The 144179-nt window shown below is 40.9% G+C and overlaps 1 protein-coding gene, 1 long non-coding RNA gene, 1 other non-coding gene and 3 pseudogenes across 8 annotated transcripts; 3 read left to right on the top strand and 3 right to left on the bottom strand.

Moving 5' to 3' along the window:
* On the bottom strand, positions 3522–4932 carry Gm18830 (predicted gene, 18830; annotated as a pseudogene).
* Positions 9415–9821, top strand: Rpl31-ps21 (ribosomal protein L31, pseudogene 21; annotated as a pseudogene).
* Positions 11735–11853, top strand: Gm22490. Its single transcript, XR_003956110.1, has one exon. It is a non-coding gene; the product is annotated as a small nucleolar RNA SNORA40 (small nucleolar RNA).
* Positions 11854–22707: 10854 nt separating this feature from the next.
* Positions 22708–27008, bottom strand: Gm52774 (annotated as a pseudogene).
* A 5478-nt stretch (positions 27009–32486) lies between these two features.
* On the bottom strand, positions 32487–72869 carry Gm42221. The gene is made up of 4 exons (XR_880864.3): positions 72465–72869; positions 55442–55541; positions 37392–37524; positions 32487–32923 (listed from the first exon to the last, which is right to left on the bottom strand). It is a non-coding gene; the product is annotated as a predicted gene, 42221 (long non-coding RNA).
* A 155-nt stretch (positions 72870–73024) lies between these two features.
* Ptpn12 (protein tyrosine phosphatase, non-receptor type 12) lies at positions 73025–142291 on the top strand. Of its 6 annotated transcripts, NM_001356590.1 has the most exons (19): positions 93689–95117; positions 97211–97412; positions 99052–99160; positions 106842–106918; positions 109628–109723; positions 113187–113225; positions 114171–114242; positions 117192–117251; positions 119352–119494; positions 123521–123587; positions 126242–126319; positions 126418–126513; positions 127579–127664; positions 130180–131153; positions 135638–135706; positions 136160–136227; positions 137512–137542; positions 139828–139929; positions 141442–142291. In NM_001356590.1, the coding sequence occupies exons 2-19, from the start codon at positions 97272–97274 to the stop codon at positions 141501–141503; spliced, it is 2370 nt and encodes a 789-aa protein (NP_001343519.1). In that variant the 5' UTR covers positions 93689–95117; positions 97211–97271; the 3' UTR covers positions 141504–142291. The 6 variants fall into 6 exon arrangements, with proteins under 6 accessions (NP_035333.2, NP_001343520.1, NP_001343519.1 ...); NM_011203.3 differs by lacking the exons at positions 93689–95117; positions 97211–97412 and adding an exon at positions 73025–73287; NM_001356592.1 differs by lacking the exon at positions 97211–97412.
* The last annotated feature ends 1888 nt before the right edge of the window (positions 142292–144179 follow it).

The raw sequence follows: 144179 nt of genomic DNA, 5'->3' as shown, positions 1-144179 counted from the left end.
AGGTTAATGTAGATCTGTGATTAAAAGCACATCAACTAACACACTACCACTTAGCTTTCATGCGTTAGTGGAAATGTCCTGCACCATTTGACCTCTCTGTGCAGCTCTCCAGTCCCTCCATGTTGTGAGAAGGCTGTGCTGGCTTGGTTTCCTGACCACCCCATGCTCCTTCCTGCATTCAGGACCATCTCCCAGCCCAGCTGCCTAGAATACTCCTTCCTTCTTCCTGGTGTTCACTCACCTTTCAAGTCTCAATAGTACCTTTCTTACCACTTTTATATAAATAGGTCTCCTGTTGGACACTGACAGCATGCCCAAAAAGTCTTCCAACTTGCAATTTATAAATTCTTAATTAACTTATCATTATCTACTGAGTGTCTCCCTGTCTATGCTTTTTGTTTGTTTCCTAGCTTTTTAAAATATTTATTTGTTTTCGTTTTAAGTGTGTTTTGTTCTCTAATGTTATGTTAGTATATAGAACATGCTAAGGGGTCAGTGACTGTCCATGACTGATGGTTACACCTTTCTTGCATAGGTTTCAGAATTTAGATTTTAAGTTGTATTTATTTTTGGTACTATTTTTTCTTATATTATGAGATTATTTTCATCATCTCTCCCATCGCTGTCCTCCTTAAAGACCCTCATATTTCCCTCCCTTGCTTTCTTTCAGATTCATGACCTCTTTTTTCATTAATTGTTGTTCCATGTATATATGTATAAATATATATATTCATAAATATAACCTGCTCAGCCTAAGCAATATTATTTGTATAGTATGTGTGCTTTCAGGGTTGACCATTTGGTATTAGGTAACCAATTGGTGTGCCTTTTCCTGAAGACAACCATCTCTCCTGTTCTCAATATTAGCTTCCTGTTGTTCTTTGTATAGAGCTAAGGCCTCGTGGGCTTTTCCACGCCCACTTTGGCATGTGTATTGATGTCATACTTGTTCAGATCATGGTTGGGCACTCATATTTGTGAGACTTTATGAATATTGTATCTATCTATATTCAGTATCCCAAGATTACACAGATGTGGACTTTTTTTTTCAAAAACTCATTCCAATTGCAGCTACTTTCTGAAGGTGTCAGGATGTTATCAACATATCAACACTATATAAGCATTGCAGATTTGGAAATAAATGTGCTCGCTCATATATAACTGTCTTAGTCAGGGTTTCTATTCCTGCACAAACATCATGACCAGGAAGCAAGTTGGGGAGGAAAAGGGTTTATTCGGCTTACACTTCCATATTGCTGTTCATCACCAAGGAAGTCAGGACTGGAACTCAAGCAGGTCAGGAAGCAGGGGCTGATGCAGAGGCCAAGGAGGGATGTTCCTTACTGGCTTGCTTCCCCTGGCTTGCTCAGCCTGCTCTTTTATAGAACCAAGACTACCAGCCCAGAGATGGTCCCACCCACAAGGGGCCCTCCCCGCTTGATCACTAATTGAGAAAATGCCTTACATCTGGATCTCATGGAGGCATTTCCTCAACTGAAGCTCCTTTCTCTGTGATAACTCCAGCTGTGTCAAGTTGACACAAAACTAGCCAGTACACTAACCATCATCCACATACCCTACTTTAAATTCCTTCTCCTTCCCCTCCTCCTCTGCCTCCTTTCCTGTCCCAAGAACACTTCATCACCACAATGCTGAGGACTGAACTTGGGGGTCTTAAGTCAAGTTCATAGTACCACTGAGCTGCACTCCCAGCCTGCTAATTTATTTCTTTTACTCTATCAAAGAACCACATTCATTAAAAAACAAAACAAAACAAAACAGATATTGTGTGGGTGTGTGTTTCAGTCAAACATATCTATATTAACAAAATTCTATTTCTTATTTTTACATAACATTTCCCTGAAGAAAAGAACCTAAAAGCCATTTGATTTTTAAAGAGAGAGAAACCAGATTTTATAATAAAGTTGAAAGAGTACCTTGAATATTTCCACAAAAACCTGAGAGACAAATTCAGGCACATTTTTAATATGTGTGCTTTTTTTAAAAAAAATGTACAATTCATTTATTCACAGAAGTCATTCGACGGACCTATTTACATCCTTTTCCAGTTTTCATTTCTACTGCAGATATATTTCACATATTGTTGACAATGACTTGGATGATCACAGTGTAAATATGAGTGGATACAGGAGCTCAGGTCATCCTTCTCCCTTTAAAGACCGTGGCCCCGTTTCTAACGGAAACATTTTACAATAAAGAACCTCCAGCTTTTCTTCTATCTTATGAAGAAATCTAAGCAGAATTAAGCTAATACGGTAAGATTTTCAACAAATTTTTATTATTTCTTTTCAAATTCTTTATTTGCAGGTATGAGAGACCAAGGCAAACCCAGTTGACACCTCCTCTGGATTCCACAACTTCTCATGCACCCTCAGGCTCTCCCTGTCTCCACTCCTCTAAAACATCCAGACATTCTCACTTTAAATAAACCACTCTTTCCCTGCCCTTCCCCTCTCTTCAGTATCCCAGCCTCCCACCTACTCTCTTAGTTTTTAGACAATATAAACTTTCACCGAAATCCTGAACTTGGTTTCTTTCAATAGTCTAAAATATGCTAAGTCATTTCATGCGTCTTTACCACCCTAGAATGATGTACTGTAAAACTCAGTTTTCTTAATTGGCTCAAAACAGTGTGGCTTGATTTCACTTGGTAAAATTAATACAATTAAAATACACACCCACAAACATGCACACTCAGATACACACATGCGCACACACTTTTAAGCAGAAGGAAGAACCTTAAGAACATGCCAGTTTAAAAAGGCAATATAAAAAATTAAAAGCAAATACTAAAAACTACAGTAACAAATAGTTGGCTGGATAAATGAATGAAAATGAGGAATGTGCAATAAAAAAGTGATAGGAGACATTACAGATAATAAAAATGGGGGGTGGGAATCAAGTTTTATGGTGGTTTTCCAAGGAAGCTGTGCTTCATTGTAAATATTGAAATATTTCAAACTTTAAAATCTTCCATGTAGATTGCAGATGTCATTTTTAAATTTTCATTCATCACTTGAGGTTCAACAAAGAACTCTGGTAGAATTTGCCAAATCAAGTCTGGCAAATACTATAAATAAATTTGGTAGGTATTGGAAAGTCATGGTGAATCCAGAGCGAGAATTCCTATTTCATACATATTTCATCTGACTAAATATACCTGATTGCCATGTTCCAACTAATCTATTAAAATACCCTTTTAACGTCTATAGTTTAATAGTATCTTTAGCTGCCATTACAGCATCAGCAGTGGCACCACCACCACCACCATCATCACCACCACCACCACCATTAACAACAACAACAACAACAACAACAACAACAACAGAAGAGGGACAGAGCAAGAGATCAGAAACCCAAATGAAAACATTATAGTTGATAAGGGGAAGCCCTATGATACTCCCATTATTTTTTTTAAAAAAAGTGTACAAACTCATAAACAGTCTCTGCATCACCTATGGCTTACAGGCTACATCCCCATGTTACAGGCCCATCATTTATACCAGAGGCTCTTTCTTGTTGCCACCTTCTGGGCTTTGTTCAGCTCTTCATAAACCAGGCTGTCAGCTGTCTTAGCAGCCATAGCGCCTGCACGCCCTGTTGTTCTGCTGTCTGTACACTGAAGCCACATTCCTGAGCACTTTCATCATCTACCTGTATTACCCTGGGAAACACGCCGCCCTTCGCTGTGCTCTGAGATTCCCAACAGAGGGGTTGCTCTCTTCACACTCTTGAAGTTCTGGCAAGCAGGAAGCTCTAGAGGGATGGTGGTTGTCTGGAACACATCATTGGTTTGCAGTGTGTAGGACTGGCCTGGAGAGGGGTTTTGGAAAAGAAATCTAAACATATACTTTTAGCTTCATCTGAGTTGCCAGTATTCCTCGGAAGAAGTACCCAATCACACATCCCCTTGTTACAGGTCCATGTTACCCTAACTCCTGCACTGGAATGGTCTGCGGGCAAAGCTGGTAGGAGAGACTCTTTTCGTGTAACAGGCTGAGTCAAAACCAAGATGTCTTAAACAGGAAAATACAGTTTATGCTCACTTTATTCTTCCACTCCCTGTGGCACAGAGAGCTTGACTCACTTTGATGCTGGGGTCCTGCATTTTCGACCAGGTACTCTGGCTTGTCAATGTAATACTGACCCTTGGATTCACCTTTCTTCAAGTTGATAGCAGAAGAAATACTGCTTGTATCAATACCACTTCCTCCAGAAACTGATCAAGGTGGTCTTTCAGAGTGTGTCTAAGGATTCTTTTAACAGTAAAGGGTATTTGACCAGGCGACTTTGAGTGATATCTAGAAAAGTCCAAAAATCTAGTTTTCAAGTGAAGGAAGACGCCAGACACGCTGGAATAAGTCTTGGACTCTCAGATCTTGTTTCTTCTGACCTGGAAGAGTCTTGGACACCTGCTAGCCTAGCTTTCATAGATAAGTCATTCAGGCACAGTAACCAATTCATGAGAATGTGACCAATATGATCTGTTGTCCCATTAGACTGGTTGATTCCAGTCTTGCCAACAGATCTTCATCCTATGCAGAGGTATGTAAGCATCCAAATGACCAAAACACGTGAGTAGTTCTCCTGAGATGCAGACAACTTTAACGTGGAGTCATGGCAGGCCTTTCTAGCAAGATTGAGATTCTGGATACCCTGTTTGCCTTGGGACAAATCATATACTGCCTTTTAGTGTTTGGTATCTTGATGGTCAAGCATACCTTCATACTGATGTCTAGCACCTCTGACCATAGCACACTGCTTCTTCTCGTGGTGAGTATCCAGGCTGTGGACACTTCTGGGCGGAGGCTGGGGAATCTGTGGTCACCGCAGGGTTAAAAATATGCCTCTAGTTTGACCAAAGCACCCGACTGCTCCGTTTCTTACAGAACAGATTAACTTTGTTGAGGATGAAGACAAATTACCGTTTAACCTCTCCTGGTCTGTGGGCAGCTGAAACAAATAATGAAAATAAATAGTTGTACTTCTTGCCTTTATTCCCCCTATTCTACATTATTTCCTTCACCCATAGCTTATACAACCATGATGCACTTCTCTGTGGGCTGGAGGAAACAGGAAGAAGGATCAAGGGAAATGGACGGTATGGTCTAAGGAACAGAGCCTTCAGCATCTCTTAGGCAACCTGTAACGACGATTTTTTTTCCCAGCACAAACCCCCTCACTTTTCCTCTTGGACACCCCAGCACAAATACAAAAAGCACTTGATTCTGTACCAGCTTGAGAACAACACTAGTAGGCTTATTTGATCTTCAAAACAACCATGAGTGAACCACATTAAAGAATAATTAGGTACAGCAATGACTCTCTGGAGCCTTAACAGAAAATCTGTCCTACTAACCAACCTCCAGACCTGGCTCATCAAGCACATTTTACTAGCTGCCAACACATCTTCACTTGGATGTCAAACCCAACAGGCCTCAGATGGAGCTCATTACCTTCCTCCACAAACTGGTTTCCCTTCTTGTTTCTCTGTGTGAACCAGAGTTACAACAATAATCATAGTCATCCAAGCTTCCAGCCCACAGACCATCTCCAACGTCTCTCTTCCCATCCCCACACTACAGGGAAGAGGAAAGGAGCTGGAACCTACTCTCTGCCCTACCCATTAACATAGATAAGGCTCTGACATCAGGTGTAGTTCAAGGTCCTTGTGAGTCAGAATGCCTCATGATGATTGTGATGAGGTTTTTCCAAACATCAGCATTCTAAATCAAGGCTTGGTTGAAGGATTAGCACTTTAAAATAGATCTCCAGAGGGCTTTTCAAGCCACCTCCAAAAGATCAGTGTGCTAATGAAATGACTCAGAAGATCCCACTATGAAGGTGCAACTGAGTAAGACACCTGAAGAGCATAATAGGCTGAGAGAATAAAAGCTATGGCATTCTTCTCTGATTCGTTAAACACAGAGGCAGAAGCAGGGTAGGAAAGGTACGGAAAGGTTCACTACGCTGAAATCACGGTCGATCTGTTCATGAAGAGTTTTTGCCAGGAAGACCAGGAAAGACTTTTTCCCCCAAATGGAAAACTAATCCAAAAAAGTCCTGAAAGGGGGCTAGCTCTGAAAGAGAAGTAGCCACTCAAGTAACAACTTGGCCTCCCAGGGCTAGCAAAGGTCGGTTGGCTCCCAACACCATTAGATTATAAAATGACCCAAAGGACAATACAGGAGCTGGGGAGGAGCTCTGTGGAATGGATGAGTATCAGCCAGAATGTGCTTGCCTGTAAAAGAAGCCATTCTAGCTACCGAGAACTCAAGAGATCTCATATAGATATCCCTAACTTGGGGATCTTTCAACTTGTGATGGCTTATGACATTGTCTTTTTCTTCAACTTTACAATGATATAAAAGCATCAGTAGTCAATTGTGAATATTACTTCACTTTGGGGATTTTGATACTTCCTTGGCTAAGGCAATATGTGAAATAAGCCATGATACTCCCTCTCCATGTTGTCAGACAGAAAACCACAGCCCTCCATCAATTAGGTGATCATAAAGATAAACAACAGGCACCTAGAGCCACTGTTATGTGACTATGACATTCAGAAGGGGAAGGGGTATTAAATGTATTCTGTCTTAGTGATACTTTCAGCCTGGTATTAGTTTATTGGGACAGAACAAGTCAAAGAGCATTTCTACAGTTAGATGCATACAAAATGACTAGGAGGGCTAAAAAAAAAAAAAATTCCAGAATTCTACAAATGATTGCCACGAGTATTTAGCAAGTTAGCTATGGCTTGTGCTGTGGTCAGAAAATAGAATAGGAAAACTGAACGTCAGATGAATCACAGGGAAAGGAAGGAAGGAAATGTTCAGAACGAGGTCAGGCCAGAGTCTACTGACAGAAAACACCAGGAAACTCAGTTTTGACAGGACTTAAACCTTAGAGGAAGGAATCAGGGAGAACTAACTCTTCTTTGGGGCTCTGCCTGTTCTCCTTTATTTCCATGCCTGTGAACCAACCATATGAGTTGTTGTGTACACCCTAATCCCAACACTTGAACTTGGGAGGCAGAGGCAGGTGGATCTCTGTGAGCTTGAGGCCAGTCTGGTCTACATAGAGAGTTCTAGTGAATTCCAGAGTCAGCAACACACACACAAAAACATGCACAAACACACACACACACATACATATACATATGAGTGCATTCAAGTGCACATAGGCACACAATTCTAGATTCAGTTACTTCAGTCATTATTGGTGTGCTACTGATAAAAAACAGGTATAATTTTCATTTTGGTAAGGACTTACTAAACAGAAATATTTCTATAAATGATCTGGATGGGGACTTGTGATTTGGATAAAATTAAGCCAAGTATCTGTAGATAATTTCATTACTAAATTGAGACACAATTCAACCTCAGTCTTAAGCCTCTATCTTTTTCTGCTTAATTATTTACGTGAATAATGAGGGGGAAAAACCTGCTACATAGTAGAAAGAAATAGAAGCTTCCCTCAATTTTTTATACCATCAAAACAATGACAAATACCCTGGGACAAATAGTGTGAATTTTTTTCTAGTGATCTATGGGTTAAACCAAGTGGCTGTCAGGAAGTAGATGAAGGAAGAATAAAAGTTCAAAGTTATCCTTGGCTAGATAGTGAGCCCAAGATCACGAATCCTACAGGAGACCCTATCTGAAATAAACAAACAAAATAAAGTGTATCCGTTTACAGTATCATTAGAATTTCCTACAGTTTTATACAAGCAAGGTAGAAATCCATCTGGTCACAGAGGATCTGTTGCTCAGCCATTACTTGCTCAGTGTGATTTTCAGTCACTGTATTGTGTGTCTCACCATCCCAGCGAATTCCATAAATCTTTTTGCCCAGGGAACAGTGTAGTCGGATTAGTGTTAGAAAAGGCCTTTCTCAAAGTTTAAGACAGTTGGAGTCAGGGAGTGAAAGAAGATACTGCAGAGAGGAGTTGAATATCCAGAATTCCATGTCCTTGAAACACTTCTTGGGTAAGCAATGGTGGTACAAGCCTTTAATCCCAGCCCTGGGGAGGCAGAGGCAGAAGGGAGGCCACCCTGATCTACAGAGTGAGTTCCAGGACAGTCAGGGCTACCCAGAGGAACCCTGTCTAGCAAAACCAAAGCAAACCAAATAAAACACAGACAAGCAAATCCCACCTCTTGTCCTTTACATCCCTCCACACACCAGAGCAGTTTCAGTGCTGCTGCATAGTTGGTTGCACAGCTTGTCAAGATGTATTCCCAATGGTACAAGAAAAGAGTGCAGAGAGGATGAGGACGACCTAATGCTCACACAGCAGGGCTGGCTTTTGAAAGATCTCACTAGCTTGTTGCAAGTCTTGTTTTCTCTGAGTCGGGGCCTCAGTATAAGGTCCAGGCTCCTCTGCCTCAGCCTTTCAAGTGCAAGGATGACCAGTGTGACTATAAGGATACGCCATCACAACAGTGCCCTGACAAACAGAGTCAGCATCTACACTGCCAGGTTCCCATATTCTAGAATTGATAGAGATTCTGATATTTAATGTTTCTAAATCTTTACCCCCAAATGCAAGATTTCTTTTTGCACAAGAAAGCTGTCATGAAGTTGGTAGTTACCTCAACAAATGGAGATGGATAGTTACCTCAACAATGGGGACCCACTGTCCCTGGCCAGGCCACTCACAGTCAAACTTCTCCAGTGCTGGCTATCAATACAAAACACGCCCCAGAACCCTCTTCCAAGGCTCCCTATCCCCACCCTCCAGGCTTCTGATCCAAGCTGGCCAGGGTCCAGGCAGGACTCTGTATGTATAACAAGCACCCTGGGCAATTCAGGTGCAGGCAGCTTTGGGTCATGTTCTAGAAGGGTTTACCAAAAGGGATACCCTTGAAAATACAAACCGATTATTAGTAGAGTAAAAAATTAAGAGCTAGGGGTGTTTATTTAATTGGTTCTGGAGCAAGGAAAGCCACTCTAGAGTGCACACAACTTCTTCACTGACTCGGATAGGAGGACCATCCCGTGTCTGTGGACTCAGTCCAAGTCTGGAGTCCTGAGGCGCTCAGACTCGTGTGCTTGCCCTGCACTCTTCTGTCTAGAGCTCTCTGAGTTACCTAAATATTCTGGAAACAGAACATCCTAAATGCTTGCAAAGCCTGGAGACCTCCAGCTGTCTGAGGTTCTTGACAACCAGCTAAGCACTTTTTCTTAACTGTCAGTCTTTTTATGATAGGGTCTCACATAGCCCCGCTTGGCCTCGAATTCACCCTGTAGTCCAGGGTGATCTTGCATGTCCCATCCTTCTGCATCCACTTCCTGAGTGCTGGGATCACAAGCACACACCACCCTCCCTGCTGGGCTAAACAATTTAAATGAAAGAAAACCACTTCCTTTCCAACTTGGGCCTGGTAGAATTGGCTCCCGCAAAGAAGGGTGGAGAGAGGAAGAAGGGCCGTTCTGCCATCAACAAGGTGGTGACCAGAGAATACACCATCAACATTCACAAGCGCATCCATGGAGTGGGCTTCAAGAAGCATGTTCCTCGGGCACTCACAGAAATTCTGAAGTTTGCAATGAAGGAAATGGGGACACCAGATGTGCGCATTGACACCAGGCTCAATAAAACCATCTGGGTCAAGGGAATAATGAATGTTCCACATCGCAGCCGAGTACGTTTGTCCAGAAAATGTAATGAGGATGAGGATTCATCAGACAAGCTCTACACTGGTAACTTACTGCCTGTTACCACATTCAAAAATCTATAAATGGCCAATATGATGAGAATTAACCTGCTGAATGTCAAATACAGTTGTAGAACTGCCAAAAAGAAAAAAGAAAACCAACCAAGAATGACTGGAGTTAGTTTGTTTTTCTCTCTTGGTGGACAGGCAATTAGGCAATTGCTCTACCACTAAGCTATGTCCCAGGCCCTCCTGGAGTTCATAAAAATAAAATTATAAGGGGCACGGCATAAAAGGAATGAAATAAAGACATTCCCCTCAGACAAACACACTGTGAAGAGAGGAAAACACCTCTGCATTTATATACGTTTGGTAATATTCATTCCTGAAGTATTTATTCAGAGGCTATACTGTAAGACAATCTAGACACAGCTGAAATAGTGTTAACAACAACTAATGAAAAAGAAGTCATGAATTTGAAAGAGAGCAGGAAGAAGCATGTAGGAGGATATTGAGGGAGAAAATGGAAGGAGGGAATGATGTTATTATATTATAATCTCAAAAATGAAAGAAATATTCTTAAATGTAGTCTGTATCTTTAAGTTCATGAAAGCAATTCTCTTTCCAGAATCAAGTACAAATTGAGGTGTAACCGTAACGCAAACTTGTTTCACTTTTCATGGTTGAATGTTTCAAACATATGCAAAATAGCCTGGGATACTGAACCCCCTTGTAACTACTAGCATGCAAGTAATACTGTCTCGTATACACTACTCTCTTCTCTTACTGGATGACTTTAAAAGAGAGTCCTCATGATTTTATCCTCATTATTATAGTACATAGCTCTTCAAAGAATGGCTTTATAAAAATCATAAACCAAAATGTCACACCCAAAAAGTTAAGAGTGTGAATTTGTTTTAAAGACGGGGTCTGTCTATGTAGGCCAGGCTGTAGGACGAGGCTGGTCCCAGGCATGCTCCCACTACTGAGCACTTCGTCCTGACTGTCAGTGAATGTAGAGAACAGAGGCACCAAACACCTGGGCTTGGGTAACCCTCCTACCTCAGCCTCCCAGGCGCATGCAGTCAGGGATGCACCAAACTACATGTCATTGATTTTAAAGTACACCAGAAATTGTACATCCAAAGGACTATTCTCTTAATGTTTTATTAATTTTTAAAAATGTATTTCACTTCATATGATAAGTGTTTGCCTCCATGTATGTATATGCATCATGTATGTGTCTGGTACCCAAGGAAGTCAGAAGAGGGCTTCAGATTCCCTGGAACTGGAGTTAGAGATAATGTGTGGGTGCTGGGAACCAAACCAGGGTCCTCTGCAGAGCAAGACTCTGAAGCACTAAGCCATCTCTCCAGCCTTCCGAGAGTCATCTTAAAACTCTGTCGTCAGCCTTTCTCAAATTCCGTCCCAGGACTATTTTCAGGACTTGAAGTATGCCAAATCACAGCCCGCCCTCACTCTTCAAGGATAGGTTTAACTTGAAGACAGCCATGGGCTCTAGGAATAGACCTTGATGAACAGGGGGAGTGATTGGACAGAGCCCTGTGGATTTGTTTGGGGGAGAACTGTACACATATAGACACCAGCTGTAGCCCTCATGAACAGGGTCATGCTTGTAAGGCCGGTGAGAAATTACCTACACCATGGTCACAAAGAGAGAGCTCTGTGGCCCGGCAGCTGAAGCAAGATGGAGCTAAAAGGAGAATGTGAGAAGCAGCTGAGATGGGTAGCCAACTGCAGAGCGGAAGTTATGCCTAATCTCTGCCGTAAATTCCAGTGATTCCTGGCCACGCTAGGGATTTCTGTTGTACTTCGGGCCTTCATGCTCTTGCAAACTACGGTCTCTGGAGTTAGAATACTTACTTCCACTAGGTAGACTCACTTCGTAGGGATCTGTTTTAATCTCTATGTATATTATCCACATATATGTGTGTTTATTTCTTTAAACAGACTGACTGGTAGCTTAATTTCTCTGTCTCTGGTATTAAAATAATGATTTTCACATAGTGGGCCTTAGGAATCCGTGTGTTTAATGCACTTGTGTGTGTTTTTGTTTAACTTGTGGACAAAGACTATGTGCAAAAACTAAATCCCCTTTTGTATCTCAGAACTCATCGTTCAGTATGCCTTGATACAGATAAAAATCGATATAGGCTGGGGTTGTAACTGAATTGGTAGAGCGCTTGCCTAGCGTGCGGAAGGCCCTGGCTTCAAGTCCCTCAGTACCACAGAGCACTGTAGTCCACACCTGGAACCTCAGCCTTCGGAAGCTTGAGGCAGGAAGACCAGAAGCTCACAGGAATCCCTGGCTATAGGAGACCCTGGCTATAAAATAAAATAAAATAAAATAAAATAAAATAAAATAAAATAAATGTGATACCTTAAAGAAATTGTCTGTTTATTACATAGGAAATATGACTAATTTTTACATGGTTTGGACCCTAAACTGTCCTCACAATGTAGCAAAGTAACTATGGGCTCTAAACAGAATGAATCAAGCAGGAGGAAACAAGGACTGCAAGGCAGTTCCTGCGAGCGGAATCCCTGGAAGTCTCAGATCTTTGAAATAGAAATTCATAAAACAGATTTGCCCAAGGAAATGCTACTGATCTCCTTTCTTCTCATTAAAAAAAAATGACTTTTTTAAAATCCATTTTTTTCCTTTGTGGAACTGTCGATAAATCAATGCATTAAGTACAAGCTGAAACTTCCAAGTTAGTTGTATCCACATTCTTTTAAAAATAATTCCTCTTTTGCAGGATACAAAGCAGAAAATGAATCACCTACTTCAAAGGAAATTCATTGTTTGAAACTATAGACATTCTATAGACTTTAAAACCATATGACCTCTTGTTGGAATGGTTCACAGACTCCTCCTTCTTTCCCACCTTCTGTCCCACAGCAAAAACAAGACAAACAGCAGCAAAGTCACCGGCTCCTACTGGAGCAGAAAGTCACCGGCTCCTACTGGAGCAGAAAGTCACCGGCTCCCACTGGAGCAGAAAGTCACCGGCTCCCACTGGAGAAGCCAACCCAGTCTTAAGCTGGTGGGGAGCTGAAGCACCCCTCCAGTATCCTGCAGTGACGTGTGCCACGCCTACCAGCCGCGTCGCAGTTCCAGGGTGCCTAGTACAGGAGTCTGTGGGCAGCAGAGAGACTGCCATCTCTTAAGAACAATTGCACCTGATGTCACCAGCTGTTGGTTAAACCTGGATTTTATCAAGATAATAAAGACTTCTAAGCCCCAAAGCTCATAGTATATGTTCAAAGGAGTTTTTTTTTTTCCTTTATAATCAGCAAGTCTACAGAAATTTTTTACAATTCTTCCCATTAGGTAATTTCTTTAAAATCTATTAAACCCTGTTTGCATGGAAATTACTTGATTTGGATAAAGAGGAAACAGACCTGAAGTGGTTGGGCAACAGGTTTGCTTGGTTTTAATGGCTACGTTGCACAACCTGGGCAAGGCATCCCATGACAGAGAAGATTGTTATAACTCCTTGGAAATCCAGCTAGACCACCCAAGGACTTGCAAAAGCCCTTCAGCCTCCACACTGTAGGAACTATTGCTCTAACTTTGTTACACATGGCATTGAGCCCTGTGACTATTTCTTAATCAGGAAATATGAAAAACAAATTAACACATTTCTTACTAATTTTATTAAGGAAATTTGTTATCTTTATGTAAAATCTGTAATTATATATTAAAAACCATGTATACAAAGGAGGAAAAATAGAAATGATAACAGCATACATTAGTACTATTTTTATATTGTACTAAAAATAGCTTTTCTTTTTATATTTGCAGATGATATGATCATACATATAAAAATTTTAAAAAGCCTCTGCCAAAAAAACTCATAACCTATAAATTCAGTAAAATTACATGATTAAAAAAAAAACCACCTGGGGATTCATCCCATATACAGTTACCAAACTCAAACACTATTGTGGATGCCAAGAAGTACATGCAGAAAGGAGCCTGATATGGCTGTCTCCTGAGAGGCCCTGCCAGAGCCTTACAAATACAGAGGTGGATGTTCGAAGCCAACCATTAGACTAAGCACAGGGTCCCCAATAGAGGAGTTAGAGAAAGGACCGAAGGAGTTGAAGGGGTTTGTAACCCCATAGGAAAAACAACAATATCAACCAACCAGACCCCCTGTAACTCCCAGGGACTAAGCCACCAACAAAGGAGTACACATGGCTCCAGCTGCATATGTAGTAAAGGATGGCCTTGTCATGCATCAGTGGGAAGAGAGGTCCTTGGTCCTATGAAGGCTCGTTAGATGCCCCAGTGTAGGGGAATCGAAGGCGGGGAGGTGGGAATGGGTGGGTGGGTGGGTGGGTGGAGGAACACCCTCATAGAAGCAGGAGGAGGGAGGATGTGATAGGGTGTTTCCAGGAGGGATGGAAACTGGGGAAGGGAATAACATTTGAAATGTAAATAAAGAAAATATCCAGTAAAAAAAAAAGATATAGACGTCACATCTCAGAACACATTGGAATGACGATCCTCCATCTATAGGAATTCATTTCAATCAACTTAATGAAACATTAAAGGTTTGAACATTCAAAAACACACACACACACAGCATACAGAAATCTGCAGTGTTCCTGTATATTCATAGTAAACTATCTGACAAGAAAATAACCCTATTGTGATAGCTACAAAATAAACAGTAGAAAAATAGTCTTTCTAAGAGTAATTTTAACCAAGACAGAAAACTCCTTATAATGCAAATGGTTAAACATTGAGGATGGATTGAGACGAATATGGTCAGTAGGGAGCACTCCATGTTTATGGAGCACAGAAATCAATAATGTTAAAATATACACAGTGCCCACAGTGATGCCCACAAACCGTGCAAGGCCCATAACATGCCACATGCCAACACTCTCCATGGGAGCAGGAAAACGCTCTTCCAAGTGTCATGTATGTGAAGCGCAGACAACCTCCAGTAGCCAACACCATCAAGTAGACGAGTCAATGTGGACCTACCACACCACTGACTTTAGAACCACGAGTGATACTGGGATATAAACTCATATAAAAATCAAAAAACACAATAGAGAACTCAGATATAAACCCACACATTAAAAAAACACCAAGAACATACATACAAGAAAGGGCCATTTCTTCTGTAACTGCTGCTAGAAAAATAGGATCTGTGCGCAAGAGAATTAAATCACCACCACGTCTTTCATCACACATAAAAGTCTACTTAAAATGGATTAAAGGTTTAAATATGAGACTAAACCCTGAAACCGGCTGAATAAAACAGAGGAAGTGCTTCAGGACATTAACTGTACAAGAGACTTTCTACATTAAGAGAGAAAGAGAAAGTGAAGAAAGTGTGTGTGTGTGTGTGTGTGTGTGTGTGTGGTGTGTAGGGTTATATGTCTGTGTTATATTGTTTGTGTGTGTGTGTGTGTGTAGTGTGTGTAATGTGTAGTATCTGTGTATGTGAGTGTGTGAGGTATGTGTAAAATGTATAATATGTATGTGGTGTTGGTGTGTATGTATAATGTGTGTGTGTGTGTGTGTGTGTGTGTGTGTGTGTGTGGTGTGTGCCTGCCCCCAGTTGGTTCTGATTGGTAACTAAAGTTGCCAGCTGGGCTGGAAACAGAGGAGGGAGTTTAGGACTCTCAGGCAAGGGGACCAATAGAGGAAGTAGGACTTAGAACCACAATTCTGTCAAAGGAGTAAGGTCCAGGTCTGAGAAGTGTTACCGGAGAGCAAATGTTAGCTACATGGAGGTTTCAGAGTGGCCCAGTCATTGAGCTGTTTAAGGCACATTTAAATAGAAGACTGTGTGAGTGTGTGTTCGAATACCACAGAGAATTATGTGAATATGTGAAGGCCAGAGGACAAATTGGTTTTCTCCTCCCACCACAAAGGACACAGGTACCAAGCTAAGGTCAGCAGGCTTGACTGCAAGCATGTTTGCTCAATGACCCATCTCCCTGGCTTATATTTTTAAGTAAGACTTCAAAGGCATGGACAACAGAGCAAAAAAAATGGCAAATAGGATTACATCAAACTAAAGACTTTTGTGCAGCAAAGAAAATAATTAACATAAAGAGAAAAAGTACACTCTCCATCTGATGCAACAGCAATAAAGGTGGACATTACACCAAAGCAGACACTTCTCAAGAGAAGGCACCCGAGTAGCAAGGCAAGTAAGTGCAAGCGTGAGCACCACTAACGGTCAGGGAAACAGCGAGCATCACCTGACTGTCAGTCAGACAGGCGATTACTAGTTACTAACAAAGAACAACAAGTGTGGCTGAGAAGGGTGGAGAAGGAGGATTCTTTCTCACCATTAGCGGAAGCATACAGCAATCTGGCTTCTAGGTATTCACCCACAGGGAATGAAATCAGTATCTCAAAGAGACATCCCCACTCTGGTGCTTACTACACCATTCACAATAAACAACTCGGTGCTTCCCGTTGGAGCAGGTAAAGAGAACGTGTAAATGCACAATAGAAGACCAATCAGCCATTTGAAATAAAGTAAAATCCTGAAATCTACTGGGAAATGATGCATCTGAAAGAAATTGCATTAAGAAAAGTAAACCAGCCCAGAAAAACCAAGTCCCACATGCTTTCATGTAGACAGGATTGAAAGCGTGAGTCTCACGGAGTGGAAAGCAAGAGAGTGGTTCTCAGAAGTGAGGGAGTGCAGTGAAGTAGGATGAGAAATGGTTTCACAGGTTCAAAGCTACAGTAGGATAAGAAGAATACGTTCTGGATACACAGAAGGATAGCTACAGCTAACAATAATGTATTGTTCATTTCAAGAAAGCCAGAAGATAACATTTTGAATTTTATCATCAAAAATTTTTGGCAGAAAAGATAAAGTTTTCAGGTAAAGGACATGCTAATTGTCCAGACTTGATCACCATGCAGTGTTCATATATACAACTTTGTCAATCAAAAACAAAGCAAAGCTTCAGTACTGGAGAGAGGTGACAAAATGGTTCCGCAGTTTAGGAGCACTGTCTGCTCTTCCAGACTTCTGAGGCTGGATCCCCAGCCACACATATGGTCACATGACCATCTGTAACTCCAGGTCCAAGGGATCCACCGCCCTCTGCCCTCCACAGCAAAACACTCACACAAAATAAGCAAATATATAAATGTATATAAATGTATATATGATATATATTTCATATGTATATATATGTGTATATATATGTGTGTGTGTGTATTGTGTGTATGCCTTCCTCTTTGATTGCTTTGCATCTTTCTTTTCATTTATATATATACATATATATATATATATACATACACACACACATATATATATATAACCCTGAAAAGGAAAAAAATGCAAAAGCTGAGCCTTTTGCAAAAGTCATCTGAAAGTGATTTGTCAAAAGGTGAAAAATCAGTAAATGATGAGCACTGACATTTATGGTTGTTCTCACGCAGGACTCATGCTCCCATGCTGTATAATACTTATGATAGTCACTATGTTTGAGAAATAAAAAAAATAGATGGATATGGACAGGGAGGGGGAAGAGGGGCAAAGAGATATTACACTATATTTTGATTATTACATATATGGAATTTCACATTGAAAATAAAGGGTAGGAAAGTAAAATCTTCAAGACTTCCTCTTATCTGTGTACGTCCCTGCATGTATGCATGCATGCTCTTTCTGTGCGTGTATGTGGTGTCTCGGTCCATTATGCTCCGTCTTACAGAGACAAGGGCTCTCACTGAACCCAGAGCTCCCAGGCTTGGCTTGTCTAGCTATCCATCTTACTTAAAGGGATCACTTTTCTCTGTCTCCAAAGTGCCAGGATCACAGGCAGGCTGCTTTGCCTACTTGGCCTTTCTCTGGGAACTGGGGATTTGAACTCTGGTCCTCATGCTTATGTACCGAGCATTTTATCCACTAAACCATCTCCCCAGCCTGCCCCTTATCTCTTGAAATATCAAATACCAGAATGTAATATTTAATTGTGGAGATGCAGAGATAGTTCAGTGAGTAACAGCACTTGCTGCAGAAGCCTGACGACCTGAGTTTGGATCCCAGAACCCACATAAAAAGCCGGAATTGGCTGCAACTGTAACCCACGGATGGATAGGAGAGTTATTTGGTTGGGGGTGGGGGGATGGAGATAAAATTATTCTTGAGTCCTGCTGGCCAACATCCCAGCTCCAGGTTCACCGAGAAACCTTTTCTCAGAGGAGTCAGGGGAGGGCTGCAGAGCAGGACACCCGATATCTCCGTCTGGACTCCGAGCACACAGGTGCACATACCTCACACATACAGGTACTTTTACAACATACACGGGTGCAATATTGTTTCCAGGTTCCAGAGAAATTTAGCTGATTTGATATTTAAAATACTTTAAACAATTTACTAAATTGCAACTTTCTTTTTCAAAGATTTTACTTTTATTTGCTGGGTCCAAACTTGCCTGTGTAGGTTTTAAAGCTATTCATTGTTACTATTGCTCTTTAGTTAATCCTAAGTTCGGCTTACATTAATAATGTAGACTTTTAAACGCAGATCTATTTGAGACCCTGGCTGGAGGAGCTACTCACTAAGGAGAGAATTCATCACACTCACTCTCAAGGACATACATAAGAACATGGACTCAATTATGATAAATTAATATTCATACAGTGCCAGTGACACACGTGAGCCTGACTTGGATTGATCAGCTCTTTCTAAATAAATCCTACTTATAAGAAAGACAGTTGCATCAAGAGATCAATTACTTTCTACAAAACCTGATTATGTTTCATTTTGTTTTTTCTTGGGATAGAGACACACTCTGTAGTCCAGGCTGGCATCAAACAGGTTGTTTTTGTTTTGTTTTTTTTTAAAAAATATTAACTTCAAACTTATCACGATATCAGGTTTGATGCAATTATGTCAACACTTGCATTGTCTGATTGTATCAGTATCTACTGTTATTATCTGCAATATCTATCATCTATTTACATATAATATGTATAGATATAGAATAAGACTTCACATTTGGGAGCTGACATTAGTATATTAATATACTGTCCATATTCAAACTACCAGTTTCCCAATAATGGTTGGTATGTGTGAGCCAGTGAGTAGTGGCTCTTGTTCAGGTAGGTGTGTGGGTAACATTCAGAGGCAAAGGTCAGATGTCTTCTTTGATTACTTTCCACCTTTCTTTTCATCTGAGACAGGTCTCAGGGTCTGTCACAGACCCGAACTCACCAACAGGCTAAGCTAGTCAGCCAAGGCACTCCAGGGATCTCTTCCATCTCCACCCACTCCCAGGACGGGGCTTCCCAACCAGCACTTTACCAACTGAATCATCACTCCAACACTCACAAACTGATCTTTGTGGGAAATTATCTCTGCCCCAGAATCACTCATTAAACTGGGCATGATGGTGCACACCTCTGTTCCCAGCACTCAGAGTAGAAGCAATAGAGCCAGGAGTTCAGGGTCACTCTCAGCCCCACATTCAGTTCAGGGCCAGCCAAGGCTCTAGGAGATTCTGTCATAAACTAGCTAACACAAAAGCAAAACCGTCCTGGCAAGATGACTCAGCAGGTAAAGGTGCTGGCTCCCAGCCGGGAGCCTCAGTCCCATCACTGGAACCACATGGTGACAGGAAAGAACCAACTCCCAAGAGCTGTCCTCTGATCTCCCTGCGTGTTTTATGTGCAGTTTTGACTGCACGAGCCTGTACACACACATGCACAATAGTCGTTTTAAGGTAAAAATACGAACACAGAATCATTCACTGCATTTAGCTATTCCATCTATGAATCTGCTTTAATTCTGAAGTTGCTCAGACTGTCTCAACACCAACATTGTTTTAGAATGGGGTCCATTTGATTGTATTCACTATTCTCCAATCTGGATACCTTCATGCCTGCTTAGGATTAGGTTAAAGTATATGTTTTGGGCAAGAATACAGGCATCCTTGGCACAGCATGCTGGGAGCATACGCTGAGAGTTTTCTTATCAGTGTTAGGAGCCTGATCACTGAGCTGAGGTGATACCCATTAGCCAAACAAGATATATTGCTGGTGGCAAAAAAAGAGAAGTAATTAGATAAAATTTCAAAGTTATTTTTGTCAGTGGACTGAATATTAAGTTTTCATATTTAATGACAAGATACAGAACACACAAAGTGTCCACACTTTGGTCTTCATTCTTCTTGAGTTTCATGCATTTAGCACATTGTATCTTATATCTTGGGGATTCTAAGTTTCTGGGCTAATATCCACTTATCAGTGAGTACATATTGTGCGAGTTCTTTTGTGATTGGGTTACCTCACTCAAGATGATGCCCTCCAGGTCCATCCATTTGCCTAGGAATTTCATAAATTCATTCTTTTTAATAGCTGAGTAGTACTCCATTGTGTAAATGTACCACATTTTCTGTATCCATCCCTCTGTTGAGGGGCATCTGGGTTCTTTCCAGCTTCTGGCTATTATAAATAAGGCTGCTATGAACATAGTGAAGCATGTGTCCTTCTGACCGGTTGGAACATCTTCTGGATATATGCCCAGGAGAGGTATTGCAGGATCCTCCGCCAGACTGATTTCCAGAGTGGTTGTACAAGCTTGCAATCCCACCAACAATGGAGGAATGTTCCTCTTTCTCCATATCCTCGCCAGCATCTGCTGGCATCTGAATTTTTGATCTTAGCCATTCTGACTGGTGTGAGGTGGAATCTCAGGGTTGTTTTGATTTGCATTTCCCTGATGATTAAGGATGTTGAACATTTTTTCAGGTGCTTCTCAGCCATTCGGTATTCCTCAGGTGAGAATTCTTTGTTCTCTGAGCCCCATTTTTTAATGGGGTTATTTGATTTTCTGGAATCCACCTTCTTGAGTTCTTTATATATATTGGATATTAGTCCCCTATCTGATTTAGGATAGGTAAAGATCTTTTCCCAATCTGTTGGTGGCCTTTTTGTCTTATTGACGGTGTCTTTTGCCTTGCAGAAGCTTTGCAATTTTATGAGGTCCCATTTGTCAATTCTCGATCTTACAGCACAAGCCATTGCTGTTCTATTCAGGAATTTTTCCCCTGTACCCATATCTTCGAGGGTTTTCCCTACTTTCTCCTCTATAAGTTTCAGTGCCTCTGGTTTTATGTAGAGTTCCTTAATCCACTTAGATTTGACGTTAGTACAAGGAGATAGGAATGGATCAATTCGCATTCTTCTACATGATAACTGCCAGTTGTATCAGCACCATTTGTTGAAAATGCTGTCTTTTTTCCACTGGATGGTTTTTGCTCCCTTGTCAAAGATCAAATGACCATAGGTTAGAATTGGGAACAAAACACCCATGGAAGGAGTTACAGAGACACAGTTTGGAGCTGAGACGAAAGGATGGACCATCTAGAGACTGCCATATCCGGGGATCCATCCCATAATCAGCTTCCAAACCCTGACACCATTGTGTTATTAACGCGTTCTCACGCCCGGCCAGGAAGAACACAGCAAACCAGAATCTTCTGCGGCAAAACTTTATTGCTTACATCTTCAGGAGCAAGAGTGTAAGAAGCAAGAGAGAGAGAAAACGAAACCCCGTCCCTATTAAGGAGAATTATCCTTCGCCTAGGACGTGTCACTCCCTGATTGGCTGCAGCCCATCGGCCGAGTTGACGTCACGGGGAAGGCAGAGCACATGGAGTGGAGAACCACCCTCGGCACATGCGCAGATTATTTGTTTACCACTTAGAACACAGCTGTCAGCGCCATCTTGTAACGGCGAATGTGGGCGCGGCTCCCAACATCTCCCCCTTTCCTTTTAATAAGAGCAAATAGGCCACCCATATTAATGAGAGTGGAGATAGAGGTCAAATCCCCAGTGTGTAGGTAAAGGAGCCATGTACAGGATTAGCTCTTAGGCTCACAGGCTTTTACCCAGAGCAACCCTGACCTGCTCCCGTGTCGTTTTGCCTGGAGAGAAGGACACTTGGACACTCAACCTTCTTGAAAGATGACATGTCTCCCTAGAATAGGCTCATATATGCCGCAGAGCCTTTCTACTGCAGTGCTTAGCCGTGCAACTCTCTCGGGCTGCTGAAGCACACTCACTCTATCCCGTGCAATGAGACTAGCCTCATGAGATGTAAGAGCTGAGTGGCCAGCGACCTATTGCCTAAGCATCGATAACCATATATCAGGGGGAGCACCATGTTCTAGAGCTGCAAGCGCCTGGGCAATAACCACCTTGTCTCTCCTAGTTTAGGCCTTAAGCTTACAGACCAATCAAAGAAGCAACACTAATCCACAGCAAAGTGTATCTCCAAATAATATTAATCCCACCCATTTTTTAAAGAAGGAAAATGCTGAGGAGATCCAATTGGGTAATCCTTTGGTCAGGGACAGGTCCAAGCGCGTGGAGTTGACCTGAAGTCTCAATTCCCGAAGGATCTGTTCAAATTCAGCCATCCAATTCTGTAACATATACTGAAAAAGACTTTTTGACAAATTAGCTGCCCTAGTAAATTTCTCATACTGAATGGAAGTAACACACAATCCCGGAAACTTTTGTTCACATCTCAGCTGAGCTATTTGCCATAATACATCTAGTTGTTTCTGGACAAGATCTATGAGTTGATTAACCAGCATGAGACCTCTCTGTATCTTGACATTAGCTGAGGCCTGTTCATCTATGACTGTAGTCACTGAGGCTGACAAAGTGTTAATGGTGTCAGTCGTCTGGACCTGTCCAGACAGAGCCAAGGCTGTCTGAATTAAGGCCAAACCCAGTTCCCAGTTAGTGGTAAAAAAGCAGGAGAATACTTGAGCATTATACATCACCGTCATTGGGAGTGGAAATATCGACATTATCCCCCAACGCTGCTCTCTCTTTATTATTGACGCCCTGGACATCACCAAGACGAGGGACATTAGTATTCCCTTGGTCAGTCTGGATTTTTCGGGTGAGTCTTTCTGGTATCCAAAATGGGTTGTCTTCATTCTGTGGGAAAACACAGATAGCTCCCCTGGATCTTATCAAAATAGGATCCGGGCCATACCATTTATTATCAAGGACATTTTTCCATTTAGCCATCTCATTGGGCCTATCTGGCTCTGAACAATGACGTTCAGCCGCAGTATGGCCATGAACATCAATATTTAAAAAATTGAGTGTAAAGAGTGCCATAGACACAGACACTCTTGGTGCTCGGGGTAAAATCTCTTCAATTCCCCTCTTTTGCTTTATAAGATAGGCTTTGAGGGTGCGATGCGCACGCTCAACAATACCCTGTCCTTGAGGGTTGTATGGAAGTCCAGTCAGGTGGGTTACGTCCATCTGACGGCAGAACTGTTGGAATTTTTGAGACGTATAAGCTGGTCCATTATCAGTCTTAAGGAGTCTGGGTTTCCCCCAAGCACTCCATGCCTCAAGACAATGTTGAATCACATGTGAGGCTTTTTCTCCGGTTAACGGAGAAGCAAACATGATGCCAGAACATGTGTCAATGGACACATGGAGATATTGAAGTTTTCCAAAGGAAGAAACATGTGTAACATCCATTTGCCAGACCTGTAGAGGTCGAATACCGCGTGGGTTAATTCCCACATGAGGAACTGGCAAGAACTCACAGCAGCTTTGACATTGAGTAACAATGTCACGGGCTTCTTTTCTTGTCAGGGAGAAACGACTGCGTAATGTTTCAGCCGTCACATGAAAATTGTTATGAAAATTTCTTGCAGCCTCTACCGGGGATGATAGGGCAGCAGCCACCACTTTAGTGGCCTTATCTGCCAAATCATTTCCCAGAGCCATGGGGCCAGGTAGGCCTGAATGGGCTCTAACATGAGTAATATAAACAGGAAATCTTCTAGATAACAAAACTAATTGTATCTGCTGAAAAATATTGGCAACTCTACTGGAAGGCTTAATCACTCCAGCCACTTCTAAAAGATTTACTGCATTAACCACATAACAGGAATCTGACACAATATTAAGGGGTTCTAAAAAGGTTTTTAAAACTTCTAAAACCACTAAACATTCTACCACTTGAGGTGAATTTTCATTATATTGTTTGGATACCACTTTACCATTAGCCACATAGGCACCTATGCCAGTTTTTGATCCATCAGTATATACCACAATCCCATTTTTAAGTGGGTTTCTTACTGTTATTTGTGGAAAAACAACAGATTGATTTTGGGCAAACTGTAAGATTGGATGCTTTGGATAATGGTTATCTATTTGTCCTGAAAAGGAGGTAACTAAAACTGCCCAATCATTAGATGTGGCTGCCAAGGTTTGAACCTGTGCAGCGGTATAAGGTACAATTAAAAGATATGGACTTCGCCCAAAGTGGGTGATTGCTGCTTTTAGACCTTTAAGGGCAAGCTGTGCAATTGCATCAGGATACCAATCTATTATTTTAGCTGGGGATACGTTTGGATGGATCCACAACAATGGCCCATTCTGCCACAAAACTGCAGTTGGCAATTGTGCTGTCTTAAAGACACACAAACTGAAAGGCTGCGAATCCTCAATACGTTGTAATTGTGCATTCTGTAAGGCTTTTTCCACTTTTTGTAAGGCCTGGTTAGCAGCTAGAGTAAGAGTCCTAGGGGAGGAGATATGAGGATCTCCTTCTAAAATACCAAACAAAGGCCTTAACTCAGCGGAAGGAATCTTTAAAAAAGGTCTGAGCCAATTAATATCTCCCAACAGCTTTTGAAAATCATTTAAGGTATGGAGGTGATCTCTTCTTATCTCTACCTTTTGGGGCACAATCTTATCTGGGGACACCACAGAGCCCAAGAATTGTCCTGTATCAGAAATTTGGACCTTTTCTGTGGCTATCTGTAAACCCCACTGACTTAAAGTTTTAAGTAGAAAAGGATATGCCTTTTGTAGCATGGTAAGGTCTTTATGGCACAGGAGGATGTCATCCATGTAAAGGAGCAAAATTAAAGAGGGGAATTGTTCCCTCACTGGCAAAAGAGCTTCTTGCACATAAAGTTGGCACATTGTAGGACTATTGGACATTCCCTGTGGTAAGACCTTCCATTGATACCTCTTATCAGGTTCCATGTGATTAATAGAGGGGATGGTAAAGGCAAATCTGGGCCTATCTCTTGGACACAAAGGTATAGAAAAGAAACAATCTTTAATATCTATAATAATTAAATTCCAGCCACGTGGTAAGGCGGAAAGTACAGGGAGACCCCTCTGTACTGGGCCAAATAAGTTCATTTGCTCATTAATGGCTCTGAGGTCATGGAGCAGTCTCCACTTTCCTGACTTTTTCTTAATTACAAAAATTGGAGTATTCCAAGGTGAGGTAGATGGCTCAATATGGCCTAGTTTTAATTGTTCCTCTACCAGTTGAATCACAGCTTCCAGTTTTTCAGAGGATAGGGGCCATTGAGGAACCCACACTGGATTCCCCGTTTTCCATGGTATGGGTCGTGCTGCCCCAATGGCCGCTATGGAAAACCCAGACCCTGTCTGTCTTGGTTTCCATTAGGTAAGATAGGCTCTATCCTTCCCTGTTCTTGATGTCCTAACCCTTTTCCTTCTTTATAACCCATCTTTGCCATGATATTTTTTGCTTTAGTTGAATACCCTCCCGATGGGGCGTTTTCATTGGACAAAATAAGGCCCAAATGCTGCATAATATCCCTTCCCCAGAGGTTAACCGGGAGTGGGAGCACATAAGGTATGAATTTCCCTTGCTGTCCTTCAGAGGATTCCCACGTCAAGGCAACGGAGCTTATAGTGAGACATGATTGATATCCTAGGCCCTGTAATGAATGAGATGACTCTGTGGTGGGCCATGCTTTGGGCCACCAATGTGTAGAAATTATACTTTTATCTGCTCCGGTATCAAGGATGCCTTCAAACTCTTTTCCGTTGATCTTAAGGCAGAGCTTAGGTCTATTATTCAAAGATACAACCAAATAGGCAGAATCATTTCCTGAGGAGCCCATTTTCTTTATCTCAGGTCCTGCAGATTTTTCCCTGGTATTATCAGGGAGGAGCAGCAGCTGAGCTATCCTATCTCCTTTACTAATAGAAAAAACGCCTTTAGGGCTTGAGCACAGGACCTGTATTTCAGGGGAATGTTGACAATCCATAACTCCAGGGTGGACTACTAAGCCCTGCAAGGTGAGTGAACCCCGGCCGAGAATAAGGCCCATGGTTCCCGGGGGCAAGGATGGTATAGGCTCCACTGGCACCGGCTGAATACTCATTTGAGGCATTAATAGGAAGTCGGAGGCGGCACGCAGGTCCACCCTTGTGGGTCTTCCTGGGTCGCCTCTCTGACTGCTTCCTGGGTCCTGACAAACCGGTTCCCATATCTTTGAGGGCCCTGGGACCGAGGGCCCGATGACCCGTTTTTTGGCACATAAGCTGATTGACTATCAGGTGGGGGAAGGACTCTGCCCTTTATATCCCTCACAGAGCGACACTGGTCGGCTCTATGATAACCCTTGCCACACTTAGAGCAAAGAGTGAGAGTCCCTCCCTGTTTATCTGGAGCTCTGCAATCTTTCTTAAAATGCCCAGGCTTTCCGCAATTAAAACATGTCCTCTGATCATTTCTGCCCATGGAGCGGTTCTGAGATTGAAGGATGGCGGCCGCTAAGCCTGCATTGGTGAGAGGTCCCCCAAGCTCTCGACAGACCCTGAGCCAGTCTTGTAAGCCTTTGTTCTTTCTTGGGGCTATGGCCGCTCGGCACTCCTTTGTGGCTTGCTCATAGATTAGCTGTTCTACCAGAGGCGCGGCTTGCTCTGAATCTCCAAAAATACGCTCTGCTGCCTCTGTCATTCTGGCCACAAAATCTGAGAAGGATTCCTGAGGTCCCTGGATAACTTTTGTTAATTGACCAGTGGTTTCACCTGCTCGGGAGAGCGCCTTCCAGGCCCTAATAGCCGTGGAGGAAACTTGGGCATAAGCTCCCCAATGGTAGTTTGTTTGATCAGCAGAATAAGCTCCCTGACCCGTTAACAAGTCAAAAGTCCAATCTCTCTGCTCTGGAGTCAAAGCAGCTGCGTTTGCTCGGGCCTGCGCTTGTGCAGTTTCATGCCAAAGAGCTCTCCATTCCATATATTTGCCCATACTAGGGAGAGCGGCTTTTACAACCGTTTGCCAGTCGGCAGGAGTTAGTGCCATGCCGGCAAGCCTGTCTAACTGCACCAAGGTAAAATTAGCATTGGTTCCATATTTACGGACCGACTCGGCGAGTTCTTTAATTTGTAAGTATTCTACCGGAGCGTGGACACGCCCACCCTCGGCTCCTTCAAAGACTGGAAATGCCTGTTGTATTTTCCTTTGTTCCTCTCTGGGAATGAATGAGTCTGCGCACTGCCTCTCTGCGCATTGCCTCTCTGCGCAGGGCTGACGCACTACGCAGGGCGGGGACTCCGCATAGGGCGGACCTTGAAGCCGACTGCCCTGAGGCCAATCAGCAAACTGGCCTTCGCCAGCCGCTTTTGGCTTCCTTAACTGATTAGCTAGCACTTTACCTGGCTGGTACCCTTTTTTCTCATAATGAGCTGCTTCTTCCTCCCAGTCTGTTTCCTCAGAGGAGAATTCTTCATCTGCTTCAGAGCTACTAAGAGCTGGCTTCCTGAGCTCATCCAGTGACGAGTATCTCCTAGAGACCTCCGCTAATCGATCTTTTTTCTTTTCTTTTTTCTTTTCCTTCCTTCTAATCTCTCCCCAGGTATTCTTACCTGACCTAAACTTTTCCTCGGGTTCAAGACCCTTGGAAAGGCCTGTATACTTATTTTGTGTACCATATTTTCTCTTTGCTCCTACTCTCTCTCCCCGCTTTACTTCTGATAGATTGTCCTGAATTTCATCTAGAATCCTCCCTGCCTTAACCACTTGATAACATGTGAAAAGGAACAAAAGGGCTTCTAACACTAGAAAAAATTCAAGGCCAAACATTTTCCACTTTACTTCTGATAGACTGTCTTGAATTTCCTTAGAAAGTTCAAGACCAGACTTACCTCGTAAAGTTGTACTCACTGGTACTCTCGTTCCCCAGCTGAAAAGTTCTGAATTCATACAGTTGAATCCTTCTTAACAGTCTGCTTTACGGGAACCTTTATTACCGCGACCCGCAGTTCTGGTTCTGGAATGAGGGATCTTCCTTGCGCCAGTCCCGAGTTTTTTCTCGTCCCGGAATTCGGCACCAATTGTTATTAAACGCGTTCTCACGCCCGGCCAGGAAGAACACAGCAAACCAGAATCTTCTGCGGCAAAACTTTATTGCTTACATCTTCAGGAGCAAGAGTGTAAGAAGCAAGAGAGAGAGAAAACGAAACCCCGTCCCTATTAAGGAGAATTATCCTTCGCCTAGGACGTGTCACTCCCTGATTGGCTGCAGCCCATCGGCCGAGTTGACGTCACGGGGAAGGCAGAGCACATGGAGTGGAGAACCACCCTCGGCACATGCGCAGATTATTTGTTTACCACTTAGAACACAGCTGTCAGCGCCATCTTGTAACGGCGAATGTGGGCGCGGCTCCCAACACCATTGCATACACCAGCAAGATGTTGCTGAAAGGACCCAGATATGGCTATCTCTTGTGAGACTATGCCGGGGCCTAGCAAACACAGAAGTGGATGCTCACAGTCAGCTATTGGATGGATCACAGGACCCCCAATGGAGGAGCTAGAGAAAGTACCCAAGGAGCTGAAGGGATCTGCAATCCTATAGGTGGAACAACAATATGAACTAACCAGTACCCCCCCCCACCCCGGAGCTCGTATCTCTAGCTGCATATGAATCAGAAGATGGCCGAGTCGGCCATCAGTGGAAAAAGAGGTCCATTGGTCGTGTAAATTTTATATGCCTCAGTACAGGGGAATGCCAGGGCCAAGAAGTAGGAGTGGGTGGGTAGGGGAGTGGGTGGGGGAGCGTGTGGGGGACTTTTGGGATAGCATTAGAAATGTAAATGAAATAAATACTCAATTAAAAAAAAACACACAAAGTAAGGAAATGAACACTCCTTGATATTAAATGCTAAGAGGCATTACTTACTTATGACTAATTGAATTTTATGATCTAATAAAATACCTTTGAAAGACAGGATGGGGGGTTGTGTATGTGGTACACAACTTTAATCCCAGCACTCAGGATGCAGAAGCAGGAGGGTCTCTGAATTAGAAACCAGCCTGAACTACAGAGCAAGTTCCAGGGTAGCTAGGGCTACACAGAGAAACCCTGTCTCGAAAAACCAACCAAACAACCAAACAAACGAACAAAACTTTGGTTTATTTTAAGTATACTCTCTGCACATTCTGCATAGTTCCAAAACTTTTACATGCCTGAGATATTTTAATATTAGCCCATTTTGCACACGAGGAAACTAAAGCAAACAACTCAGTGACTCACTTCAGGTTTCATACGTTATAAGTGAACCCAGATTGACCTGCATTTCAAACCTGCTTACTCTAATATATCATGTGCAATTAAATAATGGAAACTCTCTATGTGCTATCCACAACTAAGTATATGTTATAAATTATTATACGGTCATAGAGTGAGTTGTTTATTTTGGATGGTATCTTGTCATGTGACCTGGGCTGATCAGGAGTTCTCTGTAGTCTGGCCAACTTGAAGCTTGTAGTCCTTCTACCTCAGCCTTTAGAGTACTATATAGGCACTATGTAGGCATAATAGGCATGTGCCACCATGACTGGCGAAAAGCATACTTTAAAAAAAGCACTGAGATGGGTACACATTCCCAGTATTGAGACACACAGATGCACACTAGCACATGCACGCACACACACACACACATACACACACCTTAGATATTAGATTCTCTTTCCCCTCCTGCATTCTCTTTTCCTAGTCTTATTCCTTATCTATGTATTTCTTCACATTTAGAATGTAGTCTTCTTTTCCTCCTATGTCAAGAGAAATTTGTACATTCATTACAGTCTTAAAGGATTGGTCCTGAACCTTTGCTTCTTAGCAATTTTATTAATGCTTTGAGTGAAGAGAATTAAAAGTAATCCAGAATTATAGGGAGTAGCTTCAACCTTTAAAAAAATGCATTCAAATGCAAGCTTCCAACAAGATAGAAATGAGTGGATAAGAAATAACATTCTGTGAGATTCTTATAGGGGCTGGGTTACCTGGTCCTCCATGAATTTCTTGGACATAAGTATTATCCCAGAATCTTCTCTCTCTCTCTCTCTCTCTCTCTCTCTCTTCCCCCCCCCCCACTTCTGCCAGATGTCCCGGCTTCTAATGCTGCCTCAGTTCATTGGCCAACACCATTTTATTGACAGATGATGTTTCTGTACAGTATAAGAGATTCTCTCCACATACAGTATATCAAGAATGAACAAAAAAGACTAAAGGATTAGGAAAAGTCCTAAATATGCATAAGAAATAACCCATTTAGGAATAAGCATAATGTTGTTATGTATTAGCAGTGTAAACTTTACCATGAGATACACCATCCTTCATTTTGCCATTGGTTAGATCTTAGCTATAGTAATGTTTCTATGTTGCCTTTGCACATTTAAAATGTGTTCATTTTAAGGAAGCCCTGGAATGTAGGAAGCCAACTCTAAGATAGCGCTGGGTTCCAGGTGTGCCATTGTCATAAACATCAGCGCAGGTGTAAGCCGAATCTGGTGCCAACCCCTCCCGAGCGGGTGCATGCAAATTAGGTGCCGGCAGACTGACCAATCCCAGGGGCCCACAGAGCCTTCTCCTGTGCTGGGGTGCATATAAGCAGTCCTCCCTGGGTGCCCGGGGTCCCTGTAGTAGCATTGAGGCATTCCTGCAATAAAGGCTGTTGAGAAGAATCTGACCATGTTGTGTCTTCCTTGCCGGCCGAGGTGGACACAACATCTGGTGGCCCGTATAGGGACCCAAGGACAACGACCTCACAGATTCAGAACTTTTCAGCCAGGGAATGGCAGTGCCGGTAAGTCTCCCTAATTGATCCCCAGCTAAAGGGGGATATGTTTTTTCCTCCTATAGACCCAGCGTGGGTAGCTTTCATCCTAGTTTCGTTTTTTTGTAGTTTATGGCCTTTGCATTTGTTTGAACTGTCACAGACCTGGACATGAGTGTCCATCTAGTCATCTCTTGTCTGCTTTGCAAGATCTGCTTGGTCAGCGGAAGCTCAAAATCGAAAGAAAAATATTAGCAAGTTTTCTGTCTGAAGTTGACTGCGTTGCGCCCTGGTTTTTGCCTACCAGATCCCTAACTTTGGGATCGTGGGATAATTTGGGGAGAGATCTAGAAAGAGAAGCTGAAGAAGGATCAGTAAAACCAGGAGTGAAACTGCTTTGGTGCATGGTGCGTGCTTGTTTAGAGGACAATCGATGTGTAGAGGCAGTCAAGACAGGTCAGAAAATCCTTATAGAGCAACAAGAGAGTATGTCAGAAGAGGAGAAGGGCTTAAAAGGAAAAAAGAAAAAGAAAGGAGAAAAAGAGAAAAGACATAAAAAGGGGAGAAAAAGAAAAACCATAGAAAAGTTTAAGATGATAAGGAGCTGTTTGGAACATGAACACTGTTGCGGGACAAGTTAACAAGTTAAGGTTCCTTTCTTCCTTTCTTACAAGTTAAGGTTCCCGACTTTGGGACAAGTTAAGGTTCACAGTTTTGGGACAAGTTAAGGTTCACGGTTTTGGGACAAGTTGCACCAAGCACCATGGGGAATTGAGGTTTGCAGAGGAACAGTGGGTTTTACTAAAAGGAGTTTTGTCGGTCTGGAAGTTAGTGAGAAATTGCATAGAAATAAAGATGTGGCGCAGAACTCCAGAGATGTAATGAGGCGCTGAATCAGGTGAGAGAGGAGCGCTCTCAATTGGTTTGGGGGAGAGGGTCTGTTTGTTTTCCCCAGGATCACTGAAAAACAGCTGTGGGTCCCAGAACAGCTGACCAGAGCAATTCAAAACAAGCAGAGCTATGAGGACGTGGATGTTCCTGTGGCTGGGAATGCTCCTGCTAGTGAGAACTGAAGAGCTACGTTGGGGAATTATGTCTGTGTTCCTGAAACCCATGCCGTTGACACATTCAAGTGTTTCCTCAATTCTTTACATCTAATGCTTCGCTACAATTGCCTTTTTTCTATGCTGCTTCAGCAAAAGGGATTGTTGTGTTTTCAGATGATTCAAAATATTTCACAGATGAGTGATTGTGTTCAGCTGTATCTACTAAAGCTAATGCTACCTGGAGGAGTGTTCCTGATTCCCTTCCACCTTGGGCAGTGAATGTGGGGTGGAGATATTATTATAATATGTGCTGGAATGCATCTGAATATCATTTAGCTGTTGTGATTAGGGTGCCTTGCTTTGTACCTTTGCCTGTTCAAGTTACTTTGTTTACAAACTGCCGTGGCTGTGAATAATTTATCGGCGGGTGTTTCAGAGGCTTTGGATTGCTCACAGCTGTCTCCCGCTTGAAAGAGTGGGCCAGAATTGATGGACTTGCCCTGAGTCTGATATTAATCAGCATCCTGGCCTTCTGGTGCACCTGTTGCATGCAGAGTCATCAGCGGGAGCCCAAGCCTTGATGTTACCCTATGTTGGGATGGGATTGGTGGTCCTCCTGGGATGTGGTTTCTACCTTTGACTCGTGTGTCGCCTTAAGAGAGATCATGCCAGATACAAGGCTGTGGTATATCAGGCCATGATTGCCGTTGAAGATGGCACATCTCCCAATATTTGGCTGGCCTCTTTGAAAAATTAAGAGTTCGCCCTAGGTCAATTGGCAGTTGTAGTCACACAGATCCACGGTATCCAGAGATGGGCAACTTTCCTTGTGCACAGACCAACCTAAGACACGGGGCCTGGAGGTGATAGGTAAGGCTGTGACACTAGAGGATCGACCTAAGACAGGAGCCGTGGTCGATGGACAGATTTGCCCAGCCCTAGTCCAGCATCATATTATTAAACAAAAAAGGGGGAGATGTAGTAAGCCAACTCTAAGATGGCGCCAGGTTCCAGGTGTGCCGTTGTCATAAACAACATCAGCACAGGTGTAAGCCCGAATCTGGTGCCAACCCTTCCTGAGCAGGTGCATGCAAATTAGGTGCCAGCAGACTGACCAATCCCAGGGGGCCACGGAGCCTTCTACTGTGCTGGGGTGCATATAAGCAGTCCTTCCTGGGTGCCCGGAGGTCCCTGTAGCAGCATTGAGGCATTCCTGCAATAAAGGCTGTTGAGAAGAATCCGACTGTGTTGTGTCTTCCTTGCCGGCCGAGGTGGGCACAACACTGGAAGATACCTGTTTGTGGGTATATAGCAAACTAATTAGAAGTTCCAGGGAAAGGCAGCCAAAACCTTTGAAAAACATACAGTCATATCTACAAGAGCAAACTTAAGAAACTGAGTTTGTGAGTCTACTCTGCCTTTCAGAACTATCAAAATGAAACTAATAGTCTTTCATATAAAGCCATGGAAATCTTACTCATGGAATCAAAGGTTATTTGCATGTTAGGATGTAATAATAGTAGACATAATGTGTAGCAGAAGATCAACACCAATGCATTTTGTCACTATTTCTACATTTTATATCAGCCTGAAAAGAAGTGACATTAACCCTAAGTGCTAATGTCTTTCAACAATAAGCATTTTATTCCTTAATGCATTAGTGGGAAACAAAAAAGTTCTTTCTTGAATTTACAAATGTGCTGCGGAACACTGCCTCTGAGAGCATGGCTGTGGCCATCTGCATCAGAGCAACTGACTGTCCACACGAATGCCTTCCAAGGGCAGCCCTGTTGCTGTTTCCCCATAGGAGGGATGCGGTGGCTCTTAGACCTTTATCTGAGACTCTAGGCACTTGTTCCTGAACTGCTTTCCCAGAGGTACACGATTCTACCCTACTGATCAGGGTCTCGGAAAGTGCTAGCACATAGAGATAGAAAATTAGCTGAAAGGGGCTGCTGCTTTTGCAGCTATGAGGAAGCCAACAAGCACGCTATGTATAATATTTTGGAAATGTAAGCTGTTTGGAGGTCACCCATGCTCTTATAAATAACCAACCCCTTACTGATACTCCTATAAGTGATAATAATAAACCCACTTGTTCACCAAGCTGGACTTGGGTAGAATGGTTCCTCTGGTCTGTCACTGGTACTCTATACTGAGGCATTTATTCATGTCTCCCTTGGAAAAGTCAACATGACAAATTGAAGAATATTTAAGTACATTATTACTTTGTTCTGTTCCTTATGCCCTATAAATAATCATTCTGATAGAGGGGAGATAGAATAATCTGAAGGTACTGATGTTTCATGGCAGCCAGTTTAAACTGGCATTAAAATGGGCTATAATCCCTTACAGTGCATAAGTTCCTTTGCACTGTGTGTGTGTTGTACAGGTATGTGTACACTTGTGTGAGATTCTGTGCAGAAGCCCAAAGTTGATGCTGGTGCCTTCTTCAATCTTTCTCTATTTATCAACAAATGATCTTTCACTGAAACCAGAGCTTGCCGTTTCCAACTAATCTAGCTAGTTAGTTTGCCCTGAGGATTCCCTGTCTCTGCCTCCCCACTGCTGGGATTACAAGCACCTGCTGTGTCTGCCTGGCTCTCACAAGGAATCTGAACTCTGGCTCTTATGCTGGCATGATAATCACTTTTTCCACTGAGTCCTTGACAGTTTATTGCAATGTGTTCTGGCACTTCCTGAGGCTGCTGCCACTCCACTGCATATTATTGGCTGGAGAACTTGGGAAGTCACCCTCTGAGCCGGTTTCTGTCTATTGCATAGTAGAAGAACCACAGGAAATTCAAAAATATCAAGCATGCAAAACACCATCTTTTTGTTTAGTTTCAGCATCTGATAAGCTTGAGCCTCTATTTTGATTATCCATGATCCCTGAGCCTTCTATTCCCATTAGTCTATGTTTAAACTGTGGGGTGTTTTAAAAATCACACCTCTATTATAATCTACAAAATCTTTAGAAAAAATATAAAAAAATAATTACACATTGCCAAACAGTATAATTTTTCTTAATTAGCCACATTATTATTCAAGCCAGTTTGTCTGGGTTCTTTTTTTTTTTTAAACACTCCATATTTTATCCCCACCCACCCTGATCCACCCTAAAACTGTTCCACATTTCATACCTCCTCCCCACCCTCCATCCCACCTGACCTCTAAATTCCCTGGGGCCTCGAGTCTCTTGAGGGTTAGGTGTATCATCTCTGAATGAACACAAACCCAAAGTCCTTTACTGTATGGTGTTGGGGACCTCATATCAGCTGGTGTATGCTGTCTGTTTGGTGGTCCAGTGTTTGAGAGATCTTGGGGTCCAGATTAATTGAGACTGCTGGTCCTCCTACAAGATCGCCCTTCTCCTCAGCTTTTTTCAGCCTTCTGTAATTCAACAACAGGGGTCGGCAGCTTCTGCCCATTGGTTGGGTGCAAATATCTGCATCTGACTCTTTAAGCTGCTTGCTGGATCTTTTGAAGGACAGTCATGATAGGTCCCTTTTTGTGAGCACACCATAGCCTCAGTAATAGTGTCAGGCCTTGGGACCTCCCCTTGAGCTGGATCCCACTTTGGGCCTGTCGCTGGACCTTCTTTTCCTCAGGCTCCTCTCCATTTCCATCACTTTAATTCTTTCAGACAGGAATAATTATGGGTCAGAGTTTTGACTGTGGGTTGGCCCCCCCCATCCCTCACTTGATGTCCTGTCTTCCTGTTGGACGTGGCTTTATAAGTTCCCTCTCCCTACTGTCAGGCATTTCATCTAAGGTCCCTCCCTTTGAATCCTGAGAGTTTCTCACCTCCTAAGTCTCTGGTGCATTCTGGAGGGTCCCCCCAACCTCCAATCTCCTGAGGTTGCCTGTTTCCATTCTTTCTGCTGGTTTTCTGGGTTCTTCATACTAAACATAGACTAGAAGAAGACATTGGGCTTCCACAGCCCCAAGAGATAAATGCTAAGCTGTTGGCTTAGTGGGCTGTCTTACTGTGCCTACTGGAAGCACCAATGGCTGTGACTTCCATACAAGTAAAAGGCTCCAGGCAGAAATCCATGTTAATAGAATTGTCCTATAAACCAAACATCCTTAGACAGTCCTTTAGTTAATGCCATAAATCATTTGGTTCTGTAACTAAATCATCATCATCATCTCACAGCTGGTCCCTGCAATCACTTGTACTTGTAAGTCCTACAAATAACCTAATAGTGGTCAAGCCACCAGAGTTTGTACCATGCTGCAGGCTTTCTTGCTTTTGCTGTCGTGGCTGTCACATCTGTCCATACAGATACTCTAAAACAGCCTTTAAACCTCTATTTTCAGCTATAGAGTGTGACATGTTATTTCTGTTTGGCTTTTGTTTGGGGTTCCCCCATCCCTTTGGAGACCAAATTGTTATATGCCTCATAGGTTGGCCCCAAAGAACTCATGATCCTCCTGACTCAACCTGGAATTGTAATAGGTGTGAACCTTGTTCTCTTGGGGGTGGGGGGTGACAAGGCTGGGAAATCAAACTCAAGATCTTGCACATGCTAGGCAAGGGCTCTGTTATTGACCTATATCCTTAGCCTGTAGTGGCACATTCTTTACAAACCAGAATCTTCTACAAAGACCTTTCCCATTGGCTTTATTAAGAGCACCAGCTATGCTTGTGTGAGGCAGTGCACTTGTTTTTCCTCACAAATATAGCACTGTATTGGTTCTTCGTCATAACACCTGGTGGCTAAAAATTCTAAAGTGGACTCTGTAAGCCCTTCTCAGCAATAGTCTTGTCCACAGCTCTGAAAGCTCTGACCTTTGCCTCAGTCTTCCTTCTCACATTATAAATAAAGTAACATTTCTTATATTTTAATGGTGAAAAATAAAAGACTACAAATTTTAATACCTAGCGTTCTAGTTTCATTTCTGTTGTAACAAAATACCCTGAGAAAAAGTAAGAGGGGCAGTGGGGAAGCAACAGGGAGAGGGTTTCCTTGGCTTCCAGTTCCAAGCTACAGTTATCATCGCAGGAAAGTCAAGGCCCATCACATTATCGCAGGGACGTCAAGAGCAGAGAGAACAAACACATAGTTCCTTGCTTGCTTGTTCCCTTCAAACTCAACTCAATTTTTCTACTTGGATAGTCTAGGACCCAGCCCATGAAACGGTGTCACAAGATAGTGGGCACGGGAGGCTGAGACAGGAGGATAATGGGACAAAAGGACACAAGGACAAAAACAACAGGAGGAAAGAAAGGTGAAGAGATCCCAGTAGATTTCTAAACAGAGAGAATGGGAAACTAGTGAAGAAAACAGCTCAGAGTAAGAGAAACAGACAAAATGAGCCAATTGGGAGGGAGCTGTGGAGTGGGCTCAGCCAGCACGTGTGTGCAACTGTCCGGACTGGAATTTGAACCCTAATGCCTATGTGAAAGCTGGGCACTATGGCACATATCTATAATCCCAATACTCAAAGGGCAGAATACAGGCAGATCCCTGGGATTCATAGGCAACCCTGGGTCAGATAAATAAATAGAAATCAGGACATGGTAAGAGAAAGAATTAGACACAGTTCTTAAGAAAAAGACAAATATACAAAAGCAATCATAGGATGCTGCCTGGTCTTTGAATCTATGCTACCTATGCAATAATATCAATGGAAGCATCGACCATATACTCAGCCAAAGGAAATTAGCTAATTGGATGAATTGGGGAAGCACAGACAGGGGCAGAGTTTGGAGACCAATTTCCCTTACTAAATATGACCTGAATTTCGAGACTTACTTGTGCCAAACCAAAAAAAGTGCAGACAACCGAGTGTAACGTTGGGGAGTGGATCATAGCAAGCACCACAGCTTCTCTCTCCTTCTCTCTTATACCCCGTGATGTGGGAAAGCACGTTGCTGTGTCATGAGCCCTAGTGGAGAGGCCAAGAAGTGAAGGAAGTCAACACCCTTGTGAGTGAGCCATCTGACAGCCTCCACCCTCAGGCAAGCCTTCAAGCGTTCACACCCAAAGCCAGAATCACCAACTGTAATGGTTAATTGTGGCTTGGCTGAATTAACACCTACCAGAATAATGAAGCAAAACCTTGGCATTAGCCTACAATGGTGTCCACAGACAATTAGATCATGAGGTCTCTGACCTAATCAAGAGTAATCCTTCTGTGGGTTCATAACATGATAATTTTTGGAGGGTGGTCAAGAGTTAGAACCTTTGGAAGAGGCAAGTTATCGGGGCTGTCCTGGGGATATGTCTTGCCCTGGCCCCTTCCTGGATCAGATTTCTCTATCCTACCTTAAAAGAATTAAAAAACCTTCTACCACCTGAGTGCTTCCTGAGTGCACTGTGCCAGCCAACAGTAGACTGAATCCCTGAAACAGTGAGCTGAAGACAAATCCTTCCTCCCTTTACATGTTCCTGTCAGGTACTTGGGTACAGTGACAAACATAGTACATTTAGAATAAATATTTTAAAACATTTTAGCATTCATCAATCTATTTATTCACTCATTCATTTAGATCATGTGTGTTTGCATGTGCGTGTGCATGTATGTGAAGGTATATGTGCAAACAACAGAGGACCACTTGCAGGAGTCATTGTGGGTCTCCCTTCTCCTCAGAGGCCCTGGGGGTTCAGACAACCGACAAATAGACCACTGCAGTGAGAAAACTCTACTGTTTCAGGAATAGGTACAGAAGGGCTTTAGGAGTACAGGTGGAAGGCTAATACAGTGCCTAATTATCATGTGGGAGGGAAGCCAGAACAGGACTTGTTCCGTGAGTTCAGCAGCTCTGTATGAGGTCATTCTTCAGATAAGGCCAGACACCTGTGTTCAGGGACACTCTCCAGACAAAGTCAGCCAGAGAAAGGGAAGCCCTTCTGATAAAGGGAGTCCTCCACACCATGGGGACTGCAACTTTAATAGCAGGGTTCCCCAAAAGTCATCAGTTGGTTCTCTCCTACAATGTGGGCTCTGGGGATTATGCCTCAAACTCCTCAGGCATAGAAACTAGGAGGTAATAAATGCTTGTTGTTTCAAGCCATTGTATTTTGAGGTAATTTGCTAAGTGACAGCACATTAAAAACATAAACTTTTAAACTGGTAAATAAGAACTATACTATAGGTATACAAAGGGAGTTTGGAATCAAATTACTTAAAAAAAGAAAGGAAGGAAGGAAAAAAGGAAACACGTTTCATTGAAGATTCCTAGTGTAGACATGAAGAAGGGAAAAGTCTGCTGTGTTTCACTAAAAAGGTTCTGTTGCTAATTTGTCTTTTTAAAAGTGTTTATTTATTCATTTTACATATATTGGTATTTTGCCCACCAAAACTTATAATATGTCTGTGCAACACATGAATGAACTATAGACAGTGGTGAGCTGCCATGTGGGTGCTGGGAATTGAATCTATGTCTCCTGGAAGAGTAGCCAGTGCTCTTGGCCACCAAGCCATGACTCCAGTCCTCATAGTCTGTCTTTTAAAAATGTGTTGTGGACATTTCATTCATTTTCTGTTGTGAAAAGTTGTCAGTCTACATGTGTTAAAACTTTAAAAATCTGATTATACACATTCAGACACATACAAATATATCTGAGACAGTGTTTCACTACATTTGGCCTGGAATTCACTGTGTAAACCAGGCTGGCCTCAAACTCAGAGATCTCCTGCCTCTGCCTACTGAGTGCTAGGATTAAGGGTATGCATGGCATTTAATATATCTAACCACATGTGTATTCAAATATATGATGTGTGTCCTCTTATAGACATTCACATATACATATCTATATAAATATAACATTTGGAAATGTAGTTTTGGAAAAACTTTAAATACCTGGGAAAATATAATTAATACAGAATTAGAGCAAAGGTTAAAAGCGATTTTCACCTATTATAAATCTTGTATTGTTTACTTGGAAATACACATGCAAAGTGAGTAGTCAATGACACAATCTAAATGCCACGACCCTGTAAAAAAGCTCCTCATAGCCAGCATATGTGTTTGATCGTAGCCCTCGGAAGGCAGATCTCTGAATTCAAGGCCACCCTAGTGTACAGTGTGAGTTCTAGGACAGCCAGGGCTACCCAGAAAAACCTTGTCTCAAAAAGAAACAAACAAACAAACAAAAAGATAGGAAATTAAAGTTCCTCATATTGTGGGTAGAACCCCCAAACATAAAATTATTTTGTTACTACTTTTATGGATCAAAATGTAAATACCTGTGTTTTCTGATGATCTTAGGCATCCCCTATGAAAGGGTATTTACTGAGACCCACGGTACTAGGACTAAAGTTATATACAGTTTTGTGCTGCTATGTAGGTGCTGTGAATTGAACCCAGGATCTACAGAAGAACACCATTGCTTTTAACGAAAAGCCATCTCTCCAGTCTACTGTGTGCTTCTTCAATGTGATCTTCCTACCATTGTTGTGAATATTCAAGAGCTGTAATCTCAAAATTGTTTTGGACAATCTTGTCCCTGTCCTCACAGAATTTTCTTGTTGAAAAATCTAAGTAACTGAGCCAAATTATTATGTGAAACGGTCTCTTTTTCTTCTTCTGAAAGGGTTGTTTGCCATCCCCCCCAAAGGGGTCATGACCCACAGGTTAGGAACCATTGATCAAAAGGATCTAACAGCTCCAGGGACAATTTTTCTATAGGAAAAAAATGTGCTCAGTACACTTCCAGAGAGCAGCAAGCTGGGCAGTAATTAGAATACCACCTGCAGACGTTAAGGAAGAATTATTTTGGTTAAAAGAAAAGAGCTAATTATAATCAAGAAGATACAAACAATACAGGAAGGATAGTAAATCACCTTTTCTAAAAAGATATGTTACATCATAACAGACAGGAGCACTGCCTGAGGTCCATACTGCTGGTATTTGGACACCCAACTTTGCTATGGACAGCTCGGATGCCCTTGGCTTCTATGTTTCTCTACACTGTCTTCTCTAAAATGGGATGGCAGTGGGACCTACCCAAGAGGCCTACCTCCTAAACAGCTCAAATGAGTTAGTTAACAGACACAGAGCCCTTGACACAGCACCTGGCCAGAGGAAATACAGTGCAGGCATTAATAAAAAGGATGTTGTAAGCACTGTTGGCAACAAGAGATTGTGAATGAAATCTGCCACTCTAACATAGTCAAAGTACTAAAGTAGTAAAGCACTTTCCTAGCTTGTGCAAGGCTCTGGATTTTTACCTAGCCCTGCACATACAGAATGCAGCCATGCCGTACCATGAATTGGCTCAAACTACATCATACTTAAAGAGCATGGTTGTTTGTTTTTAGCATATTTTGGCATGTTGTTATTGCCATTATTATTAGAGGCATCACAGAATACCGTTAGGAATTCAGATTATTGAGCTGAAGAGTCAGCTCAGCTGTTAAAAAGCACATAAACTGTTCTTCAGAGTGCCTTAGTTCAGTCATTCCTAACCTCCCAGATCTCCAGCTCCAGTGAATCTGATGCTCTCTTCTGGTCTCCACAGGCAATTGCCCTCACATACACATACCCAACAACACACACATGATTTTAAAATAACCATCATGAGTCTTTCTTTTTTTTAAAATTAGGTATTTATTTCATTTAAATTTCCAATGCTATCCCAAAAGTCCCCCACACGCTCCCTCACCCACTCATTCCCACTTCTTGGCCCTGGTGTTCCCCTGTACTGAGGCAGATAAGAGTTTGCACAACCAATGGGCCTCTCTTTCCACTGATGGCCGACTAGGCCATCTTCTGATACATATGCAGCTAGAGACACGAGCTCTGGGGGTACTGGTTAGTTCATATTATTGTTCCACCTATAGGGTTGCAGACCCCTTTAGCTCCTTGGGTACTTTCTCTAGCTCCTCCATTGGGGGCCCTGTGATCCATCCAGTAGCTGACTGTGAGCATCCACTTCTGTGTTTGCTAGGCCCTGGCATAGTCTCACAAGAGACAGCTACATCTGGGTCCTTTCGATAAAATCTTGCTAGTGTATGCAATGGTGTCAGCGTTTGGAGGCTGATTATGGGATGGATCCCCGGATATGGCAGTCTCTAGATGGTCCATCCTTTCATCTCAGCTCCAAACTGTGTCTCTGTAACTCCTTCCATGGGTGTTTTGTTCCCAATTCTAAGAAGGGGCAGATTCTAAGCCAAGTGTGATTGTATAGGATTATAATTCAAGCACTCAGGATGGGGAAGAGGAAGAATCTCAAGTTCAAATTAGTCTGAAATATATAGAGGGCCTCTCTCAAAAAGCTGTAGATGTAGCTCACTGGTAAACAATTGCCTAGAAGAATGAATGCCTTGGGTTTGGTCTCAAGCAAAAAGAGCAAGAGTCAGAAGCACAGAATAGGACACAGAGAAAGGAACTTCAGATTCTCGAATTTACAACTCTGCATTCAAATTTTAACTGTTCGGCTTACATACTGTGTGACTCTGATGTCCACAAAATTAAAAGGAATGCAAACTTAATCACTGAGTTGTTTGGCTGAATGAAATAACATAAAGAAGGTAAAAAATGTTAACTACTATTATTTATTTATGAAGCTGTAGAACCAGCCTCCTAACCCGGCATTTGGTGGCAGAAAATTGCATTAAGAGTGATATTCTCTCGCTATTTGGCCATCACTCCCGCCTCATCTTGGTCTGCAAAAATCACAAACCAAGCAATAGATTCATTGGGCTACATAATCCTTTCTATACTAATTGTTTTTCAAGAAACAAACCAAAGGCTAGGAATAAAGATACACACCTGTGAGCCCAGTACTTGGAAGGGTGGAGGAAGGAGAATTAGGAGTTCAGTCACCCTCTATTACAAAGCAAGTTTGAGGTCAGCCTAGACCACATGAGGTCCTGAAAGAGGGGAACAGAAGGTGAGGGAATGGGGGAGGGGAAGAGGGAAGAGATTTCAGGTGCTATTTATCACCATGACTTTTTGTTGCATAAGTAGTGGGCCCAGTAATGTTTCCTGTCATTTCTTTAATCAAATAAACTTAACTATAATTGTAGAAATATAAAAAGCTGGCCTAAGTCATCAAAAATAGATTCTCAACAAATCTTGATACCAGTGCCAAGTGTCTATTTTTATATATCTATCACTAAATATTTTATGGAGATTGAACCCACATCCTCAAGCATGCTAAGCAAGAGCTCTCTTAAAAGTCTCATCACAACCTTGGGCACAAACTCTGTGGATGGTTCCACAGTCCCCAGAGGACTCTCCACACTGCAGGCACCCTAGCACACCCAAGATCTTGGGATCACTGGTGAGTGGAATGCAACATCTACTGCAAAACAACCAGGAGGGGCCTGTGCCAGCAGGAACAGGGACACAGGAAACCGGCCCAAACAGCTGCTTGGGTTTGTTCGGGTGGGTGCCAGCCCCTTTCCACATTGGGCATGACTCTCCACACCACAGGCACCCTAGATCTTAGGATCACTGAGGAGAGTCGGCCTCCAGAGAGGGCTCTGACAGTGGGACTCAGGTGAGAATGCTATCTTGTATCCCGGGTCTCTCAGAGACAAGTCCTCAGAGGAGAGTGTGTAGGCCGCAGAAGCAACAAAGCTTCTTGGACAGGGTTCCTTCAGGCCTTCATCTTCAGCAAGGAGGTGAATCTGAGCTCCAGATCTCTGTGTACCTTCCCTGCAAGAGGAGAGCTTGGATGCAGAGAGTGCTCTGACCACTGAGACTCAGGAGAGAGTTGGACTCCCAGAAGTGGTGACTGACAGAGGCTAACAAAATCATGGGAGGAACAAGCTCCAGCCTAGAACATCTAGAATAGCTAGAACATCTAACACCAGAGATTACCAGATGGCAAAAGGCAAACGTAAGAATCTTACTAACAGAAACCAAGACCACTCGGCACCATCAGAACCCAATACAACCACCATAGCGAGTTCTGGATACCCCAACACACCCAAAAATCAAAATTCGGTTTAAAATCATATCTCATGATGCTGGTAGAGGACTTTAAGAAGGGCATTAATAACTCACTTAAAGAAATACAGGAGAACACTGCTAAACAGGTAGAAGTCCTTAAAGAGGAAGCACAAAAAATTCCTTAAAGAATTACAGGAAAACACAACCAAACAGGTCATGGAATTGAACAAAACCATCCAAGATCTAAAAATGGAAGTAGAAACAATAAAGAAAACTCAAAGGGAGACAACTCTGGAGATAGAAATCCTAGGAAAGAAATCTGGAACCATAGATGCGAGCATCAGCAACAGAATACAAGAAATGGAAGAGAGAATCTCAGGTGCAGAAGATTCCATAGAAAACATGGACACAACAATCAAAGAAAATTCAAAATGCAAAAAGATCCTAACCCAAAACATCTAAGAAATCCAGGACACAATGAGAAGACCAAACCTAAGGTTAGTTAATAGGTATAGATGAGAATGAAGGTTTTTCAACTTAAAGGGCCAGTAAATATCTTCAACAAAATTTTAGAAGAAAACTTCCCTAACCTAAAGAAAGATATGCCTATGAACATACAAGAAGCCTACAGAACTCCAAATAGACTGGACCAGAAAAAAAATTCCTCCTGACACATAATAATCAGAACAACAAATGCACTAAATAAACATAGAATACTAAAAGCAGTAAGGGAAAAAGGTCAAGTAACATATAAGGGTAGACCTATTAAATTACACCAGACTTCTCATGAGATACAATGAAAGCCAGAAGATCCTAGACAGATGTTATACAGATCCTAAGAGAACACCAATGCCAGCCCAGGCTACTATACCCAGCAAAACTCTCAATTACTATAGATAAAGAAACCAAAACATTTCATGACAAAACCAAATTCACACAATGTTTTTCCACGAACCCAGCCCTTCAAAGGATAACAAAGGAAAAACTCCAACACAAGGAGGGAAACTATGCCCTAGAAAAAGCAAGAAAGTAATCCTTCAACAAACCTAAAAGAAGATAGCCACAAGAACAGAATCCCAACTCTAACACCAAAATTAAGAGGAAGCAACACTTACTTTTCCTTAATATTTCTCAATATCAATGGGCTCAATTCCCCAATAAAAAGACATAGACTAACAGACTGGCTACATAAACAGGACCCAACATTTTGCTGCATACAGGAAACCCACCTCAGGGAAAAAGACAGACACTACCTCAGAGTGAAAGGCTGGAAAACAATTTTCCAAACAAACGGTCTGAAGAAACAAGCTGTAGTAGCCATTCTAATATTGAATAAAAGTGACTTCCAACCCAAAGTTATGAAAAAAGACAAGGAGGGGCACTTCATACTCATCAAAGTTAAAATCTTCCAAGATGAACTCTCAATTCTGAATATCTATGATCCAAAAGCAAGGGCAGCCACATTCATTAAGGAAACTTGAGTAAAGCTCAAAGCACAAATTACACCTCACACAATAATAGTGGGAGATTTCAACACCCCACTCTCATCAATAGACAGATCCTGGAAACAAAAACTAAACAGAGACACATTGAAACTAACAGAAGTTATAAAACAAATGGATTTAACAGATATCTACATAACATTTTATCCTAAAACAAAAGGATATACCTTCTTCTCAGCACCTCATGATACTTCTCCAAAATTGACTATATAATTGGTCACAAAACAGGCCTCAACAGATACAAAAATATAAATTATCCCATGCATCCTATCTGATCACCACGGACTAAGGATGATCTTCAATAACAACATAAATAATAGAAAGCCAACTTTCATGTGGAAGCTGAACAACACTCTCTCTACTCAATGATTCCTTGGTTAAGGAAAAAATAAAGAAAGAGATTAAAGACTTTTTAGAGTTTAATGAAAATGAAGCCACAGCATATCCAATCTTATGGGACACAATGAAAGCATTCCTAAGAGGAAAACTCATAGCTCTCTGAATGCCGCCAAAAAGAAACTACAGAGAGCATACACTAGCAGCTTGACAGCACACCTAGAACCTCTAGAATGAAAGGAAGCAAATTCACCCAAGAGGAGTAGATAGCAGGAAATAATCAAACTTAGGGCTGAAATCAACCAAGTGGAAACAAAAAGAACTATACAAAGAATCAACCAAACCAGGACCTGGTTCTTTGAGAAAATCAACAAGATAGATAAACCCTTAGCCAGACTAACTAGAGGGCACAGGGTCAGTATCCTAATTAACAAAATCAGAAATGAAAAAGGAGACATAACAACAGAACCTGAGGAAATACAAAACATCATCAGATCCTACTACAAAAGGCTATACTCAACAAAACTGGAAAATCTGGTTGAAATGGACAATTGTCTAGACAGATACCAGGTACCAAAGTTAAACCAGGATCAGATTAATGATCTAAACAGTCCCATTTCCCCTAAAGAAATAGAAGCAGTCATTAATAGTCCAACCAGAAAAAAAAAAAAAAAAAAAAAAAAGCCCAGGACCAGATGAGTTTAGTGCAGAGTTCTATCAGACCTTCAAAAAAGACCTAATTCTAATTCTCCTCAAACTATTCCAAAAAATAGAAACAGAAGGTACTCTACCCAATTCATTCTATGAAGCCACAATTACTCTGATACCTAAATCACATAAAGACCCAACAAAGAAAAAGAACTTCAGACCAGTTTCCCTTATGAATATTGATGCAAAAATACTCAATAAAATTCTTGCAAACAGAATCCGGGAACACATCAAAACAATCATCCATCCTGACCAAGTAGGTTTCATTCCAGGGATGCAGGATGTTTTAATATATGGCAATCCATCAACATAATCCACTATATAAACAAACTCAAAGAAAAAAAACCACATGATCATCTCGTTAGATGCTGAGAAAACATTTGATAAAATCCAACACCCAATCATGATAAAAGTCTTGGAAAGATCAGGAATTCAAGGCCCATACCTAAACATGATAAAAGCAATATACAGCAAACCAGTAGCCAACATCAAATTCAATGGCGAAACACATGAAGCAATCCCACTAAAATCAGGGACTAGACAAGGCTGCCCACTTTCTCTCTACCTATTCAATATAGTACTTGAAGTCCTAGCCAGAGGAATTAGAAAACAAAAGGAGATCAAGAGGATACAAATTGGAAAGAAAGAAGTCAAAATATCACTTTTTGCAGATGATATGATAGTATATATAAGTGACCCTAAAAACTCCACCAGGGAACTCCTAAACCTGATAAACAGCTTCAGTGCAGTAGCTGGATATAAAATTAACTCAAACAAATCAGTGGCTTTTCTCTACACAAAGGATAAACAGGATGAGAAAGAAATTAGGGAAACAACACCCTTCTCAATAGTCACAAATAATATAAAATATCTTGGCGTGACTCTAACTAAGGAAGTGAAAGAGCTGTATGATAAGAACTTCAAGTCTCTGAAGAAAGAAATGGAAGAAGATCTCAGAAGATGAAAAGATCTCACATGCTCATGGATTGACAGGATTAATATACTAAAAATGGCTATCTTGCCGAAAGCAGTGTACAGATTCAATGCAATCCCCATCAAAATTCCAACTCAATTCTTCACACAGTTAGAAAGGGCAATTTGCAAATTCACCTGGAATAACAAAAAACCTATGGTAGCAAAAACTCTTCTCAACAATAAAACAATCACCATGCCTGACCTAAAGCTATACTACAGAGCAATTGTGATTAAAAACTGCACAGTACTGGTACAGCAATAGACAGGTAGATCAATGGAATAGAATTGAAGACCCAGAAATGAACCCACACACCTATGGTCACTTGATCTTTGACAAAGGAGCTAAAACCATCCAGAGGAAAAAAGACAGCATTTTCAACAAATGGTACTGGCTCAACTGGCAGTTATCATGTAGAAGAATGCAAATTGATCCATTCTTATCTCCCTGTACAAAGCTCAAGTCTAAGTTGATCAAAGAACTCCACATAAAACCAGAGACACTGAAATTTATAGAGGAGAAAGTGGTGAAAGCCTCGAAGATGTGGGCACAGGGGAAAAATTCCTGAACAGAACAGCAATGGCTTGTGCTGTAATATTGAGAATCGACCATTGGGACCTCATAAAATTGCAAAGTGTCTATAAGGCAAAACACACTATCAATAAGACAAAAAAGCCACCAACAGATTGGGAAAGGATCTTTACCAATCCTAAATCAGATAGGGGAATAATATCCAATATATAAAAAAACCTCAAGAAGCTGAAAATCAAATAACCCCATTAAAAAATGGGATACAGAGCTAAACAATGAATTCTCAACTGAGGAATACCAAATGGCTGAGAAGCACCTGAAAAAAATGTTCAACATCCTTAATCATCAGGGAAATGCAAATCAAAACAACCTTGAGATTCCACCTCACACCAGTCAGAATGGCTAAAATCAAAAATTCAGGTGACAGCAGATGTTGGCAAGGATGTGATAAAAGAGGAACACTCCTCCATTGCTAGTGGGATTGCAAGCTGGTACAACCACTCTGGAAGTCAGTCTGGCGGTTCCTCCAAAAATTGGACATAGTACTACCGGAGGATTCAGCAATACCTCTCCTGGGCACCCAGAAGATGTTCCGACCTGTAATAAAGACACATGCTCCACTATGTTCATAGTAGCCTTACTTATAATAGCCAGAAGTTGGAAAGAACCCAGATGTCCCTCAACAGAGAAATGGATACAGAAAATGTGGTACATTTACACAATGGAGTACTAAACAGCTATTTAAAACATTGAATTTATGAAATTCTTAGGTAAATGGATGGATCTGGAGGATATCATCCTGAGTGACGTAACCCAATCACAAAATAACTGACATGATACGCACTCTCTGATAAGTGGATATTAGCCCAGAAACTTAGAATACCCAAGATACAATTTGCAAAACACATGAAATTCAAGAAGAAGGAAGACCAAAGTGTGGATACTTTGTTCCTCCTTAGGATGGGGAACAAAATACCTATGGAAGGAGTTACAGAGACAAAGTTTGGAGCTGAGATGGAAAGAAGGACCATCCAGAGAATGCCCCACCCAGGGGTCCATCCCATAAACAGCCATCAAACCCAGACACTATTGCATATGCCAGAAAGATTTTGTTGACAGGACCGTGATATAGCTTTCTCTTGTGAGGCTATGCCAGTGCCTAACAAATACAGAATTGATGCTCACAGTCATCTATTGGATTGAACATAGGACCCCTGATGGAGGAGCTAGAGAAAGTAACCAAGGAGCTGAAGGGGTCTGCAACCCTATAGGAGGAACAGCAATATGAACTAACTAGTACCCCCAGAGCTCGTGTCTCTAGCTGCATATGTAGCAGAAGATGGCCTAGTTGGCCATCACTGGGAGGAGAGGCCCTTCCTTGGTCTTGCGAAAATTATATGCCCCAGTACAGGGAAATACCAGGACCAGGAAGAGTGAGTGGGTGGGTTGGGGAGCAGGGCAGGGGGAGGGTATAGGGGACTTTCGGGATAGCATTTGAAATGTAAATGAAGAAAATATCTAAAAAAATAAATAAATACATTTTTTAAAAAGTCTCATCACTTTGTAAACATTCTTTAAAGAGTAATTTTTAATTATAAATTGGGGCAGGCGCTTAGTTTGTATTTCTATTGCTGCAATGAACACCGTGACCAAAAAACAAGTTGGGAAGGAAAGGGTTTACTCAGCTTACATTTCCAGATCATGGTTCATCACTGCAGGAAGTCAGGGCAGGAACTCAAGCAGGGCTGGTGGAACCAGTAGGCAGGAACTCACACAGAAGCCATGGAGGGGTGCTGCTTACTGGCTTGCTTTCCCTCAATTGCTTAGCTTGCTTTCTTGTAGTACCCAGGACCACCAGTCCAGGGATGGCACCACCCACAACGGTCCCTCCCATCCTTGACCACTAATTGAGAAAATGCCTTACAGCTGGATTTCATGGAGGCATTTCCTCAACTGAGGCTCACTCTTGTGTGATGACTCTAGCTTGAGTCAATTTGACACACAAAACCAGTCAGTACAGGGAGGTGGGAAGGATGGATACAGAACTGTGTTGGAATTTTGATGGGGATTGCATTGAATCTGTACATTGCTTTTGGTAGGGTGGGCATTTTTACAATGTTAATCCTACCAATCCATGCGCATGACACATCTTTCCATCTTTTAAGATCTTCTTCAACAGGGATTGTAGTTTTTTTCAGGGATTTGTAGTTCTTATATCAGATTTTTCACTTGCTTGATAAGAGTTACACCAATATATTTTATATTATCTGTGGCTATTGTGAAGGGTGTTGTTTTCCCAATTTCTTTCTCAACCTGTTTATCATTTGTGTAAAGGAAGGCTACTAATTTTTTTTTTAGTTAATTTTATATCCTGACACTTTGCTGGAGTTGTTTATCAGCTGTAGGCATTCTCTGGTGAAATTTGGAGGGTCACTTTTGTATACTATCATATCATCTGAAAGTAGTGATGTCCTGACTTTATCCTTTTCAATTTATATCCCCTTAATCTCCTTTTGTTATCTAATTACTCTGGCTAGAATTTTGAGTACTATATTGAATAGATAGGAGGAGAGTGGGCGGCCTTGTCTTCCTGTCCCTGGTTTTGGTGGGATTGCTTCTAGTTTCTCTCCATTTAATTTGATTTTGGCTGTTGGTTTGCTATATATTGCTTTCAGTATGTTTAGTATGTGCCATGAATTCCTGATCTCTCTAAGATTTTTAACATGAAGGGGTGTTGTATTTTGTCAAAGGCTTTTTCAGCATCTAATGAGAAGATCATGTGGCTTTTTTCCTTGAGTTTGTTTATATAGTGTATTATGTTGATGGATTTTCTTATATTGAACCATCCCTGCATCTCTGGGATGAAACCTACTTGATCATGGTGAATGACAGTTTTGATGTTGTCTTAGTCAGGGTTTTTATTCCTGCACAAACATCATGACCAAGAAGCAAGTTCAGCTTACACTTCCACATTGCTGTTCATCACTAAAGGAAGTCAAGACTTAAACTCAAGCAGGTCAGGAGGCAGGAGCTGATGCAGAGGCCATGGAGGAATGTTCCTTACTGGCTTGCTCAGCCTGCTCTCTTATAGAACCAAGACTACCAGCCTAGAGATGGCACCACCCACAATGGGCTCTCCCTGCCTTAATCACTAATTGAGAAAATGCCTTACAGCTGGATCTCCTGGATAACTGATAACTCCAGCAGATGTGTTCCTGCATTTGGTTTTTGAGAATACTGAGTATTTATACACTGATATTCATAAGTGAGGTTGGTCTAACGTTCTCTTTCTTTGTTGGATCTTTGTGTGGTTTAGGTATCAGAGTAATTGTGGCTTCATAGAATGAATTAGGTAGTGTTTCTTCTGTTTCTATTTTATAGAATGGTTGAGGAGTATTGGTATTAGTTCTTCTTTAAAGGTCTGGTAGAATTCTGTACTAAAATCATCCGGCCCTGAGCTTTTTTTGGTTGGGAGGTTTTGATGACTATTTCTATTTCCTTAGGGGTTATGGGACTGTTTAGATCATTTTTTTAAAAGATTTATTTATTATATGTAAGTACATTGTAGCTGTCTTCAGACACTCCAGAAGAGGGAGTCAGATCTCGTTACGGATGGTTGTGAGCCACCACGTGGTTGCTGGGATTTGAACTCTGGACCTTCGGAAGAGCAGTCGGGTGCTCTTACCCACTGAGCCATCTCACCAACCCTGTTTAGATCATTAATCTGATCCTGATTTAACTTTGGTACGTGGTATCTATTTAGAAAAATCATCCATTTCATCTAGATTTTCCAGTTTTATAGAGTAAAGGCTTGTGTAGTAGGTTCTGATGATTTTTTGAATTTCCTCAGATTCTGTTATCTCTCCCTTTTCATTTATGATTTTGTTAATTTTAAAACTGTCTCTGTACCCTTTCGTTAGTTTGGCTAAAAGTTTAATCTATCTTGTTGATTTTCTCAAAGAAACAGCCCTTGGTTTTGTTGTCTCTATATTGTTCTCTTTGTTTCTAACTGGTTGATTTCCTGCTGCTCTAAGTTTGACTCTTTACTGTTTTAGAGCTTTCAGGTGTGCTGTTAAACTGCTTTTCTTTATGAATGCATTTGTTGCCATGAATTTTCCTCTTAACACTGCTTTCATTGTGTTCCATAAGTTTGGGTATAATGTGTCTTCATTTTCATTGAATTCTATAAAGTCTTTGATTTCTTTCTTTATTTCTTCCGAGACTTTATCATTGAGCAGAGAGTTGCTTAAGTTTCCATGAATATGTGTGCTTTCTGTTCTTTTTGTTGTTATTGAAGTTTAGTCTTAGTCTATGGTGATCTGGTAGAATGCATGGAATTATTTCAATCTTCTTGTATCTGTTAAGGCTTGTTTTATGTCCAATTATATGGTCAATTTCGGAGAAGGTTCCATGAGGTGCTGAGAAGGTGTATTCTCTTCTTTTGGGATGAATGTTCTGTAGATACCTATTGAATCCATTTGGTTCATAACTTCTATTAGTTTCACAGTGTCTCTGTTGAGTTTCTGTTTCAATGATCTTTCCATTGGTGAGAGTGAGTGTTGAAGTCTCCCACTATTATTATGTAAAGCTCAATTTGTGTTTTGAACTTTAGTAACATTTTCTTTATGAATGTGGGTGCCCTTGCATTTGGGGCATAGATGTTCAGAATGGAGACTTCCTCTTGGTGGAATTTTCCTTTGATGAATATGAAATGTCCTACTCACAAGGCCAGCTTATCAAGGCTAAAACTCCAAAACCCACAATGAACTCATACACAAGAACTGGAAGTGCTGCCCGGTGGTCATCCCTGACTCAAACCATTTTAGATATAACAGTTTATTTATATTGACCTTTAATTTGATGGGTCCTACATGAAACTTATAGTTGTGGAATTTCTTAAGATCAACAAACCTTAAGATATACAGAACATAACAGGGTATGTGGTCAGCATGACCCTGCTCTGGGTCAAGTTATTTTTCAGCATCAGTGACTAGTAGGCATATTACAGCAACAATATGAAATAGCTGGCGGGCTGGAACAACATGGCTACAGCTATGCTATTGGGGCAGGTATGAACAACCTTCAGCCATGTAGCTAAAACTAACCCAAACTGTTGCCCTGAGCACTAGTTTATCCTTGTCCCAAGTTGTATTTGTTAGAGGCTCGGCTTACTGTCCAAGTGCACAGCCTGCTAGTCTCCCAGTGATGTTGGCCAGGCACGTTGTGCCCTTGCCACCAAAATTAAAGCTAGAATTTGCAGGAAGTCAGCACATGTCTTTAGCAAATGGTTTCTGTAGTGGCTGGTTTTCTGGGTCAACTTGTCACAAGCTGGAGTTATCAAAGAGAAAGGAGCTTCAATTGAGGAAACACCTCCATGAGATCCATTTGTCAAGCATTTTCTCAATTAGTGATCAAGGGTGGGAGGGCCCATTGTAGGTGGTGCCATCCCAGGGCTGTCCTAGGTTCTATAAGAAAGCAAGCTGAGCAAGGCAGGGGAAGCAAGCCAGCAAGCAGCATCCCCTGCTTCCTGGTCTGCTTGAGTTCCAGTCCTGACTTCCTTTGGAGATGAACAGCAATGTGGAAAATGTAAGCTGAATAAACCCTTTCCTCCCCAACTTGCTTCTTGGTCATGATGTTTGTGCAGGAATAGAAACCTGACTAAGACAGTTTCTGTGCTAACTCATCTGGGTCCCAGTTTGTCCTTCTCTCCAATGCATTTAAATTATGTTTTTACATGTTTGCCAGCATTTTTAAGTTATCTTTAGCAAGATTGGTTCAAATAACCTAACATACCGTTATTAGTCAAAATATTTACTTTATAGTAGTAAAACATATTTCTATTTTTGCTTGCTTTTTTGGCTTTCCATATACACATATTTTTGTGAGAGTTAGTTACAAAAATAATAATGCTAAAAAACAATATTTATAACTTCAAAACATAATTTATGGCTTTAAGGAATATTTGGCAGTATATTGGCAAAATCTAAATCATTTTGGGTCTTATATGAAGGTTGTTATTCCAGGTTGCTTTCTATTGCTGCGATAACCACCACAATGGGCCATCATTGAGGGAAGCGAGGGCAGGAGCTACAGGCAGGAGCCTACATGCAGGAACTGAAGCAGAGGCATGGAGGAACACAGCCTACACGGATCCTCCCCAAGGGCTGGATCATCTTGCTTTTGGCTTGTTTATATTTTGTTTTTGTTTTTGTTTTGTTTTGTTTTGTTTTGTTTTGTTTTGTTTTGTTTTGTTTTGTTTTGTTTTGAAATATAGTATCATAGTATGGCTCTGACTGGCCTAGAACTTGATTTGTAGACCAGGCTTGCTTTGAACTCACAGAAATCCACCAGTCTCTGCTTCTCTAACGCTGGGATTAAAAGTGTGTATCCCTAAGCCAGCTAAACTTGCTTTCTCATATCACCCAGGATCCCCTGCCAAGGTGTAGGACTACCCACAGTGGGCTGGGCCTTCCCACATCACTCATTGACCAAGAAAACACCCTCACAGACTGCAGACAGGAAAATTTGATGAAATCAATTCCTCAGCTGAGGTTCTCTCTTCCCAGGCATCTTGGTCAGGGTTTTACTGCTATGAACAGACACCATGACCAAGGCAAGTCTAATAAAGGACAAAATTGAATTGGGGCTGGCTTACAGGTTCAGAGGTTCAGTCCATTATCATCAAGGCAGGAGCCTGGCAGAGTCTAGGCAGACATGGTGCAGGAGAAGCTGAGAGTTCTCCATCTTCATCTGAAGTCTGCTAACAGAATACAGCTTGCAGGCAGCTAGGACTATGGTATTAAAGCCCACTCCCACAATGATATACTTACTCTAGCAAGGCCACACCTCCAAATACTGCTGCTCCCTGGGCCAAACATATATAAACCATCAGACCAGGTATGTCTAAGTTTGTGTCAAGCTGACAAAAGTAACCAGCACAGTTATAAATTTCTTAAGTTCACTTTATCAACAAGTACTATTGTGACCTCTAAGAAAAATACATTATCACCTTATCATTTGTAATATCTGTTGTGCTATTTATAAAAATACATATTTATCTTTAGAACTATTTATTTGATACCACATAGTAATTTAGCTCATCTTTTTTATGAATGTGCTTTATTTCTTCTACTGAGAATTATGTTGCTGCCAGGTGGTGGTGTGCACCTTTAATCCCAGCACTCAGGAGGCAGAGGCAGGTGGATTTCTATAAGTTCAAGGTTAGCCTGGTCTACAAAATTAGTTCCAGAATAGTCAGGGCTATCCAATGCAGACCTATTTTGAAACAAACGAAACAAAACAAAATGAAACCAAAAGAACTAACTTTCTGGAAGAAATTGTGTATTGTGCATCCATCTTTATAATTTGCATGGCACTTTACTCAATATTTTTGGTAGGTCATGTTTTTAAAGCTTTGTGACAAACTTACATAAGTATTTCCATAATAAAACCAGATTTAGAAATAGGGTAATCCTGAGTTCAGACCTATCTGGGCTACATAACTAGTTTGAGGCCATTTTGGTCTACAGAACAAGGCCCTGTATACGGTGGGGCAGGGTTAGGAAACCTTTTAAAACTGTAACTCAGGAACGAGGGAGGTGTGCATTATTTGCCGTACAAGCGTGAGAACCTGAGTTCAGATCCCCAGCACCCAAATAAAAAAATGTGGTGTAATCTGAGTGTTCAGTGGGGCAGGGACAGGAAGACCCCTGGAGCCAGTACCCTGCCATTCTCAGCAAAATGACAAGCTCTGTAGGGATGTATTAAGAAAGGTCCTTTCTCAGAACTAAGAGTGTTAGAGGAAGACATATGAAATCCACCTCGGCACTACAAACACCTGAATGCACGCACAAACACACACAGACACAAACCGCATGGTGAGGCAGATCCGCATGGAAAGGTGCTTACCACCAAGCCTGATGACTTGAATTCAGTTCACGGGGTGGAAGCTCAGGACTGACTGCAAAAGCTGTACTTTGACCTTGTCTGGCACATGCAGGCACATACCCTGGCAAATAAAAAAAATGTGAAAAATTAAAAAAAACCTTTCTGAGTCAGGATCTGTCTGTTTAATCCTACATAACAAATTTTATGCCTAAAAGCTGTTATGTAGAGCAAGCTGGTCTCTGTAGAGGTGGTTCTAATGCTGTCCTGTTCCCCGGTTGGTTTTTGATCTGTCAGTAAAGAAGCCATGGGACAATTACTGGGCAGATGGAATAGGTGGGACTTCCAAGTCCCTGGAGGAAAAGAGACAGATGCAAGGGAGGAGAGGAAAGTTTGCTATGCTTTGGAGAAAGAAAGGCCAAGCAGCCGTGTGAGGTCTCAGGAGGAGTAGCAGTCTATGGCCACTTCCACAGGCAAGTGGTCAGGGATGTTTAGCAGGGTGTGGAGAGCCAGTATGTGCTGCGAGCAATCGCCATTATAAGATGGCGCGGGCCTCCGCTGTGCCTAAGTAGTAAACAAGCCTTGTACGCAGGTGCGAGAGTGAATTCACTCCTAGTCACTCCCATTCTCAGGGTGTAATAGTGGGGTGATGGGCAAGCAACGAATCGGGAGCTGTCACGCCATATCAGGTGCTGAAACGTCACGCTGCGGGTTATAAAAGCAGCGCCATTTTCCCGGTTCGGGATCTTCCTGAGAAGCAAGCAATAAAGCTTTTGCCGCGGAAGATTCTGGTTTGTTGCGTCTTTCTTGCCGGTCGAGCGGGACGCAATAGCAGGGGCTAGACATATCATGGTTACTAAAGTTTAGGGCAGGTGGGGTGTGCAGAGCTAAGAGTATTGATAAGGGCATACTAGCAGTGGGAGTTTAATAATGCCCAGCAATTGTGCCAAGAACGCAAGCTGAAAATGAACAACTGTGGGGCTGGTGAGATGGCTCAGTGGGTAAGAGCACCCGACTGCTCTTCCGAAGGTCCAGAGTTCAAATCCCAGCAACCACATGGTGGCTCACAACCATCTGTAATGAGATCTGACTCCCTCTTCTGGAGTGTCTGAAGACAGCTACAGTGTACTTACATATAATAAATAAATCTTAAAAAAAAAAAAAAAAAAAAAAAAAAGAAAATGAACAACTGTGTGTGTGTGTGTGTGTGTGTGTGTGTGTGTGTGTGTGTGTCTTTTATCTGTAGATTCGAGGGAGGCTGGCTGGGGGCTGGGCCTGCTCCTGGACCTTAGGCAGACTAGCAATGCTACATGCAACAGGCCTCAAACTCACAATGATCTGCCTGCATTAAGGGAATGTACTACCATACCCAATTTTTAAAAAGTTTTCACTATACTATACATGGAATAAAAGAGATTGTTACCACATGGTTTTTCTACTTAAAATCACTCTGTATTTTATACTCTATTTTGAGATGTGCTTAGGTCCTTGATAGGTTGCCAAACAGATTTTTACTGTTTGCAAAGTACCCATCTGTCCTGCTTCTTGTCTTTTAGAATAGTTCCCACTGACACCTGGTAGACAGAATTTGACACAACTAAGCGAAGACTGAAGAAATGCAGTGTTTTCATTTAGAGCAATCTTGTTTGTTTGTTTTTGTTTTTGTTTTTCGAGATAGGGTTTCTCTGTGTAGCCCTGGCTGTCCTGGAACTCACTCTGTAGACCAGGCTGGCCTCGAACTCAGAAATTTACCTGCCTCTGCCTCCCAAGTGCAGAGCAATCTTTTATTAAGGGAATTCAAATGACACAACATAACTTTTATATTCAATAACCATAGTAAACACTCAACATACATTGATAATTCTAATAGAGCAGTATAATTTTCCTTCCTTCTATATCACCATGACTTCAAGGAGCTATTCATGTGTCCATCTTCTTAGGAGTAATTATAATATTTTTAAAAGCCAATCAATCTTCAAATTCTCTAATGTATTACAAAGACTGAAATACAATGTTTCATAGGCATAAACACAGAGAATGGTTTCCTCAAGCCAGACACAAAATACCCAAGCCTGCCAACAAAGGATGGGAAATCTTTAATGGCTCTGTGGTTTCAGGCAAAGGAGCTCAGGTTTTGTTTCTGGGGCAGAGACAGGAGAATGATACAAGCCACCTAAACAAATAACTTTTGAGTGTGTTGGGGAAATCTCTAGATCTAAGGGGCTTGCTATACTAGCTGCAATACTAGATTAATAGGTTACTGCTCTTGAACTCAGTAGGTTACAACAACAAGTGCTCATCTGTCGCTCATGATTTCTATAAGGAGCAGTGTAGCTAGACAGTGCTGGATCCTGAACTTGTAGTCACTACTAGTGCTGTAGGCTGAGATCTGGAGGAGCTAGAGAATCACCATCAGTGGCACACTCCCATGGTAGTGTGCTGGCTGATGGGAGGCTCCACTTCTTCACTTCTGCACAGACTTGCTTGGCTATCATCATGCATGACAGTCAGCACCAGTGAATGTGGCATCCAAGAATGAAGGTCAGAAGTGACTGCCGTATATTGATCCAATATTAGAAGGAATGCATTCTGATTTCTCTTGAATTGTGTGTCAACCAGACCAACCTTAGTATGAAGTAGAAGACTATGCAGGGGCATGAATATCAGGAAAGAAAGATCTCTAAGATTGTCCTGGATGTTACATACCCACATATTATGAAGACAAAAATTCTATCAGAAGGCTATAGTTCTGCCTACTAAAATGAGACATAAAATGTGGCAATTTGACAAAGTGGAAGATACTAGAACTTAGCATAATTGGGAGAGAAGGGAAGGTTTATGTGCACATAGTGGGCTGCCCTGAAGAGGAGACTCACTTTGCTAATTTTTCCAAGCAACTCCAGTTTCAGCAGGCCAGTAACTTCTAACCTTGGAAATGTAGACAACACAACTAAGATGAGCCTCATATTTTACTGACTTAGATCAGGACTGTGGTGTCATGTGTTCTAAAGACTCATTGAATGGGAGGCATAGTTCAGTAACAGAGGGTTTGCCTCGCAAGGGCAAGGCCTTGAGTTCAATCCCTAATAACATGCACACATAAACACGCTCACGCACACACATAGGATTCTAATATGTAGCTAAGTTTGGCATCCAATACTATATTCAAGTCCAAGGCTTTTTGCAAATACTTAAGATTCTATCAGGAGTTCATTATAAGGCTAGGAAAGTCTTCCTACTAACTGCCTGGAAAAGATTTCTTCAGAAGTCTCAGGGTCATTTCTCAGTCATACTCTACAGACAATGTAAAAGTTTGCTAAAAAGTGAAATAGAATCAAGGTCTCCGCTGGCAATATATTCTCTGACATTGTTAACAAAACTCTGCCTATGTCTATCACATTCAGTGATCTCTCTCCCACTCCCACTCCCTCCCTCTTTCCCTCCAATTTCTGTTTACTGTTACTTAAGTTTTCTAAGATATACAAACCTTAAAGCTGTCTCCTTGACCAGCGCCATGGTGACATACCTCTTTACTCTCAGCACTTGGGGGGCAGAGGTTAGCTGGATCTCTATGAGTGCAAGCCTAACCTGGTCTTCAGAGCTAGTTCCAGGTCAGCCAGGGTTATATCGTGAGACCCCGACTCAGAAAACAAACATCTCCCTGGACTTGCAAGACATAACTGGTCTCTAGTTCTCTCCTAATCTGACAGTACTGCCATTGCTAACTCCTTTCTCTGCCTGTCTTTTAAAGGTGTGCCCTGGCACTCGGTTTTGCCTCTCTTTTCCTCTCCCTCTGAACCACTAGCAGTCATGCCTTTTACTTAGTGCTCTTCCAAATCTTTATTTCCCAGTCCAGAATACCTACAACCAGGAGTTTCATTTGTGTGGCCTCCTGTTAATTCAGCACGTTTAAACCTGTCAGTTCTTTCCAAAGCCACTTTCAAGACAGCTTGCTGTGCTCTGTTTCTATAGTATCGAATCGACCCAAACTTCATTTCTTAACAGTTTTGCTTATTTATTTTTGTGTATGTGGGCATTTTGCCTGAATGTGTGTCTGTGTACCATGTGTGTAAAGTGCCTGAGAGCACCAGAGAAGGACATGAGATCCCCGGAACTAGGGTTACACACGGTTGTGAACCACCACGTGGGTGCTGCGAATCAACCCCCAACTTCCAGAAGAGCAGCCAGTGTTCTTGAGTGCAGTCTGTCTGTTCCCAACACCTCCTTACTTTAACCTCATGATTTCATTTGCTTTTTATTTAGCTTTATTGAGGTATAGTCAATAAAATGTGTATATTTAAGAAATATGATGTTTTGGAACACACACACTATACTCTTTGGTTGAACATCATGCTTCTAATAACTAGTTGTAGAAAAGAAGAATGAGTCTAGAGTCTGCCACACTTGCTGGTACATGGTATTATTATTTACTATTGCCTACTTCCTACATACTTTCAGCCAGTACTTTAGATGTCCTAAACATTTTTTTCATATGGGAGATTTGGAGATTTCATATGAAATATATTATTTAGTCTTGTCTTTAAAAAACAGGAGGTAATTAATTGGAGGGGAGGTGCCTAGTCTTATGGCAACTTGGTATGCCATACCAAGGGATATGGTTCATGTCTCTGTGAGGCCTGCCATTTTCTGAAGGGAAACGGAAGAGGAGTGGATGTGGTGCTGAAGGTGGGGACAAAAAAGGTAGCAAGAGGAAACTGCAGTGGGGATGTAATATGAGAGAAGAATAAATTTTAAAAATACATTATTTTAAGTTGTAAAAAAATAATATTAATCAGAAGGTGAGGCCACAAGAAGCCCTGCCTGCATAGAACTGTCTAGGAACAAGCATCACCAGTCCCAGTGGCCCCCAGGGACACCACGGCTCCTCTCATTCATTCTTGTAGGTACCAGAGGCTGTGACTTGTGTCCCAACTGCTTCCTCTCCCCATAACTGCATCAACAAGTGATCAGCAAGTCTTCTGGATTCTAACATTTCTCAGCTGTCTCCTCTTCTCTTATTTGCTATGTTCTTAATTCAGAAACTCAGCACTCACAGAGTTTCATCAGTTTAACCCATCACTAATAACCCAGGCAAGTAGACTGACAGTTACATTTTTCAAAGACAAGGTCTTACTTTGCATACCTGGCTAGCTTGAAACTCATTAAGTAAACCAGGTCAGGCCTGAATTTGACGTTACAGAGATCTTCCTGCCTCAGCCCTGGAATGCTGGAATTAAAGGTGTGCTCTGCCCCACCCCACCTTGATGATACTATCTTATCTAAAAGGTATTCACTGGCTGAATTAGTTACCTTTCTCATGCTGTGACTAAGCACTTGGCAAAAGCAGTTTAGGGAATAGATTGTGTATTTTGGCCAGAAGATTGACAGTGCAGTCAGGCAGCAAGAGCTGGTCCTGTTGCATCCACATTCAGGAAACATAGTTGAGCTCTGGTGCTCAGCTCAATTTCTCCCTCTCATTCAGTGTTAGGATGAGTCTTCAAATCTCAATTAAGCCAATCCAGGAACTCCCTTACAGACATGGAAAGAGATTTGTCTACAGATGATTGTATATCCTAAATGTCGATGCCAAGTTGACCATCAATACTCACTACCACAGGCCATCACCAAAGGAAGCCAAGGAAGAAAGTCAAGATAACAATCTTGAGGGAGTGACTGAAGCAAAGACTATGTGAGAACATTGCTGCCTGGCTTATTCAGTTATCAGTCTTACACAGCTCAGGCCTACCTGCCCAGCCATGGCACCACCCACATCGGGCTGGGCCTTCACTTGTTATCACTCATTAATCAAGAAAATGCTGCCCAGACATACCCAAGGCCAATCTGATGGAGAAGATTCCTGTTAAAGTTGACAATAACTAACCAGCACAGATACAGGATGCCACAATATCCATTCACTGATTCCAACACACCATTATGGTCTTATACTCCCAAGGTGCTCTACCCCTGCAGCCAGCTCTGCTAGCCAGATAGATTATTCGAAACATCGGGATCTTTACGCCTTGAATCCACATTGAGTTTGGAAACAAACAAACAAACAAAACCCAAACGTGGGTTGTGTAGATCAAGCTCACTTCCTGGACTGAGCTGTTTGCCCATCTCAAGGGAAGTTCTTTGTTCGATTTTTGCTTCATTCTCATGTCTAGTGTTTGTGCCTTTTACCCACTCATCTCCATCCTCTGCTGTACCCTAGACGGCCCTTTGGGATATTACCACATCTTTTTTTTTTTTTTAATGAATTCTTTTTTTGTTTGTTTTTTTGTTTTGGTTTGGTTTTTTGGTTTTTTTGAAATAGGGTTTCTCTGTGTAGCCCTGGCTGTCCTGGAACTCACTCTATAGACCAAGCTGTCCTCAAACTCAGAAATCCACCTGCCTCTGCTTCCCAAGTGCTGGGATTAAAGGCGTGGGCCACCACTGCCCAGCCATATTACCACATTTTAGTGTACCTAGTTGTACATGTACTTCCATTTAATTACAAATTCTTTAAAGGTACAAGTTATGCCTTGTTTGTCCTTATAGTTGTTGCCTGTGCTTGATGTATATAACTGATTAATAAAATATTGGCTAAATGAATAAATGATTACTTCAAATGATTACTTGCAAGTAGGTTACTTTTTAAAACAGGCTGATCAATTTTCTAAAATCCACTAATCTGTTTTTGTTCTGGGAATATGCAAGGATAAACATGAAAATTTTGAAATGGCACGTTCTGAAGTCAATGAGTACTAACAGTGTTTTCCCATTTTTATTCTTAGGAATTACAGCATATATTACCTAACACCTAGAGGCAAATGATTGATAAGTAATTTATGAGTCAGCTAATTATACCATAAATAGGACACTCATCAGTATGGCTGACGGGTATGGCTTATAAATAACACTAGCTTATAGCTGTCAATCCTCTTAATGAGGAAAGGAATACAAAAGGACCTTTAAAGAGCCAGTTATGAGTCAATCAATTTTTACTGCATGAAGGAGAGTAAATGGAACTATTCCAGGTAATATACTTTGTACTGCTTTTTTGAAAGCCACAGTAATATTGGAGTCAAAAATTAAATTCACACACACACACACACATACACACACTGAGAATTGTAAAACTCCAGGAAATGAACCATGTGGATACCTGGTGGATTGGCACTTTGGAGGAGAAATAACCAGTCAGTATAGTTAAAGGTCAGATGCTGGCAAGGGCAGGAGTTTCGTGGGTCAGCACGGAGGCCAAGGGCCAGAGTGCCAGAAGAAGCCAGCACAAAGGAGAAAGGTAATTGAAGAAGGAGTTGACTGGATTCAAGCACAGCAGTATTCTAGGGGAGGAGAGAAACTGGGCAAGATTGTGCAGGACAGACCTTCTCTAATTAACAGCCCACTGGCCCTTTCTATAGCAAGTATTTTGTCTTCTTCCTATCTTGAGATTATAACCATACATGTGCACATATATCTAACTTCACATTAACCAATATTTGCTGATGTAAAAGCTGATACAGGATTACAGTTTTCAGGATGAAAAATGTCTAGAGATATGTCTTGGAACACGGTGAATATATTTAACAATGAAACAAGATGGTAAATTTTATGTTCCATGTCTTCTACTTTTTTTGAGACAGAATCTTGCTTTGTGGCTCAGACTGGCCTTGAAATTATGACATCTCTCTGCCTCAGCATCCCCAGGACTATGATTACAGGCGTGCACTTTTACATTAATAATAAAATAATGATAATTATGACAATGCTCTACTCAATACAAGGTTATGAATACATAGAGAACAACAACATTCTGCATACAAGAAAATGGTTAACAAGCAAACTGAATGTTAAGTGAAAGAAGCCATATGGGAGCTCATATAGTGTGTGATCCCACTATACAAAATTCAGAGTCTAAGTAATTCACAGATTGCTTCATTGGAATGCAGATCAGTGGCTGTCAGAATTTGGACAGGGAGTAAATAGGGAGCAAATACTTATTGCTTCTTTGGGGAGCAGCACGCAACTATTCACTTAAAAATGGCTAACTCGAGGCAAGGGAGATGTCTCAGTGGGTTTGATCTCTTATCTCTTGCTATGTAGACATGACAATCTGAGTTTGAATACTTGGCACTTACATAAAAAACTGGGCATGGCTGTAGGACTGGAAGTTGGGTGGGGTAGAGATAGTCAGATTCTGAGATCTCACAGGCTAGTTCTGTGAGAGATATTGTCTCATGGAAATAGAGTAAGGAGCAATAGAGAAAGGCCATCTAGATATACACATGTATACTCACATGCTTACACCATACATAACACACAATGTGTACACATAAAAACCGATTAATTATACATCAATTTAATTAATTTCTTTCTTTTTTTTTAGCTTAAGGAAGGAAGTTTTCAGGAAGGCAGGTATTGTGTAACTTTTCCTAGGAGTTGTGAACAAATGTCTATTCACCCATTCTCCATGGAAAGGGCACTAAAGACAGACCAATGAAGCAATTCTCTAGTGTGAGAGATAATACATTTATTGGGGTTACTTATAGGTACATGAGTGAGGGGCTCATTACAAGACTATGAGCAACTCAAAGGCGACACCTTATGGAAAAGCCCCCAACCTCCATACCCCAAATAGGTGCAGATTCGCAACTTACAAAAGCAGCATCCTTAGATAGGCTTGCTAGCAGCTCTTCAGCCTGGATAGTCCACTTTCCCTAGCAGTTGATACTGACTATGTAAATGTAAGGAGCAATTTTCTAATTCTGAAGCTAAGATGACTTGTGGAATTCTACCATCACTAAAAAATCTTTGCAGGACAGGTAGTGGAGGTGCATATGCGCCTTTAATTCCAGTACTCTGGAGGCAGAGGCAGGCGGATCTCTATGAGTTTGAGGCTATCCTGGTCTACAGAGTGAGTTCCAGGATAGCCAGTGCTACCTAATTAGATTTGACTTTGACTTTCGTATCTCTCTAATAACACCAGTTATTTATGTTTAACTTTAAGCTAAATAACTGAGAAGATCATCAGAATGGTAGATGTGATAAGAATATAATCACACAGTCGGGCGTGGTGGCGCATGCCTTTAATCCCAGAACTTGGGAGGCAGAGGCAGGCGAATTTCTGAGTTCGAGGCTAGCCTGGTCTACAAAGTGAGTTCCAGGACAGCCAGAGCTACACAGAGAAAACCTGTCTTGAAAAACCAAAAAGAAAAAAAAGAATATAATCACACATTGGAACTTCAGATGTATTTTTTTATGGTGGTAAAGCATGCTTAACATAAAATTTATTGTATTTTTATAACCATTTTTAATTTTCAGTGGCATTAAAGATATTCACTTAACTATGTAACCACCACCATTGTCCAGCTTTACTCTTTCCCATAATTCCAAACAACATACACCATTTGTGTAAAATAAAATTCATCCTTGGAGCCATTTTTAAATGTCCGGTTCAGCAGCATTCCCCCTCGGATATCTACAACTCTACGCCCATTGAGTCCCTCTCTATCTCTTTCCCTAGCCATTAGTAACCACCATTCGTTATTGATCTCACTGCAGCTACTTTAAATGCCTCACATAGGGGAAATCACACTTTATTTTTAATAGGAAATAGTCACTTGATGGAACATAGTTTTGCTTGTTTGGGGACTTACTGATGACAGTTTGGCCCAAGCCAAATCAATATGATAGATTCATCTTATATGGTGCATTACCTCCTAGCCCTTGTTCGTGGTCTTTCCTGTGTACAGAAACTAATTGTCACCCTGTCTTTTAAAAATCACTTATCAGGTAGTACATTTACTTTGAAGCTATTTGTAAAATTCTCCTCTTCCTTTGACTGTTAAGTGACATAGGAAACATTAGGCAGAACAGTCTAGAGAAGGTGGGTCTTCTGCATTCTCCTGTGGTACTTGTTACTATGCCTATGTAGCCTCTGTTAACAGGCTGTAGTTTCTTTCCATCAGTGGGGAGTGGTTTCAGCCACTGAATTTCCCTGCTAGTGTTTTGATGTGGATGGCTATTTTGCCTACATAGATGTGTGTAGACCACTTCTGTGCCTGGTGCCCTCTGAGGATGTCAGATCTCCTAGAACTGGAATTACAGGTGGTAGTTAGCTGCCATGTGGTTTCTGGGAAATCAAACTCAGGCCCTCTAGAAGAGCAGTCAGTGCTCTTAACCAATGAGCCATGTCTTTAGCCTCCCCTACATTTTCCTCTTAGCGATTATATTACATTTTTCCCTTCCCTTCTTCCCTCTAAACCTTCCCACTCTCCTCCAAAGTTACAGCCTCTTCTTTTATTGTTTTTGTGCAAATGTGTATATACATATGTATTTCTAAATATAACCTGCTCGGTCAATATGTTACTGTATGTTTTCAGAACTGACCAGTACAACCAATTGGTGTGCTCTTCTCTGGGTAAACCCAAATTTCCCATTCCCATCTTTCCTCAGTTGCCTATAGTTCTTTGTGTAGAGTTGAGGCCTTTGCCCCACCCACTTTGGCGTGTCCATTGGTGTCATCCCTGCTCAGATCATGATTGGGCAGTCATGTCGGGAAGACTTTATGGGTATAGCTTCTGACATTAGTAGGAGACACCATCTCACAGTAAGTTCCCTGATCCTCTGATCTTACTCTCTTTCTGCCCAATTTTCTGCAATGTTCCCCAAGACTTAGGTGCAGAAATGTTTTGTAAATGTGTGCAGTGGGACTAGGCTCTACAAGTGTGCATTTTGATTGGTATGGTTTTCTGTAATAGTCTCCATCTGTTGTGGATAGACATTTCCTTGATGAGGAATATGGACTACACTTACCTGTGTAAATGAGGACAAATGTTTGTAGATGACTGTTGTTAGGGATCATGCCAGTTTAATACAGTAGTTGTAGATTCTCCTTCAATAACTACAAGTTTACTAGCACTGAGTAGTTAGCGAGGTTCCCATCACCAGGCATGGTTTCCCTCCAATTAAAGAGCTGTTGGTTACTGTCAAGGTATGTATGCCACTGCTGCACCTTAGGGTGCTGGTCATCGATGGGATTCATGAGCATCCATAGCTAGGTAGGTGGTCTCCGTCCTTTGGAAGTCCACATGGTGCCTTTTGGTACCATGAAAGCTAGTTTTCAGGGAAGGAGCGAGCATTCAGGTCAGTGCAAGCTCTGGGACTGTTTCTGAAGTGCATGGTGTCTTCAACAGCAGGCATTTTCCTTCCACCTCTCTCCTACCAGTATTCTAATGCACATTTAAAGATGAAGATCACAGTACTTGAACTAAACAGAGACTAATATGCTTAAAAGCTATAAAATATTAAGCCTTAGGAATATAGATTATTAAATTTTACCCTTTCCAAGCTCCTGGGGTTTTTTTTATGTGCATTGATGTTCTACCTGCAAGCATATCTGTGTGAAGATGTCAGATCTTGCACTTATAGACAGTTGTGAGCTACCATGTGGGTGCTGGGATTTGAACCCAGGTCCTCTGGAAGAACAATCAGTACCCTCAACTGCTGAGCCATCTCTCCAGCCCTGCTTTTGTTTTTATGAGCCCTTGTTTGGTAAAATATTGTTAATTCAATATATTAAAATGTGTGTTCCTTTAGTCCAGTTTCCCTTTTATTGGATTAAACAGTTTCAACAAAAACAATTTACAAGTTAAGAAAGTGTGGAACAGTCTAACTGAGGCTAGACTGAGGCATGTGAGAGTAAACAGCAAGAATAAGCTGGAGCAGAATGTCCTCCCGTGCTTCCACTCCCCATTACGTCGCAGCTACGGGCAATTGGGGGATGGCTTACCAACAGGGTGAAATTCGAGGTCAGCATTAGAATCTCAGGAATGCAGTGAATCTTCACCTTTAGTTCTACCTACATTATACCAGGCACAAGTGTTGGGACTCAGTGGTCTGTGTAACAAGCTGGAAACTCAGGACCTGTGGGTTATGTTCACAAGCCTCATGTCTGTTGCTTCACGTGAGCTAATCATATTCACTCCCTGTGTTTTATTTAGCTTTTCTTCCCTTGGGGACGCTAGTGATACCAAATCACTTCCTAAGATTTTTTTTTTTTTTTAAAGAAAGCAGTAAATGCTCTAGAAGCTGTGATAGCCATAGCTTTTACAAGAGCAGATGTAGAGACACAGGTCAAATGCTCTGCAAATGGACTGTGAATAGAGAGCACGAGAATGAACAAACACTCCTGAAACCTCTTTCAGATTATTAACTTTTCAAAACTTCTTGCTGAAATCACCAAAGTGATTCTCTCTAGAACACTATTTGGCTCCCTTGTAGTTCCTCATGTATTTCTCTACAGTGTAGGTGGTTAATAAGTAGGAAAAGAGCTGAGAGGTAAGACAGGAGGGAAGAAATTTCAGTGCAGAAATCACCATGTTTAAGTAGTTTTTGTGTTCCGTGTGCAAGTATGATGTACAGTACTGTATGCTGAGATGCAGCTCGGGGACACCAGGTGGCTTTCCCACGAGAAAAGACTCACAGAGGCTAAGTGCCAGGCTCCACATAAAGTGCTTGAGCAATCTCTCTGACTTGAGAGCCCACATTCTATAGCTTTGCCTGTTCTGTTTCAAGAAAAACTGGATTTGTTTATGTATAAAATCAACTGAAAGGGATCTGCAACCCTATAGGTGGAACAACATTATGAACTAACCAGTACCCCGGAGCTCTTGACTCTAGCTGTATATGTATCAAAAGATGGCCTAGTCGGCCATCACTGGAAAGAGAGGCCCATTGGACACGCAAACTTTATATGCCCCAGTACAGGGGAACGCCAGGGCCAAAAAGGGGGAGTGGGTGGGTAGGGGATTGGGGGGGGTGGGTATGGGGGACTTTTGGTATAGCATTGGAAATGTAAATGAGCTAAATACCTAATAAAAAATGGAAAAAAAAATCAACTGAACCTATCCCCAAATTTTTCAGAAGTCAGGCTGCTCCAAGGATTCTCCTGGTGTCCACACTGGGCTGCACTCTAACATCTCTTCACACGGCTACATGCCTGCCTCAAGTTCTTTATTAATCAGATTCTTTGGCATCCCACCCCAAACCCACCTCTCGACTTCAGCTTGCCAAAACCTGATCATACCTCATACAAGTATACATTCCGCTCCTGCCCTCATTACTCTAACGACTTCTGTCTTCGTTTCCAAGTTCAGATTCCTATGAGAAGCAATTCTCAAGTCACCCTTCTATACCAAGCCATAGGTCACAGGCTAGTTTATATGAATTAATGAGTTGAGTGATAATGTGAGTGCCCAAACACTCAGCTGTAGCTGAGGATTGTCAAGACACTAAACTTCCCTGAAAGCTATGCTATTTTCCATAGCTTCCCATCTATCATTATACAAACCCAGCAGACAATGGGAACGTACACTGTCATCCCAGTACTTGAAAGGTAGGCAGGAGGATCTGGAATTTACGACTGACTCTGTCTGCTTATCAAGTTTAAACTACACTCGACCTTATCTCAAAAAACAAACAAACAAACAAACAAACAAACCCAAACACCAGCTTCCCCCAAACAAGGCACCTCCTTTACTTATTCTTTACCTGTTTCATAAAAGATACCGCCATTCTCCCTACTGCTTGCAATAACATTTAATTTTGTTGGAAAAAAAATCAATACATGTGAATAGCAAAAGTACTCAAAATACAAAAGGATACATAGCCCTGGTCATAGTGTTGTTACATACTTATAATCCCAGAATTTGGGAGGCTGAGGCAGGGGGGACTATAAATTTGAGGCCACTCTGCCTACAGAGCGTGTGATGCCAGCTTTGGCTCACAGTGAGACCTTGCCTCTTAAATCACATACTATAAACTAAGACACGGGATTAGAGAAATGACTCAGCAGGGAAGAACACTTGCTACTCTTCCAGGGGACCTGAGTTCAGCACCCACAGCAAGCAGCTAAGATCACCTATAACTCCAGCTCCAGAGAATCTGACACCCTCTTTTGATATCTAAGGGAACCTGTACACATTTCAGGTGCTTGCGCGCACACACACACACACCCATACAATCTTTTTTTTTTTTAAATCCACCTGCCTCTGCCTCCCAAGTGCTGGGATTAAAGGTGTGCGCCACCACACCCAGCGGGCATTTTTTAAAAATATTTATTTATTTATTTATTATATGTAAGTACACCGTAGCTGTCTTCAGACATTCCAGAAGAGGGCATCAGATTTCGTTAAGGATGGTTATAAGCCACCCTGTGGTTGCTGGGATCTAAACTCAGAACCTTTGGAAGAGCAGTTGGCGCTCCTAACTGCTGAGCCATCTCACCAGCCCACATACAATCTTTTTTAAAAAATAAAAGGAAATTGTCTTAAATTCTCATGGCCCTTCTAGAGGCAGCCACAGGCAATAGGTTTTGAAGTACTCTTCAGAAAGAAATGATTTCATTATACAAACATTTTACACTCATTTTAATTCTAAACAAAAGCATAAACAGTATATCCTAAATGTACCTTATTTTCCTGGCAACAAATAGAAATTTAGGACAATTCCATGTCAAAATACATAAATTGTTTTTATTTTAAAAAATAGCTTCATAGAAAGTTGTGAGTTTTGTCTTACCTTAATTGTGTGTGATGCTAAGGTTTCATGGATGGTATACAGGTGTCTATCACTGAGCTATGTCCCCAGCCCTAACTTTCATCATTTTCTATCCAGCCTTCCTGTTTATCCCATGTCAGCTGGGTTCTGTACTCTCTCCTTCCATCTAGGTCTTTGTACTTGAGCTTTGACATCTAGGCCAGTTTCCGTTGCTCCATGCACTGCTTCCTGGTAGCTCTCATTTCATCTTCCCTCTATTAATTCACAAGTTATTTTTTAAAAAGCCAGGTTATATTTTTCTCAATTTCAGTGGACTTCTAACATCAGAACCCTTTGGTGGTTGCTCATGTCCATAGTACCAAGTATGAATCCATACCTAAGTGGGCTCTTTCTGGAGACCAGTCTACTGTGGAGCCATATATGTATACAACATCTATTTAGACTTCCGCTCTGCTGCTCTCAACCTTTGTCTCACCCCTTCTCTTGCCTGGGTGTTCTCCTTCCTGTTCAAACTTAATTGTCCTGAGACTACTGGTTCTCTCCCGGCTTGCTCTGGAATGCTCTTCCCATGATGATTAGACATTTGCTCTTAACCTCTCATTTGGCATTCACAAACAATTTTTTTTTTGTCTTCTAAAGCTATATACTTCTTAGGTAAAAGAGTTCTCCTAAAACATTTTTGTATCACACACACACACCACATAGCCCTTCATATTTTGAGTGTCTCAAAAGACATGTAGATTGAAAGAAGACCCAAATATATTTAGGATAGTCTAGAATTTTTTTAAAAATACATTTACTTGTGTGGGGGAGGAGGTGGGTGCATAGAGGTCAACATGAGAAAAGTTCTCTTTTTGCGGGGAACCAGCAGGTCACCAGGCTTGGCAGAAAGCACTGAGCCATTTGATGATCTCCCAAATATATTTACAAGAGGGAAACCTGGGACGGGGAAGGGTAAAAGGGTGGCCAAGAAAGGGCTATGGGAAGATGAATATGAACAAAGGGTTGGCATGCATGTGTGAGATACCATAATCAAATTCATTATTTTGTATAATTTGTATAATTGTAATAAAAGGCTGGAGATGGCTCAGTGGTTAAGGGCACTGGCTGCTCTTCCAGAGGTCCTGAGTTCAATTCCCAGCAACCACATGGTGGCTCACAATCATCTGTAATAGAATCTGATGCCATCTTCTGGTGTGTCTGAAGACAGAGACAGTGTACTCATATATATATAAAATCTTTTTTTTAAATATATGTATTTATTTTATGTACTCATATACATAAATCTTTTTTAAAATATTTATTTTATGTACTCATATACATAAAATAGATCATATGGAAAAAATATGCCCTACAAAACACTAGGGCAAATGAGACCCAGCCTGTTACCCATGAGACTGCCAATAGTTGGTATAAAGCACACACGTATACTGTTTGCTAATCACTAACTGGTTTTTACATTCTTGGCTATATCAAAAGTGTAGGTGATCACTGTGGCCCATGTCTATGCTCCCAGCACTTGTGAGGCTGAGGCAGGAAGACAGCCATGCCAGCCTGGGTTACTGAGTGAGACCCTGGCTGAGAGAACCCAAAATATAGAGACATAAATAAAAGTTAAAGCATTTCTGCCATTTACCTATTTGTCCCCATCGAGCCTGAATCTTTTGCTTACATTCAGTGAAATTTAGCCTGTGTAGTGGGTTAAATTACTACAGACACTCCTTTCAAAAGTTTATTTTAGTATGGAAAGCATCTCTTGAAATGCTTTGAGAGAAGTGAGTTGGTACATATCAGATGCATTATTTCCTGTATTTTATTTTAAAGTGTAACTGTATATTGCTACTCACATGTGTTGTCTTCGATTTTCTTTTTAATTAAATTTCACAGTGCGGCCAAATATCGGTTTAGGAAATGTTTCCTGCATTGATATTTCCTATCTTAAGCATATTTCCTGGCAGCCTGTTCTGTGAAAACATGTTTTTTGTTTGTGGGTGTAGGTGACCAAAGTCAGTCCATGGATCAAATCCCTCAGTTGTGCAACTGTGTACTACTACAAACTCTCGTCCTTTCGAGAAAAAGTAAAAGTTAGAGTCAAAGTAAAAGAACCTGCGTTTTAGTTCTGACTCCACATGAACATGTTGGGGGGGTGAACTTTGGACAAATCATTTCTATTTATGAAAGGACAGATTGCATCAGCACGCTCTCTGTCTGCTAAGAGTCACAAATTCTATTCTACGAAAGAATGTCACCCATTCAACTCTGAAACCGTGAGAATTTAAAGATAGGAAGCAATATTGTCTTCCTCTTGGCAAAAAAAGGTGCAATGAGAAAGATGCATTACGAATTAAGAGCTTTCCCTCACTGGGATTAGAAAGATTGCGAAGAGTAAACCCTTTCACTCTGGAAACTATTGGCTTCTCCTAGCCAAAGTGCCAAAGCCTTGGGAGACCCTCACCAAGGCATTCGTAAAGCGAAGGTGAAGGCTCTACTACAGTTCCCAGCATACCTCTGTCCCACCCTGCTCCGGGCACTCCTGCAGGCGGGTCTTGTAGTCCCAGCCCGCGGCCGGCAGTAGCGCTGAAGCACTTTTGGAATCAGCTTTCCCTCCCCGCCAAACCCGGAGGCCGCAAGCCCCATCTGAAGTTTACTGTCTGACCCACTGGGCTTGGCCGGGCTTCCAGACGTAGGACGTCCACCAGAAGCCAGCCTCACCGCAGCGAGCGGCGAGCGCCCTAGGAGAGGGCCACGCCCCGGAAGCGGCTTCCAGCCACTCAGAGCGGGCGGGGGCGGGCCCGGGCGGGCGTGCGGGGGCGGCTGGGTCTTCGCTCTGGGGCGGGGCCGCCGTACGAGCCCGCGCGTCTGGGTGGCGGCGGGGGCGCGCCCGTGGGGAGAGGCGGCTGCGGCTGCTGGTGGGGGGTGGGGGGGGAGGCAGAACCGGGAAGGGGGCAGGGCGAACTGAGAGCCGTGTTCCTGAGGCGGCGGCGTCTCGGACTGAGGAGGGCGGGGAAGGAGGATGGGGCAGGCTGGGGGTTGGGGCCGGCGCTAGCCCGCGGCTCGCCTCGTAGTAGGGGAAAGCGACGCTGCTCTTTAAGTTGCGCGGGGAGCCCGGCCGGTGCCGCCGCAGCCGCAGCCGCCTGGCGCGGCGGGGAGGGAGGGCGGGCCGGAGCGAGCTGGGGAAGACGGAGCGGGCGCTGCGGCGCGCGGGCGGGCGGCGGGGGGGACGCGGGAGGATGGAGCAAGTGGAGATCCTGAGGAGGTTCATCCAGAGGGTCCAGGCCATGAAGAGTCCGGATCACAATGGGGAGGACAACTTCGCCCGGGACTTCATGGTGAGTGTCCGTTCTCGCCGGCGCCTCGTGTCGCCAGCCGCCGAGCTCCCCTCGCCTCTCCCGGTCGGTCGGGGCTGCCAGCGCTTTGTGTGCGGTGCGAGGACAGGCGCGGGGCGCGCGCCCAGCCGCGAGCGCCGTCGGCGAGCTTGCGGGAGGCGAGGTCACCCCCGCCCCTCAGCCTCTCTTTTCCGCGGCCGCTACCTGCGCTCCCCGGCCCAGCCCGCTCCGGCCCCGCCGCCCGCGACTACCTATTGTCTCCCCGGCCGGGCGGCGGCGGCTGGAGTGCGGGCTCGCCTTCCCACGCCTGCCTTCCCCGCCTGCCCCTCCGGGGAGGGTCGAGGCGAGCTGTCTGGCTGCGGCCAGCGGAGCGGCTCGAGGCTGCCGGAGAGCGAGGGTGTAGAGCATTAACTCGCTGGGTCCCTGTACGGATGCCGGCCTTGGTCCGAGTGGACGGCAGGACGACTCCGTGTCTGGGTTCACAGTTATTAGCTCAGCGCTTGCCAGAGGCTTGACCATAAGGAATCTCATGGTTTACCTGATCTCCATTTATCTGGTCAGGTTTCTTTTCGTCCTGAGACCCAGGTTTGAGGTGGCTGTGAGGCCAGTGTGACTTTAGATCGAAAAGGGAGGGGGATATCAGTGTGGATGGGGGTTATCCTGAAGGAAGCTCACTCCGGACTTGAGGGGATATTGCCGAAGCCGGAGGGGATGTGACTATCACTTCCTATCCGGGGTGGGGGTGGGGAAGCTGGGAACAATAGTCATGGTAGGGTGGAGGCGACTATATGGGCTGAAGCCCTGGGAGATAACCTTCCCGTCCCCCCTTTTCCGCCACCCCCCTTTCCGCCCTCTGCTTGTGTAGGCAGGCTTGAGTGAGTGGAGGTGGGGGTTAAAAGTCTAGTATGTGAAATTTCTCTAGGTGCATAATTGGAGAGAGGGTATCAATTCCGAAGGCGTGGGACCAGAAGCTGACTTCCTACATTACCCCCTCCTCGCTCCTTTTATTTTTCTGTTGGACAATGTTCCCTCTAGGGTTGTTTCCCGGCTTTGGAGGCGGTGGTTGCGGCTGCTGCTCCTACGGATGTTGCGCAAGACTGGGGCGTTGTAAACCCTGGAGGTCTGGGGAATGGAAAAGGAAATGGGACTTTGGGAAGTCCTTCGCTCTTTAGCGGGGGTTGGGAATAGCAAATGAACTAGGGAAAATTTTGCTCTGGACAAGGTGCACTTCTAAGAATAATCAGTTCATCTGAAATTTGGTTATGAAAAGCCATATGCAGTTGAGGTCTATAAAAATGAGTGGCTACGAAACATTTGCTAGTTTTTATTTAAAGTGCAAATGAAGTGATTTTTAGTACTGAAGTGGGTGTTCACATTTTAAAGAGATTTCTGTCTAGTAAAACTTTAGTGTTAAAATTGTTAATGGCTTGAAAAGTAGACTGTTAGCCTTGCACAGTATTAGTAGTATTGTGGGGTTTTGTGACTTCCACCTTGCAGTTTTATAAAAATAGAAAGTAGGAACAAGATACAGTGAGGACTGAAAATGTAGATCAAAGTCCAGTTATTCCTTATTTTAAACATTTTCTGATATTTAGATGATGTTTTGGAAAAAGTACTTTTCTTCTTACCATCGAATTTTGATGGTTAGTATCTGTTGAATGATATCATTTGCAAACATTGGAAAGAGCCCTCCTTTTACTACTCTATAGTAAATGTAGAAGAAAACAGTTCATTGAGGGTGTGTAGAACTAGTGGCTTGTCATAGAAGGGGCCTTGTGGCCCTGGCTGTTGGTCGAATGCTTGCTATCTTGCTGTCCTGGACATACTCTGTCAAGGATCATTGTTAGTGCAGGCCATCCGGACAGGTGCCCAGTCCCTGCACTTTTGGACAGGGGATCTAGTCTTGGGGTTCATGCTTTGGGGATGACTCAGGGATTCCTATTGGAGATGTCATGTCCAAGGACCAAATGTGTTCCCATTCTTCCATAATACCAAAGTATAGCTAGGTAGTTCTACATGAGAGATTTGATGACTAAGGCTATTATTCTTTTATAGGGCTTGCTTTTTTAATTTCCTAACTTGATAAGCAGTAGCTATAATTATGATTGTTGGCAGTTGCCTCTGTTTTTTTCCCTTGACTAGAAGGCTGGAAAGAACTGTCCTCTGTCATGGAAAGAGAATCAAAGATGATCACATAAATTCTAACTTTTGTTATTAAATTCTGAAGTGGATTTTAAAATCCATTTTAAAAAAGAGATGGTGACATTTTTGGAAAGTATGTCGACTGAAATCACTGTTGAAATGGTGTCACATGAAGCTGCCAGTCCACTGATGCCTGAACTATTTCATCATGTAAATAATTTCCATGCCTCCCTTTTATAATAAACGAATGATGCCTAAACTGACAGCCATTGTCTCTGACCTTTAGTTTCACTGAACTGTTACAAATATTTCCAAATAAAATGTTGTAAATGAAAAAAAAGAAAGAAATTAAAATCTTATGAAAATTCAGAATCAATAAAGATGATTAAGTGGATCTCCAAAAAGAAACACAGTCAACATCAAAATAAAATTAAAAGTCAAAAAAAAAAATCCATTTTAAAACCTTAACATTGTAGAACTGAGTCTTAAAAGGTAATATCACTATTATAACTATTTCATTATAAAGTAATAGTTTCAAAATTGCAAATTATAGAATATAATTATTAACAGTAATGATATAATTATAATGGTAATACTTTATATTTGGGTGATTGGATTGGGCATCCATACTGTGGCCCTATTTTAAGGATGGAGCTACTCCCATTCTCCCTATATCTATGTTTATAATAGGTCTATGTCACAATAAGTACATATATTTGCCTTTGTAAGTAGTTAGAAGTTTCTGTTTGTTTTGTTTCTGAGGGGCAGGGAGCTGAACTCACTCAGGACCCAGGCTGTCCTTGAACTGGTGTCAGCCCTGTCTCCGCCTCCCTAGTACTGGCTGGGATGAAAGGTATGAGCTGCCATACCTGTGCTATGTTCTTGTCTTTTGGGTTTTTTTAAGCTTAGATTTTGGTGTCTTTTATTACAGCTACTTTTTAGGAATAACTTAAGCATGTCACAATGTGACTATTATAGTTAAACTATTGGCTTGTATTTCAATATTTGTTCTATTGTACTTTTATATACTTTGATTGACATGAATAAAGCCTCTGCATTGTTTATTCCTAATATATTTTTACAAGAAGTACACAGTCAGAGGATACAAAACATATGCTTGCAACTTTAAAAAGTTACTTTATACAATAGTCAGTAATGTATAGGTGTGTGGGTGTGCGCATATATATGTATATATATAATTATCTTGGTTTTTATTTAGTGGTTTAGAAATTGTATCTTGTTTGCTTTGGATTTTTTTTTTCTAAAAAGACAAAAAAGAGTTTTGTCTTTTCCAGTCTGGATCTAATACAGCCTAGGCCAGCCTTGAACATGCTGTGTATATTAAGCTCACCTAGGACTCTGGATCCTCTTGCCTCTACCACTCAGAGGCTAGAATAATTTGTCACTATTCGTGACACGAATTTCTTGTTTACTATTAATGATAGATGATTGTCTGCCTCCATAGGCATGTGGTAGTCTTTTCATGTAATTCCAGCAGACAGGAGATGAGGCAGGGAGATTGTGAGATTGAGACAAGCCCAGCTTATGTGAGAGCTGTGATCCTGTCCTAAAGATGGACGGAGGAAGTAGGAAAGAAGGAGTTAACTAGAGCTTATTCTTCTTGGCCTTGGCCTGTTGTACCTGTTCTCTCAAAAGGAGAAACCTAGGCACCAAGGTTTTGTGGCCAGGCACATTGTACTTGACATGCTAATTTTGCTAATAAAATGAACTAATTTATGACAGGTCTGGATCTTGATCTTTACTCTCAACTTTCAGACTAAGATCATGGTACACATCAGTATTTCACAATTAGGCTTTGTCTTTTATTTTCATTTATGTGTATGGCTATTTTGCCTACATGTATGTCATTGTACCACATGCATGTCTGATGTCCAGAAGATGGTGTCAGTTCCCTGGAACTGGAGTTATAATTGTGAGTTGTCACTGGGTACTGGGAATGGAACCCCAGATCCTCTAGACTAGCCAATGCCCTTAATAGAGTCTGAAACAACTCTTGAGCCCTCAGAGTTAGGTTTTATTTCATACCCATTGCCTGAAGTTGACTGAGGAGAGAGGCAGCCTGGAACCATGTATTGAGGACCAGAGAACCAGTATATAATGCAGAGAAAAGGTGATGCCTGAGACAGGTAGGTTTTGGACTGTGAGGAGAGGGTGGTGGTGAGTCCACTTTGTGAAGGATCTTACCAATGTTTAACAGTTAATATTCTGTAGGGCCATAATGATCACTGATTCCTAGCTGGCTTGCCTAACCTTCTGACATTGCAACACCAAGTTGTCATCTATAAATTCTCATTGGAAAACCATGTGGTTGAGTTAAAAAAACCAAACCAAAAAAGCTCCAGAAAAATTTCATTATGTTTTAAATGAGTTTACAGATTGGTGTTGGGCCACATTCTTCCTTACCATGTTGTGCATGTGGAAGCTACAGGTTGGAAATACCTTTCAGGATCACAGGGAAAAGTGAGGTTATTGAGAATAACAAATATGCTTGTTTAACATTCTTGTGGTCTTCTCTTCCCTTCCTCACACCCTACCTTCCGAGCCTGGTTTTTAAGATTACTGTAAGCCTTATCTTATTCAGATATGTTCTGGTGGAGAAACTGAAAGATACTATGAACCTCTGGAGGGCAGGCAGTGGAATGTCTTAAGAAAGGTATTTGTTTGGCAGAAAGGGCTTTATCTGAATTAAGTCAAGGAAACTAGGAGTATATACGACATACTTGATGAGGGTTAGCCAGCCTCAAGCAGGATGGATGTGCACACTCATGGTCCCAGAGCCCAGAAGGCTGAGGATACTGAGTTGAAAACTAGCCTGGGAAAAGGAGAAAGAAGAAGAAAAGGGAGAGGTGTCTTAATGACTCACTAGGTACCATTTAGTACAGTGGGTGGAGGAATAAGAAAAGAAACAAGGAGAGCTGATCAAATAAGATTGTAGGAGAACGGCTCAGAAGAGAAGATGAATTTAGTTTCAGACGTGTTAAATGCCCCTGAAGTGTCCAGTACAAGTCTGGAGCTCATATAGGTAGCAGTCATGAGTTTGTAGGAGGTAATTGAGCATCCCGAGTGACTAAGCTGATTCGGACGAGCATTATCTTAAATAGGATAGGCCTTGAAAATGTGTTGTGGTTGTTCCTGGGAAGGTGTGGTCAGAGTGGAGGGACAGGAACCAGGGATGTCTGAGGAGAAAATTGTCACTAGAGCTAAGTCCTAGTGCTTGAAGGCCTGGCAGGGTGTAGTTGAGAAACCACCCACTCGGTTTGACTGGTGGGAGGTTTGCCATCTAGACAAAGCAGTTTGGGGTTAGGGTGTAGAAGGAAGCCAGATTACAGTCCTTGGAAGAGAAAATGGGTGATGTGTAGGTATAGTTTTCTTCCATCTAGTCTTAACATTTTGAAACTAGATGGTAGAATCTGAAAAAAGACAAGTTTTGAGAGTGTTTTTTTTTCTACTATTTATTACTGTGCATCTATTTTCTTTTAAGTACAAATAAGTAAAACCCTGAAATCTTCAGATTTGGTGCTTGTGTTTAGAATTTTAGAAAACACAAAGAGATTCTGAAAGTCTACAGAGATCTTAAGCTTCAGAGACAAAATAAGTATAAAATATTGTTTATTCAATATTGTGGCCTATAGGGTTTTTTAAAGTTAATAATAGCTTTACAGAGATAAAATTGCCTATAACTGAGTTCATTCAAAATGTATAGCTGGACTAGAGAGATGACTCAGTGGTTAAGAGCACTGACTGCTCTTCGGAAGGTCCTGAGTTCAAATCCCAGCAACTACGTGGTGGCTCACAACCATTTGTAACGGGATTTGACTCCCTCTTCTGGAGTGTCTGAAGACAGCTCCAGTGTACTTACACATAATAATAAGTAAATCTTCAAAATGTATAGTTTACTAGTTTTTAGTATAGCTACAGAGTTTTGTACAGTCATTACCACAACCAATTGCGGAACATCTTAAGCACCCCAAAAGAAACCCCTGCATGTGTTTGAGGTCACTCCCCCTCTTAGTACAGCGGTCAGTTACCCACCTTTTGCCTTTGGAGACTTGCTGATCTGGACAGTCTGTGTAGGTGGAATTGGAATATTTGTAGCTGAGTTCCCGTGTTTTATTTTCTTTGTGCTCTGCCCCCACCCTGTTTTTGTTTGTTTGCTCTGGTGTCTGAGTTAGGGTATTGTTGTGTAGTACCTGGTGTTTGAGTAACGGTATTGTCCCTTACCCCTGCAGGCCAGGTGCATGGCTGTCCTTTTGCTTCTTCAGTCTCCCGCTGCCACCACACTGGGCTGGCATGCTTTCAAGATTCATTCATGTTGCAGTATGTGCTAACAGTACTTATTCTGTTTATGACTGAAATATAATCTGTTATGTGGAGAGTGCATCGGATTTATTCATTAGTCTATTGAGGGGATTTGATTGTTTCCCCTTTTGGCCACTATGAACAGTAATGCTACTGTGAATGTTGGTGTGTGGCTTTGTGTGGGCCTATGTTTTCAGTTCTCTTAGACTAAAACCGGAATTACTGGAATTGTTTAGTTGGTTGAATCTCTTCCAAAACTGTATATGTAACACCCCACATAATAGAATATATGTGGATCACAGTTTTGCTATGTCCTCACGTCCGTCTTTCAGATTATTGTTATCCTTGCAGGTATGAAATGGTATTTTGGCTTAGCTTGCAGGATTTTGTATATGTAACTAGTTTTTGAAAGCTAGTAATAGGAAATATTTTTTAGTCCTTAAAATTGAGCTAATCTTCATGCTTAATGTTGCTGATTTAGTTATTGCTTTTTGCCCATCTTTTGTGTTCAGACAGGCATACTAAAATTTTAGATTTCGCAAGTGGGCAGACAACCTTCTAGTTTTCCAGATTTTTGAGACAGTGCGCTAACGATTTCCTTACTGTGCTTATTTCCTAGAATGGTTTACTGCATTTATTACAATATTGCTGGGTTGTTTTTATTTTTGTTTTTTCAGTGTTTGACATCTAGTTTTGAAGGCCAAGCAGTGGTTAAGTCACACCTTCTATTTCATCCCAGCACTCAGGAGGCAGAGGCAGGTGGATCTCTGTGTTGGAGGCCAGCCTGGTCTACAAAGGGCGTTCAAGACAGCCAGGGCTACACAGAGAAACCCTGCCTGAGAGAGAGGGAGAGGAAGAGAGGAAAGGGAGGGAGGGAGGGAGGGAGGGAGGGAGGGAGGGAGGGAGGGAGGGAGGGAGGGAGGGAGGGAGGGAGGGAGGGAGGGAGGGAGGGAGGGAAAGAAAAGGTTTTAAGGTTTTGAAAGGACAAAAGACATTAACATTCAGATGAATATAACTTTTCATGCATTAAACATGTTTATGTTTCTATACCACTCATTTCATTAATCTCATAAACATTTACATTTCTGACTTCCCTCATCTGAAAATCTCTTAAGAGTAGAGGCAGGCACATAATATTTGATCTGGCCCTAAGCCTTGACTGTAATGTAAGTGCTGTGGTCCGTTGCATATAGAAACTATAGGCAAGTTTACTGCTATTAAGACAGATTTATTCATCAGGTGAATCTTTCAAAAGGCCTAAAAAGTCCATAGTAGTCTTAGACTACTATGAGAGCGATTTCTCCCCTTTCCTACAAACAGGTGTCACACAAATGTGGCAGAACTTTTAGTAATCACTGAGAAAGAAAATGTGATAAATAATCAGATTGGTCAATAATAATTAAGGCACTTTACTGCTAACCTTAGGACCTGAGTTCAGTCCCTGGGACTCATGTGAAGGAAAGAAGGCAGGAAGGAGAGAGGGAACTAACTGCCATATCCTCTGATCCCCACTTGAGCGTTGTGGCATGCATACATATGTAGTATATATGTGGAAAGGTTAGCTCATACTGTTCTTGCAGATGACCCAAGTTCAGTTCCCAGCACCCACATCTGGTGGCTCACATCTGCCTATAATAACTTCAGTTCCAAAGGATTCTCTCTTGAACTCCTTGGGCACCTATATTCACATGTGAACCCACTGACATACACATAAATAGGTGAGTAAAAAATTTTCTACTTTTTAAAAAAGCCAGACTGAAGTAAAACCTTTAAATAAGGATGCTTTGTTATTTGTAGTTTCTTCTGCATAATCTGATTCTGTGCGTGCTTAGAGATTGGGGGTTTATCTAGGTGGGGCACACCCCGTGTATCATGTACTGTTAAAGGTGTTGTGTTAATAAAGTACCCAATTTCAACTGTTTCTGGATTTAATAAGTAAAATCTAGATAATTGTCACTGTGGTTTCTTGTGAACTGGTGGATGTTTGGCATGTAATTACAAAGCAGTTCTTGCAGTCTTCCAGTGTCTCGTCTCCTTCAGTCTATTCCATGGATCGTTCTCTCTTTCCTAACATACATGAAAGTATCTTTAGGCCAAAGGGAACCATACTAGTGAGATGCACTTAATCTCTTCCTTCTTTCTTTTAATACATCCTTATAGAATGCATTGGAAAAATCATGGAAGCATGTTGTTTTCTTTGTTTGTTTGTTTGTTTGTTGCTATTTTGATATATTACTCTGTAGACCAGGCTGGCCTCAGATTCACAGAGATCTGCCTGCCTTTGCCTCAAGCACTGGGACCAAAGGCATGTGCCACTGATACATGATTCATTTTTATTATCTCTCTTCACCCTTATCTGGTCTACACAGGCTTTAGGACAGCCAGGACTACATACAGAGACCTTAACTCAAAAAGAAATAAGCAAACAAAAATTTTGTTTGCTTGTAGCCTAAACTGTCCTCAAACTTGCAGTAGTTCTGTCTCAGCCTCTTCAGTGCTGGAACTACAAATTTTCACCACCATACCATGACAATTAAAAGCTTAGAATCTTTACCTAAAGTGTAGAAGGGGACATGTACTTAACTCCCACTTCCTGGGATAAGTATATTAGTGTAGTTGATCTAGAAGCACGTGTTCTCCCCTGCAGAACTGAATGTTAGTACTATATAGGAAAAGGGCCTTTGATTAGATTTGAGTTGAAAATGTGCTAAAGTGAGCAAAGCGATATGCAGTTGTTCTGAACCACCACTCTTCACAAAGAGGCTGGAGTCCTTCAACAGGTTTCGTGTTCTTGTAGTGGCTAAAATGTGTAGATTTATGTAACTACTCACTGGCAGTTATCTCTCCTGAAACCACACAAAAATCTTGTTTCCGGGTATTAGGTAGTCAATGTGTATTGTGTTGCTAGCTCGTAGTAGATGGAAGAAACAAGCGGTAGTTGCTTTCAGAAGCTTTTCCTGGGGCTTGTGAGGCGGAGATCCTGTTACCAAGGGCTTTGGGGTTGAATATTACTCACATTTCATGTAGCAGGTATGTAGCACAGGCTGGCCTGGAGCTTAAGATAGCTTGCCTTGGCATTCCGAGTATGGGATTACAGGCACGCACCACTACTCAGTTCAGTAGAGTTCTTGAAGCTAGTGATTTTACTGATGCACGAAGTCCTGCTTTCTCTCTCTGCCCACTTGGTTCAGCTGATGCTTTCTTATTTGCAGGTTTGGAAATTGAGTCAAGTAGGGGAGTACTTGGGTAGCATGTGTGAAGCCTTAGGATTGGTTCCCTTCCAACACTAAGAAAGCAAAGTAATCAAAAAAACTTGGTTTTTGCTCTTTCTTTCTTTTCCTTTTGACACTGAGGATTCCTCCAAGGGCCTTGCATGATAACCCCATGATCTACTGTTGGGTTATACCCCTATTTTAGTTAAGAGTTTCTAGTACTGTGATGAAGCACCGTGACAAGCAGAAGTAACCTGGGAAGGAAAGGGTTGATTTCATTTTACAGTTTGTAATCTGTCATCCAGGGAAGTCAGGTCAGGAACTCAGGCAGGGCAGGAGCCTCAAGGCAGGAAATGATGCAGAGGCCAAAGGGGAGTGCTGCTAACTGGCTTATTCACTGTGACTTGCTTAATCTTTTTTATATCACCCAGGACCACCAGCCCAGGGGTAGCTATACCCATAGCAGGCTGGCCTTCCCACATTAATCGCTAATTAAGGAAATACACTACAGACTTCACCCACAGACCAATCAGTTGGGACATTTTCTTAATTTAGGTTAGGTAAGTCCAAAATGATTCTACCTTGTGTCAAGTTGACATAAAAACTAGCAAACACAAATACCCTACTACAAGCTTAGTGTTTTTCATTGCTTCTGTCAGATATGTTCAAAAATAACTCATTTTAAAATTACATTTGGGGCTGGAGAGAAGGCTCAGCGTTAAGAGCACTGACTGCTCTTCCAAAGGTTCTGAGTTCAAATCCCAGCAACCACATGGTGGCTCACAACCATCCTTAATGACATTTGACTCCCTCTCCTGGTTTGTCTGAAGACAGCTACAGTGTACTTACATATAAAATAAATAATAAATAAATAAAATTACATTTGAGGGACTAGAAAGATGGCCTGGTGGTTAAAAACACTTAAGGACCCAAATTCAGTTCCCAGTCAGTGCCCACATAGGATGGCTCATAGTTGCTCTAACTCCAGCTCCAGAGGAGTCAGTGCTCTCTTCTGACCTCTGTAGGCATGCACACCACATGTGTATACATTCACACAAACACACACACACAGAAGTGTCTGTTTAGAGACTGTATTTGAAGGCTGGGGAGATGACTCCATCTTGGCATGTAAGTAGGACCTGAGTTTAGCTCTCTGGCACCTATGAAAAAAATCCAGGCATAGTGGTGCACTAAGTAATCTCAGTACTAGAGAGGGAGAAGCAGAAGATCCCAGGAGCTCAGCCTTTCTAACCGGATCAGTGAGCTTCAGGTTCTGTGAGAGGGCCCTCCTCTGTCAGGAAAATAGATAGGAAGCAACCACATTCACCCACACACACATGCACATTCACATGCTCAAAGAAACTACATTTGAAAGTGTTTGTTAGTGGTGTGGGTAGGTTTAAGATTGCATTTGCCCTGAGAAGCACAGTGAGACAGGAAGGCGTTCATAGACCCTGTGCTACAGAGCTGTGAGGAGCCTTTCTAGGGCCTTTCTCCCTACCTTAAATAGGATGGCTTTACTTCTGGAGTCATAGAGCCTAGTGGTAAAGGAATTCTAAAACTAGAAGTTAAGGTACTTGTGATGAATCTTGAAAGGTGACTGGTTGGGTGTAACCAAAGTTACCAAATGAAAACAGAAGTTTTCCTTTGACATTGTGCTGCATAGGCTAATATTTGCTCATATTAGTTACAAAACATTAATAAAGCCTCCCCAAGTGGAGCATAATTATCTTGAAATTTTTACAAAAACCTTTATTTGATGTTAATAGCCTACCCCTCAAACTAGGTTAAGATTGTAAGGGGAAAAAGCATTACCTGGATGACTCGGCATGTCAGTGCTCCTGTCTGTGGTCTCCCATGTCTGTCTGACGGACGCTTTTTACTTGGCTTTAGTTCTCGGGACTCCTCTTTGCCCATTTCTGCTGAATAAGGGCACCCTTTACTAAACCTTACATTAACTAATCTGTTCTGAGGTTAAGGAAAGAGCTCAGCACGCCTAGAACTTTCTGATACCTCACGTCCAGGTTGCTGAGAATACAATACACTCGGCAGTGAGGCGGGTTCTGTTTAAGTGTGAGAGGTTGGTCAAGGTGAGAACTTATTCATCTGTAGATGAAAGAAACTTCTGAATAGAAAGGGAGGGATGTTCTACTAGGAAGGCAGCCCAGATTAGTGTATAGTATAATACATGATCTTTTCTAAAACCAAACTTGAAAAAACAATTTGGCGGTTTCACCCCTCGCTAGCCACCTTTCCATTACTGGAACAGGTATGTGAGGTAGTCACCTCTTTATTAAAAGAGAAAAATGGAACTTGTTTTTGCAGTACATGTTGCTGAGCTGTTACTATTGTTCCAGCTCTTTCAAACTTTTTTATTTTATGTATATGAGTGTTTGCTTAAATTTATGTATGTGTACCATGGTATGTGCATGCCTAGAGAGCCCTCAGAGGTTAGAACTGGAGTTAGAGAGGATTGTGACCTGCCATGTTAGTACTGGGAAATGAACCCATGTCCTCTGCAAGAGCAGCAAGTTCTAACTGCTGAGCTTTCTCTCCAGCATACTTTTTGTCTGTGTTATGGAGTGCTGCTTGTACTGCCCTTGAACTTGTGTGTGATCTTGGATTATAGGCCTGTGCTATCAGGCTGGGCAAAAAGTTGTATCTGGCCTACACTGTCAGAGGCTCCAGTTCATGATAGTTGGTCAAGTTGCTTTTGGATATGTAACATCATGGTGGAGAGTGTTTCAGAACGGACAGCTATCTTCATGGTCAGAACATGGGAGGAATGGAGTTACCCACAGTCCCATTTGAGGGTGTTTCCCCAGTAACTCAATAACCACCTACTAGTCTCCACCTCTTAAGATCCCCAGCACTTCCCAGGAGTTTAATGTAGTACACAGTATTTATTCTTCATGATGTGTTAAAGAAAGAGAAGTGGACCTTGTGGTGCATGCCTTTAATCCTAGCACTTGGCAGATGTCTGTGAGTTTGAAACTAGCCTGGTCTACATTGTGAGTTCCAGGCTACATGATGGGACCCTGTCTCAAAAAGAAAAGAAAAAGCAGATGTTTTCTTTCTGTTTAAAGTAACAGTGTGTACATTCCAATCTGTGGCTTTCTCTGCTGCTGCTCCAGGTGAATAACTTGGGGTACCGCCTTTACTCTTAGTTTATTTTCTCTCTGAACCGTTTTTCCCTGTTGAGCTCTAATTTTATACCAGTAGTTACTATGAAACCTTTATATTTTGAATTAAGAGGCTCAGAACTAAATGGAATCTTGAGAATCATCTTCCAACTCAAAAACATTCTATAACAGCCTATGATTACATTCTGTAACACTTCTGTGATTGTAACTTCATAAACTGATAAAGTCATTTCCTTTTAAACTAAATGATTTCCATATTTGCTCATTTTAAAATAAAAAAATTGAGACAGATAATAAACTGGGACTGAGAAATCTCTTCATTTCAAAATAAGCCAAGACTATATATAGTGTTTCCTATGTACATAGCTTGATGATGAGGAAAGTGACATCATTTTGCAAATTTCTAATGTTTGGGTTCATAGAGGATAACTAATTCTTAGCCATGCTCTATTATGTAGTAATGGAAATGAAGAAAATCTAGTTTTACAGTGATAGTAAAGAGGGATATGTTATTAATCTCTTTATAGTGTGGTTTTTAAACATTGGTCTTATATTGAATGGATTTGCTTTAAACTGTGCCTAATTTTGACATGTTATACATTTGTTACTGGGAAAATATTAGTTCATTGAGTTCCCTCCAACTTCTAAATGTTGATAGATTTTATTTATAATATCAAATAGTCATTAGTAATACTATTGCTACCTCACTGAAGAGGGAGAGAGGGAGGGAGAGAGAGAGAGATATATAAACATTTTGATTGTTGGCTTGAAGGCTCTGTGTCATTTGTTTTCCTTTGAAGCAATAGGCTTTTTACTTGTTAATTTTGAAGGAAACCTCTGGGATATGGCTTTAGCTCTTATGTGAAGTCCTTAGATTTGGTTTAGCACCAGAAAAGAAATGAAGGAGAATGTCTAACAGATACCAAGCTAGGATATAAAAATGATATTATTCTATGGAAGGATGGCATTAGTGAACAGCAACCTAGGCCTCCCTCGTGCTAGGATTACAGGCATATGCTACCACACCTGACCAGATCGAAATCCTTTTAAATTTTCTCATGAGGTTTTGAACTCGGGACCTCTGGAAGAGCAATCGATGCTCTTAACCACTGAGCCATCTCTCCAGCCCTAGAAAATGTGTTTTTAATCTCCAAGTATTTCTATTACTGGTTTCTATTTGGATCCTGTTTCTGTTTAATAGCATACACTATGTAATTTCTTTTCTTCTAAATGTGTTAAGTTTTATATTATAATGGCCTGTATTTATGCCTCATTATACGGTCTGTCTTGGTCAGGGTTCCTGTGCACTTGAAGGGAACATGTATTTTGCAGTTGCTCATGAAGTAATTTATAGGTGTCTATTATATCTAGTTGATTGATGGTGGTGTTGAGTTCAATTGTGTCCTTACTGATTTTCTGCCCCTCGTCTGCCTGATTCTGTTAAATAGGTGACATCTCCTACTGCGGTAAGTGGACTCCAACAATCCCCCTTCCGTTTCTGTCAGTTTTCCTTATGTGCTGTGGTGAATCGGTGTTAAATGTGCGCAGATTGTTATGTCTTCTTGGAGAACTGACAGAATCCTTTCGTATTGTCTGATAAGCCCTTCAGTCTTCATCAGTCACTTGTACAGTTCACTGTCCAGAATTAGTATGGCCATTTCTTGACTCATCTTACAATGGTAGATTTTTGTCGGTGGGTGTGTGGATTCAGGGTCTCTCTCTATATATAGCCCAGAGTAGCCTGGAACTCTCTTCTTTTTTATTCTCCTGCATGCTGAGATTGTAGTGTGTGTCACTACACACAGTCCCACTATCCATTTGTTTTTAGTCTGTATATGCCTTCTTAATAAAGTGAGTTTCTATAACCAAACATATATAATTGTGTTGTTTCTTTTTTTCCTTTTTTTTTTTCTTTTTTGTGTTGTTTCTTATCCACTCTCAAAATCTGTCTTTTAATTGATGATTTATACTACTAACATTCAATGTCTGCTACATTTGTTATGTTTTTTTGTCTCCCTTGTTCGTTTTATCTCACTTTTTTGCCTTTTGGCTTTTCACTGAGCACATTATATTAGTAATACTTTCCCTTTTTATCATTTGTACTTTTTCACCTTTTAAAGTGATTGCCCTAGAACTTGTATATTTTCAGCTAATCCAACTCAATTTTCTTATTTTTAGGTAAGTTAGGTAGTATTAGTTTGTTATGGTTTTTGTTGTCTAGTCACACACACACACATGCGCGCGTGCGCACTCGCATGCCTATGATAAAATACCATGAACAACAACAATGTAAGGAAAAACTTATTTTGAACTCTGGATGCAGAGATTAGATGTCTGTAGTAGTGGGGAGGACTTGGCAGCAGGATCAGGGATTACATCCCACCTAAGTACCTGGGAAGTAGAAGGTGGTGCCTCCTATACATCGGAGTGACACTATAACCCTCAAAGGCTAATCTTCAGTGGCATGCCTTCTCCAGAAGGGCTCCACATCCTAAAAGTCCCATCACCTCCCAAACAGCACCACCAACTGAGAGTCAAGTGTTGAAACACATGAGCCTCTTAGTTCTTCTGTTGCTGTCAATATTATTTTATTTGTATGTACTCAAAAATATAAGAGTATATACATATGTAGATTTTGTGCTAGTATGTGTATGAGAACTACCTGTTAAGTATAAGTGAAATAAAAGTGTTAGCTTAGCCTGTAATCCCAGTTGTTTGGGAGTCTGAGGGAGAAAAATAACCATTTTCAAGGCCTGTCTGGGCTCCGGACTTGACTTTAAGTTGTGTTTGCAACTTAGTAATAAATTGGTTTATTTGTTTTGTTTTTTAGCATTTTATTTTATTTTCTCCTTGTTTACCTAGCTTCTAAAATCATAAATAACTCTTCCATTTGGCCTTCGATAGGTAAGGCATAAAGATCTGTTCTCTAACTTCACATGGTGAAGATGGTGCACATACACGAAAAGTAAACAAAGGCAAATTTAAAAGTTTAAGAACACATCTGCGAGGCAAACGTAAGCAGTTCTTTTAAGATAAAATATTTACTGTCCAAAAACATAAATATCTCCTAAAGATCAAAACACCTGCTGGGCCGTGGTGGCCCACACCTTTAATCCCAGCACTCGGGAGGCAGAGGCAGAGGCAGGTGGATTTCTGAGTTCCAGGCCAGCCTGGTCTACAGAGTGAGTTCCAGGACAGCCAGGGCTACAGAGAAACCCTGTCTCGAAAAAAGAATTTTATGGTTGGGGGCGGTCACCACAGCATGAGGAACTGTATTGCAGCATTAGGAAGGTTGAGAATCACTGCTCTAGTGAAAACCCAGGCACATGGCATGATAATTAAGGAAATGTAAATAAAGTACTGAACACTGCTGGGGGTGGAAGGGAACCAGTCTTTCCAGTAATCAGAGAAATGTAAATTAGTGATAATTCTTTTTTTTTTTTTTTTGGAGGGCCTAACTAATTTATAGCTGACAAAATTGAGAACAATAGCAGTATAGAAGAGAGTATAGGAAAATGATTGTAAAACTATTCATGGGGAAGTAAAATGACACTTTCCCTACTTGGGAAGGTAGGTGGCCACTTCTCATAGAATTGACACGTGTTAGGTTCTGGAAATCCGTCTGTAATATATGCATATAAAAGATTGTGTCCTAGTATCTAAGTTACACCAATTTTTTGTGAAACCTAAAGTTCACTAACTAAACCTGTGGACACCTGTAGAAGACGAGAAGGACTTGAAGAGGAAAGACAGTTTGCTTCTTCACTTTAGACTTATATGGAGAAGAGCTTCTTAGCAGGCCTGAGATTGCTCATCTTAGGGAGACCTCCTTTATACGGCTGCGCCTTGGCTGATGTCTGGGAACTTGGGCCTGTAGAAGAGTTCCCTTGTCACGAGTGGTTCTGTTCTCAAGTTGTGGTTCAATTGTGTCTCGATTGCTCGGGCAATATGGCTTATGATCACCTTCCTTCCATGTAGGCGTTTAGATTGTTGGGGTGCACTTCTTAAGAATGCCTGTGTGGCCAGGCCGTGAACCCTGGGCACCGTCTCTCTAGTGAGTTTCCCTGTAGACAACTTGCTTCAGGGATTCTTGGGTCCTTTCATTTCACTGAGAGAGAATTAGGGGAAACTTGTACTTCTGAGCTTTATTTCACACGCTTTTTCTTTTTGATGCTGTTGTTTTGTATCCTTTAGCCATGACTCTGAGTGTGATTATAGTTTGGATCACCCTTGATTCTTGGGCAAGTTTTTTTATACATAAGTATTCTGACCCCTTGTTTGGCACATGACTACATTGCTACCATCTTAAAAAGGTCAGAGTTTGTTGGAGAGCCAGAGTCCTTGGCAAGCTGAGGAAGAACTGTTCTTCAGGAGAGAACAGATGAACATATTTGGGAAACAGAGGCTACTAGGAGCTGGTGGAAAGATTAAGAGATGAACCGGAAGAAGCCTGAGTAGCAAGCCAGAGGAAACAGGATGAGGTTTTATTTGCACGCTGCGGGGAATTGAACCTTGGGCCTCCTGATATTAGAAAAGCACCAGTGAACTGTAGCCCCAGTTGGAAACTATGAGTTGCCCCAAGGCAACAGGATTTTTTTTTAAGAAGCTGAAATTAAAATGGAAGTTTTGCCTTGTGAGATTGTTGGTAATAAAGAGATGGATTTTAGAACTTCACATACGTTATTTAAGACAAGATGACTGTGGCCTCGCCACCCTGGATGCACTCCATCTCCCAGCTCTTAGAAGCTATGTCAGCTCAGGCCTGGTTAGTATTTGGATGGAAGGGCAAGTGTGTTTTTATTTAAGACAGACTACTCCATTTTTTTTTTACCAGTTTCAAATCAGTATCATTAAACAACAAAGATCAAATTTTAAGTAGCATTTTATTGATGCCAGTTCATTAGCTGTGGTGTTCTAAATGTGAATATCAACCCCTGTGATGCGCCGGGCGTGGTGGCCACGCACTCGGGAGGCAGAGGCAGGTGGATTGGTCTACAGAGTGAGTTCCAGGACAGCCTGGGCTACACAGAGAAACCCTGTCTCGAAAAAGAGAGAGAGAGAGAGAGAGAGACAGACAGACAGACAGACAGAGACAGACAGACAGACACACTCTGCTTTACTGAATGCATAGAAGACACTGGCATTGTCGAGGAAATAAAAAGATAATATAAATATATAATATAAATAGGAAAATATAAAAGATGACATCAGACGCTGAATTATAGTCATTGGCAGTAGTGATGAAATTAAGCGCCAGGGTTGGTGAATAAATCTTAAAACGGGAAAATCAGTCACGTCAGTAATCCGTGACCATGATGACTGCCTCTGAGTCTTAACCTTCTATTATACATTTTTGAGTTCAGTATTGACTCTTGATGACTCTTTAGATTATTGACAACCTCCTGAAAGTAAGTTTCAGTAGAGTTGTAACAGGAAAAAAAGGGTCGTTTTGGGTTTTTGTTTTTTTTTTTTTTGTTTTGTTTTGTTTTGTTTTTTCAGAGGATAAGTGGTTTACCAGGAAATGTAGTTTTTCTTTATAAAACTTCTGGTCTATTGACCACAGCTCTGTGGCACTCCAGCCTTGTAAAAATAACTATTTTCCATATAGCGGTGAATTTGAACTGTTTAAACTGCAGACATGATAATTGGCCTCTGCTATGTTTGTTTAGGCAATGAGAAATATCTATTTTACTAATTTAGGGCTTTGATTTGTCTTTTTAGTTGAACATAAAGAGAATATTATTGTCAGTTAATGTATAGCAGTGAGTCTTGATGTTCTTAATTTTTTTAATGGCAGTTACTTTAGTATCCTATGAAAATTGGTGACTTTTCTTGAAGGTAAGATACATCATCACCATCTAAAGGAAGACACTATTAGGAGCCATTGTTTTCATGTATTGTTGGAGACAGGGTCTCAAGTACACAAGGTGATCTCTAACTCCTTATGTAGCAAAGACTTGATGCTGATGGGTGAGAAGGGTGGGGGGAGACAGGGTCTCCCTATGTAGTCCTGGCCTTCCTAGATGGAACTCACAGAGATCTGCTTGTTTCTGCCTCCTCTCAAGTGCTGTGATTAAGGGCATGTGGTACAACGTTGAACATTGCCTTAAATTTTTAATCCTCAATGTCCTAGGCACTGGATCACCACTACACCCAGATCAGGAACCAAGTTCTGAAAAATTCACTTCATGGACAGGGAGAAAAAGAGATCATTGGAGTTGGAATTTACTTAGGAGAATCAGTAAACATTGGTTGCATTGTTCAGTGAACAGAGGCATTAGATAGAAAGAAGATGCTGGTAATAGAGGTGAGCCTGCCCCGTGACTTGAACAAACGCATTTCTGTCCATTACTTTATAAAATACATCTTTCTTTTTTAGGTAATGTTGTTTAATAAAACTAATATATATGGCAAAATTATATTAGATTTGTTTACTGTTTGTGGAGTGTGAGTGTACATCACAGTGTCACATGGAGATCAGCAGGCAACTTTCAGGAGTCAGTTCTTCTGTCACATGGGTCCTGGGGTTCAAACTCAGTTCATCAGACTTGGTGGGAAGCACCTTTATCTGCTGAGCAATCTCACTGGCCCAAAAGGCACAATTTTATTACCCTGCTGATTTAAATAGTCTTTTATTTCTATAAAATACTTTCATAGTATGGAAAGGATAAACTTAGATTAAAAGTTTGTGTTTCTAGCTGGGACTGGTAGAACATATTCGAGGTACCAGGACTTCAGAGGCAGAGGCTGAAGAATGTCTCCTATGAGTTTTGGTGATAGGAGCTGCCGTTAATAAAATGTGATGCCCTGGCCTACGTCTTCAAGGAATTCTAGTTATACCGAGGGTGGTGTGCTTGTGTACTGGGTTGTGACCTCCATTAGCGGTCCATAGAAAGAGCTGGGGTAGAGATGAGGAAGCAGTTGGGAGGAAGTGGATGACAAAGTGTTACAACAGTACTAGTCTTAGGGAAATGTTTGACGATGATTTCTATTCTGGTGTACTGAGAAGCAAAGACAGATGGAATAAATGAACCAGAGAAGTCAGCTAGGGCAAAGCACACAGTGAATTGGGTTTTTTGTTTTTTGTTTTTTTTTATCTAAGAAACCCCGAGATTCTCCTTTATTTTCCTCAGTTATATCCTTAATTAATCAGTCCTGAGTTACAGCTTCAAATGAAAAAACAAACAAAAACAGGCTGGAGAGATGACTCAGTGGTTAAGAGCACAGACCTCTTTTTCCAGAGGTCCTGAGTTCAATTCCCGGTGGCTCACAGCCATCTGTAGTGGGATCCAATGCCTTCTTCTGGTGTGTCTGAAGAGAGCAACAGTGTACTTACATACATTAAATCTTAAAAAAAAGAAAAAACAAAAAAAGCAAAACGTGGTGCTTTTTTGCCAGTTTCACCTGCTGATATACAGTTTTGTTGTGTTTGTACAGAGTTGGATAATTCTAGTACTTTCCAACAGGGTCTTAAACTTCTTTCACTTGGACACCAGATATATACATAAACTAGATATATAGATCAAGCCTTTACTAATGATGAGTCATAATTCTTTTTTTTTTTTTTTTTTTTTTTTGGTTTTTCGAGACAGGGTTTCTCTGTGTAGCCCTAGTTGTCCTGGAACTCACTTTGTAGACCAGGCTGGCCTCGAACTCAGAAATCTGCCTGCCTCTGCCTCCCGAGTGCTGGGATTAAAGGCATGCGCCACCACGCCCGGCATAAGTCATAATTCTTAAAAACAATTCTTTGGCATGCATTTGATCTTACTGTTTGTTAAACTGAGAGTAGGGCTAAGGACATAGCTCAGAAGTACAGTGCCTGGCATTGGAATCCACACTAATTAAGGGATTAAGATTAGAGAGATGTATGTGCTAATAAGGTAGACACTTTTAAAAAAAATTTACAGTGTGTATGAGCTGGTTAGTCTTTATTGTCTTCTTGACATAGCCTAGAGTCACTTGAGAAGAGGTGACCTCAACTGATGAATTTCCCAAGGAGATTGGCTTGTCTGTGACCATGTGTTTGAAATTGCCATGACTGATGTGGAGGGCCCAGCTCACTCTGCGTGGTGCCATCCCTAGGTAGTTGGGTCTGGGCTGTATAAGAACCTAGTTGAGCATGAATCAGATTAATCTCTATGTCTTCTGATTCAGTTTTTGCTTGTGCTCCTTCCCTGGCTTACGCTGTAGCCTGTACGATGGAAGTAAACCCTTCCTCTCTAAGGAATCATGTTTGTCATAGCAACAAGAAGCAGCGTGTGGGGGTGAGGGGAAGGGAGGGAGAGAGAGCGAGCAGCAGAATGCCTGTGCTAGTTTATAGCATGAATATGGAGATAGGATAATTTGTGTGGGACTTGGTTCTCTTCTACCGTATAGGGTCTGTAGATGGAACTCTGGTCATCATCACATTTGACAACAGTACCCTTAGCCTCTGAGCTATCTAACTTGCCTGTGCTTACATTATATTAAGAAATCCTGGCTAAATATTTGCTAGTGTAGCTCATAGAGCATCTTCATTGTTTTTCAGAGGTGATAAAATTTGATTTTTATAATTGTTTGTGCTAAAAATATCATTTCACATATATAAATAGTACAAATATAGTACAAATGATAACATAATACTTGGGGCCGTCTCAGAAATTGTTCTAAATTCTCTCTTGATCCCAAGCTAGGATATTATTAAGTGATTTTTTTTTTAATGAAACATAACTTAGAAACTCACACAGCAGTTAGGGGAGCCACATGTGAAGGCACAGGAATGTGTGCATGGCGAGGTCAGAAGTTGGCGTTGGGTGTCTTCCCTCTATCACTCCCCACTCCGTTTTGAGTCAGGCCATTTCATTGAACATGGAACTTCCAGTTCATCTAGACTGGCTGGCCAGAAACGCCCAGGGGTCTTTCTATCCCTGCTTCCCCAGTGCTGGGATTCCCTGTGTGATCTGCTGAGCCCAGCCTTATTACATGGGCTTTGGAGAGAAGCCTCTGGTCCCATGCCAGTACAGCAGCACTTTACCAAGTAAGTCTTACTGGTTTGATTCTAATCAAGCATTCCAAGCAAGTACGGTCCAGAGATATGCTAATTTGATAGTTACGTGCCAATTAAAGTCTGTTTTCTTTAATTAAACCACTATGTTTTTATAGTAGCTGAAAACTTGGTGTGTACGGGTAAAAACAAAAGCAGACTACAGTTCATTACATGCAGTAGTCTGAGATGAGTAGTTTCAGGTAATGATTACGTTGCTTAGCATGAGGTCACACACAGTAAAATCAGCTGATGCGTGCATTACAGGTGAGCACAGCCAGAGCCTCAGATGGGCTGTGCTTGACTCGGGCGTCAGTTTTGGTGGTTGAGCTTTTAGAACCCTGTTACTGCCCAGCTTTCCTCTCAACCACATTCAGCCCTGTGACCCCTGAGTTGTAAGTAGTTTTCCCACGCCATTCTCAGGACATTGTAGTCCTTCTGTTTCTGCCCTTTTATTGTTATAGCCTGAGCTTTCCCTTCATTTGTTACACGGCTGTGGTACCCTTTCTTCCACCCTCTCCAGACTTTCTAAACTACATGTTTTTTTCCTTCCTTACTAATTTCTTCTCCAATTTCCTATGAAAAGTCTCTAATCCTCTTTCTCAGAATTATTTGATACTGCAAACCTATATGTAAAATAAATACAAAGGAACCTAACAGTTGAAAATAGGATTCTGGGGGCTGGAGAGATGGCTCAGCAGTTAAGAGCACTGACTGCTCTTCCAGAGGTCCTGAGTTCAATTCCCAATAACCACATGGTAGCTCACAAACAACAATCTGTAATGAGATTTGATGCCCTTTTCTGGTGTGTCTGAAGACAGCTACAATGTACTTACATAAAATAAATAAGTCTTTTTTTAAAAGAAAGGAAAAGAAAAGATGAGATTCTGTTTTATCAAGCTAGTTAGTCAGTACTCCTTCAAAGGCTTGGTCAGGCATTCAGCAGCAGCACCTGTTAATTGATTAAGAACGAAAGTGTTCTGGTTAATTGACCGCAGACCTTTTGACTGTCTGGGACCTCAGCAGTCTGACCTTCCTGGTAAACTGCTTTACATTATACAGCCGTTCCAATCAGACAAATTGGCCCAGAATATATTTTTTTGATAATCAGTCTAAGAAATCTGAAGTAACAAGTCATACTTAAAAGGTTTTTTGGCTAATAGTAATTAATGATTATTGAGTCATTCTAGGCGCCAGCCTCTTTGCTAAGTCTGGAGGCTTTATCTGAATTCTATAAAGGTTATAACACTGGATTGAATGTGTTCATTATCACACATTATCAAAACCAAAATTTTAATTACTGCAACTAATTGTAAGGCTGGCTATATTTTTGATAGGTAGGAATAAAGTGTCTACTTAAATTTCTTTTTAATACAGCTTGATAAACTTCTTGATGTTGACTTTTCAAAGTGCAAAACAAAGTTTTATTCTGTTTTATGTTGAATATCTTAATTTAAATGATGGTTTTTAAGATACTATATTTAACTTTTATATATAAGACTTAATTTACATATAATAATTATACATATGTCTTGTACAGTGTGACATGTATGTATGTATGTATGTATGTATGTATCTGTGCCTGTCCATACACATGCATACATATAAAATATGCAATGACCAGATCAGGCTGAGTATACTACTCAGGTAGACGCTAGGGTTTTTGTTTTATTTTCATAAAACATCCATTTTAAAGTGGAATACATAAAGCATTCTGTGATATGCCAGACCTTAAGAACATTGGATAAATAAAAATTTAAAATTAAATATTTACTTATGATACAGAGACATTCTTAATAATTATCAGCTTTTACATAAAAATTTAGTAAAATATTTCTCAGTAATTATCCCATAAATGAAGTGCTTGGATGATGCAGCAGGTGCTCGAGAAGTGCGTGGCATTTTATACTTCACCTTGGTCGTCGTCCTCCTTCCTTTGCTCGTAGTTCTTTTCTTAGTAAGACTGATGAAGTACATTTCTCTTCTGCCAGTGCTGCTTTGGCTGTTTAAATTGACATCCTTCTTTAAATATGATTTTCACATAATACTTTATATTAAAGTAAATAACTTGAAATATATCTTTTCAGATTATCAGATCTTTGAGCAGAGAAAGTAGATGTGCAAGACGTGATTGCTAACAGGGAATCTATGAGCATCCGTTTGCCTTTTCTGTTGCTCTCCTTTACATCTGATTTTTGGGTGTTCGTACAATCTGAAAATATAAAAGACACACGGATCTCTTCACTGTCCATTTCCCAGCATTCCCATTTTCCTTCCAACAACTGCAAGGTTTGGTATTAGATTTCTTGGGGACATGTTTTATGCATATGTACAAACAGACATGTTTTAAATTTCTTTAATGCTAATAGTGGAACACTTGTGTTTTCTTCTTTTTACATTCAGTGGAGATTTTTGACATGGTGCCATATTCCTATATTTAAGACAGAGCTTCCTTACTTGCTTTCTAGCCACATCATATTTGATTGTATGAAACAAATTTATCCAGTCCTATTAATAGGGTATTTTTTATTGTTTGTGGACTTCTGCTACTACAAACATTGCAATACACACCTTTGTGCATACTTTACTTCATGTGTGCCAATTAGATCTGGAGGGCACATGTGTAGAAATTTAAGATAGGTGGATTTGTAACTGCCAGCTCTCTCTCTCCTTGTTTGGTAATGTTCTTTTTGGACCTACATTGAGCTGAAGTCTCATTATTCTGGTGTAGTCCAGTGTCCCAGTCCTGTGAGTGCTAGGGTTGCAGGCATAAGGAGACCTGGGTAGTTTACACATCTATATAGTTTGAGATTTTTACCTCTATAGGAAAAGTTACCATAAGCGTATGAATTTTTACTTTGGCATTGTGCTATACTGGCACAGCATGATTTTTGTTAAGAGGAGAAAAATGAATATTCTTGTGTTCAGACTCTATAAAGTATAGTCTTTTTTTTTTTTAGTAAAACAAAAATAACCATTTACAGTGTAAGTGCCTATATGTAAAATTACTTAAAGTAATGATATAACAAGAATAAGACAAGATTCTTGTGTGTTAAAATTCTCTAATTTTAAAAAATATGGAAAAAATATGGTCACGAAATTCTTAACTGCTTGAGGGTCAGCATCACAGGCTATAAAAATAAACTGGTGAAAAAATTAAATTGCTACCAGACCTTTTTTCATTTCTTTTGCATTTAATAATGAGTCCTAAAGTCAAAATGCTTTCAATATGCCTTTAATCCTTCAAGAAAGTAAACTACTTTGAAATTAAGTTTTAGAAATATAGTTGAGTAGAACCTAAACAATTCACAATGCCAACTTTCAGTTCTGCTGAAAGCAGGAAGTGTATTACTGACAAGCAGAAATATTCCAGCCCAAAGAACATCCCTACTGCCATATGTGGTAAGAATTTGTCACTAACCCACAAACCACTTCTGTAATTCAGTGAATAAGCAGAATTAGTCTTTGTTGGACATTTCCAGTTCAGTGTGAAAGAACTTTGTTTTGCAGTGTTTTACAAGTAACTATTAGCATGTCTTTGAGAGAGCCTGGCACATCCTGGGTTCTCCTGCACTAGTGAGAGGGGAAACCTGTGCTTAATTCCCCGAGTACGATTTTAAAGCTTAAGGAGACCTTATTAAACACAGAAATTCTCATCTTATTAATGTCTTTAAATAGAATTACTTCTAGTTGTGCCCCCTTGCTGCTTTAATAAATATTAATCTTTGTTTGCACTTACTCTAAAAAGAAATTATTCTTAGGGTTAATTTTTTAAGTAATAGGGAAACTAACAGCTTAGAGCAATAGGAGAATTAATTGTGAGGAATTGGGTCAGCAGAATTCATTGAAGAGCTCTTTGTAAATCATTAACAGTTTTGAAAATACCAATGTTTCTCTAAACTTGAATTTTATTTTCTTGTATTTTAAGCGATTGAGAAGATTGTCTACCAAATATAGAACAGAAAAGATTTATCCCACAGCCACTGGAGAAAAAGAAGAAAATGTTAAAAAGAACAGATATAAGGACATACTGCCATGTAAGTTTGAAATGCCCTTGATAGAATAAATAGAAATGCTATCTAGCCCTTTGTCACCCCACGAGCTGTTCCTGAACTGAATAGCTAAGGAGGTAGAATCAATCCTTCCCAAGGTACACTGCAGAGCCATCTGTGGCTGTGCTTCTTAGACTCCGTTTCTTCTCGTGGAGCAGTTTGTGGTTTTGTTTTGGTTTGTTTTTTACTAAAAACAAACAAAAGAAATAAAAAGTAATGTCGACAATTGGGATAGTTTCTTAAAACACTGATTTACCTGCTACCTGATTATAAAGGAGCCTTAATTGATTGATTAACTGTGGATTAAAAATGGGCCATAAGATGCCTCAGAAACCTGTGTCTGCTATCCTCAGCAGTCTGTGTCTCTTAAGCATGTTTCAAGTTGAAAATGTTATATTCTCATTACAATTATATGCTAAGATACTATTGTTTTCTAGCTAAGTAACTGTAAACACATGCTTAAGTCAGAGTCCACATTCTAAAAAGGTATCTTGTGTTGGACATGCATTTTCTGAAAGCTGCTGTAGTGTTTCCCTTCCAGTATCTATTCTCCCTAACACCATTTCCTTAACTGTTGCTATTAGAGCTTCTCTCTAAAGTGTCCTTATGTCACAGGGACCTAGTAGTGACCTCCTAGACCCAGTGCTCTTTTCCAGGGTTTTCTTTCCTGTTAGTGTTATGCCATTGGCAGTCTATTTTCTGAGTTTCTCTTCTTCCATGATAACCCTCTTTCAGATCATTTCCTCCTGCTCATTCCCTCTGTTCCACTGATTTCTTGTGTGCATGTGTACCTATGTGTGTATTGGGGATGGTCAGAAGTCAGCCCTCAGTGTGGAGGTTCAGGAGCCGCTTCTGGTTTTGTTTTTCTTTACTTGAGATTGGGTATCTCACTGTGGTGTGGGCTTTTCAGTTAGACTAGACTACCTGGCCTGCAAGCCTCAGGGATCTGTCTGCCATTGTCCATCTCCCTAGTGCTGGGAGCACGGCAAGCGGTTTACTATCTGCGCCATCTCTCCAGTCCTCCTCACTAGTTTCTGTGCCTAAATTTAATCCTCCTACTGTTAACTGTTCTACATTATTCTCATCTGAGGATTGTGTGATTAGACACTATTAATAAAATTAACAAAGAACTGCACAGAGTAACAGTGATGAGTTACCACTCTGGAAGTCTTGTAGCTGTGAGACTCAGGACTGGTCTTCACTGTGTCTGGTTTTCTCAATTTTAAGTTGAAGTTGGTAGTGATAATACATCTAAGGCCTGCTTTGGATGTTTAATAGGTCAGATGTCTTTTACTAACCCAACACAGTAACCACTCAAGGCTTTTGCTCTAAATATACTCCACTTTCCTTACCAGGTGCTTTAGTCTGTTCAGGCTGCTGTAACAAAAATACCATAAACTTGGTGGCTCATAAACAGTGGAAGTGCATTGAGAGAAGTCCAGAATCAAGGCATGGTATGCCGTGAGCACTCACCCACCGATTCATAGTTGGTGCCTTCTCACTGAATGCTCGTGGAGAACGAGGAGCAAACAAGTTTCCTTGGGCCTCTTTTTATAGTGACGATCGTTGAACTCATTAGAACATGCTCTCCTCACCTCCTAAAGGCTTGTCTCCTTGATGCTCTTGCATTGGGAATTAGGTTTCAGCATATGAACCTTGTGGGAATACAGTCAGACCATAGTGCTAATCCTTGGAATAAGAGTTGTCTTAGTTAGGGTTTTTGTTTTGTTTTTCCTGTGAAGAGACACCATGACCAAGCAAACTCTTAAAAAGGCAAACATTTTTTTTTTTTTTAAAGATTTATTTATTATATGTAAGTACACTGTAGCTGTCTTCAGACAAACCAGAAGAGGGCGTCAGATCTTGTTACGGATGGTTGTGAGCCACCATGTGGTTGCTGGGATTTGAACTCTGTACCTTTGGAAGAGCAGTCGGGTGCTCTTACCCACTGAGCCATCTCACCAGCCCAAAAAGGCAAACATTTAGTTGGGGCTGGCTTACAGTTTCAGAGGCTCAGTCCATTATCATCATGGTGGGAAGCACGGCAGTGTGCAAGCAGACATGGTGCTGGAGGAGCCAAGAGTGCTACATCTTGATCCGAAGGCAGCAGGAGACTTTTACACAGGCAACCAAGAGGTGGGGTTTCTTCTGCACTGGGTGAAACCTGAGTACTAGGAGACCTCAAAGCCCACCTACACAATGACACACTTCCTCCAACAAGGTCACACCTCCTAATAGTGCCACTTCACATGGGCCAAGCATACTCAAACCACCACAGGAGTTAATTCAGATTTCTGGATACTTTATTAAACATAATTTTCAGTACTGTCCACTGATGTCTTTTCCCCCCTCTGGTCTAGAGAAATAAATCTTAACTGGCTCCAGGTTTCTGTCTCACATTCATGTTACAGAAAGTTGTGAGCATATACTCTGATGATATAGAAAAGAACGTGCAGAAGTCTCTCATTTTGTTATTTCATGTTCTAGCATAGGTAGTAGACAGTGAATACAAATGCACATAAGCTCTGTCCTCTGGTTGATTAGTACTAATAGGGATAATGTAGAAAGGGCGAGGGCCATTGAGAAAGCTGGAACCAAAGGAAAGCATCAGGTTGTTAACAGGAGGGAGGTGAATTTTAGTGGCAGGCCAGCCTTCCAAAAAAGAAAGCCCTCCTTTATATTGGTTGCTGATTTATGTGATTGACCCACACACACACACACATAATCACAACAAAACCATGGCGGTTGATAATATACCATTTGTAGGTGGGAAACTGAGCCTGGAGAAAGCTAAGTATTTATCACAGTGCTCACATAATGGACAATAGTTTGTATCCAATGCCATGATATTCAGATAAGATGGTTGTGGCACTTAAGGATATTTGGCAGTATTTGAAGGCATTTCCTCTACCGGCTTCTAGTAAGCAGGCTCCCAGGGTACCAGTGCAATGTAATGTCCTGAGAACAGACTTGTCTAAGCTGAAGTTGAGAAACCTTTAGAATGGCCGCTCTTCATCTGTGTGTTAAAGTCAGGAGGACCTGGTTCACAAGTAGAATTTCAATAAATTTCTACCTGTTTTGATTTGACATGTAATATTGAAAGTACTTACATATTTCTTAGAAAATAGTTTGCTAATTTCCTTTGAATGTTTAACATGTCCATTGTTGCATAAGCACACTTTTAAACAGCTTTAACATACAGTTTCTATACCATGAAACGTACCCATTTTAAGTATATAATTAATTTTCAAAGTAAACTTAGGTCATGCAGTGACTAACCCAATCCAGGGTTTGGAAATTTCATTACTTTCAAAAGTTCTGTATTTAGTCCCAGGCAGCTGCTAGTATTCTTTCGGGTTCTGGATTTTGTTCTTTAAGAAATTTAACATAGCTGTCATTTCATATATTATCTGTGGCGCTTGATATCATTAACTCAGCACGTTTTCTTGTTATATTTGTGTTATGGTAGTATTGGTGTGGTAAAGATTTTTGTATAAACACACTTTTATTCTTAAGTGCATATGTAGGAATATCATTGCAGACCTACAGAAGTTTATATTTAACCTTTTTGGTTTTATGCGGCAGCAAGTTGCTGTGTAGCCGAGGCTGGATTCTGAATTCTTACTCCTCCTGCCTCAGCCTGTAACAGTGAACCTTTAGGCATGTACCACAACACCTAGCTTCTGTTTAGCTTTTTAAGAAAATTGAGATAAATGTATTTCAAAGTCACTATCCTGTTTTCTATTTCCAACATTAGTATGTAAGCACCAGTTGCCCACATTCCTACCAGCACTCGTAAGTTTTGGATTTTTGCTTGAGACTGTGTCTGCTTGGTATTAAGCTGCTAGCTACAAGCATCCTTCCTTCCTCAGCCTCCTGAGCAGCTGAGTTAGAGGTGTGAGCCATTGTACTTAGTTAGCTGCAGGACTTTCCTTTTCTGAGTGTGTACACCTGTTCACACGTGCTTGTGGAGGCCTGAGGTCAATGCTGGCAGTTTTCCTCAGTTGCTCTTCAGATTGAAGCAAAGTCTTAATGAAGTTCAGAGCTCACTGTTAAGGCTAGTCCCACTGTCTAGCTGCTCATATGTACTCAGCAAGCACTCAGCTGCTTCAACCACGAGACATCGTCCCAGGTCCAGACTTCTGGTGATAGTTTTTCTAGTGCTTCTTGATGTGTTTCTAATTTGATGTGTTTTTCATGTGCTGTTAGCTAATTCTTTGGTGAAAAGTCTTCCAGTTTTTTAAAGAAAACTTTATTTTAATCTTAGTGTGTTATAAGAATTCTTTTTTAGAACCAGTAAATCTAAGAGGTCCTATTGTTAGAAAAAAATAATGAAAGATAAAATATTTGTTATTTTCAGTTCTGTCCAAATGAAATTATAGATAAAGTTTATTACTGTGGATTTCCAGTGGAAGCAAAAACAATAAACCATTTGCAATCCTGAAAAAAAAAAAAAAAAAAGAATTCTTTTTGTTGTTCCTGCTTGGGTTTGAAATAGAGATCTCATACTTGCCTTAGCCTCAAACCTTCCTAGTGCTGGGATTACAAGTGTGGATTAATGTCCAACAAGAGTTCTTAATACATCCTGAATCCTAGAAACTATTCCCAGAATTAAATTTCTCTATTAGATAAAAGGTTACTTACCTATGTTTGTTTGTTTGTAAGGGCTAAAAGTGAGAAAGGCTTTGGAGTTGGTGAAATGGAAATAGTCTGCCTATTTTGTTGTTAAATAGGAAGATTATATTACTTCACATTGTGTATGGTTAAACTTTTTCATCTTAAGAAACTTTTAAGAGTAAGGAAGAAATTCCCACCTTGCACGTAGGCAGCCTAACATGTAGGCTAAGGATCTTAACTATCATTTTGGAACCAGTTGTTGTACTCTACCTTAGAGGTACTTTGACTAGAGAGTGGTATGCCGTATGGATAACAGTTATTAACTGGGACCCCTTATTACTGGCGAACATAGTAAGAGGAAGCATTTACAGTTAGTCAGCATTATCCTGACTGAATATTCTAGCCTCATGTATCAGAAGCAGCATTTTTGGAACATCTATTTTCTTTTCTAAATGGTACTTTAAAAAGGGAAGCCACATAATGTGAATGAAATCAGTGTCAGAGCACTAGCAAACATGTAACCATTTTAGTGCCTGAAAAATTTTTAGAGATAGTTTACATAGAGATTATTCTTATGTCTGTCTTATATCTCTTCCTACAAATTTCCAAAATAAAGATTTTATCCCCCAAAAATAAGAAAAAAGAACTTTAGTGCTTTATATAATATTTGAACCAATGAAAAATAAGTTACTCATTGTAGTTGGCCTTGTAATAGTTTAGTTTATGCATAGCTGTTTCCATTTCTAGTTTTTCTTTTTGTATGTTAATTGGCTTTCTGATTCATTGTGGATTAAAAGGCCATAATGTGATAGTCATAGTTACAGTGTACATATTCTGATCCTTTCTAAACCAAAGGTAGTAATTATTAGGCAGCTCTAATACCTTACCAACCAGATGTCTGAGGTTTCTTTAAATTACAAGTAATAAGATGTGTATGTACCTCAGGAACCACCCTGTCTTCAACCATGAAGCTGTACATTAAGAACAAATATAATTCTGTAGTATTCTTTTTTTCTTTATGTATGTGAGCATGTACATACATGTTTGTGCCTGTGTCGGTTTATGTGCACCACATGTGTGCAGGTTCTCTGGGGAGGCCAGAGTTCATCAGATCCCTTGAAGCTGGAGTTACAAGTGGTTGTGAGCCATCTGGCAGGGGCATTGAGAATCACTGTGATCCTCTGCAATGCAGCAATGGCCTATAACTACCCAGCCGTCTCGCCAGTCTTTAGTCTTATGGTATTAGTCCCCCAAAATATATAGTTTCCTCCTGGTCAAAAGTCATAAATTAGGAAAACTTGTAATTTGAAGAGACAAAGAAGAAGGAATAACTAAATCTATGTGTAATCTTAGAAAACATCAAGAAAATTGTTACTTAATAGTTTTATAACTGAATTTTCTGGGTTTGATAATTATGCTGTATTTATATAGGATTTTAGTCTTAAGACAGAAAAGGGGGCTATTCCTATAACCCCAGCACTTAGGAGGCTAAGTACAAAGAATCATGAGTTTGGAGGCAGAGACAGGCAGATTTCTGAATTCGAGGCCAGCCTGGTCTACAAAGTGAGTTCCAGGACAGCCAAGACTATACAGAGAAACCCTGTCTCGAAAAACCAAAAAAAAAAAAAAAAAAAAAAAAAAAAAGAACATAAGAATCATGAGTTCGAAACTAGTCCAGACTGTATAGCAAGGTCCTGGTTGAAATATTCCTACCCAACACAAATTTGTAGCTATTATTAGAAATCTCAGTAGCAGTTAGCTATAACTCTACATTATTTTTGCAATTTCTATCTAAATCTAAAGTCATTTCTAAATATTTATTATAGTTTTTTGGGTTTGTAAGATTTTGGTCTTTTGTTGTTGTCTTGAAATAGGGTCTCTCTAGAACTTAGTATGTAGACCAGGCTGGCCTTAACATAGATAGAGGCTTACAAGATGACTCCATGAGCTAACTTACTTGCTGCCAAGCCTGACGACCTGAGTTGTTTCCAGAGTCCACGTGGTGGAAGGAGAGAAGCAGATGCTGCAGTCCATTCTCTGATACAGCCCATGTGGCACGCATGTTCAATACTGTCCCATGCCCTCATATACACATAAGTAAACAAACATAGTTTGAGTAAGGATTTACGTAACTCATTAATGCACAGCAAAATAAAACAAATCCTGATATTGGATCGTAAAAGATTGAGGGTTTTTTTTTTCTTACATGTCTAATTTTTTTCCAATCATGTCATACTTTGGTATCTTAATTCATTAGTCATGATTACTTAGTTTTTATAATTTCTGTGAAATATAAAAGATAGGTTTCTTAATAAGAACTTTAACAAAGAAACAATAATTATGAAGTTCTGAGGTTTGAGCTGGGGAGATAGATGGCCCAGCAGGCAGCAATGACTATTCCTCCAGAGGACTGGGTCCAGCTCTCCAGCACCTACATCGTAGCTCGCTGTCATCTAACTTCTGTGGTCATTGCCCACACCTGCACACACAGATATAACTGCAGGCAAAACACCTATACACATAAAGTTTTATTTTGTTTTTGGTTTGTTTGTTTGTTTGTTTGTCTTTTTTTTTTTTTTTAAGATAGAATTTCTCTATGTAGCCCTGTATGTTATGGAACTTATAGGCCAGGTGGCCTAGAACTCACAGATATCCACCTGATAATGCTAGGATTAAAAACAAAGAATCAAAACATGCTGAGGTTTAATCCCTAGACACCACCCTAGTTAATTTGGATCAATCCCTAATGTTTTATATTTCTAAAGTTCCAGAGATAATTCTGGCTGCATCTTTAATATGCTTATTTACATTTTTTTTTGTTCCTTTTCTCAAAGGTTTATTTTTTTGTTAAAAATTACCTTCCTGGTACCTAAAACTTCACTTTCTATTTTTTAAAGTACATGTGATATATTTGTAATCCCAGCACTTGGTAGCTGACAACAGTTCAGTGGCTTTGTGAGCTACATTGAGGCCCTGCCACAAAAAGCCAGAGAAGAAACGCTCGCATGCCACCTGGATATAAGTAATGAAAATCTTTTCTCTTTTGTAGTTGATCACAGCCGAGTTAAGTTGACTTTGAAGACTCCATCCCAAGATTCAGATTATATCAATGCAAATTTTATTAAGGTACGTATGAAAATGAAGGAAGGTTTCCTTGCTACACTTCATGCCTTCCCATAGAGCGATTTTATCAAAGGTATTAACTACCCAACATGGTCCTAATAGGAAATAAAAGAAAACCCTGTCTTGCACGTCCTATTTGCTTTTCTTGTAGCTACCTATGCCACATAGATCAAACCATATATAGATTAGAAGAGACAGTTTTCTGTGTGCTACTTTTACATCAAAGGCTTATAAGCACTGCTAGGTCATTATGTAAATTGTCTTTCAGTTTATGTGTACCTATATATTATTGAACCATATGATAGTTTCCAATTTTCCTTAGTAGTGAAATTATAATGAACACTGTTCTTTTGAACAATTTCTTAGGATGAACTAACAGTGCTGAAATTACTAGGTGATACTGATTTTAATTTATAAAATATAACTGAAATTTTAAAACCTTTGGTAATTGTTACTATGTGTGTTGACAACTCTGGGCCACTGTGTACCTGTGATCCCAACATTTGGGAGGCTGAGGTCAGGATTGCTGTAAATTTAAGACCATCATGAGCTAAAGAATGTGGCTGTCTTAAAAATAAAAAAAAAGATATAAACAAATGAATATGTAAATAAAACAGCATATATATAAATAGATATGTAAATAAAAACAAAGTGGTAGGCATCTTGTTAGATAACTTGAGTTATACTTGAACCATCAGTGGTAGCTAGGTAGGTGGGTGGGTGGTTGATTTGAGACACAATTTCTTTATGTAGTGCAGACTAGCTTGGAACTTGAAATTCTCTTGCCTTGCATTCCCTGGTAGTGAGGATGTGCGCTTGCTCTACTCTGCCCAGCCTGTCAGCTCTCTATACTGTTATCAAGAAAGAGATGCAGCCTCCTGTGAGACTTGTGTTTAAAGGCTCTAATGTGTTCTATAGGCTATTTTGTGCTTTTGAGTCTAGTTATACAACTATTACAGCTTTTCAATGACTTATATTATCTTATTGATAATAAACGATAGTAAGAGTAGAAAAGTAAATTTGACTTACTGATAAATTCCAATGTGATTTTCACCTCCAGTGTAAAGGTGAACTGTAAATAATCCTGCCCGTGTTTAAGGAAGGAAGCTTTGAGCTTTCCTAGCTATCCTCTCCAGACTCCAATGGAGGTCATGAAGAAGATTACCAGGGATCTCAGAGCAACAAAAGTTTTTAAATGTTTGGGGTGAGCAAGCAGAAATGTGGCCCTCTGTCCTACCCAATAAAGCTCTGTGAAATTTGCAAAAAAAAAAAAAAAAAATAGAATAGAAAAATTAATATTGTATTTATAGGACAAATATGGTTTGGGGTTAAAAAAAATCTTTTTTTTTTTTTGGTTTTTTGAGACAGTGTTTCTCTGTATAGCCCAGGCTGTCCTGGAACTCACTTTGTAGACCAGGCTGACCTCGAACTCAGAAATCCGCCTGCCTCTGCCTCCTCAGTGCTGGGGTTAAAGGCCTGTGCCACCACGCCCGGCAAAAAAAAAATCTTTTAACAAAATAAAGTTAGTTATTACACTAAGACAGAAATTTATGGATTAAACAAACAATGGATATTTTACTTCAAATACTGTCAATATATACATTTTTTATGGGTGCTAAGTTCTAGATTTGTTTTGTTTGTTTTTTAAGACAGTTTCTCTGTGTAGCTTTAGCTGTCCTGGAGCTCACTCTGTAGACCAATCTTGAACTCAGAGATCCACCTGCTTGTTCCTCTTCCAGTGCTAGGATTAAAGGCATGAGCCATTATGCCCTGCAAGAGTTCTGATTTTTTTTTTTTAAGATTTATTTATTTATTATATGTAAGTACACTGTAGCTCTCTTCAGACACTCCAGAAGAGAGCATCAGATCTCATTACGGATGGTTGTGAGCCACCATGTGGTTGCTGGGATTTGAACTCGGGACCTTTGGAAGAGCAGTCGGCACCCTTTAACCACTGATCCATCTCGCCAGCCCAAGAGTTCTAATTTTTAACTACTCTTAGGGCACTGATTCAGTTATATCCCAGTTCATTTATTTTAATCAGATATCTTGTTTTATCTGTTCTTAGCTTACTAATTTCAAACCCATATGGTTCTGAGTATGCTCTCACTTTGAGTAAATTCTTAAGGTGGTCATGGGAAAAGCTGCTAACTAGTTTCGTATTCTTAGATTCAAACTGTACTTTTGTGTTTCTGCTATAGTTAACTCTCTCTCTCTCTCTCTCTCTCTCTCTCTCTTTCTCTCTCTCTCTCCCTCCCTCCCTCCATCCCTCCCTCCCTTTCTCTCTTTTTCTCTCTCTTTCTTTTTTGGCTAGGTATTAAGTTTTTGTTGTTGTTGTTGTTTCCTGAGTCAGAGTCTCTCAGTTATATAGTCCTAGCTGTCCTGGAGCTGTGTAAACCAGGCTGGCCTCAACTCAAAAAGATTACAGAGTAATAGGCCTCTGCCTGCTGAGTGCTGGGATTAAAGGCATGCACCATCATACCCAAGATTTTGTTTTTATTTCTTAGTACGAAGTAAGTTTTAATTGCTGATTCTGTACAATATATCCAGTAAATTAGCAAAAGCTGAAATGAATTGGATATATTTTTGCCATGTTTTATACTCTAAAAGAAAAATGACTCTTGATGAAAACATTACTAATAAAATTTGAAACCTTAATGAAATATTCTTGATAACTATAGTAAATGTAAAGTTTACCTTTCACTCTTTCAGGGTGTGTATGGGCCAAAAGCATATGTGGCAACCCAAGGGCCTTTGGCGAATACAGTCATAGACTTCTGGAGGATGATATGGGAGTATAATGTTGTGGTGAGTGACTTGTCATAGATTTTGAGATCTATATGTTTAATGACCTTATGTGTCTTACTGAGAAAGAAGTAAGGCAACCTTTTTTTTGTATAATTTATTTTTATTTTATGTGCATTGGTATTCTGTCCGCATGTATGTGTGTATAAGAGTCTAAAGCCCAGGAACAGAGTTACAGGCAGTTGTGAGCTTGCATGTGCCTGCTGGGAATTGAACCCAGGTCTTCTGGAAGAGTAGCCAGTGCTCTTCACTACTGAGCCACTCCAGCCCCTAAGAATCTTCTGGGTAACCTTTGTGTTGTTTTTAATGATTGTATTCATTTTTATTTATTGTGAATTGGTATTAGGTTTGTAGATATGTCTTTGTGAGGGTGTGAGATCCTCTGGAACTGCAGTTACAGACAGCTGCCATGTGGGTGCTGGGAATTTGCTGCCATGTGGGTGCTGGGAATTGAACCCATGTCTCTGAAAGAGCAGTCAGTACTCTTAACCTCTGAGCCATCTCTCCAGCCCCTGTAAAGGCCTAGCTTTTTAGGTATAATGACCTAAGTGTAATTACATTTCTAGAAAAGACAAAAGCTACTTTTGAAGATGGCTCATTAAATTCTCACAAAGTAGTTCACATATTTTAAGAAAAGCGTGACTAAGTCGGGTGTGGTGGCGCACACCTTTAATTCCAGCACTTGGGAGGCAGAGGCAGACAGATTTCTGAGTTCGAGGCCAGCCTGGTCTACAGAGTGAGATCCAGGACAGCCAGGGCTATACAGAGAAACCCTGTCTCAAAAAACAAAAAAACAAAAAAGAAAGAAAGAAAGAAAACCATGACTATAGTTTAAATTTTGTCCTAAGCCAACCAATGATATAGCTAGTAAATAACTTTAAAATCATTTTTCAAAGAAGATGAATGCTTGCATAGACCAACGAAATGATTGATAGTATAGGTATGCTCTTTTAAAAAAAATAATATTTTTAATTTATTGTTTGAGAAATTCATACATATGTTCAGTGCATCTCCATCATATTTACCTTCTACTCCCCTTATCTCGCCCCTCTTGACTTTCCCTCCTCTGACTCCACCTAAGGGTGGAAGGTGATCGATCACCCTTCCAGTTTCTTCCCTTAGTGCTTCTTACAAGCACACCAATGTAGAGCCATGCACTGAGCCTGCTGAGCCTACCGAAGCCTGTAGCCCTCGGGAAAACTGACTCAGCGGTCAGAGCACGGGCTGCTCTTCCAGAAGACCTAGTTTTGATTCCCCGAAGCCACATGGCAGCTTACAACCATCTACAACCCCAGTTCCAGGGCCTTCTGTGACATCCTTGGGCACTAAGCATGCATGTAGCTCAGATATACATACAGGCAAAAGGCCCATTCATACACACAAAATTTAAATTGTTTTAATTAAAAAAATAAAGAAGAAGAAAAGACTGTTTTCCCTCCCACGCAGCCATCAGTTGTCTGCATCTTCTCAACCAGGAGTGGGGACTCCATGTGCCTGTCTTCCATTCGTGACAGACACATCTTTGTTTCTTTCTTTTTCTTTTTTTTCTTTTGTTTTTATTTTATTCACTTACGTCCCAATATCTGCTTACTTTTTCCTCCCAATATCCCCTCCCACAGAACTTCCCCTCATTCTCCCCCCCCCTTCTCTTTGAGATGGGGACCCCACGCGCCTCAGTACACACATCAGGTCACTACAGGACTAGGCACATCCGCTCCCACTGAGGCCAGACAAGGGGAACTTAATCCACGGTCAGGCAGGCAAAATACTCAGGAAGAGCCCCCACTACTGTTGTTGTTGGACCAAGCTGCTCCTCTGCTACATATGTACATGGAGGCCTAGGTCCAGCCCGTGCTCGCTATTTGGTTGGTGATTCCGTCTCTGGGAAGCCCCAAGGGCTGAGGTTAGCTGACTCTGCTGGTCTTCCTGTGGAGTCCCTGACTCCTCCCCCAGCTCTTCCACACGACTCCTGGAGCTCCATCAAGTGTTCAGCTGTGGGTCTCTGCCTCTCTTTCCACTGGCTGCTGGGTGAGCCTCTCAAAGGACAGTTCTGCTAGGTTCAACAGCCATATTTTATAACTTTTGTCTGAAAGCAGGATATTTTGGGTCCTTCCTAGGAAAATAGATGTAAATATATTAACTATAAATTATTAAGTAAAATAAGTTATTATAAAAGAATGTAAAGAACCTCTCTCCTCGCCCCTGGTCATTCAGGGGGATGCATATCTGAACTACTAGCATTTTGGTTCCCTTTGGCTTTTTTGGATAAAGGGGAATAGTGTGCCCCTAGGTTTGAAAGCAAGAAACTGGCTTACAGGATCCTTTGGAGCGTCGTCATTGGAATCCACACTTGTGTGGCTGTGGAAAGTCCGTGACAAGGAGCTCTCATTACTTTCTCATGAATGTTACAATGGCTTTTTCTGTGATGTTGCAGTGATTCTAATGCATTGGCATCCTCCGCTGTCCCTTTGAGATTATTAAGAGGGGAATGCAATAACAGTACTAGTGTTTGCTGACAGTTTCATTTTAAAGTGAGATTTAAAGCAGGAACACATTTTCTGGATAATGGCAACATATTATGTCTGCATAGAAGGTTGTATTTTCAGAAGTATGCATTTGCCAAAATTGGGAGAATTGTCACTTAAGATTTGTATTTCATTGTTATGTATTTTCAAGATAAAATATTCCATTAAACAAATATTGAGCTCTAGATAATATGCATGCTGAGTTACCTAGTAGACTGATATCTACTGTATACTAAGGCATTGAAATACCTTTATAAATAAGGTGATAGAAGGATAAGTATGATAATTGTTATAATAGTTTAATGATAACAGCTTTTACTATTAAAATTTTCAACTTTTATATTTTAAATATAAAATGCTTCTATAAAATGAGGAAGCAGATAGAACTTTTATTTAGAGGTTATTAATTTTAATAAATTCAACCTTTTTTAAAGTTGTATTTAACTGTGCTTTAATATTTGGTTAAGAGTAATACTAAATTAGGTTAATACCCTAACAGTATTTTAGTATAACTCAAAAATAAGAAATAAATGAACCAGATTAGAGTTTAATCCAAACTAAGTAAATCATTTTAAATGAAGTCACTTTTATTTAGTTTTTGTTTAGAAGATGTGATTTTCATAGTTCATTTATCTTATGCTTATTCTTAAGATTTTATTCTTATGTGTGCTTTGCCTGCACATACGTTTATGTGTTATGTTTGTGCAGTGCCTGCAGAGATCAGAAAAGGGTATTGGGTCATCTGGAACTAGAGTTACAGATAGTTACTAGCCACCATGTGGGTGCAGGGAACCAAAACCAGGTCCTCTAGATGAACAGCTAGTATCAAGGAAACTTTTGCTCAGAATAAAAGATAATTATTGACATTTGTATTTCACTTGAAAAGTAAAACTATTTTTAACTGATTTTTTTTTTTCTCTCCCACCCCAACTCCTTCTTAGATCATCGTGATGGCCTGTCGAGAATTTGAGATGGGAAGGGTACGTTAACACATAGTGTTTGGGGAATAGGAGTTCCTGGTCATTTATTACTTCGGTTATCTGATCCCATGTAGTTAAAGGGTATGCACTTCTTTTTTGTGCTCTGCTATTTTATATGATACATGGAGCACAAACTTCTGTGTTTCAGAAATTCATTTTATAATATACTAAAATTAAGTGTATTGTTATGTATAGTTTTCAAATGTTTCATGATATTTTAAGTCAAATGTAATTTATTGTCTAGAAAGTAATTTTTAAAATGGTAGTAAAATTGAACATTAAAGTAGTTCTGGTGGTCAGCAATTTAAGCTACATATGATGTCATACACTTGGAATGCCAACACTTGAGAGGCAGAAGCAGGGAGCATGCCACAAATTTGAAGCCAAGTCAGTTTACATAATGAGTTCTAGGCCAGTTAAATCTGTATGAGATCTTGTCTCACAATTTAAAAAGAAGGATGATCTTAAAAATAGCATGACTATTCTGATAAGTCTCTTTGCAAAAACTAATCTTTCTGTATGAGTGTATTGCATGTGTGCATACATAGGCATGTGTATGTGTGTGCAGATAGAGTCACATGTGGTATGTATAAGTATGAAAAACCAGAGGTCAGGACCAGTTAGTATTTTTCTGTTTGTCTGTCCCTTACTTCCCCTCTGTCCTTCTTGCTTGAGATAAGGGTCTCTCACTAAACTGGGAGCTTACCATTTCAGCTTCACCAGCTGGCCACTGAGTGTCCAGAATTCCATCTGCCCTACAGTATAGGCGGATATACTATGCCTGACCTTACATGGGTGCTGGGCTCAAAATTCAGCTCTGAGTGCAGAGCAGGTACTATATCTGTTGAACCATCTTCCCAGCCCTAGGACTAAAATATTTCTAAAAGCTTAAGAAATGTCATACAGTTACTGAACTTTGTTCTATTTATATTTTTTGCACAACAGAAAAAGTGTGAGCGCTACTGGCCTTTGTATGGAGAAGATCCTATAACATTTGCACCATTTAAAATTTCTTGTGTAAGTACCTATTTGTATGTGTTTTAAAAATATTTTTAAAAATTTGTTCTTTGAGAATTTCATATACAAGTACAATATATTTTGATCAAATCTATCCCTGCCCCCATTTTCCAGGTCCTCAGACTCACCAACTATGTCTTTCTCCCAACTTCATGACCTTTTTAATCTACTGAGTTGGTGCACATGGTGTAGGGCAGTAAACTGGAGCCATGCAAACACCCTAAAGAAAATTAACTGTCCCTGACCCAGCAACCAACAGCTGGCAATAGCCCCTCCCCTTGGAGTAGGACTGTATAAGCCCCTCCTCATCCATGTTGGAAGTTGATTGGCTCTGTCTTGTTCAGGGAGCTGCCACTCCAGTGTTTTCAGTGTGTAATAGCCCTGTTACACCCAGTTTCATGGCCGTCCTTTCCAACCTTGAGCTTTTAGAGGCTTCCTGCTTGCCCATGGTGGTTCCTGAGCCTTGTGGGGAGGGGTCGATATGGATGTCCCATGTAGGTGAGCATTCCACACCACTTGCTCTTTGCTCCTTAGTCAGTTAAGCGTCTCTGTATTTGCCTCTCTCTACAGCAGGAAGAACCTTCCTGGTTGAAGCTTGAGAGTTGCACTGATGGCTTTATGTAAAGATCAGTTTGGAAGGCTGTTTGTCCATCTAGCAAAGTAATAGAAGTGGTTTCTCCCCTAGGGCATATGACCTATCCAGTTTACAGTGTCAGGCTTGATTTCCATCCTGTGGAGCAGACCTTAGGTTCAATGAAAAGGGGATCCTATAACATTCATGCCACAATTACACCAGTAGTCTTGTTTTGCCAGGTCAGCTATTGTAGCTCACACAGTTCACAGCCAGGTAAGACTTACACCATCAATACGTATCACCTTTTCTGCATTATAAAAGCGACACAGTGGAGAGGATGCCTCCACATCCACAGTACCTATTTTTATATACATGATTTCATCAGAAAAGCCGCATTGTTGACTGAACATTTAAATTGTAGTATGGTACAAACTCAGGCTATTACAAGCTAGGACTTAATTCCATGCAGACTTTCACTTACAGTAATCAGTACTGATGTTTTAAACTGCTTTCAGATTCAGGAGGCTTAGGAACAACTTTTTCTTTTTTTTTTTTCTTTGGTTTTTCGAGACAGGGTTACTCTGTGTAGCCCTGGCTGTCCTGGAACTTACTCTCTGGCCTAGAACTCAGAAATCTGCCTGCCTCTGCCTCCCGAGTGCTGGGATTAAAGGCGTGTGCCACCACGCCCGGCAGGAACAACTTTTTTTTTTAAGATTTATTCATTTATTACGTGTAAGTACAGTGTAGCTGTCTTCAGACACACCAGAAGAGGGCGTCAGATCTCGTTACAGATGGTTGTGAGCCACCATGTGGTTGCTGGGATTTGAACTCTGGACCTTCGGAAGAGCAGTCGGGTGCTCTTACCCACTGAGCCATCTCACCAGCCTCCTAGGAACAACTTTTACAACTGTTATTTTCTTTACTTTTATGATGATTCTGTTAGTCTTTTTACATCTCTTGACAATGTACATGTGACTGTTTCTTTGGAGGTTGATATAGTCACTTCTGATCAAATAAATGGAAAAGAACATTGCTAACTGAGGTATATCATGCTATCCTTCCTCACATTTTAAAATTAGGAATAAAGTTAAATTTGAATCCTGAAAGTAAAGATTATTCTTTACAGCAGGTAACTTGACATGAGCCTGAAGTGTAGGCTGGCCCTGGTTGATGCTGGAATTCCAGCATCACTAAGGAGGATTGTTCAAGTTTGGCCTGGTCTGTGTAACAAGTTAGCAGTGATTCTCAACCTGTGGGTCACAACCCCTTTCATAAACCTCTGTCTCCAAAAATATTTACACTACAATTCATAACAGTAACAAAACTACAGTTATGAAGTAGCAAGGAAAGTAATTGTATGCTGGGGGTCTCCACAACATGAGGAACTAAATTAAAGATCCACAGCACTAGGAAGGTCCTTGGTGCAGGGTTGACGTGGGAGACCATTTAGTGACCTCTGGAGTTAAACTCCAGTTCAGATACTACCACAGTAGAAATTTGAGAAAATGAATGAAGTGATTCCCATGCTAGAATTATAGTGGATGTCTATTTTATTAATGAATAGCATATATTGTCCTTGTTAATGACAGGACTAAACTGTCTGTGGTTACAACTAACAAGGCAAAACCAAGAACTCAGCAGCAGACAAATGTCAGGCTAATAGACTCAAAGCTGTGCATGTTCAACCATAATAAGGTAATAACTAAGGGTTTTTCTCCCCACATTGCTGCTCATTTAGATTGAGCGTTGAGTGTGACAAGGGAAAGAAAACGTGGTGAATGTGGGATGCGGTGGCAGACAGTAACTGACATTCCTCTGGATTGTTTCCTTAAATGGTTTCGGGGATGATTGCCACTTCAGTATTCTCTGTTAGATGATAGAGTCAGGATTAAATAATCACTGACTAGACACTTTTTAAAGCCAGTAAGTAAAAATTAGACAAAACAGTAGGAAGCAAAGGGGGTGGCTCAGTGTGTTAGGTGATAATCCTACCTAGCATGCTCAAGGCCTTGGGGCTTAGTCCCTACCACCATTTTGGGGAGGAAAAAAAAAAAACACTTAAATGGATTACTTTTAGATTTTTAAAATAACTATTAGATACATCCAAAATTCTAAATGCTAATTTTAGGTTATGGACCTTTACGTATTTGTGTGTCTGTGGGTATGCCCACAAGCACTTTTTGTTCGTTTGTTTGTTTGTTTGTTTTTCAAGACAGAGTTTCCTCTATGTAATAACTCTGGTTGTCCTGGCTCTTTGTAGACCAGGCTGGACTCGAACTCACAGAGATCCGATGCCTGCCTCTGCCTCCTGAGTGCTGGGATTAAAGATATGTGTTACCACACCAGGCTCAATTCACAAGCTTTTATCTTTTTAGGAAAATGAACAAGCAAGAACCGACTACTTCATCCGAACACTTTTACTTGAATTTCAAAATGTAAGTAATTCCCATTATAGAGTAAAAAGAGTTCCTATTTCCATTCATCTTCATTCTTCCCATCTCTCCCCCTCCTCCTTCCCATTCTTGCTGGGAGTCCGAGTCTTGCTGTTATGTAGTTTATTTAGTGAGTGTCTTGAGCCTTATGCTGATCAAACTGTGTAATAAAGCAGTCTGAGGTTACTTTACTTAGGACAACAGAATTTTCTGTGTGTGTCTTGCATAATTATGCTTTCTTTGTTGCATAGTTTTCTTCTATTAACACTTTGCAGATTATTGTTTTATTTATTACTCACTTGTACTCAGAATTTTTTATAAAGACAAAACTAAATTTTCATTTAAAGATTGGGATATAGCTCAGTGGTGGGGGCCTTTGTCTAGCAGGTACATAGGTTCAATTCCCAGCACTATAAGAAGTTAAAAAGTGAGCTGGAGAGATGGTTCAGCAGTTAAGAGGACTGACTGTTCTTCCAAAGGTCCTGAGTTCAAAAACCAGCAACCACATGGTGACTCAACCATCTGTAATGAGATCTAATGCCCTCTTCTGGTGCATCTGAAGACAGCTACAGTGAACTTAGATATAATAATAAATAAATCTTTTTTTAAAAGAGAGAGAAATTAAAAAGTAAATATTAATTTAGATTTAAATTAAAGTATCTTCAGGCTGTTGACTTAAATGTTTCAGAGTCAAAAAATGATAATTTTTCAGGGAAGAAACCAAAGACATGTATAAAAAGACATTGGAAAGATGCTTGTCAGCTTTTTTCTCCTCTATTATTAGTCTGTCTTGGTCACTGTGTTAGTCAGGATTTCTATTGCTCTGACTTAACACCATGAACAAATACAACGTGGGGAGGAAAAGGTTTGCTCAGCTTACACTTCTATGTTGCTGTTGAGTACTGAAGGAGGTCAGGATAGGAACTCAGACTGAGCAGGGACCTGGAGGCAAGTGCTCATGAGAGTTCATGGGGGAGGCCTGCTTACTGGCTTATTTCCCATGGCTTGCTCAACCTGACTTATTATAGAACCAGGACCACCAACCCACAGATAGCATCACCCACCATGAGCTGGGCTCTAGCTATTGATCACTGAGAAAAGGCCTTACTGCTGAATCTCATGGAGGCATTTCCTCAACTGAGGCTCCATCCTCTCTGATGCTAGCTTGTGTCAAGTTGACACACACAATCATCCAGTACAGTCTTGTCACAGCATTCTTCCCAGCTCATTGTAAGGCTACCTACTTTCTGTCTGGCAAGCGACACACAGTCTTTCTTCTCACTGACTGGACTAATGATAGCCCTTTAGTTGAGTCATTTCTTTTACTCAGGTTGCACATTTTATCTCTAGTTAGTACCTTAACTCCTACAAGTGTATCAGATATATCAGTTATTCTAACTATAAAAGTATGTATTGCATAGATAAAAGGGATTTGAGAAGTTAAATAATTTGCCTATTTAGTAATTGACAAATATAGAACTTGCATATTGGAACTGAAACCCAAGCTCTGTTCTTTCTACTGACATCTAGAATAATCAATCTTAAAAGTTATTGAGGGGACTAAGGAGACTGCTCCAAGGTTAAATGCCCTTGCAGAGCTCCCAGGTTAGTTTCTAGCACAGCGCTGATGGCTAGCCACTCACATTCCACTCAGATCTAAAACTCTCTTTGACCATGGGGCATGAGGCACACACAGCATACATATGTCCGTGGACTCATAAATGAAAATAAATAGTTTTTAGAGTTACTGAGGCATCTTTGGATGTTTAATTTATGCGGGCTATCACTTTCAATATTTACTATAAGGTTAAAATTGGGGAAAAAATTTAAAGACGTGGAATACATAGCTTACAAGTTTGTAAATACATTCTTCTAATTACTGAATTTCTGCTTTTCTTTTTTTTAATATTTATTTATTATTTATATGTAAGTACACTGTAGGTGTCTTCAGACACACCGGTAGAGGGCATCAGATGTCATTATGGATGGTTGTAAGCTACCATGTGGTTGCTGGGATTTGAACTCAGGACCTTTGGAAGGACAGTCAGTGCTCTTAACTGCTGAGTCATCTCTCCAGCCCCTGAATTTCTGCTTTTCATGTAGGAATCCCGTCGGCTCTATCAGTTTCATTACGTGAACTGGCCAGACCATGATGTTCCTTCGTCATTTGATTCTATTCTGGACATGATAAGCTTAATGAGGAAATACCAAGAACATGAAGATGTGCCTATTTGTATTCATTGCAGGTACAAAATAATTTTCTAAATGTAGAGAAGTACAGTGTTTATGTTTTGTGAGATAAGGTTTTATTTCTACATTAATATGATGTTTTATTATATCTTGAGCTTTTCCTAGCCCTGTTATGGTGTGTTTGAGAATAAGACCCTGTGAATTGATATAATCTAATCTGGTTAATAGACTGTCTAAATGTTGCTGTAAAACATCATATTTCCTCATATGATCAGTGTCAGGCAAATTTTCATGAGTGATGAAGTCTCAGACTTTAAAAACTGTATATAGATATAAAGGCCTTACTGATCTGAGATCCCGTGGTCTGCAGAGAAGTGCTGGGTGTAGGGACACGCTTATAACCCCAAACCAAGGAGGCTGATGTGAGCTTTAGCCGCTCAGGGCTACCTCCCGATAATGTTGTCCCTTAGCAGAAAGAAGGGAAGGAAAGAGAGGGGACAGACAAAGCCTTACCTGACACATACTAAACATGAGAGTTTAAAAGAATTCATTGCTAGTTACACAGCATAGATGTCATTTGTAAGATATACCTGAATTTCATAGCTCTTACGATGTAGATTGTAAGGTGTTTTCCAAGTGACAAACATCCTGTGCTGGATTTTGTTCCCGAGGAGCAAGCTGCCATGTCTGTACCATTGTTGTCATACCCTGAAATTATAGTTTACAAACTTCTGAAATCTTAAGCAAACATGAAACGAGCATTCTTTTTTTTTTTTTTCACCTTTTAAGGAATTATGGTGGGTGATATTTATTGTTAAATATTCTAATCTCCCCACTTTTTTTTTTTTTTTTTTTGAGAATTGAAGGCTTATCACTGCATCTTATGTAGGCCAGGCTGGTATCAGACTTATTAAATAGCCAAGGCTATCTTCCTTGCCTCCACTCTTCTGCTTGGATTATAGATGTGTGCTATGATACCTGACATAGCATTTTTGTAGTAAGTTAAATATAAACTGTTGGTATACATTTACTGGACATCTTTATTAAATTGTGCTGTGTAGCATTGCCCAAAGTAATGACCTGCCCCTTAACAGGCTTAAGTTTAGCTATATCTCTGTTAAACTGCTCTGTAAAATGTTTTCACTCTTTCCAGGTAATACTAAGTTCCAATTAGTCTTTGCAAATTTAGTCATGTTGAGACATAAGAAGTCATGTAAACACAGCCTTCAAATTCTGCCATTCTTGAAGGGGTAACTAATTTTGTGTTCCGAGTGCAGGTTAGAGGTTGTGTTAAATAAGAGCAGGTGTTTTTAACTGAGCTCATTGACCTGTTTTTATTGTCTGATTATTTTTCCTACTTATAAGCCATGAAATATTTTAAATGAAAAGCAAAGAAACATTCCAGTTGGAAGGAAGATAGCCTTAATTTTTTTTCATATCTGGGAAATTAAGAATGTGTGCCTAAACATTTATAGGATTTTTATGTCCTTAAATATTGTGACTTCTTTGTTCCCTGTCTCATCTGACAGACTTTCTACTCCAGTAAACTCCGTATTATTTATGATAGAACTAACGAGCTCTGAAACACTTTTCAGAAAGGTTTGTTAATGTTCTGTGGCTTCTTTGAATGACCACTACTCTTTTTTTAAAAGGCGGGGTCTTAATAGCCAAGGTGAGCCTTGAACTTTTACCTCCCCATTCCTAGGATACCAAAGAAGGAAGAAACACCTTACCTAACTTAGTTTTAATGTAAAATTATTCAAAGGCTCCCTAAAGTGGCTCATGCCTATAATCTCACTGCATAGCGACTGTCGGAGCCCAGCCTGGGCCGCAGAGTGAGACTATGTCTCACAAAGACGAAGAGAATTAACAACAATACAATCCTAAAGGAGCAAACCAACAAAAACCCAAAAACCAGGGAGACAGCAAAGGAAACAACTAAGCTAGGTTTTAAACACAGGAAAAATAGCTGCTACTTGAATTGTATGTTTTTTCTATTGCTGTCATAAAATATCATGACCCAAAATAAATTTAAATAAGAAAGGGTTGACTTAGCTTACAGTTTCAGAGGATGAGTGTGCATAATGTTGGGGAATAGCCTCAGCATCAGAAAGTAAGGCAAGGCTAAACCCTGCAAGCCTACCAATATTTGTCCTCCAACAAGGCCCCATTTCCTAAAGGTCTCATGTTACACCAACCTCCTAAAGGGGACCAACTGGGGACCAAGTGTTCAAATGTGTGAGTCTGGAAGACATTACTCATCTAAACCACCTCATCCATGCTTAAGGTCTACATTTATAGTGTATAGAAAAATGTTAGGGAGAATACAACTTTTAAAAGAATAAATGTTGAATCAATCATAAAAATAGAAGGTTCACAGTAGTTTACAGTATAATCATGGTTATATTGTACAGTAATGTATAAGATATTTCAAAACCTAATTTTAGAATTTCACTAGATAAATATGTATGTTTCCAAGTAGTATAAAATTTACTTGATTCCTTAGGCAGTTTTTCTATTTTCTATCTTGATATTTCAAAAGACCTTAGAATCAGAGTTTCTCAAAAATCACACTAAATTTGTCCTGCTAAACTATTTGTATCTGTAATTGAATTTTACTATAAGAAATAAATAAAGAAAACACAGCACGGTAGTTATGCCTGTAATCCCAGCATTCTGGAAACTGAAGCAGGAACATTATGAGTAGGACACCAACATGAGTTCAATTCCCAGCAACCACATGGTGGCTCACAACCACCTGTATTGAGATCTGATGCTCTCTTCTGGTGTACTCATATAAATAAAAATAAATCTTTAAAAAAAAAAGAGAGATTATTGGTTAATTACTTTTTTAAAAGGTTGATTTATTTCAATTTTGACTTTTCTTACCTAACTGGTGTCTTTTGATTAGTAAAGAGAGCTGCCTCCAGGAGAATTGGTTTGCTGGTAGATATACAGAAACCATCTAACAAATTACTAGATTAAAACAATCTTTTCATAGTTAATTAATGGTGGTCAAAAAAGAAAGCTTTTGTTCTGATATTGAAAGATAAAGAAATGGTTTAACTTGATTTTTTTTAACAACTTGTTTGAAATTATTTCCTGTTCCATCCTGTTATTCAGCCAATAACTATAATTCATAAGTCTATTTCAGTAGGGTTTTTCTAGTTTTAAAAATTATTTACAGGGTGGTGATGGTGGTGCACACCTTTAACCCCAACACTTGGGAGGCAGAGGAGGATGGATCTCTGAGTTTTGAGGCTAGCCTAGATAGACTACAGAAAGAGTTCCAGGACAGCCAGGGCTTGCTACACAGAGAAACCATGTATGGGGGAAAAATGATGATTTAATGCTGTTAGAAGACAGTGTGTTAACTGAAGTAACTTAAAAGCACATCTACAAAAGGAAAGAAAACGTACCCATTTAATATAAAGTGTGTTTGTTGGGATCTTAAAACCTATCCCCAGCTGGCTGGGACCTCAAGTACTCATGCCTCAGTCTCTGAAGTGCTCGTCACCATAGGCAGGCCTCCCACACCCAGCTCTAGAGCGAGCATACTTCACAAGAATGCTTCCTTCCATTTAATTAAAGTCGTTGTAAAAACAGTGTAGCTTCAGCGTGTTCTGCTGGAGCCCAGCCCGGGTTTGTCAGCTGCCTTTGTGTATGGACTTGGGTCACTAAGGTCACTGCTGCTTCTCTGAACTGATCCTACACTTGAGGCTTTCTCTCCCATACCTACTACAATTTACTGGGTCTTCTTGACCAAAACAGTAAAGCCATTGTGAGCATTCTATTATGCTTATAACTATTGAGAATAATTTTATCTCTACAGGGGGTTACTGGCGAGAATTAGACTTATGGGGGTAAGGGTTTACAGGTTCTTTGTGAGGCACTTACTTTTATAAATTGCTGAATTACATTTTTAAATATCAAATATTAATGTTAAGGATGGTACTGTACTCTAATTTGTATTTGATTTACTATGTAGAATTGTATCAAATTTCTTATTGGGGTATAATTAGCATACCTTTTATTTAAAGAAAAAAACAACAAATTTTTTTTCTCAAACTTTGTTCCCTTAGTGCAGGCTGTGGACGAACAGGTGCTATTTGTGCCATAGATTACACGTGGAACTTACTGAAAGCAGGGGTAAGAATGCCTTTTATATAGTATCATATTCAGTTTATTGTTATGTTAAATTTATAGTGTAGGTTTTTTGGTTTTTGGTTTGTTTTGGTTTTTTAGATATACTATATTTCTAGAATTAGTCTTACCATATAAAGAGCAATGTGGGTAAGTGTAAATGTTACAGCTGCCTTGAAACTATGAACTGCAAACCAGGGTGGGGTTTGTTTTCCACTGAGTGAATTCTTTCATGTGTAGTGTTTAAGAGTGCTGACCCCAGGGCCAAAGTGCCTAGAATCAATTCTGGGCTTGTAGTTCACTACCCATGGCATTTTAGTTGTGACAGTTGCTGTCAGCATTGTAGTTTCTACCTGTTATTTCCATTAAATTGTGTTTGAAACTGTGGAAGACACAAGGATCAGAGTCCCTTCTCTGAATGTGTATGTGTATGTTTCTTGTATATGTTTCTTTTGCTAGTTCTATACTATGTTCATTTTCTCTGTGTTATAGGCAAACTTTATCTTTCATAGCTTGAAATTTGCTATGAATATGTCAGTCAGCATTTTGTTAAAAAAAAAATAGGTTCAATGCTTAGTTTTCCTTTTACATCATCTTTTTCCCCCTACCATTGCTGTCCATCTGTCCAAGTCTCCTCTCCCTCCCCACCCCCCCAAGGCAAGAGCAAGTTTTAAATAATTCTTAAATAATCTCTCTGGGATAAAACTTCATTTTTATATTCCCCTAAGACTAATCTTTTTCTAATATGAAACGTTTTTCAATGAAAAAAATTGACTAGACTGCGCTCTTCCCAGTTGTTTATGTTTGGTTGGTTGGTTGGGGTTCTTTGCGGGGAAGGGGGATGAAACACAGGGTCTCACTATTTGGTTCTGGCTTCAGAGACAGACAGACAGACAGAGGCAGAGAGACCAGGCTGACCTTGAACTCAGAGATCCTCCTGCTTCTGCCTCCCAAGTTTTTGGATTAAAGGAATGTGACACTGTGCCTGTATCTCATTTGTAACATAAAAGTAAGAAATTACAGGACTAGATTGATGACCTAGCAGTAAAGAGCACTTCCTGCTCTTGCCTGGGACCAGAGGTCAGTTCCAGCACCCACACCATGACACATCCTGAAACATAACTTTCAGGATAGCCAAGGCCTTCTGACCTCTGCAGGCAAGCATCTGGTGCACATACATACTTATATATGTAGATAAAACACATAGAAATATATATGTACTTGGGAGAGGATAGTGCTTAGACAGGGCTTCACTGTAGCTTTGACTGTTGTAAAATTCTGTAGACCAGGCTGGCTTCGAACTCACAGATTCACCTGGCTCTGCCTCCCACGTGCTGGGATTAAAGGCGTGCCGCACCACCTCACAGCATAAATGAATATTTTTAAACTCCAAAACTAAAACTGGAAAAGGAAGAGATAGAAAAGGGAGAGATATTAAAATACTAGCAAACAAAATTTGGGAAAAAGTTTCAGAATATTTTAAGTATTTGTTTGAAACATCACTAAAGTTGTTTATTATAGTCCCCACTTGATTGAATTTATCTTAACATAACTATAAACCTAGAGCTTAGCTGGAACTGGATATAAAAATGCTTTTTAGCCGGGCGTGGTGGCGCATGCCTTTAATCCCAGCATTCAGGAGGCAGAGGCAGGTGGATTTCTGAGTTTGAGGCCAGCCTTTTCTACAGAGTGAGTTCCAGGACAGCCAGAGCTATACAGAGAAACCCTGCCTCGAAAAACCAAAAAATAAAAAAATAAATTAAAAAAAATGCTTTTAATGTCTCTCGAGACTACAGCTTAAAATCATTCTTTGCTTGTCAGTCTTCCTCATGGCTCCAGAATGTTTCTCTCAGACAACCAAATCCTACTCACTTCTTCCTGGTTCAGACTGCCGTCTTTCCTGGAGTAGAGTTGGGAGGTACAGACATACCTCAGTGTGGACTGGATACGCTGTGCGTGTGTCTTTACAGAGACGAGCCTGCGGGTCTGCCTTAGCTCTTTCACTTGTGTCGTGCATGGCCGTGGCCAAGGACACAGAGGCCTAGAAAGTAAAGTCAAATTCTTTATCTTAGGCTTTATCCATATTCAACGTCTTAGTTCTCCGAGTAATCAGTTTCCCATGATTTTGTCAGAATAACCTTTTATTCACACTTATGTGTTCATGTGCGTGTCAGTATGGTGTGTGTATGTGTTCATCTGTGCACTGGTATATGCACCAGCAAGTGGTGGTCAGAGGTTGACTTTCTGGCTCTTTTACACCATAGTTTCTGTGTTAATGTCTCTTGGTAAACTAGCACTGGGGTTTCAGGCCCCAGCGCCACACCAGCATTTATGTCAGTTCTGTGGAACTGCAGCCAGGTCCTCATACTTATTTACATGAGCACTTCCCTGACTTGAGCCGTCTTTCTCACCCCTTCAGAACTGTGTAATTTTTCCCCCACCTATCAGTTTTTTGTGGTCTCTGTGTTTCCTGCATGGGCTAGTCACATTCTGCTGCGTGATTCTGAGGACCGGATACGTGCATCTGCAGCACTGTCTGTCTTTGTCTGATAGCTAGAGCGCAGTAAATACTTGCAGTTATCCAGCCTGTATCTAAGGTCTGTGTGAAAACTTGGAGGGTATTTTACTATTTTCTGATAATGTTATATTCTTTGTTTTAGAAAATTCCAGAGGAATTTAATGTATTTAATTTAATACAAGAAATGAGAACACAGAGGCACTCGGCAGTACAAACAAAGGTAGAGTTGGTTTTTCTCTTTGTAAGTTATATTTTTGTAAGTGTTTCTCCTTGGATGCTCCTCACTGTCTCGTACTTTATCATTTCTCTTTATAATAGGAGCAGTATGAACTTGTTCATAGGGCTATTGCTCAACTGTTTGAAAAACAGCTACAACTGTATGAAATTCATGGAGCACAGAAGATCGCTGATGGTGTAAGTGTTCTTGGCTCACTAGCCTTGGCAGACTTGCGATCTTGTGCTGTAGGTGGGTGAGGTGGTCTGAAAAAGGAGTTTCGGTTTGGGGTTTTTGGGGAGGTGGAGCTGGGGGTTCAAGACAGGGTTTCTCTGTATAGCCTTGACTATCCTGGAACTCAACTCTGAAGACAAGGCTGATCTTGAATTGAGAGATCCCCACCTCTGCCTCCCAAGCGCTGGGATTAGGCGTATGCAATGACTGCCTGGCTCACAGGAGTTAACTTTTATCTGATGTGGGTCACTAACTCACTTTACTTTTTATCAGTTACGGTCCAGAGTTAGTGATTCAAACTGAATAAGTAAAATTTAAAAGGATCTTATGTCAAAGTCTACATTCACTATTGTTTCAAGTACAAACTACCTTTAAAAACTTAACTGCGTTACTGCTCTCACCCTTAACTACGTAATTGTACGTTGAGTTTAACTGAAATTTATTTTGGCGTGGCAGTATAACATTTTGTAGGTTTTTGCATGTACTCCATTGCTTGTTTGTATTGTAAGACAATCTTGCTATGTAGTCCCGGCTGTTGGAGGTTCTCTTGCCTCGGCCTCCTTGAGTACTGGGATGTAATATATATACATGCTCTTTAAGAACAGTCATAGGGGACTGGAGAGATGGCTCAGTGGTTAAGAGCACTGACTGCTCTTCTGAAGGTCCTGAGTTCAAATCCCAGCAACCACATGGTGGCTCACAACCATCCGTAACAAGATCTGATGCCCTCTTCTGGAGTGTCTGAAGACAGCTACAGTGTACTTACATATAATAAATAAATCTTTAAAAAAAAATAGTCATAGGGCCACCAGAAAGTCCCTTTTTGTCATGCTGTAACTCCTTGCTATATTAGCCTTAAATGATCTTACTGGAGCTGCAGATTGTTTAGTTTATTATTAAGGGCTGTGTATTTGTGTGTATACAACATGATGTGGGGTGAGGGATACATACCACAATGTGGAGATCATGTGTCAATCAAGGAAAATTACTTTTCCTGTAATTTTAGTAAAACTTTTTTTTCCCCTTGGCAGAATGAAATTACCACTGGAACTATGGTCAGTTCCATTGATAGCGAGAAGCAAGACTCTCCTCCGCCAAAGCCACCGCGGACTCGAAGGTACTCTGTGCCTTAGGGAATCTCCTCTAGAAGGATGCTTACTCTACTGACCTAACTAAAATGACAACATCGGATTTTTTCTTAGTTTCATAACTAGTTATTTTTTTAAGATGTAGGACATTTGCCAATTATTTGTTATTGATAAGCTAAGGTTTTTGATTGATTTTTATATATAATATCAATACTACACTATACTAAGATACATATTTTGGTGTTAGAATACGAAATATCCCCTTAGCTGCCTTTAAAATGGGCTAGGAGGACTCTCTAGAACCAGGAAGTCAGAGAACAGTCAATGTTTGGAGACACTGCCCAGATCCTCTCCTGACCAAATTCTACTGAAGGCTCATTTGTTCTATGTATGGCAGGCACAAAGGGAAGAAGCGAGACTGGAAAGCAGTGTTGTAGAGGCTTAAAGGAGAAAGGATTTTATTTTGTTTGTCTAAAGTTTGGTTTGACAGTGCTAGTGTCTCCTGCATGTGAGACAAGAATTCTCCTCTCCCCACCTCCGGCCCCAGGCCACATGCCCAGCCCTGAGGGAGGGCAAGCATAGCGCATGAGTGAGTGTAGTGAGTGTGTGTGTGTGCTCCCAACAGCATCTGCCTGAGATGAAACCGCATTCACACCTGGGTGCAACACAGAGCATTTAAGACATTAAGATTACAATTACAATTAAGAGATTCTAGCGAGGAGTTATGGATAGTTCATGCCAAACCATTTAGAACTGTCTAACGTGGGAAGCCTACAAACAGTAGTGTTTGGGAAAATTCACTTAGGAATGAAAAACAACAAGTACAAATTAAGATGACGCTGGATGTCAAATGAGCATTGAAGAAACTGAGGCAGTTTTGGGGATTGCTGCAAGCTATAACCTGGGCTACGTGGTAGGTTTTTAATTATGGTTTAGATTTACTCATTTGACCTTATGTGTGCTTTATCTGCATGTATGCATATGCAGATAAATCTCTGTGTGTGTATGTAAGAAAGTGGCATCAGATCCCTTAGAACTGGAGTAATGGGTCGTTGTAAGCAGTTGTGGGTGCTGGGAATCAAACCCTGGTCCTCTGGAAAAGGATGCTGAGCCATCTCACCAGCCTCAAGTTTAACTTTTTAAAAGACAATTGTATCAAATTCAAATAAGCTGTGTTAAAGAGGTTTATTTATAAAGTAGTAGACAGTAGAAAATAGAATTTTAAATAGAGGTTTATTATTTTAGTTAGTTTTAAAAAAATAAATAAGGGGCTAGAGAGATGGCTCAGTGGTCAAGAGCACTCACTGCTCTTCCAGAGGTCCTGAGTTCAATTCCCAGCAACCACATGGTGGCTCACAACCATCTGTAACGGGATCTGATGCCCTCTTCTGTTATGTCTGAAGACAGCAACAGTGTACTTATAAAATAAATAAATCTTTTATATAAATAAATAAGGCTGGAGAGATGGCTCAGTGGTTAAGAGCACTGACTGCTCTTCCAAAGGTCCTGAGTTCAAATCCCAGCAACCACATGGTGGCTCACAACCATCTGTAATGAGATCTGATGCCCTCTTCTGGTGTGTCTGAAGATAGCTATGGTGTACTTACATATAATAATAAATAAATCTTTAAAAAAAAAAAAAGCCGGGCGGTGGTGGCGGATTTCTGAGTTTGAGGCCAGCCTGGTCTACAGAGTGAGTCCCAGGATAGCCAGGGCTATACAGAGAAACCCTGTCTCGAAAAAAAAGCGATAGATAGATAGATAGATTTTCTTGGTTGATAAATTATGTATGTAATTTAGCTTTTAAATAATATTTAAGGTACTTTTTTTAATTTGCCAGTTTTCAAAACACCAGAGTATGTGTTTTTAAAACTGACAGTATGTTAAAGTGCATCTAGATTCATCAAAGCCAAAACTATCAAAGAGCAACTGGAGGAAAATGAGCAGAGGACTAGCCTGTTTAAAGATTACAGCCTTTCAGAGCAAACGTGCAGCCTGGCTCCCGAATGGGAAAGGCAGAAAGACCAGAAACTCAAGGTCAGGCCTGTCAGATGGCTCAGTATAGTCACTCAGTGTCAAGGGAATCTGATGACCTGAGTTCAAAGCCGGGTGTCTGTCTTCTGCCTGCCAGTGTGGTCCATACATAGCTGCACATCCACATCGAACTCACAGATAACGAGGAAAACTTAACTCATTGCCATCCTCAACTACATACAGCCTGGTCTTCACAAGGCTGCATTTAATTAGATAAATATAACAGTTTATTTCCACTAGTTACAAAAACAAATACCAGGGCTGGACAGGGAGATAGCATCAGAAAGGTAAAATAGGAGATAATTCCAGAGTAGGTGCCTCTGCTTCATAGACTAGAGGTGGAGACTATTGCTTTTCGTTAGTATCGTAGGACTTTAACAATACCTCTATGTTACCTTGATAAATACAGAATTTCCTTAGCTTACGAATTAGAACATTGTAAGTATATTGTAATCAGTCAACTTACTTTTAAATGTTAAGCATTGTTAAAGCCCTATCTGTCCTCCTCAGTTGCCTTGTAGAAGGGGATGCCAAGGAAGAAATACTACAGCCACCAGAACCTCACCCGGTGCCACCCATCCTGACGCCATCACCTCCTTCAGCCTTCCCAACCGTTACCACTGTGTGGCAGGACAGTGACAGGTACCACCCAAAGCCAGTGCTGCACATGGCCTCACCAGAGCAACACCCAGCCGACCTCAACAGAAGCTATGATAAATCAGCGGACCCAATGGGGAAAAGTGAATCAGCTATTGAGCACATAGATAAGAAGTTAGAGCGCAATTTAAGTTTTGAGATTAAGAAAGTCCCTCTCCAAGAAGGGCCCAAAAGTTTTGATGGGAACACACTCTTGAATAGGGGACATGCGATTAAAATTAAATCTGCTTCATCTTCTGTAGTTGACAGAACCTCTAAACCACAGGAGTTAAGTGCAGGTGCCCTAAAGGTTGATGATGTATCTCAGAATTCTTGCGCGGACTGTAGTGCGGCTCATTCACACAGAGCTGCTGAGTCGTCAGAGGAGTCCCAGAGCAACTCACACACACCTCCACGGCCAGACTGCTTGCCTCTCGATAAGAAAGGACACGTAACGTGGTCACTTCATGGACCTGAAAATGCCACACCTGTACCCGACTCACCTGACGGCAAATCCCCAGATAATCATTCTCAGACTCTGAAAACCGTGAGTTCCACACCCAACTCCACCGCAGAAGAGGAAGCCCACGATCTTACAGAGCACCACAACAGCTCCCCTCTGTTGAAAGCTCCCCTCAGCTTTACCAACCCTCTTCACTCTGACGACTCGGACTCAGACGGAGGGAGCTCTGATGGTGCTGTGACCAGGAACAAAACTAGCATTTCAACAGCAAGTGCCACAGTGTCTCCTGCCAGTAGTGCTGAGAGTGCTTGCACTAGGAGAGTATTGCCGATGTCCATTGCCAGACAGGAAGTAGCAGGCACGCCGCATTCAGGTGCTGAGAAAGGTAATACAGTGTCTGGCACTTAGCTCGTTATCTGCCTGCCTCTGTTCTAAGCATTTAGCTCGGTCAGTTCACTATCACTCCACACCACACTTGAACCTGCAACAAAAGTTAGTTGGTTTTTAGATAACTTTTTGTTTATTTGTGCTTTGGTTTTTTGGAGATAGGGTTTCTCTGGGTATCCCTAGATGTCCTGGAACTCACTCTTTTAGACCAGGCTGGCCTCCAAATCCCAGAGATCCACCAGCCTCTGCCTCCTCAGTGCTGGGATTATCAACACGTGCACCACTACACCTGGCCAAATACCATTTTTCTTTTTAAATATTCTAATTCAGAGTCTTTTCCTCTCTCCACCTAGTGTAAATGCCTATAATGAGCAGGATTGTTTTATAGAAGTATACAACCTTATTTAACATCTCTGCATTTACATTACTATGTTTTTATTCTACTCTTACACTACATCCAATCACAGGTTCCCCTCTCTCCTGTCTTCCCTCCCCCCCAGATCTTCACCCCTCCCCAGCAAAAGAGCAGGCCACTCAGGGTTATCAACCTACAAGCTGCAATAAGACTAGGCACGTACCCTCGCATTAAGGCTGGACACGGAAGAAAGGGGTACCACCAAAAACAACAGCAACAACAACAATTCAGGGCCAGTCCCCTGCCCTTACATTTTAATTATAAGTTTATATTTATTGTTACCGTAATTTGATCTTTGTGTCAATGGAATTAGTGATACAAATACTATAGAACCCTTGCTTAGCCATTTAATTTCACCTGTGCTTCTTGTAAATACTTAATAGTCCTATTTTCCTACCAATGACTACAAAATAACTTTTTAAAGAGCTCTTTTCATAAATGCTTACAAATAAAGTTACTTTGAGCTGGCAAGTTAAGCCATAACTACTCAGCTAACTAGAGTCAGTTTTATTCATTCAAAGCTGAGCAGGGTGTCTATATACCCTGCTACCAGGTTTGCTCCTTAATCCTAAGCAGATGCCAAGTCCAGAGGACACGTGTACTCACTCACACTGTAGGATTTTGAGAGTGGGTTTCCTATGTATTTCAGACGGGCCTGGAACTCGGGATCCTCCTGGCTCCTTTGCCCTGGGATTCTAGTTTGATGCACCATGCCTGCCATAGAGCATTTGGTTCTTGAAATCTTCGTGGCGCCTTTCCTCTTGCTTTGTTTTAGAGACAAGGGCCTGCAGCTTCATCTTTCTGGCTCAATCCCCTATACTCTGAGATACCCAGGAATGTACTACCATTGACTGTCACAGTATTTTTCAGGGATAGAGTGATGGCTCAATTATCAAGAGCACTGGGCCTCTTCTAGAGGACTCTGGTTCACTTCCCAGCACCCATGTGGCAGCTCACAGCTGTCTATATAACTCCAGTTCCAGGGGATCTATCACTCTCACACAGATATGCATGCAGGCAAAACACCAATGTGCATAAAATAAAAATAAATAAGTAAACAAGTAGACATATTTTTATTGTTCCTAATTACTTACCTTGTAGATTATATCATGTACTGTTTGTTTTATAATTGATTATTTAATTTGTTACTTGCTTTGTAAAACAATGGCATAAAAATATTAGGAAATTTTGTATTAGAATTTGTTAGTGAGGCTGGAGAGATGGCTCAGTGGTTAAGAGCACTGACTGCTTCCAGCGGTCCTGAGTTCAATTCCCAGCAACTATATGGTGATTCACAACCATCTGTAATGGGATCTACTGCCCTCTTCTGGTGTGTCTGAAACATAGTGTGCTCACAAACATAAAATTAAAAAAAAAAATTGTTAGTGAATTAACCCTAATATTTTTATTGATAGCAAAAAAATATTTTATATAAGTTATTTATTGCCTGAAATTTCATTATTTTCTCAGGCCTGAAATTTCATTCAGATTTGACCCAAGTAGGCCCCACACACTGTGTAATGTTGAGAAGCCTTTGTAAAACATGGCAGTCTCTAGTTGAACAAGTCTTGGGTTGGGGGAGGGGCTACTGGGAGTTGACTTGAGTCTCTTACATGCTCTAGCCTAGAACTCTAACTCCAGTCATGATATGTAAGGTCTACAGAAAGCCTGAAAGGCCATTTATAGATCCAAGGAGAAGCATGCAGTTGAGAAGCAAGGACCAGTTAGAAAACAGACAAGTGATTGTCAAGAAAGAACCTGGTAAATACTTAGCAGTGTGCAGAACTTAGTCCCAGTGTTGTGTGTCCTTCCTTGAAATAATGGTTTCTTACTGTGGCACTTTCTCAGTGCCACTCTAGGTAAATCTATCAAGTATTGTATTGGAACTGTGGACTGAAGGCTGTACTTTGTGTGATGTCACCAGCTCTATAAACATGAGGGACACGGACAGTCCGCCAACCTCAATGCTTGTTGAAAATGTACTTAATATTGAGCTTTTAGTACTATCAAATATGGTAAAAAGATAATGTCCTGCCAGACCACTCATTTTCAAAGAAAATAAGGATAAAGCCTGGACAGACTAGTATAGGTTCATCAGTATAGTTCCCATATCTATCCTGCCTAGACTGGGTATACACGATAATAGCTCTAGTATGGTCTCAGGGTTTGGTTTGGTTTGTTTGTTTGTTTTTTCTCTTTCTCTCCCTAGAGCAGGAATTCAGAGATCCAATACACTGGTTTACCCTGAGTTGTAAGGCTAACCTTAATTAATGCATTACCTCCTATCTTTTCTAGGGGCTAGATAGGTTTCTACTGCTGTAAAAGCCTTTAAAATGACTTCAGTTTATATCCTTGACACGGTCAGGTGATAGTGTTCACAGTACTTGGCAGTAAATATATGGTTATTAAGATATTAGTAGCTGTATTATATCTAATAGATAACGTGACTTAAAATGTTACTGTAGTTGCTTGAGATGTGACCAAGTACATATTTTTCCATGAGTGAACAGATGGATGGTGCACTGTGGTTCCATGTTTTGCCCCGCTGCTAGGGTGTGGAAGTGCCACAGGACAGACTAAACACTGAGACAGTAGACTGCACTTACCCTGTGCCCACTGTCAGTAGCACTGATACACCACTCAGGGTGCGAAAATGCAGCCTACGATGTAGGGAGCTTAAACTGGGGTCCCCTGATTCCTTGGTGTCCAATCACCACTGGAAACCACAGAGGAGTCAGAGACGGTGGGTCAGGGGTCCACAAGCCTGCAATGAGCCAGTTTCTCAGACTCATGGACATCCAGATGCCAGTGGAAGTCTCAGAAGAGCCAAGAATGGAGGTGGCCCATAGGCTGTGGCTCTGTAGGTGAAGGCCTTCTCCATGCTCCCCGTGGCAGTTCTTGATGGAAGAGACTGTCCTTGGTTCTAAAGTGTTTATTGATTGGTCATCATAGAAAATGTGTGCATAACAACTCCTTGAGGTGAACCAGAGATTAAATACCTTTTGCAGGAAGGAATGTCCAGAGGGGAAGCTTATTGGCTAAACCCTCAGGACTCCTCTAGATACCTCATTAGCATGGAACTCTGTTCTGACCACCGGTCACGTTTCCTCTGTGGAAAGAGTGGCACATGTTCCAGCCCAGAAATCTGGTAGGGAGCGGGAGGCGCCTACCGTCTCAGGGAGGAGCCTGGGTGCTGGGGACTGCACCTGCTCAGCCTTACCAAGTTCCCTGCACATGAAAGTCATGCTGTCAGTCATGAGGGAACACTGGCTTTCACCAGGTGAGCAGATTGCTGCTCTGCACACAGAGCATCCTCAGGGACAGCAAGCCTCCGCGCAATCAGAGTAATGTCTCCGGGTCCCACAGACCTGTAGGAGGCGTTCGCTTTGTACATATATGTACAGACCTGTAGGAGGCGTCCGCTTTGTACATATATGTACAGACCTGTAGGAGGTGTCTGCTTTGTACATATATGTACAGACCTGTAGGAGGTGTCCGCTTTGTACATATATGTACAGACCTGTAGGAGGTGTCCGCTTTGTACATATATGTACAGACCTGTAGGAGGTGTCCGCTTTGTACATATATGTACAGACCTGTAGGAGGTGTCCGCTTTGTACATATATGTACAGACCTGTAGGAGGTGTCCGCTTTGTACATATATGTACAGACCTGTAGGAGGTGTCCGCTTTGTACATATATGTACAGACCTGTAGGAGGTGTCCGCTTTGTACATATATGGAGTCTGTTCCATCTTTGCTCCGTGAGATGCTTTACTCGTCTCCATTGTGAATTGAGCGGTAACGATGTTTTCAGTGTTGGACGGTTGGGGTTTGTTTTTTGTTTTTGTTTTTTTCAAGACAGGGTTTCTCTGTGTAGCCCTGGCTGTCCTGGAACTCACTTTGCAGACCAGGTTGGCCTGGAACTCAGAAATCCGCCTGCCTCTGCCTCCCGAGTGCTGGGATTAAAGGCGTGGTTTATTTTTTTAAGACATCAAGGAAGTTAGTTCTCCGTTTAGGTGGTATTTTACTAATTTTAATTGTCTGAATTTTGTGTGTTTAATTCAGATGCTGATGTTAGTGAGGAGTCGCCTCCTCCTTTACCTGAACGAACTCCTGAGTCTTTTGTATTAGCAGGTGAGCGTAATGAGTATTTCTTCCATATTGCTGGGTTTATTTAATTTGCCAACTATTATACTGAGTAATTAAAATCAAAATGTAAGTTGTAATTGATGCTGACAGTTTTTATTACTCACTTGAAAGCTCTTTAAGTAGTATTTTTCCATACCTAAAGTTGCTAAGTGACTATATTTGTGGTAGTCATTGGAAACTACTAGAATGAAGAAGGCAAATGCAATTTCAAATGTATTCACAGCGAGCGCAGTTGCTGTTTCATTCACTAATCCAGACAACTTCTGCTGCTTCACTTTCTAGTGAATGTAAGTTAACATTCAACTTGAGTTGTGAATGGGCATGTTTATGAAGATAGTTTCTAAAATTTATAGGATTTTTTTCTAATGACTTTAATAAAAAAAATCAAGGATTAAAGACAGAAGTTTCAATATTGAGATTTCTTTTCTTGTTCCCCAGATATGCCTGTAAGACCTGAGTGGCATGAACTTCCAAATCAGGAGTGGTCTGAACAAAGGGAATCTGAAGTGAGTCGTGTGGGGACTGGAATAGCTCTACGTTAGCTCCACCTTAGAGCTGTTATCCTCAGTTACCAGCTTCCTCCATTCCTGCACTTGACCATTTTTCATTAGTGTTTTTACAGGTGTTTGTTTGTTTGTTTGTTACTTTTTGAGACAGGGTCCCCCATAGTCAGACTGTCCTCAACTTGTGCCCAGGCCTGCCCTTGAACCATTGACCCTCCCTCTACAGTCTCAGTTCAAGGATATATATTACACATATGCACTACTACATCAGGCTGTATACTCAGATTAAAAGTTGATATAAAATGTGTAAGATACACTATATTTTCATAAGGCCATCTCTTCCAACTGTTATTCCGTTAGACTGCTTTTGAAAAATGCATAAACTAGACCATGTTTTAAATCATTTTGGAGGTATGAATAGGACTTAGTATTGAGGGAGTAAACCACTATAACTAGATTTTGTGGCCCTATCACAACCACCCTAGGTTTATTTTATATTCAAGGAAAAGTACATAGTGGTAACTTGGACTCAGAAACACCACAATTGGATAAAATATAGTAGATTACTATATTTTGTGTTCCTCCATGCATTAGCTAGGTGGGGGTGCTGGTTTTGTTTTTATGCAGAAGTTTCCCTTCACAGTATATACATCAGGATACTAAGCTGCAGAGATGGGTTAGTGGCTAAGAGCAATCGCTCTTCAAGCATGAGGGAGGGCCTAGGTGTGCCCCAGCCCCCAGGGCTGCACAGCGGTAGAGACAGGATAAGCACTGATCCAGATTCACTGAGAGACTCAAAGGAATAAAGCAGAGAGTGGTAGACTAGGATGCCGGATGTCATCCTCTCAGCTTTACACACACACACACACACACACACACACACACACACACACACACACACACGCACACACGCACACACACATGCACACATACGCACACACAAGTGGGAAAAACTTTAAGTAAAGCATAACAAAATTGCAAGCATAATGATACACCATTGCTTTCTTTTTCTTTGATATTGAATCAAGACACAAATCAAGCATGGCGTGCATGCCTTTAATCCTAGCACTTGGGGAGATGGGAGAAAGAATGGCAGGAATTTGAGTCCACCCTTGGCTACATATTGAGTTTGAAGCTAGCCTGGGCTATATGGGATTCTGTTTCAAAAATTAAAGGACTTTTTTTATACACCTTAATTTCTTGGGGTAGATCCCTATAATTGATTAAGTGTTATATTTATTGCACATAAGATGAACTTTCTGTAATAAATATAAAATGTCTTTGCAGGGCTTGACAACCTCTGGAAATGAAAAACATGGTGAGTTATTTGTCCTTTTTACCAGAAACTTTACAGATTAATTTATTTAAAATAGCACATACCTTGCTTCATGCTCTTTGGTTATTCCTGTATATGAAGGTCTCTAGGATAACTGCTTGAGAAAACACAGTTCTGTGACATAATTCTTCTAAGCTGACTCACTCATAGATACTGTTGATCTGAGTTGGAAAGTCATGGGAACATTCACTATCAGAAGTTATGAGTTTATGTGTTGCTTCTTGGATAGTTGTTGCATTTCTTATTTATTAAAACATCTAGACGTTATGGGTATAGCTGTGATTGAGCACATAGTTAACAGGCCTAAAGTCTAGGTTTACTCTCTAGCACAAAAATTAACAACAATTACTTAGCAGTTCATTTCTGTGAGAGTGAATGCCGCAGACTGACCAACAAGAAGGAAATGTGCCCATGACTGTTGAGGGCGTTTGTGTTCAATCAGTAGTTAATACTATAAGTTAGAAGTTCTGTGTTTGATGGAGGATATCTCAGTGAGTGTCTAGCATTCGAAAGTCCTGAGTTCCCAGCCCTTCAGACATCAGGCATTCCTGCAGTCCCAGAACTCACTTGCAGGGAGCGGAAGGATCGGAAGGTCAAGGCCATACAAACCTGTCTCAGACTGGAGGTGGGGAAGGAGTGCTTGAAGGATTCACTATCCTCAAATGGAACAAGTTACTAATGACACTGCTGTCACTGTTCCCACTCTTACTCTTCTGAAACATGTACAGTAGGGCTCTTGGTGCCCTGCTCCTTCCCTATGCTCCAGGTAGCACCATCTCCTGTACCCTCTGCCTTTCTGAACCTTGACTTCTAAAGCTGAGTCCTGTTCCTAGCTGACCTTCACTTGACTAAGATTGACATTTTAGATCTGCGTCCTCTTTTGTCTTAGAAGGTGGCCCTGAGAACCTCGCTACCTCTCGTTATCTCTCCTGTTCCCATCATATCTGCCTGTAATCTTATCATGAAGTTCACCACACTACTAAGATGACTTGTGCATGTCTCTTACTAGGCCAGCAACTGGAAGGCTATAACCCCCAGGTCCTGTCCTGCTCTTGGCAGGACTTTGTGGACCTTTGAGCTGAATTTGTTTGTTCATTTTAGAAAATTGTTTTATGGCTGGTGAGATGGCTCCCTGGGTAAAGGCACCCTCTGCCAAGGCTGACAGCCTGTGTTTAATCTCTAGGATCCACGTAGTAGGAGTTACCCACTCCTGAAAGTTGTCCTCTGGCCTCTACACGCGTGCTGTGGCACCTGCATTACCATAAGTAATAAATGTATATGGTTTAAAAGGAAACCAAGTAGGGAGGGCCTGATGATGATGATGCCTGAAATTCTAGCACTTAGGAAGCAGGCAGAGGGTTTAGAAGTTAAAAGCCAACCTGGGCTACATAGCAAGACTGTTTTAGCAAAATGGAAAGAAAACAAAGAAAAATGGAATTGGGATTGGAGGGGTAGGCAAAGAGTAACACAACAGACCTTAAGGACAGGGAACACCTTTGGACTTATCTGGGTTTCCAGAAAGGTTTTTCCCTGAAGTTGAAGGAGAATGACACAAACTACAAAGGATGCTGGGTGCGCTGCTTATCTGTAATCTGAACACTCTGAAGGCAGAGGCAGATGAATCTCCGAATCTGAGGCCAGCCTGGTTTACTTAGCATGTTCCCTCTCAATGGGAGAAGGAGGAAGAGAGAAAAGAGGGAAGGAAAAGTTGTAGAAGAATTAGTCTTCATTTTTTTTAATATAATCTTTTCACTGCTCTTTAAATTAGTAAAATAACAACAATTTAAACAAGAAGACTTCAAAAAAATTAGTATTGGCCTGGGGAGTAGGAAATTGAAATTGCCCAGCAATTAGAAACCTGTTTAACCACTCTAACCACTTTAAGAAAATATAGCATGCCATGTTTAGGGTTGATGAAATGAGGTAAGTACACAAGAACATTCCCATTACCGACCTGTAGACTGCCTGACTGAAGCTGGGCTTCTGATCTTAGCCCACAGGAGAGCTGGAACTTTAGACCAGCCTGAGCTATGCAATGAGACTGTCTCGAAACACCACCACCACACACACAGAGACACATAGACACACACACACACACACCCCACACACACACCCTCGTCACCCCGCTCCTTGTATTTATCATGGAATCTCTAGGAAAGACAACCATAAGGTGAAACTTGCTCTTTTATTCTATATGTTCCTCCAGCAAAGTGGTGTGAGTGTGATGCTGCCTTAACGATGGTGACTAATGAGGACTTTTATCTTAGATGCAGGGGGCATCCACACAGAGGCTTCTGCAGACTCTCCACCTGCTTTCAGTGACAAGAAAGATCAAATAACAAAAAGTCCAGCAGAAGTCACAGATATTGGTAACTTACTTCATAATTCTAAAAGCCAGGCATAATGGCTCTCTTTCAATGCTTCTATCTGTCCTTTCCCATCTCTTTGGATTAAAGTTGGATAGAAATATATTTTGTTAGATATTAGAATGGCTATGCAAGCTTGCTTCTTAGGTCCATTTGTTTGGAATATCTTTTTCTAACTCTTTACTCTGAGGTAATGTCTATGCTTGATATTAGGGTATGTTTCTTGTATGCAGCATACATACATTCTGTTAGACTGTGTCTTTTTTTTTCCTTTTAGTTTTTCAAGACAGGGTTTCTCTGTGTAGTCCTGGCTGTCCTGGAACTCACTCTGTAGACCAGGCTGGCCTCAGAAATCCACCTGCCTCTGCCTCCCAAGTGCTGGGATTTAAGGCGTGCGCCACCACCACCCGGCTTAGACTGTGTCTTTTTATTAAGGAATTAAGACCATTGATATTGAGAGATGCTGATGACCAATGATTGTTAATTCCTATTGTTTTGGTGGTGGTGGTGGGTGTAGATGTTCCTTTTGGATTTGCTCGTCTGAGGTTATTTATTTCCTGTGTTTTCATGGGTTTAGTTAAGTTCCTTGGGTTCAGTATTCCTTCTGAAACCTTCTGTGGGGCTGAATTTGTAGATAGATATTATTTAAATTTGATCATGAAATGTCTCATTTACTCCTTCTATGGTGATTGAAAGTTTTGCTGGGTCAAGTAGTCTATGCTGTCATCTCTTAGAGATGTAGTCTCTTAGAGCCTGTGAGACATCTCAGATGTGATTCTGATAGGTCTGCCTTTGTATGCTGTGTGGTCTTTTTCCCTTCCTGCATTTTCCCCTAAGACAGGGTTTCTCTGTGAAGCGTGGCTGTCCTGGAATTTACTCTGTAGATCGTTCTGCTTCTGCCTTGGGGGCTGGGACTAAAGGTGTGGCTGGGATCAACTACCTGACTTCCCTTGCAGCTTTTAATAATCCTTCTTTGTTCTGTATGTTTAGTGTTTTGTTTATTAGTAGTGAGGGGATCTTCTCTTCTGGTCCAATCTATTTGGTGTTCTGTGTGCTTATACAATTATAGGCATATTCTTCTTTAGTTAGGAAAACTTTATAATTTTGTTGAATTTCTTTTTTATCAATTTGTGTTTTCTTTATTGCTTCTATTTTCATTTTTAGGTCTTGAATTGTTTTATTAGTTTTCTTCATCTGTTTGTTTGTTTGCCCCCCACATACACCCTTGGTTTCTTTCCATCCAATTTTTGTTTGCGTTTTTCTGATTTTCTTCGATGGAATTATTAATTTCTTCTTTAGGGACCTCTATCATCTTCATATACTTGTTATTAAGGTCTTTGTGTATGTGTCTGTGTGTGTGAGTGGAAAGGAGGCTGCAGCTGGTGTTCTGTTGCAGTGGTAGGGGTGACCCTGATAATTGGGTTTGGGGGAACAGCTATAGATGTATTCTTAAAAAAATACCTTTTTAAAGTCCTTTTGAATGTTAATTTGTTATTTTGGTTTCTTTGGCAATAGGTTTTGGTAATCGCTGTGGAAAACCTAAAGGACCAAGAGAGCCACCTTCAGAATGGACATGATGCAGGGAGTGAAAGGACACTTCACATTATACTGGAACACTCAAGTGCCACTGAAAGCCAGGCTTATAGTATTCCATCTTTAAATGTGGGACTGATAGCAGTGTAGATTGTTACCTTAATGTTTTTGCTGGGACCATCTACCTGCCTTATACTACACTTAGGAAAAAGTATTATATTGTTTATTTTGTAACTTCAAGTATTATTGCCTTAATGTCTCTTAACCCTGTTACAAGCTGCTTGTAGACCTGTTAATATAGTAATACTTTTATGATAAATTGAGTTAAAGGACTACTCTTTTGCTGTTTTATCATGTATGCATTATTTTGTATATGTACAGGGCAAGTAGGTATATAATTTGATAAAGTCCTAAAATATTATTAACAGAAGATGTAAGAATTTCTGCATGGTCTAAGTCTTTGTGTATCTTACTTGTAAATTATTTGCCCTGAAGTTTTAGAAAACAGTTTCTGAATTTTAAACTTGCTGGATTCATGCAGCCAGCATTGCAGGTTATCAGAGATCAAAGATTGTAATAATAATACATTTTGTAAATTGTAAGCAAAAAGTTATTTTTATACTATATACTGTCTAATTGTTCATCCTAATGGTTCTTGTTTTCATCTAGTCATGGAGATTCAGTAAGTGCCTTGGAACAATATTGAATTCTCTTAGCTCGTGTGTGTTACTTTAAAATTTGAATTCAACTGGGGTTAGAAGACTATCAGAATATATGTATGTTTCAGGATATTTGACCTGCCATTAAAAAAACAAACAGTTTTACACTGCTACATATTGTATTGTTTTTTTTTAACTCTGAAAAAAAGATTTGTATTAACAAAGTATATTTGTGCATCTGTGGTGTTCTATGCATGAGAGTGCTGGGTCCTCCGGGAGCTGAATTACGGGAGCTTGTGTGTGAGCTGTCCAGCGTGGCTTCGGTCCTCTAGAAGGGTGGTGCGAACTTTAACCACCTCTCCAGCCCAGTGGGGTTTAATCACTTACTTGTGGACAAGGACGGAAGGCTTAGACCTGTGGGCGGGTACATGGAGGACTGTGGTAGGAAGACCATTTGCTCACTTAAACCTGTAAGGTGAAGTTTGCGCAGCATAACAAGATTTAGTCTATGAGAGGGTAAAAATGAGACTAGAAAGTACTCTCTGAGGAAATCGTGTCTGTGCCCATTCTCAGCACCTGTCAGTGTTACTCTTCCCAGATCCCAGAAGAGCAGCACACAAGTGAGGCTGTGTTCCCTCCCATCCACGCTCAGGGATTGGGGCAGACATTATGTTTTCCCTGTGCTTACAGGGACGCACGCCTTTAATCCCAGCACTCGGGAGGCAGAGGCAGGCGGATTTCTGAGTTCAAGGCCAGCCTGGTCTACAAAGTGAGTTCCAGGACAGCCAGGGCTATACAGAGAAACCCGGTCTCGAAAAAAACAAAAAAAAAAAAAGCATGGCGAAACCCTGAGACTGAAGGGAGCTGGAGTAACTTAATGAGGTTGTTGTTATCACTTACCGTTTCTGTGTTAGTTTTGTTTTTGAGTTTTGGGCCAGGATCTCTTGTATTCCAGACTGGGTTCAGCTTTGTTATGTAGCCAAATTGTGCCTTGATTTGCTACTGATCCTCTTGTCTCAGCCTCCCAAGTGCTGGGATTATGAGATGTGCTCTTGGGTTTATGTTAGCATTTTAAAAACAAATGATTTTCATGTTGATTCCTTAGAATATGAAAAGTTTTTCATGTATTTTCATCATTAGAAAACAGTAGTCTAACCAACCAAGGAGTGTACCTGGAGGGTCCATGGCTCCAGATACATACATAGCAGAGGATGGCCTTGTCTGACAGCAATGGGAAGGGAGGCCTTTGGTCCCAGGGAGGTTTGATGCCCCAGCATAGGGGGATGCTGGGGCTGTGGGGTGGGAGAGTGTGGGTGGGTAGGGGAGCCCCCTCATAGAGGTAAAGGGGAGGGGGGAGGGCAGATGGGGGTTGGCGAAGGGGTAACCAGGAAGTGGGATATCATTTGAGATGTAAACGAATGGAATGATAACTTAAAAAAAGAAGCCGGGCGTGGAATCCCAGCACTTGGGAGGCAGAGGCAGGCGGATTTCTGAGTTCGAGGTCAGCCTGGTCTACAGAGTGAGTTCCAGGACAGCCAGGGCTACACAGAGAAACCCTGTCTCAAAAAACAAAAACAAAAAAAGAAAATGGTGGTCTAGTAGATTCTTGACAATTACAAGACACAAATATCTTAGGCTGTCTTTTGTATGAATAAGACTAATTTTTTTTCATTGTGACAAGTTCTGTGTTTTATAGATGTGCCAATGTGATTTGGCTTTTGGAAATAGTACAGACTATAGTGTTGAATCCTTTTGTTTGTGTCTTTTGCAACGTATATATACATATATATTGTATATAAATTATAGAGTGGAAATTTCAGAGGATAGAATGTATACTGAGTGACTGTTCTGTTGCTGTGAAGAGACCATGACAAGGCAGCTCTTTTTTTTTTTTAATATTTATTTATTTATTATATGTAAGTACACTGTAGCTGTCTTCAGACACTCCAGAAGAGGGCATCAGATTTCGTCACAGATGGTTGTGAGCCACCATGTGGTTGCTGGGATTTGAACTCAAGACCTTAGGAAGAGCAGTCGACACTCTTTTTTTTTTTTTTAAAG

Source organism: Mus musculus, chromosome 5 (genome assembly GCF_000001635.26).
Source record: "Mus musculus strain C57BL/6J chromosome 5, GRCm38.p6 C57BL/6J".
Classification (NCBI taxonomy): Eukaryota; Metazoa; Chordata; class Mammalia; order Rodentia; family Muridae; genus Mus; species Mus musculus.
The sequence above is the reverse complement of the archived record's forward strand: the minus strand, read 5'-3'. Positions and strand labels throughout refer to the sequence as shown.

Excerpts from the sequence above, each read along its gene's own strand:
- Ptpn12 (NM_001356590.1), top strand. The coding sequence starts at position 97,272 with ATGAGCATCCGTTTGCCTTTTCTGTTGCTCTCCTTTACATCTGATTTT. Across the intron at positions 109,724-113,186 it reads TATGGGAGTATAATGTTGTG|ATCATCGTGATGGCCTGTCG; the intron begins GTGAGTGACTTG and ends ACTCCTTCTTAG. Across the intron at positions 126,320-126,417 it reads ACTCGGCAGTACAAACAAAG|GAGCAGTATGAACTTGTTCA; the intron begins GTAGAGTTGGTT and ends TCTTTATAATAG.